The sequence below is a fragment of the Cibotium barometz genome, chromosome 16 (assembly GCF_041138505.1).
Source record: "Cibotium barometz isolate CiBa-2024 chromosome 16, ASM4113850v1, whole genome shotgun sequence".
Lineage (NCBI taxonomy): Eukaryota > Viridiplantae > Streptophyta > Polypodiopsida > Cyatheales > Cibotiaceae > Cibotium > Cibotium barometz.
In genome coordinates, this window is record NC_141061.1 from 24,555,453 (window position 1) to 24,699,631 (window position 144,179).

General features: G+C 43.7%; 2 protein-coding genes and 1 non-coding gene across 4 annotated transcripts; 1 reads left to right on the forward strand and 2 right to left on the reverse strand.

The window, feature by feature from the left end:
- Positions 1–24,741: 24,741 nt before the first annotated feature.
- On the reverse strand, positions 24,742–111,864 carry APC2 (anaphase-promoting complex/cyclosome 2). Its single transcript, XM_086810360.1, has 15 exons — positions 111,524–111,864; positions 111,297–111,395; positions 75,820–76,060; positions 75,208–75,671; positions 75,023–75,094; positions 74,640–74,884; positions 57,522–57,941; positions 57,241–57,442; positions 56,594–56,962; positions 56,362–56,481; positions 56,152–56,240; positions 55,953–56,034; positions 55,625–55,828; positions 52,421–52,489; positions 24,742–25,109 (listed from the first exon to the last, which is right to left on the reverse strand). The coding sequence occupies exons 1-15, from the start codon at positions 111,731–111,733 to the stop codon at positions 24,990–24,992; spliced, it is 3,006 nt and encodes a 1,001-aa protein (XP_086666486.1). The 5' UTR covers positions 111,734–111,864; the 3' UTR covers positions 24,742–24,989.
- On the forward strand, positions 57,058–57,161 carry LOC147630479 (U6 spliceosomal RNA). The gene has a single exon (XR_015267712.1). It is a non-coding gene; the product is annotated as a U6 spliceosomal RNA (small nuclear RNA).
- LOC147630480 (uncharacterized) lies at positions 64,109–67,366 on the reverse strand. 2 transcript variants are annotated; one of them, XM_086810359.1, is made up of 3 exons: positions 65,346–67,366; positions 64,573–65,222; positions 64,109–64,542 (listed from the first exon to the last, which is right to left on the reverse strand). In XM_086810359.1, the coding sequence occupies exons 1-3, from the start codon at positions 66,764–66,766 to the stop codon at positions 64,355–64,357; spliced, it is 2,259 nt and encodes a 752-aa protein (XP_086666485.1). In that variant the 5' UTR covers positions 66,767–67,366; the 3' UTR covers positions 64,109–64,354. The 2 variants fall into 2 exon arrangements, with proteins under 2 accessions (XP_086666485.1, XP_086666483.1); XM_086810357.1 differs by having other exon boundaries at positions 64,109–65,222.
- Positions 111,865–144,179: the final 32,315 nt, after the last annotated feature.

Consider the following 144,179-nt stretch of genomic DNA (forward strand, 5'->3'; position numbering starts at 1 on the left):
ACTCCTCTCCAATGGTTGGTGCTTTAGCATGCTTCTAGTAAAATGTGATGTATTTGACACCATGTGGTTCTTTAAACATGGGCAAAGTTCATTAACACACTTCAAACTACCTAGGCAATGGCTTCTTTGATATACTCCAAGGAAGGAAATGTTAAAGGTTTGCGGCTTTGACCACCAATGGGGATCATACTTATGCTCCATGGAGTCCATTCTTGAGCGTGTTCCCATGGTCGGTGGGAACTCAAATACAATATCACCATTATATTTTCTAGGAATCTCCACGGCCTTGATAACGTCTTTGACATTCAACAAAATCTTTGTTAATGTGTTTCCCTTCTTCATGTTGAAAAGGTATTCTAAAATACTCTTACCATGTCCTCTTGTAACACTGGATGAGCCTAATGCATCGGTTTTGCTGTTATCATGAAAGGGGATGCATAAATCTATCACATTCTTCTGAGTTGAAAGACCTCTGGGTGGGCTGTCTAAGATGGCTATTGGTTGCAAGTTTGAGTTCAATGAAGAATCAAATATTGTCGAGTAATTGGCTAAAAGAGAGTCCTCAAGTATGTAGAACTCCCCCCCTCATGACTAGAGGTTGCCTCAAGAGGGATATGCAACTCTTGGGACCCAATATTTACTATGGCTTGCAATCCATAAAATGAGTGGGGAGTAAACTTAGATTTTTCTTTGAAGATGGGAATGTGATCGTACAACTCATTGTAAAGAGGAGCAAAAATGAAGTACACAAGAACAAAAAAGAATGGCACAATAAGTAGGGAGTACACAAGTATTAAATGGTGATTAACACCCTTAAAAATGTTGGCCATTTTTTATTCGATCGTTATAATTTAATTATATTTTTATATTTTTAATTTTAAAAAAATAAAAAACTTTAGAAATAAAAATATATATTATATATATTTACTTTTTTATAAAATTATCATCCGTACATCTCTTTCCCTCATCTCTCTCTCCTCTTTCTCTCCTCTCTCTCCTTCATCATGGTTTACAAGATGAACATCCAAAAACATAATCATCATTAAGCTATAAACAACTCGACAAATACATTAAAGAAGTTGGCACTATGAAGTAGTGTCAACATTATTACTACATGAAAGAAGTTGGCATTATGAAGTAGTGCCAACATTATTACTACATCAAATAAGTTGGCATTATGAAGTAGTGCCATCGCTCAATACTTCACCCTCATTAGTCTCTATGACATGCAACCATTGATTGGGCCAAATTCCTAATTAGTTGCTCGTTCTCATCGTTGATGAGTCTGTATGTCCTCCAGTAAGCAATTGCACTTGATATTCTGAGCTCGAATATATCTATCATTTTTCAAGGTTGTTCTCCTTTGCTTTGATTATTTGCTTCAATTCCCATAATAAACTCTCTTGAAACCTCTCTAGCTTGGTACAAGTCTGGATTGTTTGAGTCCTTCTTGTACATCTCATCAAGTGCCATGTATCCTTGCAAGATGATAAACTCCATGGAGTAAGCTCCTCTAATGATGGCATGGCCATGACATGTAGAAAAAAACAAAAGCGGGTTGATGGAAGAGAAGTGGGCGTCTGCACACTGATGGAGAATAAGGAGAGTTTCGGCCTTGATAGATTGCAAGGATAGGAGGGGATACTTGGGCTACAAGAGACATAGGGCACAAATATAGCATGTAGGGATAGATATGGAGGGATAGGAGAGGGGGCTCTTGGGAGAGGGGGCGCTTGGGAGGAGGGCTTTTTGGGCCCTCCTCTAGCAATGGCCTATGGCATGTAGGCCATGTGGCCTACATGCCACATACCACATGCCACATGCCACGTGGCATGTAAGACACGTGGCCTACATGCCACCAGCCACACCAAGTGCCCGGTGGCATGCAGGCCACGCAGCACACGTGTAATGCCCGGGTGCAAGCATTACGCGTGGTGGCAGCCATGCGTGGCATGGCAGCATGTCACATGGCACGCTGTTATGCCATGCGTGGCTACCATGTGTAATGCCCACACCCAGGCATTACATCTAGCAACCACATGTAATGTTCGCACTCGGGCATTACACATGGTAGCCACATGTAATGCCCGTCTGTGGGCATTACACGATGTGGAAGCCATGTGTAATGCCCGGGTGTGAGCATTACACATGGCTGCCACGTGTACTACACACTCCACGTGGGTGCCTCGTGAATTACATGTGGTGTCTACTTAGTGGAGCCATGTGTAATTCATAGCCACATGTGTCACCAAATGGTGACACACGTGGCTGTACATGACATGCCATGTGGATTGTCAAGTCCACATGGCGAGCACGTCGCTCGCCACACGTAGACTATATAGTCCATGTGGTTAGCCACGTGGACTATACAATCCACGTGGCCATGCCATGTGTAATGCCCGAACGTGGGCATTACACACGGCCTATGGTTTGCCAGCCGTGTGGCCACGTGGCCTGCGTGGCCAACCACGTAGGCCACGTGGCCATGCAAACGGCTTTCAAATCCGTAAAGCCGTTGCATAGCTAACATTGAGGACTCACAAAAGAGCCCTTAAGGACAACTCTCTCTCTCTCTCATTTGGACTCATCGGACTCGCCCTATCAATCAACTCAACCTCTCAAGCTCGACATCTCTAGCCCTCTCGAAGCCCTCAAGCACGCGCCGCCGAGAAGCACCCTCAACGCCCCTCTTCAAGTGCCTTCAAGATCAAGCGGCCGATCTCAATGCTCTCAAGATAAACACTCTCAATCTCAAGTGGTCCTCACTTGCCCCTCAATGCCCAATCATCCAAATTCTTGAGATAAACTTCTCTTGATTAATATAAATGGCATAATAATTTCTAAAATTTAAGAGATAGTGCATCACATGTTATTTGAATTAATAATTAATGGTAATTAAAGACTAATTTAAAATAATTACATCACATATTAAGGATTAAAGACTAATTTAAGAACTATTCTTAAATATGGATGCATATTAAAGATAAAAATGCCTCCACGCACTTGTTTGCAATCAAAGGGGTTCACCGAATCACAAGATGAGATCGCTCTCTTGCAAGATGTGGGCATATCACAAGTGGCCACATCAAGCAAGGTAACAAACACCTCACAATTACAGTTGACTGTGGGAGCTGGTTCCTCAACGCACGTCGACAATCGTGTGGCCCAATAGTAGTGCCACGATTGTAGAAGAAGAGGAGAGAGTTTCGGCCAAGTGGTTGATTGACACATCTATACGAATTGGGTGGAGGACCACTTGATCGACAACCACAATCTCCTTCCTAGAGTGCCACTTTGTCGCCTCCTTTGCAAACCCGAAAATTCGCACGAACGAGGACTCTATCGAGGGGTTGATTAGAAGCATCGAGGAGAGCAAATACCAATCGACAATGGCGGCATTCATTGTCTCAGAGGGATTTATAGGCAAAGCATCCATTCCATTTGACTGTTAAAGTGCAGTCGGCTATGACCTATTATTGTCAGGTGAATTTGACATGATATTAGAGGAGACCAAAGGATGGCAACACATGGTTGGGAAGATGTTTGTTGTTTGGGATGGCAACCATTGACTCAAAGCTTGGCAAGAATGGGTGAATACCAATCGAGTCGAAAGAGAGGATTCTCAAGGTGAATTGCACAGTGGTCCAGTCCTTGAGTGAAAGATCCCTGCCTCCTCTGTGCAACAAATTCGGGGGTGCTAGCAGTGGAAGTAGCACTTCTTGCACAGGGCAGAGCCTCCCACTCGTTCGGGGCCTTGCACACGAATATCTGGACAAGATACTAATCCCTCGGTTTGTTCCAAAACCGAACCCGAAAAAACTTCCCTCGCCCAGAAAGCACAGACGATTCCTCCATGATATTTTTATTCTAATGTAGTCAAGAGCTTTAACTAACCAAACTGATCCGACCGAACCAGTAAAGTCACATGGTCAGATCAAGGAAGAAACTTGCACTTGGATCATAGAGACCAACGCTTTTTTCCTCATCGAGAGGTACAGCCGTTGATTCTTTTCCATAGAACAAGACTATCTGGGATTTAGTTCATCTATCGTACCATAACAGAATTGAGTCTCATTTTAGGGATCTATTGGTCCAGCCTAACCCCATCCAATCCCATGGGTTAGCCAACCGCCCAACCACTGTAGTGATAGGATCCATTTAGAAATTTGGTTATGTTTTGTCCCGGGTACCAAGGAAAAGAGTTATCAGGCCCCCTAGCCGGAACTTCATGCAAACTTCAAGATAGTCACACCACTTACACACCCAATATGAAATTGCATGTTTCACAAATTCAGCTATCTTTAAAACAATATTTTAATGAAACATAGTATCACTGATCATAATCCTCCAAAATATCCGGTTGAATTCTAATTTCCAATCATTCTTTCATCGGTGTATCTATGGCATCATTGGTAACCAGAACGCTCACCACCTGTCACCTCAGGGGCCTTTTCAATAGTTCCTAGCTCATAGTACCCGGAAATATATTCACTTATAAAAATCCAGATGGACTCTCTGTTGAAGATCAGCAAGATCAATCAACAGATCCATATAAAAGAGCCATGGACTCATCCGTTGAGGACCAGCAAGGTCAATCAACCAGATCCATGCCCGAGTTCAAAAAACAACTCTAACACCTTGTTCCATTTTCTTCCTCGACGCACGCGTGGGTATCTTCAGCCGAGCACCGTATGGTCAGCACCCTCTAGGATCCTTCGCGGGTCACCTAGCGCTTCACTCATAGGCTGCTTCCTTGGTCCCTCATCCACCGTACTGGAAGCTCACCATTTAAATGGAATCGAGGCTGGTCAAGACCTCGGCCGAGACCTTGCTACGCAAGATGTCCTCCATTGACTCTCCGTCAACTGTTACAACTTTATCACTTAGGTCTCCACACGACCTCATTCACAAGATGGTCAAAATGCTTCCCCAGCATTCTTGACATAAAACAGTCATTTAAAAATAGTTCATAAATACAGTTTCTAACGAACTCTCATCTTTTCACATCGTTCCACATCATTTTCCGTTATTCCACATTCTTCTAAATCAATTCACTTTGCTTAATCCACATCCAATCATATGTATTCCCATCGTCCTTCATCCATTCTCATCCAATGACATTATATTACATCCCATCACATCTATCCTCATCACATCTCATCCATTCTCATCTACCCATATCACATCTCATCCATTCTCATCTACCCATATCCACATCACATCACATCACATCCATTCACATCTTATCTCATCCATTCACAACTACCCCGATCCCCATCACATCACATCACATCCATTCACATCACATCACATCCATTCACATCTATCCCGATTCACATCACATCCATTCTCATCACATTTCATCCATTCACATATATCCCGATTCACATCACATCCATTCTCATCACATTTCATCCATTCACATCTATCCTGATTCATATCACATCACATCTCATTCATTTACATCTATTACGATTCACATCACATCACATCTCATTCATTCACATCTATCCCGATTCACATCACATCCATTCACATCACATCTCATCCATTCACATCTATCCCGATTCACATCACATCTCATCCATTCACATCTATCCTAACTCACACACCTCACATCTCATCCATTCACACCTATCCTGACTCACATCTATCCTGACTGACATCGCATCACATCACATCCATTCACATCACATCTCATCCATTCACATCTATCCTGATTCACATCACATCCCATCCATTCACATCACATCACATCCATTTCACATCACATCGCATCACATTCATTCACATCTATCCCGATTCACATCACATCACATCTCATTCATTCACATCTATCCAGATTCACATCACATCACATCACATCACATCACATCACATCACATCACATCTCGTCCATTCACATCTATCTCGATTCATATCACATCACATCCATTCACATCACATCTCATCCATTCACACCTATCCTGACTCACATCGCATCACATCCATTCACATCACATCTCATCCATTCACATCTATCCTAACTCACATCGCATCACATCACATCCATTCACATCACACCTCATCCATTCACATCTATCCTGATTCACATCACATCCCATCCATTCACATCACATCACATCTATTTCACATCACATCTCATTCATTCACATCTATCACGATTCACATCACATCACATCACATCACATCCATTCACATCACATCTCATCCATTCACATCTATCCCGATTCACATCACATCCATTCACATCACATCACATCCATTCACATCACATCTCATCCATTCACACCTATCTTGACTCACATCGCATCACATCCATTCACATCACATCTCATTCATTCACATCTATCCTGACTCACATCACATCGCATCACATCACATCTCATCCATTCACATCTATCCTGACTCACATCACATCACATCACATCACATCCATTCACATCACATATCATCCAGTCACATCTATCCTGATTCACATCACATCTCATCCATTCACATCACATCACATCCATTTCACATCACATCTCCTTCATCTACATATATTCACATCACATCACATTTCATCCACATCCACATCCATTTACATTACATCACATCTTATCACATCCACATCCAAATTCATTTACATCACACCACATCTTATCACATCCGTATCCCCATCCATTTACATCCCATCACATCCTTTCACATATCCTCACATCTCATTCTCATCTCTTCATTCACATCCACATCCATTTACATCACCTCACATCCCATCCACATTCCTTTACATCACACCACATCTTATCACATCCACTCACATCTTATCACATCGCATTCACATCTATTCACATTTAGTAACATTTTCTATTTTTGATATCGATGGGACTTTTCTAAATTTCTGCCAATTGCTTGGCCTAGGTAAAGGTTCTTTTTCTCAACGGGTATTTTCATATTCTTTCTCAATTTTCTTAAGTGAAATATATTCAATATTCTTCTTTTTGAGTAAAAGATTCATGGGATTTACAAAAATCAATTCTACCCATATTTCCCAATAATGCTCAAAATTCCTCTTTTGATAAATACTCATAATTTGAATTATGCTAAAAATTCCTCTTTTTCTATTTAATTTCTTGGATCTCAAATATCATGAAAATTTCTCTTTTTGTATTTAAATGATTATATTCAAATGTCATGAGAATTCCTCTTTTATCACGTAAATTTATCTAAAATTCCTCTTTTCTTTAATAAAAATATCCATTATTCAATTATGCCAAGAATTCCACTTTTTCCATTTAAATGATTGAATTTCAATTGTCATGGAAATTCCTCTTTTATCATTTAAATTTTCTCATGCATAAAATAAATTTATCTAAAATTTCTCTTTGAATTTTAATAAAAATAACCATTAATTCAATTATGCTAAGAATTCCACTTTTACCATTTAAATGATTGAATTCCAAATGTCATGGGAATTTCCCTTTTATTATTTAAATAAAATTATAAAATTTTTACTTTTCTTAATTATTTTATTATGCATAAACCTTAAAAATTACTTTACCACGAATTTGATGAAAATCATTCTTTTAGCCTAGGATATTCAATCCTAGAATATGGTAGGAAGTCCTCTTTTCACATTATGCATAAGAATGAGTTATGTATTAATTTCTTAAAAATTCTACCATAGCTCCGTTTGCTATTACTGATAATTTTTAATATTTTTAAAAAGAATAGGACTTTGTGGTACCATTATGGTAGAATAACTATCATTAGACCTAAATCCAATTTATGGATTTAAATCATAAGTTTACCATAATTTTATTAACATATAAGCATTAAAAAGCCATTTCTTTAACCTCTAGCTTAATAAGCATAGAGTTTGATTTTTGAATTGAGAATTTATCAATGAGAAGCATCATTTGAATAGAGAATTGGTCATAGGAATGACCATTCTTTTGGGGAGAGAGAGATATACATAAAAACATCCTAAGTTAAGCATAAAGATAAACTTTTCTTAATTATTCATTAAAACTCTTAAGAAATGCTTGATTTACATTATAAACACTTAATTAGAAACTTCTCAAACTTGAGAGGGGTTGAGAAGTGAAAACATTGAGAATAGTAGAGAAAAACCATGAAATTACATCTTACCTCTTGATTTTACTTGCTTCTCTATCTTAGAAGAAGCCCCCAACCAATCAATTGGTTAGTGTGTTGAGAGGAAAGCTCCAAGGATGGTTGAAGAGAGAGAGAAGCTCCACTCTTTCCAAAAGTAGAGGATTTTTAAGGTATAATAGAAAATATCATTATTTTAATGTAATACTAGCATGGTATAGCTCAAAGATGAGAATACAAAAGAGTGAGGGTCTATTTATAGGTGAGGGAGGCCACTCAATGAGTCCAACTGAGTTCTAGAATTTTCCAGCTTTAGTTTGGCTGAATTTGGACAAGATTTGGACCAATTTAGCTCCCATTTTGATCCAGTTTGATCCAAGAGAGAGGAGAGATAAAAATATCACAATTTTTTTGATTTAAAAACTCATCCACATGTGTGAAATAGGTGCCTACCTTAAAGTCTCCCCCCTCCCTACCAAGGTGTCAAAATGTATCATTATTCTAAAATATCTCATTTTTTAGTAATATCTCATAGTTTTTAATTAATAAACCTTGTACTCAGTCAACTCTTCATCTTATGTGAGCATTTACTCATTTTTGGGTATTTTCTTTCATTCTTTGGATTTATCTCATCCAAACACTTGGATTAATCTTATTGGCCCCATAGGAACCTTAATTGGACCATAATCCAAAATTTTCAGAAAATCTTGTCCCTTAGGCTAAGGTCTTTTAAATCATTTTTAATTGATTCCTAATGCACTTTGGAGAATTTATTTTGAACTTCTGTTTCAGGAAAAACCATTTCAGACACTAGGAGGATTTTTATATCCAAAGATATCTCAATTTTGGATTACCTCTCTCTAGGCCAAAACAGGGTAAAACAAGATCTTTCTTTTATTTCAGACAGGGGAATAATTACAAGAACAAAAGGGGAGGTTCTTACACCTTTACACCTCAAAAGCTAGAGGGAGGAATCTTACACTAAGGAAGAGGAGGCAGATTTCTTGTTAATGCTGCACATGATCAACAAGTAAGTGTATTGTACGATGTTGTTTTGTGTATGAAATGAACAAAATTTGTGTATGTCATCATTTGCCTTGTTTAAAATGCATGCAAATTTTTTTGGGTCACTACCATTCATGTGCTGAACACAATGGCACATGATATATCTATGATGCAAAATGTGGGTCTTGCCGATCCACAATCATTGTTGTCAAATTTTAGTGACACTGATCGTGCATGGGCCTAGAAAGCCCTTGCTCATCGAGTATCCTACAGATCCAAGTGGTTGAAGCTTCCCATAGCACTCTTGTCATAATTAGTTTTCAAGGTGTGTGCGCATTGCAGTATGTTTTGATTTCAAATTATGTTTCTTAATGTTTTGATTTCGAAGTATGTTTTTTAAATAAATATAAACGCATTGCAATCAAACTTTGATGCCATGTTCCAAACCAAGATCAGTGGCTTGCTTGAGAGAGGGAGTGGGGAATACATGATGAATGTAGAAATGTTCGACAAGAACTATAGGGATGCTCTAAAGGAGACGGAGGCACTTTTCACTAAGAGGGGACATGAGCTGGCACATGAGCTGGCACATATTGCCAACCTCGACTGTGGGAAAGAGTTTTTTAAGAAAGTGATCTCGTACAAAGGCTAGGGTAAAAATGCTAGCAAATTCACTACTCTGAAGCTAACAGAGATTACTCAAGCACATGTGTTAAATGAAGAGTAAGATCTCTAGCTCTCTTCATGCATTAATTTTTTTTTAAAAAGTAAGTAATGCTTATTTACAATGCAAGAAATGTAGACTACTTAACATATTGGCTGGTGGCGAGTTCACTATGAGGGACACGCAGATTCCGCCATCCCCCCACAAAGCGTTCTTCATGTGGATCCATTGTCATGTGTATTGGTTCCAATCGACCGAGTACATGCTAAAATTGTTCGCGAAGCTAGAGGCGGGGGCTCACCTATAGCTGGCATGCACAAGAGAGCCATAGTAGACTCTGGAGTAGATATCACGGATGCCCTAAAATCTTATAGGAAGTATCATTTTGAGAAGGGATTGGTTAGGTGGAAAGAAAAAATGTGTGCCACCTTGGATCCTGACCAACAACCACACCTGCCATGCACAACACGACACCTCTTGTACAGGTATAAAGTACCAAATTTAATGTTCTAATGTTGGTTGAATGTAGTAGCCAGAAAGGGCAAGAAGCCTACCACCGACGAGCAACAATTGGCCCCCGAGAAGAAAAAGGGTAAGAAATCCACAATCAAGAGGAGCCTCCATCATTACAAAAAAAAGATCACCGTCAGAGTGGGAAGGGGATGACTTTGATGAGGAATCTGAGGATAGCCGTTCCAAGGATGATGAGCATGAAGATGAGTGGCAGTCCCATGCATATAGGGCAAAGAGTAGGTGCCCCTTCGCATATGGTGAGGACCAAGAGCAGGGGTCGGAGAGTTTAAAAGTTGACAAGGTGGACCTCTTGGGATCTAGTAAGTGAACTTAACATGTTTGAACATTCATTAGATCATTTATTCATCAACGCTCATAACATGTATTTGGTGTTGTGTAAATGAAGACTACCGTCCCATAGTGGTGGACCCCCTGCACTTAGTTTTGAGCTCCAACATTGATCACCTCCATCTTGCGCTTTTGAGAAAGCGAAAACATAGGTACGATCTCTCAGGCGCGCTAGTGACTCTCTCCATTCATCGTCATTATAGCATTTTCACACCCCTTACATGCTTTGTTGTTCCTCCAGGAATCTTGCAGTATTGCAACAATTCATGGGATCTCTAACGAGGTGGGGAAGCATGGATGCCTTTGATAGCCTTGGAGGCCTACGCTTGGTGTGGGGCTGATTTTCCTACAGATATGTCTCCACAACGGTTCCTTGATGGAATGTTTTTAGGGAGGTACATGTGGAGTCAGCTTTTGTGCTTGCTGTAGAGTTCCTATAGGATGGCACTATGGTGTGCACTCTACGTGTGAAGCACCTGGGGATTGTTGTGCGAGAGGTAGGAACTTGGAACGTCACATTACGAAGGACTTTGTTCTTGTGCATCTCGCGATATCTGTGTCATGTCAGAAGATGGCCAAGAAGAGGTGAGTGTAGGATTCTCAATTATTTCCCTCCCTAACGTACTTACTAGTGTGTGCACATAGGTCTCTGCTTTGGTCATCGCTATCTTCATGTACCCCAGTGTGAGAGTATGTCCAATCGTCCAAAGTATGACAGTGGGAGGTGAGGTAGCTGCAGATTGCTCAGGTTTTGAGGTGGGTGACGATATCGTCTTGGAGTCAAAAGCGTAGGAGGTGTTGAAATATACAAGTGAATAGGGTGTGTGCGGGAACAAGCCCTTAGCAAGAGGCTGTAAAAGAGAATTTGTAAATGTGAGAAAAGCTGTGAAAAGGTGAGAAGTATCTACTGGGAGAGAATAAAGGGTAGCATGAGGAGATTTAAGAGGTGTGGAGATATTTTGGGAAGAGGTGGAGAGAATCAAGCAAAAGAGGTGGAGTGAATCAAGGAGCAATCAGTGGGATTAGGAGCAATCAGTGGGATTAGATGCTTGTCAGCCACCATGAACCAAATAGAAACAAAACAGAAATCAAAGTGTGTATGGCATAACATCAATGATAGCAAATGCATCATTCGAGAGGATGGTTGTTAGCACACAATTTGACCCTCCTTACTCTCATCATAGCCATGAACAAAACAAAAACCAAATAGAATTCAAAGTGTAAATATCATGACATCAAAGACCACAAACACATCATTCGAGAGGATGGAGTGGATGGTTGGTAGCACACTATCTAACCCTCCTCACACTCATTATCCACATAAAAGCATGAGTATTGATGACGTGCTCGTTGTCTAGGCTGCTCTATAGCGGCGGTGCAGGCTCAAAATTCGCACTATTCTGGCACTTCTTCCCTAGCCACTTAGGATCATTTCTGATGCATTTATAATGAAGTTGAGTACACTAATGAAGTTGATGCATTTATAATGAAGTTGAGTACACTAATTGTGAGAAACAGTAATTTATAAGATAAAAACACCTTTAATCATGTGTAAGAATACATTGTTTGTCATCCAATGCATCAGAATTGCTCCTAGAGGACTGGGGAAGCTATGCCAGAACAGTGCGAATTTAGGCTCTGCAGCGCGGCGGTGCAGGCTCAAAATTCGCACTGTTCTGGCACTGGTCCCCCAGCACACTCAGGGTCATTTCTGATGCATTTATAATGAAGTTGAGTACATTGATTATGAAAAACAGTAATTTACAAGATAAAAACACCTTTAATCATGTGTTAAAATGCATTGTTTGTCATCTAATGTATCAGAATTACTCTTGGAGAACTGGGGAAGCTATGCCAGAATAGTGTGAATTCAGGCTCTGCCAGCAGTGGTGTAGGCTCAAAATTCGCACTGTTCTGGCACTACTCCCCTAGCCACTCAAAATTATTTCTGATGCATTTATGATGAAGTTGAGTACATTGATTATGAAAAACAGTAATTTACAAGATAAAAACACCTTTAATCATGTGTAAAAATACATTATTTATCATTCAATGCATCAGAATTGCTCCTGAGGGCTGGGGAAGCTATGCTAGAACAGTGCGAATTTGGGCTCTACAGCAGCAGAGTGCAGGCTCAAAATTCGTACTATTATGGCACTGCTCCCCCAGGCTCCCAGGGTCATTTCTGATACATTTACAAAAAAATTAATGGTACAAACTAGAAAAAACAATGATAGCCTTGATGAAATAAGTTTGCAAAAATTGTATTGTGTTCATAATAAGAAGTAATACATCATCTTTACAAAAGCTTTCTTACAATATTGAGCTTCCTTCTCTTGTTATTATTGGGGGCAGAGTGTGCTCAAGGAGTGATTGGGCTATTTCTTGAGGATCCTCTATGCCTATGCTTTTGGCTATACCTATACGAGCAAGAAGCTTACCCCTAAATCTAGAACCAAAAACATCAAAGGCAAGGGATTTTTTAATCAAAACTATACATTTGGTGCTCTGTGCCATAGAGGCTACACAGAGCACCTTAGAGAGGGCTTTCAAAAAGAAGAGAGTGAGTGAAGGCAGATATTGAGGGGTGTAGTCCCTGTGGATAATGGTGATGCCATCCACAGGAAGCCGACCAGGATAGTGCACCAACGCAGCATCATGTCCATGAACCTTGGCCTAGTCTCTGCTCTGCCTGCTGCCGCTGCCTCTCCCAGCAAATGCGTCAATTTTAACCACCCTCTGCAATCAAAGGAAAAATCAAAATATTTTCCTATACATAATTACAAATGTTTCTAAGTTGTAAAAGGTCGATTATTACCTCTTGCTCAATGTCTTCTTTTGCCAAAGTGCTGGTGGGGAGCGGAGAGGTCAATCGAGGACTTAGCCTCATCTTTTTTAAGTGCTTTGGTCTCCTCCATCCCTTTTCAGCCTCTAGCTTGTCTTGTAAGGTTGTGAATTCCTCCTCTGGAACTAGGGCTTGCTCCGCGGTCTCAACCACAGTTTCCTTGACCAAAGCAATTGCCTCTGCGCGATAGATTCTCCAAGGGGTAATATAACACTATCTAGGTGAGGACTGAGGTTGGACGTATCAAGGTCCACCTCACATTGTGTGCATATAATGCCCAAGCATTCATCCATTCTCAAGCCAGCTGCCTTTTCAAGGTCATGAAGAAATAAGTATTCTTCACCTTCCACCACAATGGTGCTCAAGAGATTGATCTCAAGCTCTGGCAGCACCTTGCTCTCCTCATGTGGGGAAGATGGCCCCGCATCTTCTACTACAGCGGGCTGTTCAGTTGCAAATTGTGCACCCTCTGAAAAGTGCTCTGATGCAAGCTGCTCTTCCACACACGAGCACTCGTTCCTACTGCCTTCACTTCCTTGTCATCCCTCAAATACCCTGCCAACTGCAATGTAGGCATCTCTACCTCCTCGGTGATGGAGGAACGTAAAAGTGGCGAGCCACAAGAGGAACCTCATTCCTAAATTGCCCTTCCCCAACCTCATTCCTAAATTGCCCTTCCCCAACCTCTTCACCTCCTGCTTATTGAAGGCACAGTAAGCTCTGCGGGGATGCAGATGTCGATGAAGCGTTCAAGGCGCTGGATGTAGGGGTGGGCATATTGTTGAATGTACTTAAGCAACTCAATAGGCACCCATCGATCATTGGGGCAATGGGGAAAGGAGATGGAGTAGGGAGTCAAGTATTGCTCCATGTATGCAATCTACGTCTCATAATGTTGGGAGGCAAGGGCGAGCGACTTTTCAAAGTCGACTTCACAAGCGAACATGACAAAGAGCTCGCTCTTGCCCGCCCACGGGGTGGTGGAGAGGAACTCACAGAAGTTGTCAAAGTGGGTAGCCATGTGAATGCAAAGAGATAGTGTGAGCTTGTGCTTGGTTTCTATTGCATGAAAATGAGAAAGAAGGCACCTTTGGCTATTTATAGTTAAAATTTAAAGTTTGGCCTTTTCACACTAGACCGCTAGACAACAGAGGCTATTTTCCCATATACCCAAGTTCATCTTCAAGCTCTTCCACATGCCTACTATGTGTTGGTAGGGCTATGCACCTTGCTGAAAATTCAAAGTCCCCCATTTGCCATGATTCTGAGACCGTGGTTGTCCCCTCCTTACGCTTCCCAATCTGTAAAAATATAGAAAGTGGCACAATAACCAGAAAGTGTAAGGGTTAATTCTAGACATGTAGTGGAATCAGATATACCTTTCTTCTCATCAACTTGAAACTTGACTCTTCCACATTTTCGGTATGTGACTTGCAGCTTGGCAGATCATTTCCCTACTATATTCCTACATGAAAAGAAGGGAGGATTCACTCTACAGATGTACTTCAGATAGTAAACAATTAAACTTGCACATTCATTTTTGGTGGAAAGGTGGGGTACACATTAACTGTCCTATTGCTCTAAGTGTTGCTCGTAGATAATCAACATGGCTTGCTTAGTGTTTTCAATATTTGAACTAGGGAACATTTGTGAATTTTTGAAGTAGTTTGAGAGAGATTATGCCAGAGATAGAAGGGAGTGAGCTGAAATCTTCCCTCTTTATCTTGATGGTCTTGCCTCAACTTGGTTTGAAGCTCTTTCTCAAGAAGTGAAGGTAGATTGGACCTTGAACAAGAGGGTGCTTTTGGACAATTATAAGAAGCAAGAATTTGTGGGTGTTTGGAATTAGAGGGTAGAAGCTTGTAGGAAAGGCTTAAAGGAGACTATGGTTATGTTTTGCACAAGATTTGATGTGGTTTGGGCCAACCATGTGAAAGCTTGGTTGAGGACATGGGGTCTAATAAAAAGATATTGATAAACAAGTGGCACCAAGTGCCAAGATTGGATACAAGTAGATAGGATTTCAATGGAGTATAAGAGTGTGGTGTCCAAGAATGAGATGACTTGGTTGAAGAATAAAAGGGTGGCGAAGGTGGGTTATCACGTAGTGTTGACAACTAAAATGGTGTGGAAGGTGAGGGCTAAAATGGGGTATGATAAAAAGATATTGAATTGAAGTAAGTAAAGGATGCATGTTTGGTCACGATGAGATTAAGGTATTCACAAGAGATTGGCCCATGGTTATTGGCAAAGGTGTCAAGGTCGGTGGCCCATGAGAGAAGCATGTCTAGATTGTGTTCCTCTGATAAAACTTGATTTCTTATAGAGCCCTATGCCCTTGGCACATCCTTCTCCTTGGAGCTCTCTGTGTTGTTGTGTTGGTGTGTTGGCGAGGTTGGGACTTCCTTGGCTTGAAGAGCTTGACCTTTCTACACTTGCGTGCACTTGCAAGAACCTCCTCTTGGTCTCTCTCATAGTCTGAATCCTCCTCCTCCTCCTGCTGTGGTATATATAGTATCAAGTTCCTCCCGAGTGGTAGTAGGGTCTTGCCACCTGTGGTGTTGCACAATGTAGGAATGTTTTCACCAACCCAGTCGAACTGCTCATCATCGGCCTCTCTGTCTTGATCTCTGGGGTGGCTGCATTGTGGGGTCTTCTTCACACACTTGCTCCCACTAGAAGGGCCTACATGTGTGTGTGTTGGTGTTGCTGTGGAAGGAGGGTTAGACTCTGGTGATCCCATTGGGCGTGTCCTAGAATCCAAGGGGTCACTCTCTTCCGTGGGGTCGCCAATATGTGGTCATTGGGTGCCTTGCACTGTGTTTTGTGAGAAGGCATGGTAACACATGCAGTGTTCTTGGTGCGTGCCATATCCATGTACAACTATGCCTATTGTGCTAACGTGGTGATGTGTTGGTGTCCTTACATGGGTGCCTAAGTAGATCTTGAGCTCAAGCTCTCTAAAAAAGTGAAATGAAAATAAAGTAAGAGAAGGAACTATTAATAGTTTTTTTTTAGGGCAAAAAAAAAACCTAACTAAACTTATTTTCTTAACCTTATTACATCTAGATTTGTAGTGGTGCGTGCACAACCCAACGCCTCCCTTATCTCCTCATTCGTGCACGCCAAGCACCATGCCTATGGGGAGCATTGGTCTGCAACCATTCAAGCCGAGCATGACTTTTTGCAGCCTTGCGTGCCTCTTGCGCAAGCTTAGATTGTTGGGCCCGCTCCGTAACCAATACCCTTCCAAAGGTTGTGCGATAAAACCAATTAAACATCTCTTGTAGATAGTTTGTACATGTTCCTCCCCTGCAGAAGCTCCACCTCCATGTCTTGTATTTTTAAAATAAACCCCTCTTGCTTTATAATATGATTTCTCCATCCCTTGGGTACTCCACATGTCGAGCGATCCATACTTGTTCATGAAATAGGCACCATGCGCATAAACTATGTGCTGTACACATGACAATAGAATTTAATTAGAAAAAGTCCAGGTTAAAACACCAGTTTATTTTTTTATTGTACAACTTACCATATAGTGTGTTACTTTATTCTCTCCCCAAGCACCTAGTACACTTTTGGTGAATTCTACGATATGTTATTGGAATGATGCTCGTTCTTGGTGGGCAGTTGTACTACTTTGATTCATAATGCGAATCATGCTATTGAAATTTATCCAAAGCTGTTTGCGCATATTTACAAGAGCTGGCATTGGATAATCTACATTTGTTGTGATTGCACACAGGTCTCTCCAGAGTCTCCAAGTCTTCTTTGAATTCTCTATGTTTGCTGGCTTCTCCAAAAATCTCCTTGCCTTTGCTCCAGTCATGGAGACCTTTTGAGCAACCTCGTATGACATACCAGAGGCCTGCTTATTCACTTCAATTTTCATGTTTTCGCCATGGCAGAGCCCAGAGAATTCAAAAGATGCTCTAATTTACCAAGGGCTGCAACTTTCCTCTCTTGTGTAGGCATTGTGAATGCATAATTGATATGGCACTTAAGCAATCGATCGAAGATTCTCATGAATGCATGAAGTGTGCAAAAGTGAATATTCTTTAGTGGAAAATTAATGATGGGGCTCCAATTTGAATTCCTGTTTGGTTCTCCTAGCATATCAGGAGACATGACACCTTCCACCCATCTTGCATTTGGTTGTTCCTCATCTTCATCATCAGTTGACTCGGTTGGATCTACTGCATCTTCATGTTGCTTCTTTCCTTTCTTGGGACCTTTCGAGGCATCCTTCCCAACAGAACCAACCTTCTGCATACCTTTTCCATTTGTCTTTTTCTGCCTAGGAATATCAATCTGAGCATTCCAGTATGGACAAGGCCATCTTGATGTCACGCCTTGAGCACAACCCATCATGCATTTAATTGTCTTCAAATCTCCCCTAAGATGCCAATCCACCTTGAACTTTCCTATGTTTTCTACATCTAAAAGTTGACCATCAATTTGCTTTTTGATTACATCTGTTATCTAGGGAGTCCTTTCAAACATCCATGTCAATACCTGATGTGTCTCCTTCGGTACCTCGAATACACCAAGCCACTAGACCTCTTTCTCAGATTATTGCACACTAAAACTTGGTTTGGTAGTCTTTTCCCATGCACATATCATGGCCTCATTCATGAGCGTAATGCTCATACATTCCAGCTTCTGACCTTTCACAATTTGGCACTCATCTAGCTTGAGCACAAATGAAAGTGTGCTCCCCAAAACTGTAAATAAACTGTAATTTACTATATTCAAAATAAAAAATATAACACAACTAAGAGGTCAAGTGCATAAGTGACCACAGACATCACCATAACAATACACATCATGTGTCCCCACTCAAATGCAATAAGCCATAGAGACAACTGTGCTGACAACAACTGCTATAAAGCATAATCAGCTGAGGACATATTAGCATCAGGATCAATGTCAAGCCTAGCACCAACTGAAAATCCTAATTCAAAGTACACGGATTATCTCCAAGATCAATGCATGCATAATAGAATAATGTAATTTTGCATCAGATGAACCAATAACTCACAATCTTGCATGTGACAAGTATTCCCCTCTTTAATTGATCTGCAATGTCAGAAGCTTACGTGGAAGCTGCAAAAAGTGGAAACTCCTGAACCGTAAGCTAGCACTATAATCGCATAAGAGAGGTGAAGTTAGAGTGACCAAGACAAGTGATGCATAACCAAAGCAGCAATCTACAGATTGGAAGCTGCAGGTGAAATCGGTGTCGCAAAATCTTCAGGGGTCAGTAGGTCGAAAGTTGATGTGGCATCAATAGGTTAGAAGTTGGAAAGAAATCAATAGGTCAGAGGCAGGCATGAAATCAGTACAACGAGTTGACGGGGACGGATGTTGAACCAGCCTAACGGATGAATGCTAAACCAGCTCTACTGCGACAAAATGTGAATCAACGGACTGAATCAGCTAATGGAAGTGAAAGTCAAATGTCAATAAATCGATTGACTGAATAAACAAGCAAAAAGTCAAATGTTGAATGCCGAAGGTTGACATCTGAAATTCGTATGCCGAAAAATAGAGTGCCGAAGCAGAAAGGTGACTCCTAATGGGTAAACCTAGCCAAGAGCTTAATGCTGACAGGCTGAAGGACTGAAAGCTGTCTACTCTGCTGATGCGGAAGCTACAATCAAATGATGAACACTAATGGCTGAACGTTGATTGCTAAGCTACTGACATGGAGGCCGCAATCAAATACTAAACGTTGATAGCTGAAAGCTAAATGCAGAAGCCAAGTGCTAAAAGCTGCCTGTGGAAAGTTTAGCCGAACCCTGAAAGCAAAAAGCTGAGCGCCGAATGGCTGAATAGCTAAATGATGAAGTTGAATGCTTTAATCTGGAATGCCTGAAGAATGGGTGAATGAGAAAAGCTAAACGTTAATCAAATAACCGAGAAAAGCCAACTGGAATAGTTGATGGTGGACAAGAAATTTCGATGTGGAAAGCTAGAAGTCGAAGGTTCAATTGCTAACAGGGCGAAACCGATAGAAGTAGCTGAATGGCTAAGTAATCATATCAAGTACACCTGAAGGTGAAGCTAAATGCTGAATGTTCAAGTGCTGATTGAGAAAAGTCAAAGGAGGATCTCCTGATCAGGCCAAGCTGACAGACACAACTTAATGACTGACCAAGCAGAATCGACGGACACAGAAGTCCAATGTCGAAAGGAGTGCCGAATGGCTAACCATGTAGATATGATGGACTCAGAGGTACAATCCCAAAAGCTGAATGCCAATATTCAAATAGGCAGCAACAACAGCAGAAACAACAAAACTCGAATACTGAAATCCAATGCCAAAAGCTTCTGAAAGCTTGAGCTAAGTGTAGTGCTAGTGTGTGGGATTGGCTTAAATATACGACAACATAGAGAAAAGCTAACCAATGTACAAAGTAGGCAGAAACCCTTGATTTGTGTAAAGTGAGAAGTGCAAGACCTTACCCATGCTTGTGGTGGTAAAGATGAATAGATGTACGATAGCGTCGATGTAAAACACCATCAATGTACACCAAGCTTCATTGTTTCAAAGACTGATCGTCGCAACAAGGAGCTAATGGCTCTACAGCTAACAAGCTCTAAAAAGCCAATGGGTGGCCACGTGAACAAGGAGAGCGAAGGCCAATGGTAGGAAGTCGAGGCAAGAGGAGGCACGAATGTCGATGGCAGGTGCCAACAGTCAAATACACTCAGGCTCCAAAACCAAGAGACTGAAACCGAGGCCATAAACCTTAGCCTCTGATACTAATGTTGGATTAGGGAGAAGATGATGTGCACAAACACACACGCACACACAGTGACAAACAAGCTCTAAGAACGAGAGAAATGAAGCTCGATGCTTGAAAGTACTCGATAATGATGATAAGGAATGAATGTAGTACAAGATTACAAATAGCCCTAGCCCTAGGGGTGATGTGGCTAACACACAAGAGTATGTTCACACAGGAAAAAACCCTTCCAACACAGGTAAAAAGTGCCCGTGTGTAGGGATGTTCACACCATGGACTTCTAGGCTAACAACAACAACAAGTCCACATGCTCTTTTTCACCCATTACATTTACATTCACAACCATGTATTTAAATGAAATAGATGAAGCAATTCTTGAATACACATCCTTGTTGACCATAATCTTCCGCTCTATTGGTGCACCATATCACATCTTTGGTCTCTAATCCAACCTTGGATTTGAAATTAATATGTTGGGGCCTCGTCTTGCACCCTCTCAATAACCCTTCTACAATAAAAATACATTGGCTTCTAAGGTAGCAATTTCAGAGTCACACAAAGAAGTCACAAAGGAGTACCCCTCCCATATTAAAAATCCATTGGCTTCTTAGGTAGCAAATTTAGACTCACACAAAGAAGTCACAAAGAAGTACCCCTCTCATTATTTTTTCCTTTAAAATATTTGGTGGGGTGCACTCAATAATATATCAAATGGTGTCTAGTGTAGTTGACACTATCACCAACAAGTCAAATCATTTGCCTCCAAACACTACAATGGGTGTATTTGTCTTGGTAAAGAAGAATGGTGGCTCTACATTTTCCTCTCCTTCCCTTTACATTAGTTGCCCTCTATCATAAGTATCTCTCACACTTGACTTTGCTTTCTGTAATAGTCCTACAAATGGCCACACTGTCTTTATGAACATCATGATCCTAGCAACCTTTGCATTTGCCTATCTTTTTTATTCTTTTCATAGATTGTCTCCTCCTCATTGCTTAGTTCACATGATGGTACTAAGGGAGCTGAGAGTGATTCTTTTACAACCCATCTCTAAAACTATCTCATTAGTGCTCTTGTTATTGCCATTTCACTGATGCATTCTTGCTTTACTATTGCATCCATCTCCATAGCTACCTCATTAGTAAGATCTAAGTACTTTTGTGGTACAAAATTTTCACCTACATTATAGAACCCTCTCTTGGCTAATTTTTATAAACTAAGGCCACAATCAAGGTGCCTTTTCTTTAGTGGGATTTCAAAATATCTTGTATTTTATAGCAAAGAGTTTATTGTGTTGGTGATGCGAGCCTTAAAAAGTGACATATACTTAACTTAATCATTAGATTCCAGACGAGTGGAACATGGTTTTTGGGCAAAAAGATTTTGGGAGAGTTCTTTTTCCAAAAATGGCAAGAGCTCATATGGTTCTCTCTCTCTCTCTCTCTCTCTCTCTCTCTCTTTTAGACATAAATATATTTCACAACAATGAGCATATTAAATTAATGTCAAACCCACTATTCATGTGAGCACAAGATTGCATTTGACACAACAAAACCTAGTGGTACTGAAAACCAGGGTCACAAACTAAGGTCAAAAAGTAGGTTCTCCTTTTTTATATATAAGGGAATTACAATCCATACGTGAGAGGAATGGAAAAAATCATTGCCCTTGCTTCCGGACTACTATGGATCCGGTTGCATAAAAGCTAGCATGCAAGGAGGTGGGTGTGACATGTTTCCAAACACGCGAGGAGGCACACCATGCAAGAATTTCAAATGAATGCACTAAAATCTAGAATACGAAAAAGTTAACAAGGTTTGTAGACTACAAGGATTAACAAGGACAAATGTTTATGATGCATGTGTGTGTGTGTGTGTGTGTGTAGAGAGAGAGAGAGAGAGAGAGAGAGAGAGAGAGAAAACACCATTTCCAAAGTAGTGGTTAATATCTCCAAAAAATATAGCTATCTGGAATTCCTATAGGATTCTTATAAAATTAGTTTATAACAAGAAAACCATGCATATGCCAAGTAATTTTCAAAAAGCCTCTTTTTTCCATCATTTTAAGTAAGCAAAAATGAAAAAAAAAACAGATATCCTTGTACATACAAATCTTTAAGTCACTACATCTACATTTGTTAAAAAAACATATACACTTGTAAATACAAATCTTTAAGTCACTACAAATCTTTAAGCCACTACATTTGGTTGTTTTAATTAAAAATAAACAAAAAAGGGGTTTTGAGATACCCCTCACATTTCAAGCTCAAAAACACATTTAAAAAACCCTTGAAAATCAAAGTAATCAAGCTCAAGAAGCTTTCTCATTCTCAATACCATCACTTTATATTTCATCCTCATCCCCATCATATAAAGCTAAAGTTGATGATGCATCTTCCATAAAGTTTGAGCATTTTCTCTCATGAAACGGTCTAATACATGTTCCGTAGGAAGCTTCTCTTTCAAGTTGACGATTGTTGAACATTGTAATGACTTCACCTTGCAAGTTCAAAATCACACACTAGAATCTTCAAGAATAAGATGACCTAATGTTTGGAGTATTCTTATCCTTCTTTTCTAAACTTCCCCTCTATTGCCTTCCACTCTTGCTATCATCTCCATGATATATCTACCTTTACATGTATTAGAATATGGGTCATTTTGCAATGTAAAACAAATGTCCTAAAGTATCATCATGTTAGACCCAGTGTAACATCCTTATTAAATATAGACATGTTTATAAGGTTTTTTGGATACCTAAATTGCATAAATAATTAATCTTATAAGTTCCAATCTTAAATTTCATATTGTAATAATTAGCAACTTGGTACTTTACTTACAATGTTTCCTTACATCCACAAATAAGCACCAATAAATCACTAAGAACTTATCATATTGGTGTGCAAGCATATTTGTATCAATAGCATGCAATATATAAAGCCAATTTAGCATCTCTTAAAAACATCATTGAAACTAGTTAACCAATATCATTCACAATGATAAATCAAGAAATAAAAGTTTTTTTGTAATGATTGCTACTTTTATACATTTCTTTTATTATTTTTTTTATGTATACTACATACGTAGAATTCCCTGTTCTTACATGAATTTAATGTTAATGGTGATTGAAGAAATGAATTCCTTGTGCTTACATGAATTTAATGTTAATGAAAGAAATGGTGATTAAAGAAATGAATTTCTTGTGCATACACGAATTAGTGATGAAAGAAATGAATAGTTTGAAATCTCTTTTATTTACCATTTAATTTAAAGTATCTCTTTCTTAAATGTGAAGTTGTTCTTTCACTCACATATATGTTTCATTGGCTCATTGCTTCCCAAAGCTCCATTGGAGGTGGATCTGAAGAAGGAACCTAGCTTTCTTAACAAGGGAGCACTGTGCTGATTGTTTGCCTAACATCAAAGGCTTGATGTGTGATGGATTCAAGAAAGTGTAGTTTGATGCACTTCTATTGTATTATCGTTTCCAATTATTAGTCCAATCAAATTCGTATCAAAAGTCCTCATTATTTCTGGTGCAAGTCTAAAAATGATTTCAGACACTTTTTATATTAAAAAAATGCTACTAGGCTCACCGGTGTGCAAGTTCACATCTTTCAGTTCACCTGTCCAAGTTCATGCCTCTAGACTCACATCTGCAAGCTCATGTATGTAAGCTTATGTGGCAAGCTCACGTCTATAGACTTACGCAACCAAGTTCATGTCTCTAGACTCGCATGTTTAGCTCGCATCTCATGTACTTTCCTTTTATAAAATAAGCCTACATGAGACATAAAAATCTATGAACTATGCCTATAACAAGGTTGGTGTGCTAATCGATAATAATTACACTTTGATTCCCTACTAAAATTGTGAAAGATATAAATTTTTCTTGAAATTTGTAGAGACTACAAATTGTGTAATAGAAAAATCTTTTAAGGACATAAGTAGCTACATCCATACGAGTCTATAACAATAATTGTACGTACAATGTTAGGTACCTATATCTAGACTCATGTCTCCAAGCTCACATGTCCAAGCTCACAACTCACGTGTCTGCCCTCACATCTTTTTGTATGGCATTATGAGCTCACACACCCCTACCCAAGAGTTGGTTTGGCCCAAGTTGATATCATCCATGATTAGACCTTTGATGTTTTAAAATTTGACAATGATGAAAAAGCAACGTGTTGCATCTTAGTGTGAAAAGTCTACTTGTGAGACTAATTCTTATAATTTAAGAACCACCTAAAGGCTTTGATTGGTTGAAAGCAATTGGAAGAATGAATGCATGTATGCATATGTTCCCCATGTCATCGTAATAGCATGCAAGTGACCAACTACGCTATACACTTCTTAGTCATTATGAAAAAAGAATGAAACAGAAACATGTTCACGCTTCCTTGTCCTTATTTGTGAAATGTTGAATATCTCATATTTGCATAAGAAATGTGATTTCTTCATTCCTTGAAGCAACAGATTGAAACCCTCGCATTAGTTCAGAAAGCCATGAACATAAACAGAAACTCTCCATACATTTTTTAAAAAAAAACAAAGCAACACATCTTGAAAATGCCCTTGACGTGCTTCTCTCTGCAATGCATACACCAAATTCACTGTAAACCTGATCAAAAACATGCCAACTGTTCATCTTTACATGAGCCCTTCAAGGGGAAGATGTCAAGTTGCTGTCTGTTCATTAGGAATATATGTTAAAATCACAAGTGGTGTGCTGCCTTAACAAGGATACAAAATTTCTTCTTTACTGTCGCCGCCTATACAAACCATCTCTTACCTCTAATTTCTCTTCTGAAACAAGACCAGCTAAGAAGGCTTGCAATTGTTGGAGTGATTTATCATACGGAGGATCTGAAACAAACATCTTCAAAATACATGTAAAATAAATTTAGTTATGACTCTCACACACACACTCTCTCTCTCTCTCTCTCTCATCCCATCAGTGACTCGCCCAGATCATAGTACTTTTGCCACCATTCGGATGGTTTTGGATGCTATTGACAGACTACGTAATGGAAGAGCCCAAGACCAAGATGGTCTGGTGGCAGAACATTTTTCACATGCCAGAGATGTATTGGCACCACTGCTAGTACACACGTTTAACAGGGCCATTTGCGAAGGTTTCCCAGACAGTTGGTCAGCACATACTATTGTCCTCTATTTTTAAGAGTGGTGACCCCATGATACCAGGGAACTACAGGACCATCATGATTGGCCATTACTTGGCCAAGATATTCGGATCTATTTTGGATCGAGAGCTGAGTAGATGGGCTGAGACACATGGACTCAGAGCACCTGGGCAGGCAGGTTTAAGACGAGGTTTCACGACAGATCACATATTTACCCTCAGGGCTCTCATTGAGGAGGGACGAGCACGGGGGAAGAGGATATATTGCTGCTTTGTGGACTTCCGCAAAGCCTTTGACACCGTGCCACGTGCCAGACCCAAGAGGAGATTGCATGACATTGGTGTTCCCGAGGAGATACAGTGGGGCATTTAGGCGGTGATAGGCAGAGTACGGACTGATACAGTGACTAGCGCCATTGGGGTGAAGCAGGGATGCCCACTGTCACCCACCCTCTTTGGACTTTACATTGATGAGATATCCGACTACATTGACAGGATGGGGGGGCAGGGGGCCGATCTGGCAAGGGTTTGGATAACCATACTGCTATATGCTGATGACATTGTACTTATTGCAGACTCCCCTGAGGGTTTGCAACAGCATTTGGATGCTTTGCAGTCGTTTTGTGCAGATAGGGACCTCACAATGAACCTTGGGAAGACTAAGATTATGGTCTTTAATATCGCACAGGCCTGGGTGACTAGATCCGACCATCAGTTCACTTTTAGAGGTGAATCAGAGGAGTACACCAGATCATATGTGTACCTAGGAGTCACATTCAGCAGACCACAGTTCTCTATGAGGCAGGCAGTAGAGGCTAGATTGGCACGTGGATATGCAACCCTAGGGGCACTAGAGAGACAATGTGCCTACATCCAGTTTCAGGAGCCGCGCACCAAACTCTGGTTTTTTGACACATTGGTCACACCTACACTCTTATATGGCTCACCCATATGGGGAGCCAGCCTCTACCACACGAGGAGGGAGCCGCTTGTCGGCCAGGTTGGACCAGAGAGAGATTTCTAGATGGATGGCAGGTACTGGAGAAACCACCGGTGACTATGATCGCACGCATGATTCGGAGCAAACCATCGGTACCTCATGAGATTGTCAGAGCAGAGATAGGAGCCACACCGGTGGTTACCGAAGCCCTGTTCCAGTCAGTGACATTTTTGCAGAGGATATGGGAGCTCCCCAGACAGAGATACCCACACCTAGCACTTATCTCTTCCAGGCAGTTAGCAGCAGACGGCGATACACGATGTTGGTACACCCAGATGTGTACCTGGCTGAGATAACATGGCATGACGATTGATGCACTCCCTCCATTTGATTACAGCCTGGACTGCCCCTTCTTGGACCTTAGTCGCTCTGAGCAGAATAGGGTGATCAGGATGGACATCGTGAGGCTAGATGCAGAAAGGACATGGTCCAGCCCCCCCCTACCACTAGGCACGAAGATGGCCCACTATTGGGACCATTTTCTACATCTCTCCCAAGATGGCTTTGTGGCACGGTCTAAATACATGGACACCCATCTCTCACATGGCATTCATAGTGCCATTGGACAGATCCGCACTTCATCACATCAACTGAGAGACTGGCAGATACGAGGGGATGAAGCCAAAAGATCGCATTTGTCAGCTATGTCACCAGGAAGTGGAGTCAGAGGAGCACTACATATGCCGATGTACTGTGTACTATGAGATACGAGGGCGATAGTGGTCTCTTCCGAGAGGGTTTTGGACCATTACGACATGTGATGGAGTTTGAGGATCAGAGGTGTTTGGGGCTTTTCTTGTTGGAGCTCAGACGCCATCGAGAGGCTCTCCTACGAGCCAGGACAGCACACCAGGATCCACCCCGCCAGCGAGCCATGACAGATTTTTTCACGGCTCGAACCACCCCAGCAGATATGACCAAGACCTCCACTACCCCCTCGGAGAGCCAGACATCCTTCAGGAGGAGTCACCCTTGACAGAGCCATAGCACTTTGTCGAGCGAGACGCCCACGCTTACCAAGACCTCGTCCACGGCTGCTTCATCACCAGTGGATTAGAGCCATCATCACCCGCCACAGGAGACGACTGCCCCGCCACTTTAGTCTCTCTATCTTACAGCACCCCATGCGAGAGATATAGAGATGAGCAGATTACACCAGTCTTATGCTAGTTGTAGATATTATACACTTTTGTTATACCTCAATAGGAGTATTTTCCTTTCATAGCTGTTTAGGACTGTTTTAGGACTTTTTTAGTCCTTTTTGTCTTACTTTTGATGAGACACCATCAGCTGTGTACTATGTTTTGGTCTCATAGGCCACTTTGGCCTTTCGCAGACATTAATATATCTATCTCTCTCTCTCTCTCTCCTTCCTTGGGGTTTTATCTAGGCAGCATTATTTTGTAACACAATCTTTGTAATCCCTTATGTCTCATAGACCTTATGATCTTTTGAAGATTTTTAATATAACTTTCTTTCTTTCTTTCATTCTCTCTATATAGAGGAGCCCAGGTGGAGATCATCTCATCTACGCCCGATCTTCTCCATGATACCAGCTGCCCATGCACGCCTTGCAAGAGAATATACATCCCTGGTGAGAGCGTTTCCACACCCCCTTCTAGGAGCCTCGCACAAAGTGTTGGTTGTTCAACACTTTGGTACATTCCACAGGAGATGGAAAGACCATGCTCAAACGGCACCAAGGAAATCAGAGCCAGCAAGATGCCTCTTAGACATCCATTACAGAATTATTCAGATTGCATTTGCCCACGCCAAAGAGTGCCATCCAGGCTTTACAGGGTCCGAGGGATCAGAGACTACACCCCACCTGCAGGCGGGATCCTTTGGCCCCACGCACCCATGGCATCACTAGTGAGACAGCATGATCCCTCCTGAGAGCCAAACGCCGCCGCATCTGGCGATCTAGGCCTACGGCCTATCAGCTGCAAATCCACAACATACGCCGCCACCATGGAGAGGCCACTCCACGGGCAGGGGACTCCATCACAGTACCACGCTTGCTTATGGAGGAGGATGGTGCTATCATTGGATAAAGAGATCCAGGACACCTTCCCTGAATATCTCAATCCGGGATTCTCAGTACAGCATGAACGGCCCATGCCGTCCGGAACCGGAACGGCATATAGGGATTAGGCAATGGGAACGGCAATGCCACGTCAAAACACACACACACACACACACATACGTAAAAAGCTATTGATATTTCATTCAAAACATGACAAACACAATACATTATGACCCTTGAGTACTCAAGAAAAATAGAGATACATCCAAAATCCAAATTCCACAACCAATTTGTGAAACTTCAAACAATACAAAGAGAGGCGCAATGTGCAGGAGCTACATAGTTGCCAGGCGTTTCAGAAACGGCAGGTATGAAACGGGTTTCATACGTTTTGAAACGTTTCATAAAAGGTAAGAAACGGGTACAAAAAGGTTTCATACAAAATAGAAAAAACATGTATATTTTTAACTTGAAATATAGAAAAGAAAAAACTGTTGACATAACTTATAGAAAAGAAAAAATATAGAGACCACATTGAATTCATTTCAATAAAAACAAAATACATGTAAGATATGATGATATCACAAATCACGTGGGTGATTACTGATGACTAAGCAGAAATCAAAAGGATCACCACGTGGGTGATGAGTCATGACTCAAAATCCAAGATCAAAATAAATAGCATGTCCAAAGTTCAAACTAAATAACATGTCCAAATAAAATGATACTGGTAGCAGTTGCTAGCTACTATCTGCATCCTCATGCTCATCCTCATCTGCATCTTTTGCCTTTGCAGCCTCACTCTCAAGGTCACTGCCGGTAGCCGAGTCCTCAAATGCCTCATCCTCTAGAGGTGCAGGTGCACCACTAGTACTAGCCTCTCGAGAAGATCCTGTAGTGCGAGCCGGAGCCATGATCTCATAGAGCATAGAATACATGTCTCTCTCCTCCGGAGGAATGTCGGGAATCTCCTTGCACTTCATGATATCAATCTTATCTGGATTCACTTGGCGAGGCTCAATGGGATGACCCTTTTGTTCTAGCAATCAGAGATTGCAATGACAAAAGACAAGCCTCTCCAATTGTGCTGAGGAGAGTCTATTTCTCATTTTCGTGTGAAAAGGAGCCCATGTACTCCAGTTTCTCTCACAAGGCCCTGAACTCCAATCCTGGGAGAGAACTCTCAATGCAATCCGTCTCTACATTGTACACCAAAAATAAAAATAAAAAAAAATAAAAAAATAAAAAAATAAAAAAAATTGGATGATGAAAAAAACGCGTTTCATACAGGACGAAATGTTTCGAAACGTTTCGTACGTTTCGAACCTGTATGAAACGCGTTTCTATGCAACTGTGAGGAGCTACAAAGATAGATAAAATGCGCATTAGCAAATCCCAAATGTCAAATGACATAAAACTAAAAGATGAAGTACAACATATCAAATGTCAAGATCAGCAACTAAATCATCATCAATTGCTCTGGAAGAGCTCCCAATCTCATCATCATGGTCCATGTCCATCTGCATTGCATCATCATCTGAATCTGAAGAACGGTGGGCATCAACAAAACCCTCTGCCTCCAGACTCTGACTAAGTAGTCACAAATTTGCAGAGACAAACCAAATCACTGATTCTTTGTGTAGCAAGTAGGTTCTGCTTCTTTGAGGCAATGTGGCTAAATACATTCCACGATTGCTCAATAGAAGAGGAACTAGCTCCTTGGCTCAAAATACGAATGGCAAGACATTGAAGCTCAGGAGTCCCTGCTCCATAATCCTCCCACCATAAGGCAGCACCCACACTGCTTCCATCTCTCTGCGCATCTGCTGAACCAAATCTTCCTTGCCTGCTTCTATAAATTGATAATTGATCTTTGATAGACCTCCTTTGGGAAGGATCAAGCACCAATTTTCCCAATACTTTCTATCACCATCTACGACCTCCTCATCAGTCTCTTTGGCCGCACCCTTGGAACTATGGATCTAGCACAAAACCCACAGCATGCAAGGGTGAATGATAGTTATCCCATGGAGTTTGGAAAAGTGCTCTCAACTCCTCTTGCCTTCATTAGGCTCCACCTCTCTAACGTGCTCTAACATCTTGTCCATGCTCTCATAAACCTTGCCAACGCAAGGTTGCCCCTCGTGATGATGGTGCCGTGGGAACAACACAAGGCCCAAGAGGATTACCCGGAGTAGAGCCAATCCTCCCAACTTGCGCTGCAAAAGTACCACTAGAAGCACCCCAAAAAAAAAAAGAGAGATTTATAGCCACATAACCCTCAGGTGGAGCTCGAAACACCTGTGCAGACGTGAAGACTCCAAAACCCAACACAATACCACGTCAATCCCAAACAGGTTTGTGCACAGCAATGTCGGGGACCCCCGCCTACTGGCACGTGAATGCTATTGTCCGTCAACAAATGGTTGATATTTCATAGGACAAGAATTTAGTTTTGAAGACTTTGTGGACTTGGACAAATTTTCAACTTTGTGTTCACGCACATTAATAAGTGTGTGAACACTATTAATGTGGGAACCAAGCACTTATGAAGTTTGGGCATCCTCTACCTCTTTTTCTCCAAGGAGGCCTTTTTTGGTCTTGTATGGATACCCATAATCATTTTATAGCAAGTGTGGGCTATACCCACCACTTGGCAGTGGTTTACCTATACGGCCACCTACCCAACTGTTGGGTTTTATGCTGTGTATGCACCCAAAGGAGTGCTAGTGATCATCAGTAGATTACTGGGGTACTTTTTACTTCAGTTAGTGGAGGTTTTTTCCCCCAGTTTAGCTTAGTTACACTTATAAACAGTTTATAAGTGTTTTGGTCCACCCGGCACATTTTATGGCCGGACATGTGAACACATCTTTTAGGTCACTTTATTATGTGGCTATTGTACTTCACATTATGAACTGAATACACAACAAGAGTCGTGTTCTCTCTTTGCTTCCCCACGTTTGTGTTTGCAGTACCTCCAAACCCTAACCCTAACAACTGAAAGCCTTCATTTGGTATCAGAGCTTCCAGGTTGGCCTGCCCTTGCCCTGCCCGTACTGTTCAACACCACCATCTGTACTGCTTGTACAGCTTCATTAGCTTCGCCTGCAACAGTCCGTACACTGTAGCTGCTCGTACAACTTCGTCGACAGCTACTGTCCTGCTCCGTACACCTGTGCAGTACCCGTACTGTTCCATATCTACGCAGACAGCGCCTCTGTACACACCTGCGCAGACAGCAGTACTGTCCTGCGCAGACAGCCGTACAGCTGTCAGTACAAGCGACCTGCATCATTCACTGTTGCGTACCTGTTCAATACCAGTCAACTGTACCTGCTGTGCATTTGACTGCAGCTTCCGTACCTGCTTCTGTACCAGTCGACTGTACCTGCTGTGCATTCGACTGCAGCTTCCGTACCTGCTTCTGTACCAGTCGACTATACCTGCTCTGCATTCGACTACAGCTTCCGTACATGCTTCCGTACAGTACCACGACTGTACCTGCTGTGTACCTGCACAGTACAGTCAACTGTACTTGTTCATTACAAATACAGTTTTGGTAAGCATTACAAGTTTCGAATTTTGGGTATTTTTCTCTGTAAAAATCTTCTGGTAGATACAGGCAGACTTTCTTGCAAAGAAATCTCTACAGGTTTCTTGCAAGGTTTTGGGTGCAATAACTTTGAGCAATTTTTGGGCATTTTGGCACTGTATAAGCCATTTTTGCTGCCCTTCTCAGTCAGTGGTGCATTGTGTTGCACATTCAAAGGATTGAGAGTGCAGGCATATTTGGGTAAACTGTATTCAGTGGAGTACAGTTGCTTTCACGGTTCTTGCTATTGGGTTTTTTGATACATAGGTACAACATTGTGTATTGGCATAATGGCAAATCAACAGCAGAGTGATGTATTCACGTATTTGTCTAAGGAAGACAAATTGGACGGCACGAACTACTCCTTGTGGAGTTTTATGCTGAAAAATGTGCTTGTGGCAAAAGGTCTTTGGGATTTTGTTAGTGGTGATGAACCACGTCCAGGTCCATTGGCTCCAGAGACTCCTCCCCAAGGGGGTGCTCGTGGATGAGGACAACAGGTACAGGCTCCAGGTCAGCCATTGCCTGTTCAAAGAACAAATGCTCAGAAGACATGGGATGCCAGAGATGCACAAGCCTTGTCACTCATTGCATTGTCAGTACAGAGGTCTATTATACTCGTATTCGTTCAGCTGGCTCTTCACAGAATGCATGGGTGACTTTGGAGCAGATGTATGCTGCTCGTAATGAGGCTCGGATCTCGTTTTTGAAAAGAGAGCTGGAAAATCAGAAAATGCATGAAGGAGATGATATGTCTAGCCACTTAAACAAGCTGCAGGATTTGAGAGAGCAACTCATCAATGTGGATGAGATTATTCCTGAGACACAGCTTGTGTCCACCATCTTGCACTCTTTGCCAAGATCTTACTTGGCTTTTCATACCTCTTTGAACCTCAGCATGAGGAATGATGTTGAACCCCTCAAGTATCAGGAACTTGTTGCTCTCTTGCTACAAGAAGAGCAAATGAGGAAGAATATGAATATGAACACAAGTGCTGAACAAGCATTTACTAAGGTCAAAAGGGGAAAGGCAAAACTCAGCCAAAGAGTTCAAATCAGAATTCAAGTGATGGTGGTTCATCTCAGGATACCAAGAAAAGTGATGGACAGCCCAAGAAGAAGGGCAAATGTCATTACTGTAAGAAGCCAGGTCACTACATCACAGAGTGTAGAAAGAGGATTGCCAAAGAGAAGGCAAAAGAATCTGGGATGTCTGTAAATGATGCCTCTAAAGCTCCTCTAGAGACTGCTTCTTTTGTTGAGGACAGGGATTACTGTTTCTATACATGCAGCTATGATGCCTCTTGGTCTTCACAGGCACTCAGTATGACAGAGCATGCATGACTTGGTATTTTGATAGTGGTGCTTCAAAGCATATCACATCTCACAGGGATTTGTTTTGTCATGTAGGCCCTGCCCCGGTTGGCAAAACTGTGCAGTGTGCCAACAATGCTTCATATCCAGTTTGTGGCATTGGGGAGATTCAGCTCAGCCATTGATGGCTCTATTCTTCGCCTTACAGATGCCTTATATGTACCAGGGATAAAGAAGAATTTGTTGTCCATTTCTTCTTTAGCACATTGTGGTATGCAAGTCCACTTTGATGATGACAAATGCATGGTCAGAGACAAAGCTAATGCTTTGACCTTGATGCTTACTGGTACATTATGTCATGGACTTTATCAATTGGATGCGTTTCAGCCAATGGATCAGTCTGCTTATAATGCATTCACTCTTACTCCAGCTATGGTTGATGCGGAGTTATGGCATGCTCGCATGGGGCATGTAAATTTTGGTAGTCTTATGCTTACGCAGCGACATAACATGTTTACAGACCTACCTCTCATGGAGAAGCCTCCAGATCACATTTGTGAAGGATGTATTTTGGGAAAAATGCATCGGTTTTCCTTCCCACGTGATCAGGCTCTACGAGAAACTGCAAAGTTGCAGCTTATACACAGTGATCTTTGTGGTCCCATGCAGACGAAGTCATTAGGAGGTTGCTTCTATTTTGCTACATTTATTGATGACTTCTCTCGTATATGCTGGGTCTATCCTTTGACACAGAAATCACAGGTATATGATGCATTTTTTGCCTTTGTAGCACTTGCTGAAACAGAGTCAGGATGCAAGGTTAAGACTCTCCGTTCTGACCGAGGGGGGGAATATATGTCACACATGTTGAATTCCTTTCTTGAGAGTAGAGGTATAAAACATCAGTATACTACTCCTTATACTCCACGGCAGAATGGGGTTGCAGAAAGGAAGAATCGGTCACTCATGGAGATGGCCATATATATGCTAAAGGCAAAGAAGGTACCACATATCTTTTGGGTGGAAGCTGTCATGTGTGCTTGTCACATTTTGAATCAATGTCCTACAAAGGCATTGGTTTCCATTACTCCTTTTGAGGCTTGGCATGGCCGCAAGCCTTCGGTATCACATTTTCGTATTTTTGGGCGTCTTGCATATGCACACATACCCAAAGAGTTGAGGAGGAAGTTGGATGATAAAGCCACAAAATGCATTTTTGTTGGGTATAGCCGTGAGAGCAAGGGCTACCGGTTATATGACCCACTATCCAGGAAGATATTCACTAGTCGGGATGTGATTTTTGATGAAAAATCAGAAATATCCATGGCTGGTTATGATGCAAATCAGGCTGAAAATGATGTGTTTGAAGGTCTGTGTGGGAGTATGAATTAGGGTTTGGTTAGAGTATTCATGTGGGAGACATACACAGAGAGAACAAGGGAGAGAGAGAGAGAGAGAGTTGTGGGGATAAGTCAACTCATAATGATATGAGTGTGTGACTCCCCTATCACACATGTATATTGCACTAGTACACATAGTGCACTTAGTACATTAAAAGTACTAAGTGTACTATGTACTATAACTTATGGGCTTGTACACACTATAAGGGTGGGCATAACGCCTTTACCCCAACAACCTCCCACTTAAAGGGAAAGTGCCCTTAAGTAAAGGAAAAGAAAAATCAGCATGTACATGATAATATACAAGGCCATATCAAGGCTGAAACTGGCCTCATCCAATGCCCATCAAGTGTCTGCAATGAGCAAACCGCTCCGGAGGCAAACTCTTTGTCAACAGATCAGCCGGGTTGTCATCCGTATGAATCTTAACAAGCTGAATTTGCTTGTTCTCTATCACCTCTCTGATGAAGTGATACTTCACATCCACATGCTTCGTCTTTGCATGAAAGACAGGGTTCTTTGCCAATTGGATGGCACTCTGACTATCACAATGCAACAATGGAATATCCCCTGTATAGCCCAAATCAACCACTAACCGAGATAGCCATAATGCCTCCTTGCAAGCCTCTGTGGCTGCAATATACTCGGCCTCTGTAGTAGATAAGGCTGTGCACTTCTGCATCCTGGATATCCATGACACAGCACCTCCTGTGAATGTAAACACATAACCGGTAGTAGACTTCCGGTTATCTGGATGACCGGTAGTAGACTTCCGGTTATCTGGATGACCGGCATAATCCGAATCCGTGTAACCATGCACTAATGCATCCTGTTTGCCAAAGCAAATGCACAAATCCTGTGTGCCCTTCAGGTATCTCATGACACCTTTCACTGCTTCCCAATGCTTCTTGCCAGGGTTGGCCATGTATCTAGAAACCACTCCCACTGCAAATGCAATGTCCGGCCTAGTAGCAACCATGGCATACATGAGACTGCCACAAGCTGAAGCATACGGAATCTTGGCCATATCAGCCCTGTCTCTATCTGACTGTGGGCTGTCCATAGCACTGAGTTTCACATATGGAGGCAAAGGAGTACTAGTCTTCTTCCCCCCGTCCATATTGAACCTCTGCAAAACTTTGCCAATGTATTCCTTCTGAGACAAATACAACACATGCTGATTTCTGTCCCGAAGTATCCGCATACCCAAGATGTGATTTGCATCACCCAAATCCTTCATATCAAAGGTTTGATGCAGCCTCTGCTTCAAGGCATCCATCTCCTTACGAGATTTCCCGGCAATCAACATATCATCAACATACAAGATGAGGATCAATAGACTGCCATCCAAAGCTTTCTTGGTGTATAAGCAGTGATCTATGTCACTTCTCCTGAATTTCTGGGATTTCATGAATGTATCAAATTTATCATACCATTCCCTTGGTGCCTGTTTGAGTCCATAAAGACTCTTTTTCAGCTTGCATACAAGCTTCTCCTTTCCACTTACTGCATAACCCTCTGGCTGCTGCATATATATCTCCTCATGGAGATCACCGTGAAGAAAAGCAGTCTTCACATCCATCTGAATCAAGTCCAGATCATCATGTGCAACCAAAGCTAACACAGCTCTAAGTGTGATCATTTTGACCACTGGAGAGAAGATCTCCTCAAAGTCCACACCATATTCCTGCTTAAAGCCCTTAGCCACTAACCTGGCTTTGTATCTTGGCTTTGCATCAGGTGCAACTTTGAGCCTGTAAACCCACTTGCATGGCAAAACCTTCTTGCCTGCAGGCAAATGCACCAACTTCCATGTTCCATTTTTGTGCAGAGAATCCATCTCTGACTTCATGGCACGCTCCCATAGAGCCTTGTCTGCCCTCTGTAAAGCCTCTTTATAGCATGAGGGCTCCCCACAGTCAGTGAGCATCAAGTAGTCAACCCCTGGAACAAACCTGTCAGGGGCTCTGGAGGGTCTTGTGGACCTCCGTACCCAATGACCATCATTTGCAGGTTGCTGTCCAGCCTGCATATCACCCATTGGTGGCTCCTGTTCCATGCCATAAGGCTGAAAAATCATGCCCGGTATCTCCTCTAACTGTGGTATATCCATAGGGATATCTTCTGCCATCTCTGGCTGTCCATTTGGACCATTTTCAGCACCATTTAAGGGCTGGTTTTCCTGCTGTAATGGCTGATTTACAGCCCTTTATTGTTGTCCATGATGTCCATCATCATCAAAGATGACTCTGCCAGGCTCCTGTTGCCTTGCAGGCTCCTTATACATGCATGTTTCATCAAAAATGACATCATTGCTGCGTATGATCTTTCTATTCATGGGATCCCAAAGTCTATACCCCATTTCACCTCTGTCACCATATCCTAGGAATATGCATTTGTGAGACTTGGGATCAAGTTTGGTGCGCATTTCCCTGCGTATGTGCACGTACGCAACGCAACCAAACACTCTCAAGTGCTTGTATGACAGAGGCTTCCCTGTCCATACTTCTTCTGGCACTTTCCCACCAAGCCTCGTGTTAGGTGACCTGTTTATAAGGTGAACGGCTGTCATAACAACTTCAGCCCAAAAACCATGAGGTAATGCAGCATGTGACAACATAGAACGGACCTTCTCCTGAATGGTCCTGTTCATCCTCTCTGCTGTCCCGTTTTGTGGAGGATCATAAGGAGTAGAGAGCTCCCTCTTGATGCCTTTAGCATCACAAAAGTCCTGAAACTGTTTGGACATATACTCTCCACCATTGTCGGAACGCAAAGCTTTCAGTGTTTTGCCAATTTGATTCTCAACAAGAGCAACAAACTTCTCAAACACTGAGAATGTATCACTCTTCAAACGAAGAGGATAAACCCACACCTTGCGTGTGGCATCATCTATAAAAGACACAAAGTATTTTGCCCCTCCCAAAGAAAGCTGAGGCATCTCACATACATCTGTATGCACAAGCTCTAATTGAGCATCTTTCTGTCCAAGAGCTTTCTTGTGGGGGCACTGTAGTTGCCTACCATATATACAATGCTCACAAAACTGAAAACTTGAAAACTTTAGAGAAGGCAAGTAACCCAAACGAGACAATTGCTCCATTCCCTTGACACTCATGTGTCCCAACCGGCTATGCCACAGAAATTTCCGGCAGCTCGGTTGCATTTACATTAGCATGGTGACAAACACCTGCATGCATAAAGTAAAGAGTGTCCACCTTAGAGCCTCTGGCAACAACCAGTGAGCCCTTACTAATTTTCCACTTTCCACTACCAAATGTGGTAACATAAGCAGCATCATCAAGCTGTCCAGTAGAAAGCAGATTCTTCTTGATCTTAGGCACATGCCTGACATCATGGAGCATAAGCTGTGAGCCATCTGAAAACACAAGCCTCATCACCTCTGCCAAGAATCTTGCATGCATGGTTATCACCCAAATAAACCACTCCTTCATTGCCAGCAGTATACCTGACAAACAAGTCTCTGCAACCTGTGACATGAAAGGAGGCACCTGAATCAATGATCCATGAGTGCATACCATGACCACCTGTAAGAAGTGAATGGGCATCAAGTGAAGACGTAAATAGGACCTCATCCTCACTGCCACCTGCATGTGACACATTGATTTCTTCAATCTTGACTCCACTTTTGCCCTTTGGCTTTACATCTTTGGCTTCATCTTTCTCTTTGTCTTTGCCTTTTCCCTTTTCCTTTTGATCATTTTTCCATTTGTAGCATTGCTTTTTAATGTGTCCCTTCTTGCCACAATAATGGAATTCCAAATCCTTTTTGGAGCGAGACTTGCTCCTTCCCCATTGTTGGCTTTTTCCCCTTTGTTGGGATCTCCCACGTGCATTCATTGCATTGGACTTTCCAACAGAGTTGTTTTTCCTGTTCATCTCTTCTTGAAGAAGAGCATCCTCAACATCTGCATATGACAGCATAGCATTCGAATTGCTAGTGGCTGTCCTGAATGTGTCCCAACTCTCTGGCAAAGTGCATAACAAAAAAGTGGCTTTGAACTCATCGTCCATTGCCAACTTTTGATTAATGACCTGGCTGACAATACCATTAAACTCATTTAGATGGGCTGTCATAGAAGCCCCTTCCTTCATCTGAAGACCTATGAGTTTCTTCAACCAATACACTTTGCTTGAGGCACTTTGTTGGGCATACAAGTCCTGCAATCTCTGCCACATTCCCCAAGCTGTCTTCTCTTCACGAATGCTGAAAAGTAATGAGTCTGACACAGACAACATGATAGTAGATCTTGCCAGCTCATCCATATCTTCCCACTCTTCAGTAGTAAGAGAAGCGGGCATTACACCCCTTTCTTTGATAGGCTTGTGCTGCTTTTTCTGAAGCAACACATTGTAGCACTGGGTTTGCCAAATATCATAATTATGCGAGCCTTCAAGCTTCTTGTTGTGAAGCAATGAAGAGCTCTCACCTATGGTTGCCATAGCAAAATGCAACCTGTCAATGCCTGACTCCCTGCAAAATGTACAAACACTGCACCAAAAGCACACAAAGTGCTCACAGTTTTTCTCCCAAGCTTATCTCCCACTGCGGAAGCACAAATGCAACTTTTCTCCCACTTTATGTGATGAAATCACCAAAATCTGGTTGCTGCAGATTTTGGACAGTACCTTAAATGTGCTCTGTTGCCCTTCCAAAGTACTGTACAGCAGTACCAAGTGCTCACCAATGATGTACCAAACCTGTACCGGCAAGTACAGCAGCTGAAATTGAACCTTTTGGTCACTCAAAACAGTGTACAGCCATGCCAAAACTTGTACAAAACTATACCAAATCTGTACCAGCAGGTACAATAGCAATAAATGCTATCTTGGCTGTCCAAAGGAGTGAAAATCAGACTTTTAGAGTCCTGTACACTGCATACAACAGTCCCGAACAGAAATTGGGCAAAAGCCCCTTGACTGCAAGCTGATTTTTGAGGATTCAAGGCATAAATGTCTTGCCTGCTGCTTTGCCAAGCTCAACAAGCATACAAACTTGAAAAGCCCCTTGATTTAAGATCAATTTCTGATCATACATGGTACATTGACGCACATGAAGGCATCCAGAGTGTTCACGATGCTTCCCCCTGGCCACATATACATCAAATACATGAAAGCCCCTTGATTTACAGGCACATTGAGTGCTTGTCGGGCATCAGCACATTATCCGCAGCATCAAATGCGATTGCCTGCATGCAAATCAACCAAATCGGCACAAAAGCCCCTTGATTTGCACTGCAATTTGCTGCAATTTTGCCCAAATGTGCGATTTTTCACATCATACAGCATGTATGAGTGCTTAATTGCACAATTACATCAACAGCCCCAAATTTCAACATCCAATTTCCTGCAAATTGATCCTGATTGTGACCAATTTTCTGCAAATTGATCCTGATTGTGACCAATGTCACCCAATTTTGCCAATTTTGCTCAAAATTGAGCAATTCGACACCTGTATCTGCTCAATTGTTGATTGTACTTGCTCAATTGCAAATCCCAAAAAAATTTGAGGAAAATACCTTGTAATTTTCTGATTTTTCTTTGATTTGCAGGCGGATTGATGAATTTGGTGCTGATGCTTATGCAGTTGCTGCCGCAATTGTGATGTTTGATTGCAGGTGTTCACTGCTGATTGCAGACATCTGATGCTCTGTTGCAGAAGAGGGTGATGAAGCTGCTGTAGAGAAGGGGCTGCACACGTGTTGGGGAGACCAGAAGGGGCTGCACACTTGTTCGGGACAGTCGCCTGCTAGGAGACGCCTAGTGCAGGCAGCCAGCTGACGATTAAAGCCTTCGACGCTACCAGTTGTGTGCCTTCGCCCACTTCAGTGGCTCGCTTGTTCGCCAACGCCTTTGCCAACGCTTCTTCGCTCCACGCTCAGCTGCCTGGATTCGACGTTGGGAAGCGTGTAGCGCTACACGGCGCTGGCGACTAGGCGAAGTCGGTAGCTCTGCCTTCGCTAATAATTCAACGCGTAGCTCTGCCTTCGCTAATAATTCAACGCCCGCCACCCAACTTGAGCGTCGCCCGCCTTCGCCTAGCTCTTGTTGACGTATTCACTGTCTCCGCCTACTGCTGACGCCCGCCTGTGGTGTAGACGTGTGCTGCCCAGCGCTGAAGTGCGCCTTTCCCCACGTTCAACACAGACAAGCCTGCCTGCACTTCACTGCCTTGCAGTAGTGCTGCCAAGACTGGCTGAGCAGAGCGATGGCATGCGGGACAGTCTGAACGGAAGTGCAGCCAGCAGCTTGAAGGCGCACAACTGAAAATGGGTAGCTCCAGGAGTGACTTGCTCTGATACCAGTTGTGTGGGAGTATGAATTAGGGTTTGGTTAGAGTATTCATGTGGGAGACATACACAGAGAGAACAAGGGGGAGAGAGAGAGAGAGAGAGAGAGAGAGAGAGTTGTGGGGATAAGTCAACTCATAATGATATGAGTGTGTGACTCCCCTATCACACATGTATATTGCACTAGTACACATAGTGCACTTAGTACATTAAAAGTACTAAGTGTACTATGTACTATAACTTATGGGCTTGTACACACTATAAGGGTGGGCATAACGCCTTTACCCCAACAAGGTCTACTACCTTTGGAGTTTCATTCCAGAGTTGGTGATCCAACTCATGAGGGTACAGGACAGCCAGCAAATCATGAAGGTGGTGCAGAAATTCAGCAGTAAATTGAGCCAGAAGCTGAACCAAATATGGGACAGCAGGCACCACAGGTCAAACACATACCTAGATGGTATTTGAGGACATTACAGGACAGCCATCTAGAGGGTCCTCTTGCTGGTCGTACTCGTAGGGAGACATGGACCAATGAGCATGCACACATCATGGATTTGAATATGGTTATGGCAGCCAGTTTACAGGATGATGATGAGCCTGATTCATTTGTGGATGCACGAGACAATGTGCATTGGAACAAAGCCATGCAGGATGAGCTTGATTCTATTAAAAGGAATCAAACATGGGATTTGGTTGATTTGCCCAAAGGCAAGAAAGCCATTGGTACTAAATGGGTCTATAAGTTGAAAAGACATGCAGATGGATCCATTGACAAGGTACAAAGCCCGTCTAGTTGCAAAGGGCTATGCACAGAAGAAGGACATTGATTATGAGGAGACATTTGCTCCTACATCCCGTATGTCGACACTTAGGTGTGTTATTGCATTGGCTGCACATCGTGGTTGGGTTGTTCACCAGTTGGACATAAAGACTGCTTTTCTACATGGGGACCTCGAGGAGGAAGTTTATGTATATCAGCCCATAGGCTTTGCAGAACATGGTCATGAAGGGAAAGTATGCAGGCTGAAAAGGCCTTGTATGGTTTGAAACAAGCTCCACGAGCTTGGTATGCAAAGATAGATGCTTTCCTACTCACTCAAGGTTTTGTGAACGGTCCATCAGAAGCCACTTTGTATGTAAAGAAAGAAGAGAAAGATCTGCTGGTCATCAGTCTTTATGTAGATGATCTTTTGCTCATGGGATCAAATGATGACAAAATTGCAGCTTTTAAAGAGATACTGCAACAGACATTTGGCATGTCTGATTTGGGGCTCGTACACTACTATTTGGGCATACAGTTTGTGCAGGATAACAGAGGCATTGGGTTGTTGCAATCTCGGTATGTTGCTAAACTTATGAAGAAGTTTACATTTCAGGATTGCAAGCCTATTAGCACTCCTATGGAGCCTGGGATGAAACTGTCACTACAAGATGACAGTATTTCCTTTGATGCCACTACATATGCTCAGGCTGTTGGGTGCCTTATTTATTTGTGTACTACACCGCCAGATATTCAGTATGCCGTATCTCAGTTGAGCAGATTCATGCACAGCCCGCGGTTGTCACATTGGCAAGCTGTGAAGCGTGTATTCCGGTATTTGCAGGGTACCTTGTCTCTTGGATTGCTTTATCCTGAGGGGGGTGACATGCAGTTATATGCTTACAGTGATTCACATTGGGCTGGTGATTTTGATACCAGACATTCCACTAGTGGAAATTGTTTCTCTCTTGGCTCTTCATGCATTTCTTGGCTAAGCAAGAAACAGACCACAATGGCCACTTCGTCTTGTGAGGCAGAGTACAGAGCAGTCTACACTACTACTATTGAGTGTGTTTGGCTGCGTCGTCTCATGAGTGATATGGATATTTCAGTGGAGGAGCCTACACCTATCTATACTGATAGTCAGAGTGCCATTGCTGTGGCCAGGAATCCTGTGTTTCATGCTCGTACGAAACACATTGAGATTCACTATCATTTTGTTCGGGAGAGACTCCAAGCAGGTGATATCAGTCTGATCTACTGTCCTACAGATCAGAATGTGGCAGACATCTTCACCAAGGCATTACCACGTCCGAAATTCGAAGCATTCCGCACTGCTTTGAATTTGTTTCCTTTTGGTGGATGATGTACAGTGATCACATATCACTCCAGGGAGGTTTGTTGGGTTTTATGCTATGTATGCACCCAGAGGAGTGCTAGTGATCATCAATAGATTACTGGGGTACTTTTTACTTCAGTTAGTGGAGGTTTTTTCCCCCAGTTTAGCTTAGTTACACTTATAAACAGTTTATAAGTGTTTTGGTCCACCCGGCACATTTTATGGCCGGACATGTGAACACATCTTTTAGGTCACTTTATTATGTGGCTATTGTACTTCACATTATGAACTGAATACACAACAAGAGTCGTGTTCTCTCTCTGCTTTCCCACGTTTGTGTTTGCAGTACCTCCAAACCCTAACCCTAACAGCTGAAAGCCTTCACCAACCTATCACCCTCTCCAAACAACTCCCTAGAGAAAGGCGCTTCCCATTCAACTCCTCTCCATTCCTCTCCAACGTTATTGTACAACCAGATTTGCACCTTGTGTACGACTGTTGTTTGACCTCTATCGACTTCCGCGCCATGTTTATAGGCATTATGTCATCTATATGGACATTGTACGGACTCCATACAGCCACTTGCAGCACTGGTAGATTTCAAATCTATGCTGAAACCATTGTTTTATGCCCTCTACAACCTGTTTTGGGACTAAAATCATCCCATAAGAGTAATTTTGACCATCTTAGGGCAAGGATCAGGCTACCCATCTTCTTGATGCTGATTTGTTCATCATTTGAGTGCCTAGAGTGCGTGGAAGCTGTAAAAATTAAACTTGTATTGCTCCAAGTACTCCTCTTGGTGTAGAAGACCATGAAAACTTGGTTTCCTTGGGTGCTAGGCGTTACACGAGATCCACATGTGCTTGGTGTGAAGCTCGACTCTCCCCTTGCTGAGTGTTAACCACATGTGGTTAACACATTCCTATGACTACTATGTCCGCACACTTATGTAATGGATGCCCGCACTATATTGTAAATCCTGTCATTTGATGAGGGCAACACCCTAGAGACGCTTCCAAGTCTTGAGCTTCAAAGGACAGATAAGAGAATCTAGGTTAGTTGGCCAAACCATAAAGAAAAGCCTTGTAACTATGTTTTGAGCGCTTCGGATCACTTACTCCCAGACGGCCTAGTGGGGAAAGGCTTGAAACTATAAAAACCAATTTCTCTTGTTTGTAACTCATTCTCCCATTTGTGCAATAGAAGTGGAGTATTCTCTCTTGCAACTCTAATCTGGCATGTGTGGTACGCTTAAGGTTAGGGTTTGGAAGTGATTAGTGCTAATCACTTATTCTCTCTTGCTTCTTCTTCTCTCCCTCTTGCTTGAGTGATTAGGCTATCACCGCCATCATCTTCCACGGAGATCCCACTGGATCTTCGCGTGAGAGGTTGCACCATCCGTTGGATTAGCAACCGCCTTAGAGTGACAACAAGTACAAGAGGATAGTGGTGACGAGCAGCCACCACGGTGGGAATAGCTCGAGCTCGGTGGATCAGTAGCTTCCCACGACACGTTAGGGTGAGCTTAACATCTTTGGCGCCGCTGTCGAGAAGTGCCAATCTGCTTCTTGTCAAAGCCTTCCTTGTTCGAATCCGACGGAGTCTTCATTGCCTCGTGTCAAGTAAGTAACTATGACATTTGGTTTTTTTATTGTTTTTGTTTTGATTTTGTGCATAGCTTGTGGTTGGGAGTAAGATTAGCAAGAGTTTAAGCAAAAAAAAAAACTAGAGATTTGAGTGATTAGAGAGCTCAAACAAGAGAATTTATCATGTTTTTTGTTAGAATAGTGTAAATAGATAGCTTAGGAATGTACGATAGAATCCTAATTAACCAAAAAACACCCAAAAAATCACTCTTAATTTTCACTAATTCTCACGAATCTACTGGTTAGTGTAATTAGTGAGCTTAAAGAGAGCTAAAAATATAAAAAAAAAATTGAGCCTAATTGCTTGCAAATAGACAAATTGGAGTGACATTAGTGTTCGAAATACTTACCTTGACCTAAATCCATGCCTAGACCACTCCCATTAAGTCACAATTAGTGAGAATTAGCACTAATTAAGTCTCATTTATCTAATTTTCTCTTTTGAGTGGGTTAATTAGAAACCTAATTAAGAAGATTAATTGTGGATGATCACATCATTAGATTAGCCTTAACATTACTGACCTATCTATCAAATCTCCATCTCAAAACTCCTCACCATTAGGGAGTAATTAGAGACCAAAGAAGAGAGTTAAAGTTGATTAAGAGATTAATTTTTAGTTAAGTTAGAGTGCCTCTAGACTAGTTGCAAACCACTAATCTAGAGTTAGTCTCTAACTTTAGCCTCTTCCCACCTATTAGGCATTAATGAGAGAATCATAGTTGTCTCTCACTCAATAATCACCCAACCCAAATTCAAAATCGTGCGACATACGAACGTATGGACATAACCGGAAAAAAAAAATCCTTTAAAAAAACAAAACTTAGCCACGGCCGTTCACTTCTAAGCGTACAAGCATACGATTCTCGAAAAAAAAAACTTTTAACAAAAAAACTTTAAAAAAACTTAGCCATGGCCGTTCACACCTAAGCCACCGTCGTTAACTCTTAAGCCCATCGCCATTCACTCCTAAGCCCACGGCCATACGCTCCCGGAAAAAAAAAAATTTTGAAAAAAAAAACATTCAAAAATTTCCAAATCTTTAGAGATGCTTAAGGTCTACCTCTCGGACTCACTAGGATGGCTTTTACACACACAAAACATCTAAAAAGACCTTTTTCACCTTAAGGGTGTGTTCACGCGCAAGAAAAAAGAGAGCCAAAACTTCTATTTCAAGTCTGCACACGCACCGTTGACGCTTTTCTAAGCCTCAACACATACCATGGACACCTTTCGATCATGGTTGCATGCCCCCATTCCGCTAGGTGGCACCCCGACCATTGTACCATAGTCACAGGGGACAGAAAGGACGACAACTTGGGACGCGAGGACGCCATCCCGAGATGTGGCAAAAACAGGGACGAAAGGGGATGGTCGCAAGCACACACACACACCTTCAAGCAACTTTCAAGTTTCTCTTGAGTCTTGAGTCTTGAGTCTTTGGCACTTTGCTCATTGCTCAAGCTTCAAGCGGCAAGCCACACTCTATGAGTGTATCTACTCTCTCTAGTCTCTCTCCCTCAAGCTTCTTCCAACTTCCAAGTTCCAAGTCTCTCACACAAGGCTCAAGCCTCAACCACTCTAGTCTCTACTCTCTTAGCTCTACTATCTAGTCTCTACTCTCTTAGCTCTCGACTCTCTCTCTCTCAAGCCTCTTCCAACTTCCAAGTCTCTAGGCTCTCACACAAGCACTCTAGTCTCTAATCTTCAACCATGGCATCCTCCTCACATGCCGGGGCTTCCCGTAGAAGGACGACAGGATGGACATGGTGGGAGAAGGTTAACTACACCCCATTCGCTCATGGAGACAGTTCTCGACCATGGGCATGCAAGCTTTGCCCGTAACGGCGAACGGGTGGCACCGACAAAGTGCGAGCCCACCTCTTGCATGAGAGTGGACATGAAGTGCGGTTTTGAACGAATGTCACGCCCGAAAAGAGACGGGAACTTCTTGACAAGCTTGCCGTCTACGAGACGGTCGAAGCGGCAAGAAGGACACCACAAGTGCTCGTGGATCCCGCGACGATAGGGAGAGGAACTCAAGCCTCTACGATGGAGTCATGTGGTGGATCAGGATCATGCACGCCATCACCTTCACCATCGAGCCGGAATGTTGCTCCATCCATGATGTCGGCACCCTCCATCTCCACGGCTTCTCAACCCTTGCGTGGCCCACGGCGACAATCTACACTTGGGGAGAATTGGAACCCCAAGTTGACGGAGGAGGTGGATATGGCAGTGGCCCACTTCTTCTTCCACGACCACATTGCCTTTCAAGCGGTTAGGTAAGTGCAATCGATCATTGCCAATTCATCATTCATGTTTTCATCATCTTAGTCCCCTTCTCATTAGTAAATTGCTTTCTTGAATAGGTCGGAATACTTCAAGGTCATGGTTAAGAAGATTGGGGAGTATGGCTCAACCTATATGCCTCCCTTATCCAAGAGCTTGCGAACTACATTGCTCGAGAAGGAGAAGCGCATTGTAGAGCAAGTGGCCAATAACACAAAGCGACAATGGGAGAGGAACGGAGTCTCCCTCATTGTGGATGGATGGATGGAGCAACACCCGCAAGAGGAGTATTCATGGCGTGCTTGCATATTGCTGTGGAGAGATGTACTTCATCTCATCTCATGATGCATCCGGCACCGAGAAGAGCGCGAATGTGCTTGCGACGGAGTGGGCTACCACCATGGAGATCATTGGTCCCAAGCATGTAGTGGGCTTTGTTGCGAATGGGAAGCCTTCCAATAGGGCGGCGGGAGCTATCCTCCAAGGTATGTATGGACATGTCACGGTGTCCTTTTGTATGGCTCATTGCCTAAACAACCTCCTCAAGAACATAGGGGCATTGCCATAGATCAACCCGCTCAATGAGGAGGCCAACACCATGGTCTCCTTTGTCCTCAACCACCAAAGACTTCGGCATGAGTTCAACAAGAGGTCCTCTCTCTCTCTCCTCAAATATTCCAACACCCGGTTTGCCTACAACTTCCTCATGTTGGGCCGGTTGAAGGATTGTAGTGGTGCTTTGAGGGGGCTTTTCCTTAGCGACGAGTTTGTCGACATGCAAGAGTCCCTTACAAACACTGGCCAAGAGTGTAGGTTACGGGCGGATGACACCTCTTGGTGGAAGCATGTGAAGACCACGCAAGCAGGCCCATAGTCCACCTATTGAGGATTGTAGACGCTATGCAACCATGCATAGGCAAGGTCTACGAGGCCATGGATCGCATAATAGAGAAGTTGAAAGACTTCGTGCCTAACGAAGACAAATATGAGGAGATCCATGCCTTGTATCTAGGAAGGTGGAATTCCTACTACTCTCCATTGCATGCAGCAGCTTATGTGGTGGACCTAGAATTCCAACGCAACAAGCAGGAGAGTGATCGGGAGGTGAGCGCTGGATGGAGGATCATCTTGGACCGTCTTGTGCCTGATGCATCAGTTAGGCACAAGATCAGGGACCAACTTTCCATGTATAGGTCATTTCATGGCTCCTATGGCTATCATGATGCACAGATCGACCGCTCCAAAGTTGGTGCTGCTCTCTGGTGGGAGGACTTTGGTTCGGATGGACCGGAGCTACAGCAGCTGGCCACCTGGCCATCCGCGTACTTAGCCAAGCCGTCAGCTCCTCTTGCTTGGAGCACCTACAGCCACATTGCCTCTAGGAAGAGAATCCGACTCGGGATAGAGCGTGCCAATGACCTTATCTTCGTCAGTGCGAACTTAGAGCGTGACCAAGAAGGCAAATCCCTTCACCGAGCGGGAGATGAGTCAACAAGAAGAGCAACAAGAGGATGAGGTGCAGTAGCAACATGTCAGTGAGGATGAGCTTGATGCTCCTTTGGCACAAGCTACCCATGACCATGAGGCGAGCACTTCACGTGGATGATCATTCATGGGCCTTACTACTTAGCTCTAGCCTCTAGGCTTTAGCACTTTTTGTCATTGACTCATTTGAGTCCTTCCATGTATTGTGTCTCCATAAGGCTTAGTCCTGACTCTTGAGTCATGACTCATTTTGTATCTACTTAATTATTAATACAATCAGCTGTCAACGCCTTCACTCTTTGATCGACGTATTTTGTTAATATGACTCAAAAGCTTACCATTTCAGTGTAAATTTGTGCTCATTTTGATGTACTTCGAGTGGCATGCATCGGGAGCTCCCAATGCATGCCCGGTGCTACCGGTGCATGCCGGGTGGTCGTTAAGTATTTTGTGCTAGTCTCCTCATTCAAGTACTTTGACTCCTCTCAAGAGGATGTCCAGCCGCAAAGGCGACAAAACAAAAAAACACCAAAAACTATATAAAGAGTACTACTGGGCACATACAAGAAAGCAAATTCATAAGAGCGCATACGATTAGATAGATACTTAATCGCCAGTACTCCACTTCCACTAACTTCTTTTCATCTTACTAACTCCCCTCTCATTTTCGGAGAGACAAGAGAACCAACCAAGTGTGACACTTCCCAACATTCCTCGACAACCTCTTACCGATCACGAGGACGCGATCGAGTTTAGGAAGGAGAGTATGTTACCCACATGCAGTTAACACATTTCTATGACAACTATGTCCGCATACTTATGTAACGGACACCCGCACTATATTGTAAATCCTGTCATTTGATAAGGGAAACTATGTTTTGGGCGCCTCGGGTCACTTACTCCCGAGCGGCCTAGTGGGGAAAGGCTTGGAACTATACAAGCCAATTTCTCTTGTTTGTAACGCATTCTCCCATTTGTGCAATAGAAGTGGGGTGTTCTCTCTTGCAACTCTAATCTAGCATGTGTGGTGTGCTTAGGGTTAGGGTTTGGGAGTGATTAGTACTAATCACTTGTTCTCTCTTGCTTCTTCTCTCCCTCTGAGTGATTAGGCTATCACCGCAATCGTCTTCCACGGAGATCCCACATGATCTTCGAGAGAGAGGTTGCGATCGTCTTCCACAGAGATCCCACACGATCTTTGAGGGTTAGGGTTTGGGAGTGATTAGTACTAATCACTTGTTCTCTCTTGCTTCTTCTCTCCCTCTTGCTTGAGTGATTAGGCTATCACCGCGATCGTCTTCCACGGAGATCCCACACGATCTTCGAGAGAGGTTGCATCACCCGTTGGACTAGCAACCGCCTCGGTGTGACGACGAGTGCGGGAGGATAGTGGTGACAAGCAGCTACAATAGAGCTCTTGAGCATAGCTCGAGCTCGACGGATCGGTAACTTCCCACGACACATTAGGGTGAGCTTAACACAAGTGGCTTGGGTGGCAGATGGTTCACCTCAGTCTTGGGCTAGGGTTTGGAACTCCTATTTGATTTGTTTTAATGCTGTTCTTGGAGATCTAGTGAATGCACTCTCATACTTGTACCTATAAAATACTCTTTTGGAATTAAGTAAATCCTAAAGGAAGCTCGCTTCGTTCCGGCCCCACACACTGTCCCATTGCATTTTATGCTAAGTGAATGTTATGTTAAGTTGTCTAATGTCTATACAATTTGTTAATGTGCACATAATAATGAGAAAGCCCAATTAATTTGTCTTGGGCTCATCACATTAGTCATGTCAATTAGAAGGTCTAGTGCCTACCTAAGCAAAAGCATTTTTGTCCAAGGTCACTAGGTAAGGCAAAAGGAAGATCCAAACGTGCAATTAAGAAGCCATGCACCAAGGCAAAAGGTAGGCCATAGGCACCCAATCGGGTGCCTAGAACACATGGGAAAAACGACCATGGACCATTTAAAGAAGGCGCCCATGGAAAACGGGAAAAATAACTTTTATAATTATTTGTCCAATCAACCATAGTCAGCATGTAGGGGCTGGCCAACCAGCACGTAGGCCACTATTTATGGATATCCACAAGCCTAGTATTCCATCTATGCCCTCCCGACACAAGCCTTAAGCAAGGTGCAGGAGCAGATTCTCATCGATCTCTTGGTTGCCTACAACCAGAGGAACCAGTCAACAAAGAGGAGCGGAATTCTATGTGGGAAAACCCTCATTCGGGTCAGCTCTCAGTTTGGACAGCAAACTGTCCATCACTTTGTGTACTCATTCTCTTGCAGCAACACCAGCAAATACTCTCTTCAGAGGTGGAGCCCTTAAGTGAGTGATTGGGACCCCGTACAGTGATGAACTATGCATATACCCTCTTCTCTTCTCTCTTCCATAATCTCTTCTCACATCAAAAAAATTAACGCACACCTTCATCACTATTAAAAAACTTCTGCTACGCCTCATGTAACAGTTCAGAATTCATCGTGAACCCTTCCCGAAAGGCTAACTCAGGGATGTCCCCTTGAAGATTCAGACCTGGTGGAGCCCAGTCTGTAGGTCTATCTTAGAAAAAATGCTAGCACCGTTCAAGCATGAATTCTGAACTGTTACATGAGGCGAAGTGGAGAAAGCTTTTTTCGGGTGATTAAGGCGTGCATTAATCGTTAATTTGCTGTTTGGGAAGAAATTGTAGAAGAAAGATAGAAGAGAGGAGAGAATATTTGCTGCAAGAGATTGAGTACAAAGTAATGGACTGTTTGCTGTCCGAACTGAGAACTGACCTGAATTAGGGTTTTCCTACACACAATTCCCCTCTTCCTTTGGCTTGGTGGCTGCCCAGATTGAAGTGTACCATTCTTCTACTGTAGGCAACCATGAGACTGATGAGAACCTGCATTTTCAGCACAGCTGAGAACACGTGTGCTCTTGCACCATGCTTTAGGCTTGCATTTATGCTTCTTTGCTTGCTGGGAGGCTGAAGTTTCAACACATGAGGGAAAAGGTGGCAGAATAGGCTTGTGGGTAGCAAGAACACCATTAAATAGTGCCCCACGTGCTGACAGGCCAGCCCCTATAGGCCAACTATGGGCGATCGGACAAATAATTCATAGCAGTGCTTTTTCTTTTTTTATCATGGCCGCCTTATTATGAATGGTGCATAGCCCATTTTCTCATGAATTCTCAGCACATGGGAAAAGGCAGCCCAATTGGGTGCCAATGGGCTGTTTTGCCCTGGCCCATGGCCCCTTGATTGCACACTTGATCATCCTTTTGCCTGCTAGTGACCTTGGACAAAAAGCTTTTGCACACGCAGACACTAGACCTTCTAATTGACCTGTCTAGTGTTCCAGGCACCCGATTACTGGTCTAATAAATACCTGGAACACCTTTAAATCATTACAGCTTTGCAAGTGGGTTACATCCGGACTTGCACGTAGACTCTGACACTGACTGGAGCCTAGACCTAGATGGTGCCTGGCGACGTGTCTGTGGGGACACTGGCTCACAAAATCCACAGTATCCATCCTAAAATGAGTCCTAAGTGTATTGATTAGCTAGAATGGCCACATGGCATCCTAGTATAGCAGGTGTGCACGTGACACACAACATAGGAGGTAATCATCCATCAATACAAGTGATTGGGTTGAAAAGAAGTACATTCCATTTTTTGTAAAATACAACAGTCAAATGACATGTAGAAAATAAAGCCAGAAGAGGATGGAGAGGAGCAAGTAAGAGCCATATAGTTTACGTAATTTTTCAGTTTTGCAAACGGCACTACTTACTCTACTTACAACATACAAATGGCATGTAGAACATAAAGGAAGAAGAAGATGAGAGAGAAGCAAGGAAGAGCCATATAGTGTACATACTTTCAACATATTATGTATGCGATCAAGTGGCAAAGAGTCAAAGTTGGTAAGCATGCCCAGTACGTAAGACTGTCCACAAACACAACAAAAGCAATGATTAGGAATACATACAGCAACAAATAGTGCAAGAGGATGGAAGTTTCAGAAGAGACGTGAAAAAAAAGCTACAACTTGTAAAAGGTCCTGGTACTTTTGGTTAAACAAGTTATTACACCTCTTAGAAATCTCATTTCAATTTCGTATATTGACTAAATGCCTGCTACTTGATATAAAGAGCTAATGACATTATCATTAAAAATCACATATATCTATCAAGGCACATCCATGTGATTGTCTGCACTACAAATGCAACTATACAAGACACCAAAGAACGTGGGGCCATACTCCCCCGCCCCTACCACCCCCACACCGCCCCCCCAACCCAAAATAACACACCCACACACACAGATTTTTACTCCCTACAAGAGATCAAAATGAGCTACGAGACCTAAAAAGCATAAAGTGTAACAGTCTGTAACAGGAGATCCATAATGCATAAAGCTATAACAACAAGAAAGAGAAGGAGAACTGGACAAGCCATAGTAACAAATCCTATGCCTAACCAACAAGCTACATAGCCCAGCGGTGATGGCGTGTGACTTGGAGTTAATATCCCCATAGGCCCCAGTTGTCTTTGTGGCTGGTTTGCAACCACAAGATCCAGGCAAGTACCAAATTGCCACTACCAAAGAATCTACCAAAGAAGAAAGAGGAGAGGGAGGCTCAGGATAAACCTGACCAATTTTATGAAGAACTATTGGGCTCTTCCCATTTGTGTTTCATGACTCAACGGAAAATGAAAGAAAGAATTCTTTGTATCCTTTGTAATAATTATACTTTCCATGTTTTTCATGTTTTCCTTTGAATTTAGATAAGCAAGAAAATCCATTCATTTGGATAGATTCGTGCATAGGAACGGGCTACTGGTGAGTGGCCATAGGTCATGGTGGGTCAAGCAGTGGGCTAGAACATGGATAGTACACACTTCCACCTACATGATTTGATTGGGCGCCTATGGCCGGAACTCAAGCATACCAGGGTTAAGCTCGCACACAGAAAAGGATTGATAACTGGGAGTGTAGGCTAGATCCGCCAGAACAGACAGTTACAATCGATAAGATGGCATGACCAATTAAAGTCTATGTTACAGTGATTGGTTGATTTTCATTTTACATGAGTTAGATGCATCAGATTGAAAAACCATTACTGTTTTGTGAATGTGGACGGAAAGAGCTTTCATTTGACTCCCATATTGGGGGTCCCTAAAATCTAGGGCCTGGCCCTTAAAAAAATAGGGATCTCAATTTGCCCTAAGAAGGCTAACCCTAAAAAATAGAGATTTCCTAAAATTTAGGAATCACTTACTATATTTAGTAATTTTTGAATTCTAATTGTGCTTGCTAAATTTGAAAGTTTCTATTTTTAGCAGTTGACACCTCACCACAGCAACTTCTAGAAGAATAGACACGTGTCCCAACACTTGTCACTTGAGCTCCAAGTGTTCTAGAAGAATGGACAAGTGTCCCAACACTCGTCACTTGAGTTTCCAAGTGTCCCTCCACTTGTCCCACCTTCTAACATGTGGCTAGACACTTGTCTTTTTCAGCCTTACTTTCCCTCTTAAGCCTTGAAGCTCTCTTTCGCTATAAATACAACCCTTTTCCTCTCATTCTACACACAACTCCCTTGCTGTAAATCAATCCCTACTCACCCTAAAGCAACCCACACCACTTGGGTACAACCCCTACCTCTCCATCAACGCTTCCACATGATGTAACTACTCCATCTTCCACCTTTTTCCATGCTGTCCATTATTGCAGCAAGTCTGTAAATGAGGTTTCAACTCTCTTATTACTCCAATTTCAGCTTTATAAAGTCTCTTTTCTCTTCATCTTTGGATGAAGTACAAAGTTGCAGCCATTTTACAGCTCTACATCAACAAGAAGGCTGATTACTCTCTCTCCCATTCGGGCTTCTCACTATCTATGTATTGTAAGAAAATGCATTTGCATACTTGCTTGTTTTTGCATGTTCATTAGCATAGACTTTTGCATGGTATGTGAGAGTGAAGATTACTTCTTCTTCACTCTGAGGTTGATTGTAACTGAACTCAATCCTAAAGTACTTGGATTGAGTAGAAATAAATTCCCATCTTGGGGGGGTTGCCCATCTTCAACCCTCAATCTGGCTCCATGTCTCTCAACTTTACTTCCAATATGTATTTCTATCTTATGCACATGTGTTGTAATTAATTTCAGCATTGAGTTATTTGAAGTGAGTTTTGTTATTCATCTATTTTAAATGTGGAATAACCATCGAAAATAAACGAAAATATTAATTGTTAAGCATACCACGTTGTACGGGGGCTTACAGTGTGCCTCTCTGAGAGAGGCGGGGAAGCATAAGCCTGACCAATTTTATGAAGAACTAGTGGGTTCTGGCCATTGTGCCTCTCTTGAGGCTGCAGCTCACTCTCTGTCGAAGAAATTGCAGAGGCATGCATGGGGCTGGGGGGAGGAGGGGGGGATATAGTGCTTACGGACCCAAAAAGACATGCACAGTGTGAGGACATAACTTTATTTTAAATATCTATTCCAGACTTGCCTAGCATTGAAAGCTGTTCAAATGGATAGTGGTAAGGATCACCAGTTTTATTCTCTCATGCTCGTAACATAAAACTTATCTTTGAGAAGTTTGAAGCCAAGTTGCTTTCAGGTGAACTTCAATCAACACGAGCCATCCTTCAGAATGACAAGGAATCCCATTAGAGAGACATGTCATTTTTCTCTTGTAGTCCCCCTCACAAATGTTGTATTGCCACTTTGCTTACCTCACAAAGACATATGGTCTTCACCCTTCCCTTGTCAACCAGTTGAGGCAGCTAAACAAAGGATGTGCCAATTTGGGTAGCATGTGTCTACATAGTCACAAGGCAAGTGCATACAATATAGCTTCTACCAGAGGGGCGGTCAGCACTGCCCATATCTATGCCATGAAAGCTACACATTCACAAGTTGGCTAATTGCCAGTGAAGGAAAAGGACTGTCAAGTATCCGAAATGTATATAAATAAGATACATGGCATGAAACTTATTCAAACTGTAAACCCGACCATACAATTCACTGTAGTTCAAAGAAATAAAAATAGGATAAGATTAAAAACAACCTCATAGACATTCATCTCCTGTTGCAATTGATCTTCCATCGAGGCAACTGCACTTTCTCCATCTTCTTCTCCCAAAAGTGGAAGAGCTGAATCACTTGATCTTAACGGAGGAGCAACATTTCGACTACCCCCATCACCTATGTTCTCAATGATGGTGTAGTACAACTCCCCTGATTTGGCACCTGAGGACTCCAAAAGAACACCCTAGCAAAACCATTAAAAATCTTAAATTACAATTTAACAAAACAACTATCACTTGACTTTATGGATTCAAACCAAGCACTTAAGCATGATAGCAATGTGATTTCATAGTATTTAAGCTATCCACCTGGTTAACCCACAGCATAATTCGCCGACGCAAAGTTGAAACAGGCACTCCCAAAGCGGAAGCAAGGTCTGTAGCTGCCCAACTAAAAAGCCAATACATGAACATGCATATCAATCTTAAATTAGCCTTACGTATACTGAGCAGCATCAGCCGTCTTCTTAAGAGTGGAAAATGAACTGCAAGATTTGCCACCACCAACCTAGAACAGTCTTCAAACAGCATGATGATAGACGCATGCATGGGTGACACCATGAACTGAGCTGCACGATCTTCGAATTGCAGTTCCAACTGCACATCAAGTCAACCGTCTTATAAAGTGAGGTTTACTACATGTAACGTTTTTTAAGAATAGGAACCACCATGACTTGAGCTTTGAAAACATGGAAGTTTAAAGGTCTGTCAAAATAACCTTGACAATGCCAAGGTGTTTTTTCCACTGAAGCTTGCGTGGCGCTTTTATTGCATGGTACCGCTGAGCATAATCTTCAAGAAGATGATCTACTGCATCCGGAACTTTGATTGTCTCAGCCTACGCAATGCATCAACAGGCCAGCAAACATCATAACAAGGAGATGCAGGTGATATGTTTAAGTTTTCAATGGGTTTTATGGCTAGCTGTTCAACATGACTAACTTTCGGACCTGGAAGGGAGGCCAGAATAAGGATGAAATAATGGTGGCATTGAGAACATCTAAGCATATATCCTTCTCCCTTGTTTCTCCAGTAATATTGCTAGAGCCTCCAGGAGTTTGTTCAGCCTGTGAGAACACCCCCCTGGCTCGTGCAACAAAAGCCGCAAGCCTTGATCCAGGATCTGCAGTTCTTGCTGATGAAGCCACAGGTTGTCCAACTGGAGTCGCTGAACCACCAGTGAAGGCTGGTGCTTGCACCCTGACCATAGGGGATGTAACAGATATATTGGCTTTAATGTTAGAGTTGATCCGCTTTGAATCAGCAATGTCCTTGAGCATGATCTCGCAACTGTGCATGCTGTTCTCTCCAAACCGCAGCTGAGGTAGGCCAAATTTTACCCATATGAGATAAATTCTACAACTTAAAGTCCAAGCACATCAAACTTAGTCAAAACGATATCCCTTAGGGGAGACGTGATCAGCTTGAGACGATATCAGCTTGGAACAATACAGAGACGATTAGCATGGCCCCTGTACAAGGGTGACAAGCAGAAATGGAGACTGAAAAAAACAACATATTGAAATAACATGAGAGACTGAAAAAAACAACGTATTGAAATAACATTTTGAGATGACCAAACACGGCTTTAGCATACCTTCAGCAATTCCAAGGTACGAATCTCACGATCAATGTCATAATCTGACTTACTCAAAAGCTTCTCTGCCAGCATTATGCGGTATTCATTGACAAATAGCTCCTTGGATCCATAAATACCAACCAGCATACCAATAATATCCATCGACCTTCTACTCTTACTTGTTCTAGATGGATCAGCCTCCACAGGATCAGGCTCCCAGCTGTCACAGGACAACACATGTGACACAAACAGAAACAGACACATTGGCATGCTTTCTGTTCAACTGCAAAAATGCTTACCGTTCAGCAGCAGCCCATGCCTCTTCATCATCCGCAACTCCCTCATCTTCACTATCAACATTGTCCATGACAGTTGTGCCCCTACTGAGTTCCTCTAAGAGGCTTTCCCCAACCCCTCCAAGTGCAGATGCACCACCAGCACCTGTGTCCTCTGTAAGCATGGTAACAATGCACCGAATTGTGTCTTTCCTACTTCTCAAGTATTCTCTTATAGGTTCTCCCACAGCCTCAAGGAACACACCAGTGTGATCCATAGTCCTAAGCGCTTTTATAGTGGAAATGTACTGAAGCAATATGTCAGTTGTAGCTGCACCAGCAGTAAGCAATCGATGTCGTAGAGCCGTGCGAAATGACTCCACAAGCTTTGTATGATGTCCTGTGTTTGCCAAGCATTCTCGCAAATCTTCTATGGCGGCCAAACTTCAAGAAAGGAAAAAAAAATCCTCACGTAAGTAGATGCTTTGATTGTCATAATGATTCCCATATCAAAGCAACTAAAGTAAAAGGATCGTGTACCCTTCTTCTCTATTTTTTTTGGGGGAGATAAGAGGAGGAGGGGGGGGGGGGGTGGAGAGAGAGAGAGAGAGAGAGAACAAAGTATTCTATTAAAATGTATTTAAATGTATCCGCAAGGTGGCAACACCAATACTACCCTGAAAGCACCTCTCATACACCTGCAGCTCGTTAACCCACCAAGGAGTCATCTTGACTTCCAAGAGAACCCTTTGAATGTCAAAGCAGTTCCATTAAAAGACAGCATTTCCAACCATATTGATTTCCTAAACCACTACATTAACTTTAATGCCTTGCTGCACGTGAATGTTCTCATGGCTAACACAGCTGATCTTCACCACATGCAAAGCCAAGCACTTCTTACTGTCTCACGTCATTCTTGCAGTTCCTTGGCAAGAGCCGCATTACAGAACCAAATGCTAAGGAGGAGACACAAGGCAGGGTTGTAACAACCTTCTAAAACGTTCAAACAGAACGGATTTCGAATGAGTTCCGAAAGTTTTGAACCCCAAAGAGAAGGTATTGTACGCCTGCACAAATGTACATATACATATATGTTTATATGTATATATGTAAACATATTGTGACGCGCATCACCCATATGAATGCCACGTGGACATGCTCCCTACTGATAGCAAATTGGGTTCAAGCCGGCTAGGGATTTTATGACCTCAACAAATCATCCAAAAGGTCTTTTCTTATGTTCATATTGTGCCCAACTCATCTCCTAATTGTTGTCCACCTCTAAGGGCCTATGGCCCTATTGGGTGACATGGAGATTCTCCACCCTGTGGATCCAGAGGAGATAGGGGCTAGTCGGGCATCAGAGGACACTGGACCAGACAGAGGACATTATGGGGACCACTTACTAGAGTTGGGAGCCAGGCATCGTCTCGTTATTTATAACGGGATGCTACAGTGGCCGGGATCAGGAGGGCTGACATGCTTCCCACATGGGGGTCATACACGGACCGGAGGCACGGTGGTAGACTACATTATGGGGTCTTTGGAGGCATCACAGCTTGTCACCTCATTCTCCATTCCACCTCGTCCTATTGGGGCAGATCATACATACTTGGCATTTTCACTAGCCGGATCACCAGTATCACCAGCCCCCCACATACCGACGCCACACACTACCATCTACTTCACACATGACATGGCAGACATATACACTGGCAGAGTAGAGGATGGGCTCCTACTCATGGATCCCCTGGCATCTATGGATACCATTACAGACCAGCTCGCATCACTCCTACACACGGCTGCATTACAGAGCTTCCCACATCGTGTACACTCAGGAGAGCCTGCGAGACCTGGGACTATGCCCCAGAACAGATGGTATGATGACGAGTGCAGAGCCCTATACTCACGACTCCGCATACAGAGAGCTTTGGGAGCCATCACAGAGCAGGAGTCGAGGAGAGAGATGAGGAGACTTACTCGCCGCAAAAGGCGGGCCTTCGCAGAGATGCAGGAGCTAGATATCTTTCATTTCTTCATGAGTCGAGATAGCCCTGTCTCATGGCGGCACTTTAGAGAGCCCCGGACCCCGACACCTATTGCAGACCCACAGACATGGCACACATATGCAGAGGGTCTATACCATGCCCCACAGCAGCCACCTATACCTCAGCCACAGGAGTCTCGACCTACCACAGCTAGCTTCTTTACCCACTCGATGGTACAAGAAGCTATCCGTCGCCTACAGCATGGACGGGCCGCCGACCATATGGGCCTGCAGGGTGAGCATCTCATATATGCAGTAGATTCTTTAGCTCCTTTTCTTGCACACCTGTTTAACAGGGCACTAGCAGAGGGTTTGCCTGCGGAGTGGACGATGCACACCATTGTGCCGATTCACAAAACAGGGGATATGCTCGATCCGAGCAACTACAGGACGGTTGTGGTTGGCCACTTGCTGGCCAAACTCTATGGTGCAGTGCTGGAGCAGGAGCTTAGCTTATATGCTGAGCAAGCAGGTTTACGCTCATCAGGGCAGGCAGGCTTCAGGAGAGCTTTCTCTACCACTGACCATGTATTCACTTTGAGATGTATGATTGATCAGGCCAGAGTGAGGAAGAGAAAGCTCTATTGCTGCTTTGTGGATTTCCGCAAGGCATTTGACACAGTACCACGAGAGAGGCTCTTTTAGCGCCTGCGGTCTCTTGGCATACCAGCAGATATGACATGGGGCATCTATGCATTATATGAGCAGGTTTTTGGGCGAGTCAGATATCCAGGAGGTATGTCCGAGACTATTGCTAGCACCATTGGTGTGAAGCAAGGATGCCCACTTTCCCCCATGCTATTTGGGTTATACATTGATGAGGTGGCTGACTTCATTACACGGGGAGGCGGAGATGGAGTTGATTTAGCAGGTACCTCAGTACATATTATGCTCTATGCTGATGATATTGTATTAGTGTCTGAGTCCCCACGTGGTCTACAGCAGCATCTACATGCACTCCATGATTTCTGCACACAGAGGGGTCTTACTGTGAACCTTGGGAAAACCAAGGTTATGGTCTTTCATACATCGAGACAGGGCAGGAGTCAGCTGACATTCACTCTCGCCGGATGCCAGGTGGAGGTGGTGACATCATACGTGTACCTAGGGGTTACCTTCTCTGCAGCAGCCACACGCTTTACCATGGGTTCAGCAGCCAGAGCTAGATTGACACGGGGATATGCAGCATTGGCTATGCTAGAGAGACAGTGCCACCAGGCGCATTTTCAGGAGCCCCGGACGAAGGGGTGGCTATTTGACACATTAGTCACACCGGCATTGATGTATGGAGCAGCAGTATGGGCGCCAGGCCTTGCTACCCATTGGTGGACACAGATAGAGAGACCACAGGCCCTCATGATGGCACGCATGATACGCAGCAAACCGTCAATACCTCATGACATTATCCGAGCAGAGTTTGCTACGCCTCCTATGATGGTAGAGGCCATATTTCAGACTATATGCCTGCTAGACAGATTCAGAGAGATGCCACAGGACAGATTATCATACAGAGCTTTTCAGGCATCTAGACAGTTGGCTGAGGCAGGAGACAGAGGATCATGGTATGCACAGGTCACACATTGGTTCTCACAGCATGGCCTAGACATGGATCATCTACCACCATTCCAGTATGACAGGATGCACCACATATCCGTCTCTCTCATAGTGAGAGGAACAGAGTATTGAGACAAGATCTATGGCAGCTCTATACACGAGAGACATGGATATCGCCTACACAGCCTCTTCCACCGAAGATGCTATACTACAGAGATCACTTCATGAGTATCACTGATGATGGATTTATAGAGAGACCTAGATACATGGAGGGCTTTTTACCACACGGCTCCCGAGTGGCTATTGGTCAGCTCAGAGTTTCATCACACCGATTGGAGATTGAGACTGGCAGAGCAGCACGGATCCCCCAAGAGGAGAGGGTATGCAGATTGTGCAGAGAGGAGGTGGAGAGTGAGGAGCATTATGTATGCAGATGCAGAGCATATACAGCCATGAAAGAGAGATATCCCATTTTATTCAGAGAGCCACATTCCCTACGCCAGATCTTTGAGACAGCAGACCAGCGCATACTGGGGAGATACATTCTAGACATACAGCGTCACAGAGAGACATTATTACAGGCTCAGACAGCTCCAGAGGGGGGGCGACAGACACAGATTACTACATTTTTTCAGAGATCCATACCCCTCCCAGCCCCTACACGGCAGGGAATTACTCTCCAGAGAGCAGAGACACTTAGAGCCCGCAGGAGACAGAGGACACCTGGCTTTCGGACACCACGCCTATACCAGAGAGAGATGACAGAGATCAGAGCTCAGTTTCACAGAGAGGGTGCGGAGCGACTGGCTCGCTTCAGAGCACACCCAGGCATGTTCTTCAGGGAGCTGTGGACACCCCCTTCACTGATGTATACCATTTTATACCCCCAGTATGGTACAGGATGGAGCTAGCTAGGTTGCATATCATGATTGTATACTCCATGCATATAGCTTTGCATTCTCCTAGTAATAGAGCTCCATCCCCTGCACACCCAGATTCAGCTTTTTTATTCAGTACTTTTTCATTTTGTTGGGATGACAGAGGATACCCCATACAGGTACTCCGATTTGTCTCATAGGCCGAGTTCGGTCTTTTGGAAGACGTTAATAAAATCTTTCTTTCTTTCTTTCTTTCTTTCTCTCTCTCTCTCTCTCTCTCTCTCTCTCAATTGGATGCTAATGATCTCACCACATAAAGGTATAAGGAAGGCCCTGTTGTGCGTTAACATGATCAACCTCAGTGCATGTAACATGCACAATCATCAAACATGAACAAAGCAAACTGATCCTTAAGTTGTCCCGAAGCTTTACATACAACCCCATCTTTGTTATCATGTGAAGTATAATCAATATTCCCATGCACATCGGAAACCATATGCTCATTGGGCTTTGGTGTGTCCACATTATCACAATGCTTCTTGTTCAGGCATACTTTTGTAATATGCTCAGTGCTACCACAAGTAAAGCATTTCCCCTCGCTCATATATTGCTCTTTTTGCTCAACAGTGATACCATAGTCTCTCACTTTGAAGGAACGCTTCTTGGTAGACTTATTTTCAGCCTTTGGACCATTTTTGTCTTGGTTTGGTCCTTTTTAGGTGGTTGTCCACTATTTTGCAGGTTTTGGACAACCTCTCTTTGCCTTGGAATGAGGGTTTAGCCTTGTTGGATCGACTCTACTTGAGTTCCAATTGCTCAGTGGCAATGGCGGCTGTGATTAGTTCTATAAGGTGTGACCAGGATACATCTATAGTCCCGCTTTGTACACGGATTGTAATCCTGATTAAAACCTTCTCTTCCTTTTCACCTCTAGAACATGCATAAATAGAGACACCTCCAAAAGCACTTTCCAAAACTTGTGCACATATACATTCACCATTTTCCCTTCATTATACTTAACCCAATCTCACTTCATTGTTACCTCATTTAATGTATTGGGAGGCAAGAACAAGGCATAGGACATCTCCTTGAACTCTTTTCATAATCTAACACGATTTGGTGAGAGCTTCTCAGTACGGCACCAATGAGCAGTAGTACCTTTCATGAATATGCTTACGTCCCAGATAATGGAATTTTTAGTGAAATCCTCATCACTAAAAGCAATATCAAATTGGGCAATAAAAGGAAGTGCCTTTGACGCATCATATTTCCCATGATATATATCAAACTTGACAAATTTGTCTGCGGCTTTGAAGTGCATTAGCCTGCATCTCAACATGTTTCCCTATGTGCATGTCCATTGGGACAGTCCCTATGACTAGCATCATTTAGGGAACAAAAGGGAATGCATTGGGCATAGAAACATGTGCCCTGTAAGGATGAGGCATGGCTAGTCCCTGAGCATACATTGGTGCATTTTCACCCATAACTTCTCGCTCACGAGCACACTCAAGGGCATGACTAGCATGAGAGATACGCAGAATACCTGCATCAACAGAAAATTGTAGCCCATGTTGCATGTGTTGTGCATGCGCATTTTCAACCGGCAATGGCATTTGACATACATTTTGACCACTACCATAAACATTGCATCCTTCACGGGCTACACGAGGTACACATGCAAGACGTGTAGTCACCGATGGTTCCTCTCTAATTGCATGAGAATTCATCCTTGTGCTCTTGTCGAACCACATGTGGAGATACCAAAGCATGTGGGATAGCTGCAATTTTTCCATAGGCATCCTCGGTACGAGCCAAGTGTAAGCCCAGCCATCGCAGCCAGGTACGGGACGGGACGTATAATACGGCAAAGTATAATACGCGTATTATACGCCTTTTTCGCGGGGCCAAAATATACGTCTTTTTCGCGGGGCCAAAATAAAAAATGCCGTTTTTTTTTAAATAAAAAACACTAGTTTAATTACATTTGGTCGAGACATGTCACATACATGTTACAAGTTGAAACTTGAAGTGTTGAACTTTAAGACTCAAGACTGGAGTTATAACTTATGAACTTATGAACGTTTAAACTTTAAACTTTAATTTTGAAAGACAAGGAGAGACTTGAGTTATGAATCATTATCATGCTTAAAGAGATTAGAGAATACAAGATAATCATGAAATGTACTGAGTACTCATGAATCTAAAATCACAAAATGGGAATCCTGAATCCTGAATCCTAACATAAATAAGGACGAAGCCGCAAGTGGCCCGCAACATAATAACAATGAACATATGTCATACATAAAAATGAGCCACTAGTCTGTAGATACTGGAATGTGGCATACAAAATGTGACTCATGAGTCATTCATCAGAGTCAAGACTCGGACTCTGAGCTAGAATCATCCCCACCATGGTCACGGTCATGCTCATCCTCCTCACTAACACTCCAATCACTAATGCTGGCCTCTCCCTCTGGCTCGGGCTCTGCCTCTGCCCATGCCTCTGCCTCTGTCCCTGCCTCTGTCTCAAGGCCCCTGCCCCTGGCTCTGCCTCTGCCCCTGTCTCTGCCTCTATCCCTGCCTCTGCCCCTACCTATGGTGCCGGTCCTCGTGCGAGTCTGATGTGCAAAAGAGGCTCTCTCTGCTGCAAGGAAAGCCCACACTTCATCTTCTTCGTCACGAGGGTGCACTAGCTCCTCCATGCGAATCTCAACCTTGAAAGTGTCGGGATTGATCTCATTGATTGCTTTCATTTTTTCCCTCTTTCGAAGAAGCTTCAGATTGGAATTGACAAAGACAAGACGCTTTAATTGTGCAGGCAACAAGCAATTTCTTTTCTTTGTGTGTATGGCCGCAAACAAGCTCCAATTTCTCTCACAAGCGCCGGAGGAGCAATCTTGTGAGAGAACCCTCATAGCAATGCGCTGTAGCTCGGCACAGTCACCACCATACTTCTCCCACCAACTGACAGGTTTAAGCTGGGCATCTCGAAGACTAGCTCGTGGTGAGCCAAAATCAACATCATGCATGTCGCGAAACCGAAGAAGCTGGGTCTCGAGAAGATCTTGCGTTATTGGGTCTCTCTCCACTTTGGTGGTGTACTCTCTCCATCCCACATTTAGCTCGCGATTATGTCTCTGAGCATCTTGTCTCCAAAGTGGATGCAAGATGTGGCTAACAGCATGAATTGGACGATGAAACCAATCCCATCGTGTTTGCCATATCTCCTTGATTTCATCCATCCTTTTGACATAGAAGTTTAGAACAAAAGACAATAAATTAGAATCTAGAATACATTATAAGAAAAAAGACTCAAGAGTCAAAAGCAAAGAACGACTTACATCCTACAACTTGCAAGTAGCATACCTATTATCATCAAAGAGGTTGCTTGCATTGAAGGCCGTGCCCACCTTCTCCATGAACTCGTAGATGAGGCCCATGGTGCATCCCTCCGAGTCGCTAAGGCGTAGTGCTGCGATCAATGGCTCCATGAATGCTACAATGCACTCCGCATCATGCCAAAAGACTGCCTCATAGATGAGATCCTCAAATCTTTTGCCCTTTTCGGTGCGGCTACCATCCCATGAAATCCATCTGTCATCCGTAATCATACGCTGCAAACCACGTCGACATTTTACCAATTTTTGGAGGACAATGAAGAGGTAGGCAAAGCGGGTACTTGAAGGCTTTGCGAGCTCGGTCTCACAATTTGCCCGATAGATACCAAGAGCTCGTTGCTTTCTTGTCACATAGTTTACCATAAACTCAGCCTTCTTCACCACATCCGCCACCCATGGTATGGCTCCCACATCTTCAATTAGAAGATCAATCGAATGCGAAGCACAAGGAACCCAACTGATTTGTGGATAGTCTCTCTCCACTAGTGCGCCGGCAGCCTTGCAATTGGATGCATTATCTGTGACTACCGCAACCACATTCTCGCTTCCCACTTGTTCTATTGCTGCCTTTAGATGCCCATAGATAAATTCAGCTGTATGTGCCTCCCCAGAGCCATCTATGACAGTCAAGAACATGGTGCCGAGACAACAAGAGACAAGGATATTTAAGAGTGGGCGGCGTTTGGTGTCCGACCACCCGTCACACATAATAGTACACCCATACCTTGCCCATGCCGCCCGTATTGGTGCTAGCTCCTTCTCAATGTCCATGACCTCTGCCTTCAATTCTTTGGTGCGAAGAACCTCATATGATGGAGGCTTGAATGTGGGCCCCGCATCCGCCACCGCACTAAGCATGTGTAGAAAAGCCGGCTTGCGAGCATGGTCAAAGGGCACATTGCACTCGAAGAAGTATTCCCGAACTCTTCGTCTTGCATTCTCATGCTTGATTTTGGCCCAACTTTGTTGAAGAGACTTCTTTGGCACATTTGGAGGTGGAGGGCTTGGGGTGAAAGATGGATGTGCACCACCGCTATGTGGATGAAAAGAGGCTAGAGCTCGAGAAGAACCGGCAACTGATGATGCGGGAACATCCTGTTGTGGTGAAGTCTGGGAGGAATCTATGATGGAAGGTGCCGTACCTTGAACCTCAACTCGGGCTCTCTTTCTGGCACGAACAACACTTGGATCTTCACCCAATTTCTGAATGACATCATCGGGAATGTCGCTGGGGCACACATCAACTCCCTGGCCAGTAATGTGGAGAAGGTGAGCTCTAACACGTGGTGCACTGCCGGTGTAGACAATGTTGCAATGCTTGCACCGCCAATTTTTGTCGGCCTTGTTCTCGATCACTTCATCCCATACTGCTAATTTCTTTCTCCCCATGTTGTCTCACACGAGTGCCGCCGCTTGCGTAGCCTGTAGGTAGTAATAAGTATGCATGTGTGAGTGTGTGTGTAGATAGTATGTAATATGTATTGAGACGAGAAAGAGAGAGAGAGAGAGAGAGAGAGAGAGAGAGAGAGAGAGTTATGTTGCTGCCTTGGGGGCCTGAGCAAGGGTGGGTGGGGAAAGGGGGCCGAACACACATGCGGGAGTACAGTGCGCCGTACCGGCGGCCAGCACAGCGAACGGCGAACTAAGCGACAGAGGGGGGAGCGGCGAGCAGGGGCAAACGACCCCCTGCGAGCGGAGATGAATGAATGAGAGAGAGAGAGAGAGAGAGAGACGTACCGGGTACCGTACCGGAGAAAGGGGGGCGGCAGCGAGGAAGCGAACGTGAACTTGGGCGTGCAGGTTCGGGAAGCAGCAGAGCGCACCAGAGCGCACGCGGATCACAAAAAAATCCAGGCATAACGTTAAACGTTAGCCTGGCAAATTTTTTAATTAAAAAAAAACCTCACGTTTTTTTTCAAAAAGACGTTTTTTATCCAAAAAAACGTCCCGTCGAGTATTTTTTATAAAATACGCGTTTTATAGCTGCTATGAGCCCAGCGAGGCATGCAATGACAGACTCAACCACGTGTCCAAGAGTTATGGAGAGAGAGAGAGGGAAGAGAAAGAAGGGTAAAGGAATCTTGCACAGTACACCACATTGAGTGGGGAACAGGCCCCACCCCCTTTCAGGAATTTATTCAGGAACAATCCACGGGCTTTTCCAAGCCAGGACCAATACAATCAATAAATACAATATCAAACAAATATGTCGATATAGAAGTCTGGGTCTAAGGCGGTGTTGAGGCACAAGAACTCTGATGCCGAGCACACCACAAGGATGACCCACAAGTATTTCTCATCGAGCTAGTACCAAATCCAATATCCAAATCCAAGTCCAAATATCTCCAAGCTTGTAAACATGACACACAATGGATGCATGAATTCGACAAAGTATTTGATGCTCCGATGTATGGTTGAAGAAAGAAACAGTCCCCAACAAAAACTGTCCACAAACTGAACGGTGATATTGATGGAGTAGCACGGGTACTTTTAGTAGACAGCAAGCACACAGACGTCTGAGGAAGATGCTAGCGTAGTTGTCAACCTGGTTAAAGTGCTGGAAAAAACGGCTCTTGGCGGGCTGGTGGCGGCAGTAACTGGCTAGCACTACCGTTGGCCGTGCTACTGCTGGTAGAGTTGCAGAGCAAGCCAAACACGTGCAGTAGGGTGGCGCAGCGCTGGCAGAACAGGCAGCAATAGGCCGCACAAAGTGGCGCAAGTGGTTTTGGGCGGCACAACATAAATAGGGCAGGTAACGCAGGAGGTTAACGGCGGCACAATACCAGCTGAGTTGGCAGGAACATAGGCTGCTAGTGGCGCTTCGCTGGCTGAGCAGGCAGAGATGGCGACGCAACCAAACAGCAAGCGGGTGGAGAGAGATGAAGATAAATATGGAATCGATGATGATCTCCTTGCTCTCTTAAGGGTCTCCACGCTCTTGAAGATAATCTACAAGGAAGGCTATTGCTTCTTTTATACTTGAGGAAGACCCTGCTTTTTGCCAAAAGCGGGCCAAGCTTTGCTATTCTCTTTTTTAACTCTGCTTTTGTCTTTTTTTGAATTTTAACAATAAAACATTACTCAACTTTAATCAAAGTTCTTTAGTTATGCTTTTCTAGCTTCAGGGCCTTGCTTTTTGACCTGGATCTGCTTTTTGGAAAAGCAACCTTTAGCTTTTTGTTTCGGCTCAGTCTCCTCTTTTCAATGGTGCCCTTGGCTTGCAGTCAACTCAATTTGACTTTTTGCTTTTCCTTGCTTTTTGACCGAAACCGGTGCTTTTTCATGAGCCAACTTCAAGATCCCTGTTCCAAGGCTTTCATCCATATGTCCATGCGTCTGGGCATGAGTTCCATCATGTGAAAAAGAGCTAGGAGGGCCAAATAATTACACAAGTATGCACATGTTGCATCCCTCTTGAGCTATCATTGCCATGGCATGATTCATATATGACTCAACAGAATCATTCATGCATGTAGAGTCAGTAGAAGCCTTACGATTTGCATCAGTTCATGGTCTGCATTTGCATAGCATTCATCCCATGTGCATGTAAACCATTGCAGAAGCCTTCGAACTTTGTTCAGCATTATTATCATATTATTCAACACTATTATTATGCATTATTCAGCATTTTTATCATATTATTCAGCATATAACACATTATTACAAGTCGTGCAGCATTTAGTGTGCAGTCGGCCAGCTCTGTAGCCAACCGACCAGCCACATACTCACATATAAATAGTAAGCATTGCATATCATTCCATTCATCTCAGCAATTCAGCCATCATCGATTCAACATTCAGCCATTGTATCATCATCACTTGAAGCATAAAGGCATTCAGCAACATAAAACGCATCATCATCATCAGCCCAAGGAAGAAGTGCTTCAGTCCCTTGCATTTCTCAGCCTACAGCAGATTTCAGCATACACAAACTTCATCGTTTGCTCCATCCTCCCGGGTGAAGCTAAACACAACATAATCATTCATTAATCTTGCATATTCACAACCTAGATCAGTCCCAATTCAGCCCATCTCTCAGCCACAGTTTGCAGCCTTCCTACAGCCCCTTGGAAGAGTGCATTGGCCTTGAGATTGGACATCATTGGTGCTTCTACAATCGTGTACAGTTTAGCCCAACTTCCGAAGGTCTTGTGATTGGCTTATCTACAGTCCAAAGTCACTCATTCTTTTCAAAGTAATAAAGCAAATACTCCTAGCAATAGAAGGGGGCCCTTCAGTGGGTAATTTGGGACCCAATAAGGTGTACAGATCTCTCTCTCTCTCTCTCTCTCTCTCATCTCTTAAAGGGTGAAGTGATAAAGTGGATTGCTAAAGATTCACAAAACTCAAGATAAAGAAGGCGGTGTGAGACTTTGTGTGACAGGATTCTACATCTATGCATAATTCCGCTGCATTTTACATTGGTATCAGATTCAGCTTGTCCACACACCCCGCATCCTAGCGTGAGAGCATCCTTGGATGGTCATTCTTCGCTCTGGCACGACCACCGACTTCACAAAAATGTCTACAGAGGAGAGTACACATCAGCAGGAAGATGTCTCTCTCGAAGGAGACCATGCTCTTCCACCAACAGCAGATACCATAGCTCTACTCCAAGCACAAAACAGAGCGTCTCCAACTCTTGGAGGCTGCCTCAACCAAACCCACTCCTCTAGCTACCCCCGACTTCATCTCCCTCTTCTTTCAGATGGAACAACAAAGACGAGAGGAAGAGGCCAGACAACGGAAGAAAAAGCTAAAGCAAAAGCAAGAAAGCAACAAGAAAAAGCAGACAGACGGAACTATGAGAAAGATCAACACAAGCTTGAAGAAGACTGGCGTGGGAAGCATGTGTGCCGAACACGAGGACAAAGAGAAGGAATTTGGCACAGAAACAAGCTCTTACATGGATGTCCAGAGTTACTTATGGTGTGGGAAGACAAGTTATTATATGGGCACCTCGGTTTTTAAAGGCATTCACACTCTTTTAAAAAGAGGCTTGATATTTTATAAATTGGGCACCTTGCGACACGCTGACCTCGCAGCTCGGGAGCACCAACGAGAGCTCGATCGAGAGCGAATGATACTCGAACACAAGCGGGAAAAGAAAGCCATGCGTTTGCAATTTCAACACACACCCTCTTCAGTCTCTCCGCCCATAGGTGCCGCCAGCCAGACTCCCACAACATCAACGACAATCATCTGGACTCGGCCCAACTTTCGTATGACGGTAAGTGTGATCATTTAGTTGTCAATCAATTTATTTATCAGTTTAATACATATTTTCCTTTCGCAAAGCTAACGGATCCTCAAGATAAAGTCCACGTAACGACTCCCCATCTTACGAGTGAGGCAATCACTTAGTGGCAACCATAGTTGCATCCAAACTACGTTTGGAAACGTTAGTGAACATGCACTTTTGATTTTATAGGTTAAAAATACGAACACAAGTCAACGTCGTTTTTTTTCGCTTTTCCTTACATGCGTGTGGTAGCCTCTGTGTGGCGCTCAAGTCTTCTCCTGCAAGCGTCTCTATGCGGCGCTCAAGTCTCTCTCTCTCTCTCTCTCTCTCTCTCAATCTCTCAAGTCTCTCTCCATGATTGTATACTCCATGCATATAGCTTTGCATTCTCCTAGTAGTAGAGCTCCATCCCCTGCACACCCAGATTCAGCTTTTTTTTTGTTCAGTACTTTTTCATTTTATTGGGATGACAGAGGATACCCCATACAGGTACTCCGATTTGTCTCATAGGCCGAGTTCGGTCTTTTGGAAGACGTTAATAAAATCTTTCTTTCTTTCTTTCTTTCTCTCTCTCTCCCTCTCGCAAAATTGAAACTAAAGGTTGTATAGTTTTAGTAAGTGCTTTAATGTCCATTGATGAATCTTCAAACTTCATATTTCAAAATTTTACAATAAAGTAAACTATAAATTATATATATATATATATATATATACGTATATCGGGGCAGCGTTCACTACATTTAGAATCTTCTCAGCACGTTTTCCAAACGTACTAAACGTATCGTTCACTACGATTGGAACGACCTTGGTGGCAACATTGGTCTAGTTTAAATACACACCCGACCACAGGCATCACAGTTTTTCACTAGGACACTTTTGCCAATGACCTAAAGACCAGATTTCTCCCGCCCCACTATATGACCAACCTAGCAGATGAGTTCTATGGACTCAAACAGAACGGGTCACCCGCGCTTCTGTTTTCCGGTAAGGTTATCACTTTAGCATAGCAGCTAGGGTTATCTGAGCAGGCCAAGATGGATCAATTCATTCATGAATTGGATCCTAACATTCGGTTCACCGTTTGTAACTTTGAATCTAGTACATATGACCGGTCTGTGACTCTCACTCAAAATGAAGAAATGAAGATGAATGGAGGCAAGCCAAAATAACCACAGTCTAGTACAAAACCCAGCAGCAACAATCTGCTTTGCAGCCGGGGAAACGTAATTCGTCTTCTAAAGACACTAAGAAGGACGGCAAGTCTAGCTCTAGTTCAGGGGGCAAGCCCTGAGGAAAAGGCTAAAGCAGGCATCAGTGGAGGCTATCTTCTTCCAGAGGAGCAAAGAAAGTACCAACCGGAAAACCAATGTTTTTACTATCATACCATTGGGCATGGTAAGAAGAATTGTCAGAAATGACAAGTGGAGCAAGTCTCCAAAGAGCCTTCTGCCACAATTGCCACAGTATCTCCCACTCCACAAGCACTGCTTGCTACCGCAAATGCGGTTCAGCTCTTACCTTCTATGCATCCCATGCCATCCATGGTGTTTGACGCTAAGCAGGAGGTTGAGGATAAAGCCACACAGAAAAGCTTGATCTGAGCTTATGGCTCTGCCAAGGGCCGCCAGCTTGTAATCTTATTTGACATGGGCAGTTCTGAGGACGCCATCTCTCCCTAGTTGGCTACCAAAATGAGTTGTACATTAGTGTCCTATCATTTGGATGTGGACGGGTTTACACCTAGTCTCCTCACCCACATTTTTTAAAAGACAGCCATTTTCCTTTCAAGTTCAAAAGGCATCATTCCAACGAGATTTCATTGTCTTGCCTCTTTTGGGGTGTGACATGATCTTAGGAATTCAGTGGTTTCGCCAATATGAACCTATTCCCAATTGGGATCAAAACACTTTTACTATCTGTAAAGGTTTGCCTATGCCTATCATGATTCGTGGGGGTAGGAGCATTCTTGGCATTCCTATGATTTCTCATCTCCAGGCCCAATGAGCTATCCGCAAAAGAGCGGAAGAAGCATTGATTTATGTTCGTGCTGAGACAACTTCTATCTCATCGATAACAACTGTCTCATTTTCTTCTTCAGTCCCGTAGTTAGTAAATTCCCTTTCACGACATCAAGACATTCTGCTTAGGGACAACCTCCCGCCCAATCTCCCACCCTCTCGTCCTAAGGATCATCATATCGATTTGGTCCCTGGGACAAAACCTCCTAGCAAGTTTCCCTATCGTCTTTCCAAGACTTTAGAGGGCAAGCTCAAAAGCAGTCAATGATCACAGCACTCAAGTATTGGAAGCATGTTCTTTATGGACAAGATTTCACAGTCAAAACACACCACCAAGCACTTAAGTGGCTCCCAATGATGCGCAAAGTCAGTGGAGTGATCAGCAAGCCAAATGGAGTCAACTCTTCTACCAGTTTGGAGGAATGATGAAGTACATTCCTGGTCAACATAACCCAACGGCAGATGCTCTTAGTAGAAAGACCAGCATCCAGACCATGCAAGAGTCTACCATTCTCAAAATCTCTGGAAAAGACTTGGATAGCATGCAAGATCAATCGGTCGATTCCACAAAGTTTAGTACTCAATATAGTTTGGTCCTCAATTTTGAGCCTAGACATTATTCAGTTCACAAACAGGCAAATAAGTCTAGACGAGATGTCCACTTCAAGAAAAGGGATAAGGTCTATTTGCATATCATGAAACAGAGATTGAAACAAGTGGACAAACGTTGTCCCAATCTTTCTTTCCGTAGGTTTCGACCTTTTCCTATAGTTAAGAAGCTAAGTGATGTCTCCATGAAGTTGAAGTTGCCTAACATTTGGACGATACATGATGTTTTCCATGTTTCTTGGCTAAAACCATATGTTGGACCAGAAGTTTTTGATGTTTCAAATAAACAACAACCAGACGTGGTTGACGAAGTAGAAGTCATTGAGCCTAAGCAGATCCTTCATCATCTTTGGACGCATGGTTTCGGTCGAAGACTCCGTCAGTTCTACACGAAGCTCCGAGATCGAGGTACCCACAAAACAGTTTGGCTAGACGAAGAATTCTATCAAGAGTACCCTGCACACACACACACACACAACCTCAAGCACAGAGAAACATGAGAGTGATGGAAAAGATGTACTCAATAATGATATGAAATGAAAGTATAAGTGAGTACTAAAAGGCCTACGGCAAAGTGCCCAACACACATAAGTGTGTTCACACGGGGAAAAAAACCTGTGTCCAGTCACAGGTGCTGCTGAGTAGGAGAAAGACGAGGAGGTGGACCTGCAGGAGGATGAGCGGGAATCACTTCACCTTCCGCTGGAGTAGGTGCAAGAGGACGCTCCTCAGTGCCATCCACATACAACCATACATTTTTGGCAACCAAAACATGACGCATCATATAAGCCCATAGTTGTCTCCATTGAGCTTGTCCTCTTGAGATAGCATTCCAAAGAGGTCATTATTACTATTGGCCATGATAGGACAGCAAATCTATCACAAGTCACCCACGAGTATGCAATGTCCAGCAAAACCGTAAGAATGCGGGAGATAAATAGCAGGATAACCAATGGACTGAAAGGGAACTCCTTCACTAGGAGAAATACATATGCATGTCCCAAATCTGCAAGTGTACTGCACGATGATAAGAGAAAGATCACGAAGACCTACAATCAGAGTCACTTACTCATGGTTGTAAGACCTTAGCGCTGATCCTAGCCCAACATTTCAAGGCCAAGGCCTCCACCCAAACTGGTCAGAGATATCATAGCCATTTACAAGACAAGGGACCCAAAGAATCCAGAAAATTACCATGCTATAGCTGTCACACCATAGGCAACACTCTATAAAGACAAACTGCAAGCATATGAGATTTGAAATATGCACGTCTACTGCAAGCAGCTTGGTGAATTTTAGTGTATCACTTATGGCATGGTAGATAAGCAGCATGAACTAAGTATCTGAAGCAGAAAAATCCCAAAAAAAAAGGGAAACATATGTATTGAACTCACCTTTCAGGGTAGTCAACAATGATATCGAAAAGTTCATTGATTCTAAGATTTCCCAATGTTTCATATGCGAAGAATTCAAGTCGCAAATGCCACCTTACAACTCTTTCATTTGCCTCATTGCTTCCTTTCAAATTTGAAAAACGGGAAGAAGCAATTGGAGATGGAAGATCAAAAGAGCTTGCAAAATCCGGTCTTACAGGAGTACTCGAATCCAGCACTACTTGCAAGAACTGTAGAGGAATGACCTGCACACAATAAGCCACCTCTTAGTAGGACACCGGATCATATCTCATCTGTGAGACAGCAAGTCATATCTTCAACAACATAACCATTCCATCTAGACATCACATCTATATAGCCTCAAAAACATAAAAAATGGTAACCTTGATCCATCGTCGAATCGGAGCAAGTACAGGTTTCTCATAGTGTTTTGTAGCAACAGAGTGAATTTTATCCTGTGAGACAAACAGGGATCTAGAAATAATTAGTCTTGGTAGTGTGATTTGCACGACAAGCCATGTAAAAGGGCATGCAGCAGAACGAAATAATGAGTATGCCATTGGCTTACTTTTAGGAGAGAATATACAGCAGATGCACATGCTTCTTCAGTCATAGCAGCAAACCCCAGCTGCTGTAAGCTTTGAACCACTCTAGCAACCTCTGTAACCCAGGAAGAACCTGCAACTTCGGCTATATCTAAAACATGCCCACCAGGCTCAGTCTTTGCCTTGTTGACAAAGGGAAACACAATACCCTCCATATCATGTACCCCATCTCGATCCTCGATTTCAGCTTCCATGATGTGAAGTGGGCTGCCGTTTCCATTGATTTCCATATCTTCCCCAGCACCTGAGTTTCTCCAGCTGCTGAAAATGCTTTCCAGATCATCATTTTCACTGTTGTAGGCCTCACCTGAGTGAGGCTCATCACCATCTTTACCAGAGTCATTTCTGACTTTCAAGAGAAAAGCATGCTTCTTTGCAACCCTGCTAAAATCTTCAAGACGTGCTTTAAAGTATAGGTTCAGAATCTCTGCAGTCCATAACTTAAACAGAATTAGCAAGCATCCTGAAATCACATCAAAGTAGAAAGAGAATTCATAATATTCAGTGTGTTTGTAACAACCTGCTAGGCGGCTAGGTTGTTTGAACACACTACAAGCAAGAGCTTGAAACCATACCAGAGAAACATTTAGGGGCACTTGTTAGAAGCAGAGCTGTAACAGATGTTTCGTATTTGCAAGTTAAGTCCTCACTGGCGGCTGGACCTGCAGGTTCTTGGGCCCTTCTAAATTGATTCAAGTGTTGGTTACAGGCTTGGAGCGCATGCACAAGGACAGCGATAGACTCCTCTTGTGATGACTTGACATTATAGACATCCTGAAGAGCTTGTGGAAGTGTAGATTGTATCCAGTCATATAGCTGCAGGAATGGTGTGTGAAGTCAAAAACTGGAGGCTTAGATGTCCAGTCATTTTGCACTGGCCCAAGTTATCTGCATTGCACAATAGCATTAATTTATAGCTTCATCCCCTAGCTAGAGCATACCAAGAGCCGCACGATAAAGTCAAGAATCAGAGGAACAACATTTAGGATATGAAATGCCCTATGCATCTTCCACTACAGTACTTAGTACTTATGCATATCATTGGTCTCATGGTCCATTTCAGCCCCAGTAGACATTAATCTCATAGGCCGACTTTGGCCTCTCGTAGACGTTAATATCTCTCTCTCTCTCTCTCTCTCTCTCTCTCTCTCTCTCTCTCTCTCTCTCTCTCTAAACCCTAAACCGTACCATGTGCTAGGCTTATGCACAGATTGCATGACATTGAGGTACCCAAGGATATGCAGTGGGCGATATATGCTTTGCATGAGTCTGTGACAGGCAGAGTCCGAGCTCCAGGCGGACTATCCGATATGGTGACCAACACGATAGGGGTGAAGCAGGGATGCCCGCTATCGCCCACCCTCTTTGGACTGTACATTGATGCGGTCTCTGACTATGTAGACAGATTGGGAGGGCCAAGGGCATGCCTGGCAGGGGTGTTGATACCCATCTTGTTATATGCTGATGATATTGTTCGACATTTCTCTCTCTCTCTCTCTCTCTCTCTCTCTCTCTCTCTCTCAACCCTCAACCCTAAACCATACCACGTGCTAGGCTTATGCACAGATTGCATGACATTGAGGTACCCGAGGATATGAAGTGGGGGATATATGCTTTGTATGAGTCTGTGTGACAGGCAGAGTCCGAGCTCCAAGCTTACTATCCGATATGGTGACCAGCACGATAGGGGTGGGGTGAAGCAGGGATGCCCGCTATCACCCACCCTCTTTGGACTGTACATTGATGCGGTCTCTGATTATATGTAGACAGATTGGGAGGCCCAGGGGCATGCTGGCAAGGGTGTTGATACCCATCTTGTTATATGCTGATGATATTGTTCTAATCTCAGACTCTCCAGAGGGATTACAGAGACACCTCGATGCATTACAGGCTTTTTGTGCGGATAAAGATCTAACAGTGAACCTTGGGAAAACCAAGGTTATGGTGCTTAACACCACACAGGCATGGGTGACGAGATCAGAGCCTCAGTTCACTTTCCGAGGGGAGCCGGTTGAGTACGTTAGGTCATATGTCTACTTGGGGTTACTTTCACAGGACCGCGTTTCTCCCTGAAGGAGGCAGCAACAGCTAGATTGGCTCGAGGGCATGCAGCCTTGGGGGCACTTGAGAGGCAGTGTGCACACATACAGTTTCAAGAGCCACGCACCAAATTGTGGCTATTTGATACGCTTGTCACACCGACCCTCTTGTACGGAGCTCCAATTTGGGGGCCCAGCATACATCACAAATCTCAGAGAGGGATGGAGGCAAAGGAGAGACCACTGATTATGATGATTGCCCGCATGATTCGGAGCAAATCATCCGTACCACATGAGATTGTTCGGGCTGAGCTCAGTGCCGCACCAGTAGTGACCGAGGCCCTATTCCAGGCAGTTACCTTTTTACAACGGCTATCGGAGCTCCCTCAGCAGAGGTACTCCCGATTGGCATTGACCTCATCCATACAGTTGGCAGAGGATGGAGATACTCATTGCTGGTACGCTCAAATGAGATCATGGTTTGACCTACATGGTTTCCGGATAGAGGCACTACCACCCTTTCAGTACAGTCTAGATTGTCCATTTTTGGATCTCACCCGCTCAGAGCAAAACCGCGTGATCAAGATGGATATCATCAAAGTGGACACAGAGTGGACATGGACTAGCCCCCTTGAGCCCTTAGGCACGAAAATGGCTCATTACAAGAGCCATTTTCTACACCTCACCAAATGATTTTATCACCCGTCCAGCGTACATGGATGTACACCTATCACATGGGATACGTTGTGCCATTGGACAAATCCGGACCTCATCACACCAGCTACGGATTGAGACAAGGCGATATGTGCATCAGATCTTGGATGACCGCATTTGTCAGCTATGCTACCAGGAGGCAGAGGCAGAGACAGAGGAGCACTACATTTGCCGATGTACAATCTATTATGAGATCTGAGGGAGATATCACTGCCTCTTCGGAGAGGGTTTTGGGCCGTTATGCAGGATCCTGGAGTTTGAGGATCAGAGATGCCTGGGATTGTTCCTACTTGAGCTCAGGAGACACAGAGAGACCCTCTTGGCAGACAGTAGACCGAGTCATGATGTACCTAGACAGAGGACCTTGACAGATTTCTTCGGCACCAGCAACCCAGCCCACACACCTCCTGATACCTTCTCCATTGGGCCATCAGGGCACCGACCACGCTCCCAGGGAGTCACCACTGATAGAGCAGTTATCTTATGTCATGCTCGTCGGCCACACCCACCAGGATCCCGACCACGGCATCCTCACCATCGCCAGATCAGAGCCATTATTGCTTGGCATCGGAGGCGCCTACCTCGCTTCTACGACCTCTCCATTCTAGACAGCCCCATGGCGGAGATACTTGATCTAAGGAGAGGGCAACACTTCAACTGATCAACATACATGGATCTACCTTATATACATTTTCCAGTATTTTCTCCTTAGTATCATCTCGGAGTCTTACAATTCTGTTTTTATAACTGTAAGACAATCAATTTATTGTACTTTTTAGTCTCATTTAGTTGTTCTCTTTGATGAGACACCAACTTCAGATGTACTCTCAGTTTTGGTCTCATAGACCATTATGGCCTCTTAGAGACGTTAATATATCATTTCATTTCTCTCTTAGGCGCTTAATATATCTTTCTTTCTTTCTTCCTCTCTCTCAGCAATGCCAAAGGTTGCCGCAATGATAGGGAAACTCCAGGCAAAAATGGAAGCCCTAAAGGCCAATGTCAAGGACCATACAGTGGAGGAAGGGGAACTAAATATACAGGAGCGTCTAAGGATGGACTTGGAGCAGCTAAAGGCTGTGAGTGATAAGTTGCAGGAAGAATTGCAGACCACCAAGAAAGATTGGGTGTAGGTGGTGGAGACGCACAACCCCCTCACAGAGCATCATACATGAGACTCTCGGGGAGGAGAACGCAGGAAGGATAGGACCCTCCATGTGCGAGTGCGGGGGCTACAGGTGGGGACTTGTCACCATTTGGCCACCCGAATGGTTCACTCTTGCTTTCACACTATGTACATATTGGATTGGTGTCCATGGCTTATGGAATGTGCCTATGCATGTGATTGACACGTGTCATGTTGTATAGTTGGATATGATATTCGACTTGACGTTATCATGCTCGGAATATTTGGAGGACTTGGCTTTCCGCTGGGACTTGTGCCTTTGTGTACATGCGCGGAAACGCCTGGAGGATTGGCTTTCCACTGGGTCTGGTATCGCATATACTTGCCTGGAAACACCTGGTCTTATATGGTTTCATGAACAGAAATTGCTCATGCCAATGCTGCATTGCATAGCATCTTTATGTGCTTGCTTGCATGTTGTTTTCATGCTTGGTTGACCAATGTGTAGTTCCGGGTAAGGGGACGCCCGCCCATGAACCGTGCGTGCCGGCAAGCCTTCGCATTCGACAAGGGGCTCCAACTCCGATTCTTGGGTCGACATCGTGAAGAGGACAAGTGGAGAGAGAATTCGATCTTTGCACAATAAAAGTGCGAGGGAACTTGAGAGCGTGAGAGCTTGAAAACTTGAGAGATGTGTGGCAAGAAACCCACTTAAGGGGTTTATATAGCCTGCCCCAAAAGCTACTTGAGCTTTTGCTTTTGTGTTTATATATATATATATATATATATATATATATATATGCTGTTTTCTTTAAAAAAAATAAAACACCTTGAAACCTTGGAGGGGACCTTTAAACTTTTTGTTTTAAAAAAAAAAGTTTTAATAAAACCCAAAAAAACAAAAGCGCCGAATCGGCGGATGCTTTCGCTGTTTGTTTTTTTTTTCTCTGGTCCCTCGAAAATAGTGCCACCGAATGATGCAACCGTCGCCAACTTTTGCTGCCGGTGCTTGCTTTCTTGCGGCGTCTGAATTCGCACAGGCGGCCTACGCTGGTCTGCGCCAGCCTACGCCTAGGCCTGGCCGCCTGACTGCGTAGGCTTAGGCGCCTGCCTATGTAGGCCTAGGCGCTTACCTACGTAAGGCTTGGCTGCCTGGCTTCGCAAGCCTAGGCGCCTGGCAGCCTGTAACTGCCGGTAGCCCAACGCTTGCGCCCGCCAGCCTCCGATAGCCAAACGCCAACACCCGCCAACGTGCCCACCTCTCACACGCTTGCTCTCTTCCTCACGTTAAACGAAAAGCAAACCTACTTTTTTTTCTATTTTCTCTCAACGGTTCATGCAATTGCACAAATGAATCTTCACCTACCTCTTGCAAAGCAAATCGACCCTTCTTAGACCACCATCTCCATCATCATGGGTTTCTTTGATGAAAAAAAACACATACTGAATCTGAAAACAGCAGTATGCACAGAAAAACAGCAAGCTTTTTGAACACATACCTTTCATCGACCTCATCTTCTCTACCTACCGACTTGCTCGTTCACGAGGCATGCTCTGATACCACTGTCAAATCCCCGAGGATCTCCTCGTGATCGTTCCTGGTACGCGACTCAAATCCTGCAAACAAACAAACAAACAAACAACAAGGGGGTGCAGGCCTGACTCACCTCCCAACCATGACAGCCGTGGGCGAGCCCACAGTCTTGGCTGTCCCCACCGAGCCACGAGCTGAGATAACTAGGTTGACGTACCGACCAATCTCCTCCTCGTCGCGACGTCCCATACCGCCACGAAGCTACCCTCGCGATAGTGGCAGAGAATCTTCTGGAACTTCTACCTCCCGGCCTAATCCCCAATGGAATAATTCTCAACACCCTCGCCGATCAAAGGGATCGTCCTCTTTTTGGTCCCGACGTTCTCAATCCTTCCAACCACGCAGTTCGGATTGTGGACGGGACCAAGGACGTGACCAATCTCGCAATCCTCGTCCTTTAACTGTTCCTTCTGGACGGGATCAACAAAAGACAAGATTGTGCACAATTTGTAATGGACCTCATCGTTGGTGTGTGTCACGTGCATCCCGCACTTGGATGCCACGTAGACATTTCTGTACAGAAGGTGCAGGACCTGGGATGGTGAACTGGTCCCATGTGAGCCCAGTCCGGGACAAGTCAGCCAGGGATCCATCTCAGTCGTCCGAGGTCAGGTGTGCATTGTCTTGCACATGAGTCCAAGGTCAGGTGTGCACTGTCCTGCACATGAAACAGTGCCAGTCCACGCTGTGAGTCTCCCTCTAGAATGATGTCAGTGGTTCTGTGTATCTGGTATGGTACCGGATGCCAGATCACTGAGTAGATTATGTTTAGGACAAGGGGCCAGCCCATAGGACTACCCCGGATCTGAGTGTGGGCATGGGAATGGTGTAGAACCACCCCCATGAGGGCCAGGAAGGCCCAGGCTGAACCCACCAGCCATGGAGGGGCTGTAGGACAGCCCTAGGGCACAGATAAGGCAATCTCCAGGAGATTACAGCCTTTATATGGCTGTAGGGCATGTATGGGGCAGCCCATACAGGCTGCCCAGCCTTGGGATTGTGGACAAAAGTGGTGTCCAGCCAATCAGAAGCAGGCGCATCACTTTCAGCCTGTTAGGAAAAAAAGGTAGTATTTTTTGGGATTTAATTCAGCATCTTCTGAAGGTCAAGGGCAGGATTTTCCAGCCAAGAAAAGGTCAAGTTTTCTGTATTTGTTTTCAGATTTACATCATTCTAATAAAGCAAATACACCATCCGTGGTGGGGGCCCTACAAAGGGTAATTGGGACCCAATACTGTGTCCTCTCCATCTCCCCCTTCTCTCTCTATTTTCTGCACATCTCCTTTCAGTTTGTGCGTTAATTCCATCGCAAAAAAAGTGCTGATTTCTGAGTTTTGAAGTACCGATCCTTCTCCAAAGCTTCCGCATATTACAGTGGTATCAGAGCCTACTTCAAGGACAAAGATTCAGCAAAGAAAACCAGAAAATTTTTTCGCTCGTGTGGTTGGTTTTTAGACACCGGTGGACTACCCCTTTCGGAGTGACTCCTGTCCCTCGAAGGACGGTTGGTTTTTAGCCTCCGGAAGTCTCCCACACAGATAGTGGATGGTCAGATTGCGTTCCGGAAAGGAATTGCATTTTCCCGCTATGGCGAGTTTCGGCGACGAGAGAGAACCAGAACCATGGGACCAGAGTGCACCAGGCAGCCCAGCTAGGGCACCCGGCTTGAGTGTCACAGATATGTTCCAACAGATGATGCGAGCAATCGCAGACCAGACAGCCAAGTTGGATGAGCAGAAGGTGCGGATCTTGGCTCTGGAGGAGCGTTCTCGCTCTCCAGCGTCGCGTTTTCCATCTCCTCCTCCCTCTCCTTCCGTATCCCAGATACCAGATCCTCGTCACAGGGACCCTCTCGCTGGGTCACAGCCGCAGCCAAGCTCCTTGCTTGAGATGCAAATGCGTGCATTGGAGATCCGACAACGAGAAGACGACGCCATGCGACGCGCGGAACACGAGCGTTACCTCAGAGCTTTGGACGCCAGATTGACACCGGCGGCGCCCTCGAATCATTTTCTCGAGAAAATGAATTTCAGTAAGTATAATGGTAAACTCGATCCCACAACTCTTTATTCATGGTTACATCAATTTGAAGCTTACTTTGCCGCAGTTAGGAAAACAGATACTGACAAAGTGATCTTAGCTAGTTGGTACTTGGAAGGTGAGGCCATTCCTTGGTGGACTCAGTGGGCTCATGCCCACACCAGAGCAGGTATGGCAGCTTATGTGTGGGACGAGTTCGTCCGCGACCTTAAGCAGCGGTTTCTACCGCCCCACTACCTTGAGCGACTCAAAGACGAGTTCAGGGGAGCGCGTCAGAATGCGCAACCAGTCCTTCAGTTTGCCAATAAAATTTCGACCTTGTGTCTACAATTAGGCTTATCTGATTCGGACAAGAAAGGGCAGTTTTTGTATGGCCTGGACACGCAAATCCAATGGGAGGTGCGTATGTTTAGGCCAGCCACCTTTGAGGACGCACTCTCGCTTGCGCAAAGTGCAGAAATGAAACACAATGGTGGCAAGCCCAAGAATTCCCAGCCGGCTTCTCCCAAGGCTAACGCCTCGGGGGGCAAAAGCCAGAACCAGATGGGGTCTTCCCCTGGACAAAGCCCGGGAGCCTCTGGCTCCAAGAACTCGAACAATGCGTCTAAGCTTACTCCAGACCAGAAAGCGGAGGCAGGCAAGACAGGTGGCAAGTTGAGTGCTGAGGAGCTTTCTTAGTACAAGAAGGAGGGTAGATGTTTCTTTTGTCACACAAAAGGACATACGTCTCGGGATTGTCCGAAGAAGCCTCCAAAGGCCGCCGCCGCCTCCACAGCTTCCGTGGTGAGCACAGCTCCCACACAGACCCCAGCAGCTACCCCTAGTTCTTCAACCCCCGGTGCTTCAGTTGGAGCAATTATTAGCCGGGAGCTCGAAGATAAGCAGAAGGGCGCCCATGACCAAGAGTATGAGCGCAACGAATTGCTCAAGTCCTTTGGCTACATAGGTGGCCAAAGAGTCGTCGTCTTGTTTGACAGCGGCAGCACGGAGGATGTGGTCACGGAACAGGCCGCTAGGCGTACCCGTTTCGAGCTGACTCCGGTGGACAAACAGGTTGAGGGTTTCAGCACAGGTATGACAACGAGCGTCAAGTATGAAGCTCTAGGTGCTAAGTTAGTGATTCAGGGCATAGAGTTTGTGCGTGACTTTATGGTTGCCCCTCTTGTAGGAGCAGACATAATTTTGGGTATCCAGTGGTTTCACAAGTTTCTTCCTAATGTCAAGTGGGACAAGCACACGTTCCAAATCGATCGGAATGTGTCAAACACCCCGGTGACCATTAAGTGTGAGCCAGGTATTCCAAACTTTCCGCTCATAAGCCACTTGCAGGCTAAGCGAGCAGTCAGGAAAGGCGCACAGTGTGCAATGATTTACATCCAGACAGCCCAGACGGTGGCCAGTTCTTCCAAGAAGTACTCGGTTCTCCATGAAAAGTTCCAGAAGATTTTTCTTCGGGACAGTCTCCCTCCCCAGCTCCCCCCGTCCAGACCGGAGGATCACAAGATTGACCTCCTCCCAACACCGTTGCCAAACACCTCTCCTTTCGAATTCAACACTATCGTGACAAATTGGATTTCCAAGTCATGAATTCGGCACATTATGATATGATCCTTGGTCAAGAATGCTTGTATCAATATGATTCCTTGATCAGTTTCTGGAACCATTCCATACAATTTACTCAAAATGATATGCTTGTGGCACTCGAAGGAATCAGAGACCAACCTTCTCCACCAACCCTTTCAGCTCTTCAAGTGAAACGGTGGGTCCGCAAGAGTGGTTGTTCCTCAGCACTTTTAATTGTCTATTCAGCCAACGATCCTCCCGAGGACATAGATACAAAGGTGATGTACCTCAGGCAACCTTTCTTTGCTCCATACTTGGAGCTTCTTGCGGTTCTCCCACCTCAGCGACCAGTCAACCATGCTATTGATATCCTTCCTGGTAGTACTCCACCTACTCGTGCTCCATATCGAGTTTCTTTTACATAATCTCAGGAGATACAGCGACAACTTACTGAACTTTTGGAGAAAGAACATATTCGACCAAGCAAAAGCCCTTTTGGAGCTCCAGTACTTTTGGTGAAAAAGAAGGATAAGTCTGTGCGCCTTTGCATCGACTATCGTGCCCTTAATAAGTTGACTATCAAGAATAAGTATCCTCTTCCGCACATTGATGAATTGTTTGATCAATTGCTCCATGCAAAGGTCTTCTCCAAAATTGATCTTACGTCTGGATATCATCAGATTCGCATTCGCGAATGTGATAAATATAAGACAGCTTTTCGCACAAAATATGGTCATTACGAGCACCTGGTCATGCTATTCGGGTTAACCAATGCCCCTGCAACATTTATGAGTCTGATGAATGATCTTTTTCGTCCTTTTGTGGACAAGTTCGTCATTATCTATCTTGACGACATCTTGGTGTTCAGTCGTAATATGGAAGAACACAAGGCACATCTTAAGATCGTTTTCCAGGTGCTTCGTGACAATGATGTTTATATTAATCCAGGCAAAAGTGAATTCTTCAAGACATCCTTGGAGTACCTTAGACATGTTGTTTCAGCAGACGGTATTTCCGTGGATCCAAAGAAAATACAAGTTATTGTCAATTGGCCAACTCCCACAAACATCCATGATGTTCGTTCTTTTTTGGAACTTGCCAACTTCTATCACACAAAGGTTCATCGATGTTCTGAAATAGTTGCTCCTCTCATAGAACTTCTAAAGTCCGCTCCTGCATTCAAATGGACTAAAGCCGCAACACAAGCTTTTGAAAATTTAAAGACAGCTTTGACAACAACTCCTGTCATGGCTATTCTTGACCCTACTCTCCCCTTTGTTGTTTACAGGATTGCTTCTCATATTGCCACTGGTGCCGTCTTGATGCAACAAGGACGTGCTATTGCGTTTGACAGTCATAAGCACTCTGCAATTCAAGTAAGATACCCAGTATATGACAAGGAATTTTTAGCTATTGTTCATGCCTATCGTGCATGGAAACATTCTCTCCTTGGTGTGGATTCAGTGGTGAAAAGAGATCATCATTCTTTGAAATATATCTTCACGCAGCCTGTTATGAATGCTAGGTAAGCGCATTGGGTCGAATTCTTAGCCAATTTTCATATGACAATTGAGTATGTTCCTGGTCTTACCAATGTGGTTGCGGATGCCCTCAGTCGTATGCCGCTAGCTTCGGACTTGGCTATTTCTACAGTTGAAATGGATATACCTCAAAGTTTCAAGGACCGTTATTCAAAAGATCATGATTTTGGAAATGCATTTCGAATTCTCAATTCTCAGAGTGCAACTCCTTCGGGCTTGAAGATTTTTGGAGCATATACAATAGTGGATGGTTTATTATATTATCAGGACCGTATTTATGTACCTCATGATACTCATGTTCGAAGAGTATTGGTGAAAGAACATCACGAGGTCGCTTATGTTGCACACCCAGGCATTAACAAGACATATCGTCTTTTGACAGCTACATACTATTGGCCTCAAATGAAGCAAGATGTTATTAAGTTTGTTACAGCATGTCTCTCGTGTCAACGTATGAAAGCTAGCAGACAAGTTCCAGCTGGTCTTCTTCAACCACTTCTAGTTCCCAATGAACACTGGGAAAGTATTAGTTTGGATTTTATCACTTCATTGCCACGTTCTTCTAAAGGCAATATACAGATTCTTGTGGTGGTTGACAGATTTTCTAAAATGGCACATTTCATTCCGTGCAAGAAAGCAGCCCAAGCTTCAGATATTGTAGTACTGTTCATACAGTATATCTTCAAACTTCATGGATTGCCAAAATCTATAGTTTCTGATCGAGATCCAAAGTTTACAAGACATTTTTGGACTTCGATATTCAAGTCTCTTGGTACAAATCTACTCTTTAGCTCTGCTTATCATCCACAGACAATTATCAGATTTTGGAAGAAATGCTGCGTCATTATGTTCAATCTCGATTCTTCATGGGAAGAATATTTACCTTTGGTGGAATTTGCTTATAATAATTCTTATCATTCAGCTATTGGAATGACACCTTTTTCAAGCAGCTTATGGCCATACTCCCCTTGTTCCTGCCAACTTTGTTCTTCAACATAAAGTGACTTTAGCAGACCAACTCATTCAAGAAATGCAAGATATTTTATTACAGTTATGAATAAGATGGTCAGTGTCCAAGAGCAATATCAGCGCACAGCTAATAAGCGTCGTCGTCACATTGAATTTCAAGAAGGAGACTTGGTATTATTATATATTGCCCCTCATCGATACAAGATAGTGAAATCAGTCTTCCCAAAGCTTCGCCCAAGATATTATGGACCCTTTCGTATTATTAAGAAGAGCTCATCTCTCAGTTATAAGTTGAAGTTACCACCTTCTTGGGGTAGAATTCATCCAACTTTTCATATTTCTTGGCTCAAGAAGTTTGTGGACGGTGATTTTTCAGTTTTAGATATTTTGGATTATGTTCTAGAAATCGAAGATAAACACATACTCTTAATTCCAGAGACAATTCTTGATGTCAAACAGAAAGAAACACGACATAAGCTCACTACAGAATTTTTGGTTAAATGGAGAGATCTTGATGATTCTGACTCTACTTGGCAAAGTGATGAAGACTTACAGGAATATCCAGAACTTCTTCGGGAATTCTTTCAAAGACAACCATATTTTCTTAGCCGGAGTCTTATTTTAAGTGGGAGGGAATGTCACGATTGTGACTAACTCTCTTAATCTCTCCTTAATTACTCCTTAATCCCTTATTAAGAGAAAGGACACTTGTGATGTGTAAGGGTCACACCCTTACACATAGGTCACTATCAAAGGACATGTCTATTCATTAAAAGACACACCCCTAAGTCCAAAGGACATAACCATTGATTCAAGAGCCACACCCCTTCCTAGGGATGTGTCTCTTCACTTGTACCCTTTCGGCCTCTATTTAAGAAAGGTCTTTGTCTCAATGCAAACAACTTAGCTTTCCGCTCTCTAATTATCTTTATTTCTTGTATTCAATTTTAATCATGTCTTAATAGACTAGAAAGTCTTCAGTATATAAAGAAGGCCCTGTTGTGCGTTATCACGGTCAAGCTCAGTGCATATAACACCAGCCCTATCTTATCTGTCACTGAAGCTCGAGATCTCATCAATGTAGCCTTGTTTCACCCCAAATCTCCTACGATGTACCTCCCGAGGCCCCCACACATCTGGTGATGGACTCATAAAGGGTGATGATGCTCCAAACCATGTTAGATGGGACTCCTATCTCTTGTAGACACAATAGGGTACAATATCAAAAGCTTTATGGAAATCCATAAAGCAACAGTAAATCCTTTGATGCTCCAAACCATGTCAGATAGAACTCCCATCTCCTATAGACGCTCTAGGAGGTGGGCTCAGGGTACATTATCAAAAGCTTTATGGAAATCCACAAAGCAACAATAAATACCTTGATGTTGTGCTCTGCCCTCCTCGATGATGGCATGGAGGGTGAAAATGTGGTCAAGGATAGAGTAGCTCCTCCAAAAGCTTGCTTGTCCTAAGGTTCTGCATCCGTGTCTTTCTGCAAATGAACTGAATTCCGCCTCCAGCACCGATCCATAGACTTTGACCAATGTGTGGCCTATGATGATTGTCGTGCAATTATTAGGTGTCCAGCATTGAGGATTGGGGTGATGGTGTTAGTGGACCAAAAGAGGCTAGAAATCCTTCACAAAGGGCTCTATCGAACATGTAGGCTAGTAGGGGCGCTAGGGTATCATCTTTGGATGGCTTTGAAGACCATGTCCTTTGTGAAGAAGGTGGAGGTGGTGGGGGCAACGGTGGCATATGGGGGATATGATATAGGGACTATGCATAGGAGTGCCATGTGTATGGGTGTAACATGCGGAAGCTTCGGGAGAGATCGGTAACTTCAATGCCCAGAAATCAGCACACGTTTCACAACGAGAATAACACACAAAACTGAAAATAGATGTGCAGAAAATATATATATAGAGAGAGAGAGAGGGAGAAGAGGACACAGTCTTGGGTCCCGAATACCCTCTGTAGGTCCCCACCACGAATGGTGTATTTTCTTTTATTAGAATGATGCAAAATCTGAAATAAAAGACTGAACCTGAACCTTCTTGGTTGAGATATATCTCTGCCCTTGACCTTCTTGGCTGAGATAGCTTCCCCCTTGGCTGTCCTGGCCCTTGAGTAGCTCGCAGCACCTTGTGAATTATGAGATGGATTGGACTGAAATATGCCTTGGGTTTATATACCCCTTCCTAGACCTGGTCGACTGGTTATCAGGGGTCGGTTTGCTGAAAAAGACCCACGACTAGTGAAATTAGCATTTAATGCTAATAAATGCCAACGCTTTCACACTGTAACTTCTGTACTGGCCTGGCCGCCTTGTGGGCTGCTGTCCAGGCCTGTGCAGGCTGCTGGGCAGCCCTTGGGCACTGGCCGACTGGCTGCTGGGCAGCTCCTTGGCCTGGCCGCCTGGCTGGGCTGGCCCAAAGGCCCTGTCGGCTGCCTGGCCAGGCCCCTTAGGCTGGCCGACAGCCTTCCCAGCCCATACTAGGGCTGGTGGGCAAGGCCTAGGGCCTTCCTGGCCCCCTTGGGGTGGCCCCATGCCCATACCTAATGCACACCTACATCTACACAGTTGTCTGACATCCGGTCGCAGACCAAACATACAGAGCAACTGACATCATTCTAGAGGGAGACTCACAGCGTGGACTGACATTGCTTCAAGTGCAGGCCAATGCACACCTGACTTCGGACGAATGGAGTGGAACCCTGGCTGACTCGTCCCGGACTGGGCTCGCATGGGACCAGTTTTCGACCTCAGGTCTTGCACCTTCTTGTTTAGATATGTCTACGTGGCATCCAAGTGCAGGATGCACGTGACATCCCCTTCTGCTTAACTTGATGGAAGTTGCGTAGTCTCCAAATAGTCCATCAATAAAGCCGGATAGTTGTCGAAGAACTCTTTGTCAAGCCATACCGCTTCGTGGATTCCTTGGTCCTGAAACTTTGTGAGGAACCGTCTTTGTCTTCGGTCTGAGCCATGCTTGAAGTGGTGCAAAAGGATCTGTTATGGAACCATCACTTCAGCTTCATCAATGATATCTGGTTTCGTTTCGTCTTTCACTACTGAAGGGATCGGACCTGCATATGGTTTTAACCAACTGACATGGCACACATCGTGCATAGTCCAACTTGGAGGTAGCTTCAACTTCATTGAAACTTGGATCCCGCCAATCGGGTACCAATGCTGAATGAACAAACGGGCAACATCTTCGACGGTCACATTGGCCCTGCATGGAATAAGCACAGCAAATTTGCTAAATCTATCAACTATAGTCAAGCACTGAGTATTACGCTTATCCGGACTGGGAGGCAGATTCGTGACAAAATCCTTAAATATATCTTGGAAAGGTTCCTTACAAATTGGCAAGGGTTAACAACCCTATCTTCTTCCCACGAGGAGCTTTCCCCTTTTGACAAATATCACAGTGTTGCACATATGCAAACACATCTCGCCTCATCTTTGGCCAATAATATTGCCGTTCTAACTTCTCCAACGTCGAATTCATGCCCCGATGACCACCAGTAATTGCGTCATGGAGAAGAGCTGCCATGAACGACTTCACGACACACAGCTGGCCTTTGTAGAAAAGCCAACCATCGCGTATCAAAAAGTGGTATGGTCCTGTGGCATCCAATGCATGTTCCCATTGTGTACCGAATTCCTCGAAATCCACGTACGTGTGCTTCATGTCATCTAGTCCCGTACCAACAAGGTCGAGTCTAGTGGTTTGAATCAAAGTCACCTGTCCCTTTCGGCTCAAAGCATCGGCCACTGGATTGGCCTTTCTTGGAAGGTACTCGATCATACCACCAAATTGCTGGAATAACTCGCTCCAGCGGTGTTGTCGGTCACTCCACTGTGCACTTGGCATTGTCTGAATCTAGCGTAATGCCTGATGGTCAATGCGAACCTCAAAGTCACGGCCATAAAGAAAATGTTTCCAATGTTTCAAGGCTTGTATAATTGCAAGGAGTTCTTGATCGTAGACCAAGTAAATTCTTTGCTGCGGGCAGTAACTTACGAGACATATAAGCTATTGGATGACCATTCTGTTGTAATACACCTCCAATTGCGATGTTACTCGCATCGGTGATCACTTGGAACGGCTCGTCCCACGAGGCAAGTGCTAGACAAGGCGTTTCTGACAAAGCCACCTTGAGGTTCTTGAATGCCTCCGACGCTCATGGAGTCATTCGAATCCGTTGCCTTTTTGTCTTGACACCCTTTAGCAGATCGGTGAGGTCTGTCGAGAGGTCAAAAAACTTGTCTATGTGGGTGCTCACAAAGGATCTGATGTCATAAGCAGTCTGAGGTACTTCCCAATTGACAATCTCGGTCACCTTGGCCGGGTCAAGTCGAATGCCTTTTGCACTAATTATATATCCAAGGTAATGAACCTCGAAGAAATAAAATTCCGACTTCTTCTCATTGACGTAGAGGCGTTGCTTTCTAACAACTTCAGGACTTTCTCCACATCGATGTCATGCTGCTCAACGGTAGCTGAAAATACCAGTATGTCGTCCAAAAATATGAACACACTTTCCAATCAATTCTCGGAACACCTGCATCATCATGCAGTTGAATGTGGCTGGGGCGTTCGTCAAGCCAAAAGGCATGACCACAAATTCATAGTGGGCTCATTCCATACGGAAGGCTGTCTTGGGGATGTCTCCCTCAACAATTCTCACCTGGTGGTACCCACTCTTCAAATTGAGTTTCGAGAACACCTTAGCCTCATTCAGCCTCTCGAGAATATAATCTATTCGAGGCATCAAGAATCTACTTTTGATAGTCAGCTTATGAGTGTACGATAATCGACACACAAACGAGAAGACCCATCTTTCTTCTTGACAAATAGGATCGGTGCTGCAAATGGCGACACGCTAGGGCGGATGAAGTCAGATTGTAACAATTCTTGGAGTGGGCGGTCCAACTCTGATTCCATTGCCTTGGAAAGGCGATATGGGAACTTGCTCGGGGGTTCCAAGCTTGGGAGGAGGTTGATCTTGTGGTCCTCCGGTCTGGACAGGGGGGAGCTGGGGAGGGAGATTGTCCCGAAGAAAAATCTTCTAGAACTTTTCATGGAGAGCCAAATACGTCTCAGAAGCACTGGCCACCGTCTGGGCAGTCTAGATGTAAATCATCGCACAATGTGCGTCTTTCCTGATTGCTCGTTTAGCCTATTAAGTGGCTGATGAGCGAAAAGTTCGGGATTCTTGGCTCACAGTTAATGGTCACTGGGGCGTTGGATACATTCCAGCTAATCTGGAAAGTGTGCTTGTCCCACTTGACATCAGGAAGGACCTTGTGAAACCACTGAATGCCCAAGATTATGTCGGCTCCTACAAGAGGGGCAACCATAAAATCACGCACAAACTCTATGCCCTGAATAACTGACTAGAGCTTCATACTTGACACTCGTCGTCATGCCTGTGCTAAAACCCTCAACTTGCTTGTCCACTGAAGTCAGGACGAAACGGGCACGCCGAGTAGCCTGTTCCGTGACCACGTCCTGTGTGCTGCCGTTGTCAAACAAGACAACGACTCTTTGGCCACCTATGTAGCCAAAGGTCTTGAGCAATTCGTTGCGCTCATACTCCTGGTCATGGACGCCCTTTTGCTTATCTTCAAGCTGCTGGCTAATGATTGCTCCAACCGAAGCATTGGGATCCGAAGAACTAGGGACAACCATTGGAGTCTGTGTGGGAGCTGGGCTCACCACTAAAGCTGTGGAGGCTAAGGTGGCGGTCTTTGGAGCGGTAGTCTTCTTAGGACACTCCCGAGAAGTGTGTCCTTTTGTATGACAAGAAACACCTACTCTCCGCCTTGTACTGTGTCACCATTTGGCTACCCGAATGGTTCACTCTTGCTTTCACACTATGTACATATTGGATTGGTGTCCATGGCTTATGGAATATGCCTCTGCAGGTGATTGACACGTGTCATGCTGTATAGTTGGATATGATATTCCGCTGGGACTTGATGTTATCATGCCCGGAATATCTGGAGGACTTGGCTTTCCGCTGGGACTGTGCCTTTATGTACATGCCCGGAAACGCCTGGAGGATTGGCTTTCCACCAGGTCTGGTATTGCGTATACTTGCCTGGAAACGCCTGGTCTTATATGGTTTCATGAACGGAAATTGCTCATGCCAATGCTCCATTGCATAGCATCTTTATGTGATTGCCTGCAAATGAAATTGCATGCTGTTTTCATGCATGCATGACCTATGTGTAGTTCCGGGTAAGGGGACGCCCGCCCGTGAACCGTGCGTGTGAAACTGTCTGTTGACATGGTTGTGTGGCATGTGAACAGGTGGTAAGTATTACCCAATCTAGGCTCAAATAGCCCTTAGGACTTAGCCAATATTTATAAGTGAGTGCGTTCCCATTTCATTAAAGTTTGGGCGCCCAAAAGTCACTTATAAATTATGACCGCTTCCAAGTTCACACTCACTGAAGTCCCGAGGCGGACAAGACTCAATGTCCAGGACCTGATCCTCCCCTTTTACTCATAAATGGGCATCTCCCCATGTCCCTTCACCTGATTGGACCCCAATTCACTTACTTATTAAGAGAAATTCGTGTTTTCTCTTCATGAGGATTTTTGGAGGCTGAAAACTCTGTTTTTCCACCATTTCTCTCCTTTTCCAAGCTCTCCAAAGCCATACCCAACTTGCTAGGGTGTTTTTCCAAGCTTCCAAGAGTGTTTCCAAGTGCTAATCACTCTCCTACTCACTCCCAATGACTGAAATTCAGCAAAACAGCTCTCATTTTTGCTGTAATTTCTGGTCTTTTTGCTGAAAACCCTAATTTCAGCCTTCCTTTCTCAAGTTGAACCATAGGGGAAGCTTTCCCAAGGTTCCCTTCATCCTCTTGAAGACTTTTGTCGCGAAGGATTGCGGCAAATCGAAAATATCAACACTTCTAAAGCTTCCAACGCGAAGGCTTCCGCTTGCAACAACTTCTATGAAGACTGGTAAGGTAATTGGACAATGTATTGTCATTACTTACTCAGTAGAAGGGCAGGACTCCTTGTTTAGCCGCCCTGTGTAGTATTTCTCTTGTCCTATGTGCTCTTGAAGATGTTGCTACCTTGCTTGGTAGAACATAGAGCCAATGGTAGAGAATATGGGCACTGAAGTCGGGCCGGGCATCAAGGCAGCTCCTTGGTGATCTACATCGACATACCATTGTTTTCTAAATGCTGAATTTCATATGCATTGGCATGGAGGATTTGGCAATGGATGCCCGTGAAACTATGTATTGAATTTCTCCAATACAATTTACTCAAGGGAGGGGTCGGCCGTTCCGGCTCATTGTGTGCCTCTTGTCAAATTCAGCAATTTACTTCTTGTATTTGAGCAAGTGTCCTTCAAATCTTAGTGTATTTAAGTGTATTGATTAGCATTGTGTTCAACCAAGTTACATACTGAGTAATCTCCTCAGCACTCAACTTGCCACCGGTCTTGCTTGCCTCCGCTTTCTGGTCTGGAGTAAGCTTGGGCGCATTGGTCGAGTTCTTGGAGGCAGAGACTCCCGTGCCCATCTGGTTCTGGCCTTTTCCCTCCGAGGTGGTAGCCTTGGGAGTAGCCGGCTGGGAAGTCTTGGGCTTTTCACCATTGTGCTTCATTTTAGCACTCTGCGCAAGCAAGAGTGCGTCTTCGAAGGTGGCTGGCCTAAACATACGCACCTCCCACTGGATTTGCGTATCAAGGCCATATAGGAATTGCCCTTTCTTGTCCGTATCAGATAAGCCTAACTGCAAACATAAGTTTGAAATTTTATTCGCAAACTGAAGGACTCGTTGCGCGTTCTGACGCGCTTCCCTAAACTCGTCTTCGAGTTGCTCAAGGTAATGGGGCGATAGAAACCACTGCCTAAGGTCGTGGACAAACTCGTCCCAAACATAAGCTGCCATACCTAATTTGGTGTGGGCATGAGCCCATTGGGTCCACCAAGGAATGGCCTCACCTTCCAAGTACCAACTAGCTAATTTCACCCTGTCAATATCACTTTTTCGAACTGCGGCAAAGTAAGCTTCAAATTGATGCAACCATGAATAAAGAGTTGGGGGGTCGAGTTTACCATTATACTTACTGAAATTCATTTTCTCGGGAAAATGATTTGAGGAAGCCGCTAGTGTCAGTCTTGCATCCAAAGCCGCAAGGTATCGCTCATGTTTCACGCGTCGCATGGCGTCGTCTTCTCGTTGTCGAATCTCCATTGCATGCATCTGCAACTTAAGCATTGAACTCGGCTGCGGTCGTGACCCTTCGAAAGGGTCCCTGTGCAAAGGATTTGGAATCTGGGAAACGGAAGGATAGGGAGGAGGAGACGGAAAACGCGCAGCTGGAGAACGGGTGCGCTCTTCCAGAGCCAGTATTTGCGCCTTCTGCTCTTCCAACTTGGTACTTTGGTCTGCGATTGCTCGCATCATCTGTTGGAACATCTCTTGTACACTCAAGCCTGATGCCCTAGCTGGACTGCCTGGTGCACTTCGGTCCCAAGGTTCTTGGTCTCTCTCACCGTCCTAGCTCGCCATAGCAGGAAAATGCACCTCCTTTCCGGAGTGCAATCTGTCCATCCACTATGTGTGTGGGAGACTTCCGGAGGCTGAAACGAACCGTCCTTCGAGGGAGAGGAGTCACTCCGAAAGGGGTGGTCCACCGGAGTTTGAAAACCAACCACACGAGCGAGAAAAATTCTGGTTTCTTGCTGAATCTTTACACTTGAAGTAGGCTCTCATACCACTGTAACATGCGGAAGCTTCGGGGGAGATCGGTAACTTCAATGCTCATAAATCAACACGTTTCACGACGAGAATAACGCACAAAACTGAAAATAGATGTGCAAAAAATAGAGAGAGAGAGAGAGAGAGAGAGAGAGAGAGAGAGAGGGGAGAAGAGGACACAGTATTGTGTCCTGAATACCCTCTGTAGGGCCCCCACCACGAATGGTGTATTTGCTTTTATAAGAATGATGCAAAATCTGAAATAAAAGACTGAACCTGAACCTTCTTGGTTGAGATAGATCTCTGCCCTTGACCTTCAATGCTTCACCCTTGCGTTAGCTTCTCCCTTGGTTGTCTTGGCCCTTGAGTAGCTCGCAGCACCTTGTGAATTATGAGATGGATTGGACTGAAATATGCCTTGGGTTTATATACCCCTTCCTAGACCTGGTTGGCTGGTTATCAGGGGTAAGTTTGCTGAAAAAGACCCACGACTAGTGAAATTAGCATTTAATACAGGCTGCTGGGTAGCCCCTTGGCCTGGCTGCCTGGCTGCCTGGCTGGGCTGGCCCAAAGGCCGTGTCGGCTGCTTGGCCAGGCCCCTTAGGCTGGCCGACAGCCTTCCCAACCCATACTAGGGCTGGTGGGCAAGGCCTGGGGCCTTCCTGGCCCCCTTGGGGTGGCCCAAAGCCTTCCCCATGCCCATACCTAATGCACACCTACATCTACACAGTCGTCTGACATCTGGTCGCTGACCAAACATACAGAGCAGCTGACATCATTCCAAAGGGAGACTCACAGCGCGGACTGGCACTGCTTCATGTGCAGGACAATGCACACCTGACCTAGGACGAATGGAGTGGAACCCTGGGTGACTCGTCCCTGACTGGGCTCACATGGGACCAGTTTTCGACCCCAGGTCCTACACCTTCTTGTTCAAATATGTCTACGTGGCATCCAAGTGCGTGATGCACATGACACTGGGTAGGTGATAGGTGGGGGGGGATGTTCTCGGAGTTTCCTTAAAGCCTCTTTGTAGTTTGACCCTAAGAAGAGCCTAGGCAAATCATCCTCTTTCTGAGTGTAGAACTCCCATTTCTTGCGTTGGGTGAGGCATTCAGAAATCTGTTGCACTTACCTCTTTCTTAAGACGGGAGCGTGTGGCTTGGCACTCGTCATCATACCAAGAGTTATGGGGCATGGAACCGCAAGGTGGCTTGGCGGCCGTAGATGAAAGAAGTGGTGGCAGATGTGTGGAGAATGGTGGTGAGCTGTGATGTGAGGGTACGTAGGAGGGGATAGTAGGATCTACATCCTGGAGGTGGCAGTAGATGTGGTCGGAGCAAACAGGGTCAAGTTGTGATCAAAATGGACTTGGGTGTGAGATGGTGGGTGTAATGTGAGTTGGGGTTTGTTGGCGGGGGGATGGGTGGTGTGCAAGTAAAAGTGAAAAAGAGGTAGGCATGGTGAGCTTCAAAGGGGGTGACGGGATGGGGAATTGGGGGAGAAGGTGTGCCGAAGCCGGAGATCCCATCAAGTTATCCACGATGCTGGTAACTCTTGAGTGTTTGAAGCTATTGAGGGTGTCAGAGGAGGGCCATTGGGACATCCTGTTATAGATAACAAGACCATGTGCAGCTGCCAGCACTTGGAAGTGCCTCCCATACACTGTGACCTCATGGTCTGTCATGTGCAAGACATGCACTAGCTGAACTCATAGCTAATCCTGAGGAGAGCAACCAGATAAAGACTGATCAGAACCAGAGATTAGGAGCATGTGTTGCTGATTTGGGAGGGATTTATCTGATGGAAGTTGTGGTGTTGCTGTCGGCCAGCATATGAAAGAATAGAAGAACCTGTCGGCTGAAGCACATGAAGGGAATTATTGTCCTGGATCTGGCCGACCATCAAACTTGCTCATCGATTTGAACCATTCAGTCCAGCAATGGGCTGGGTCTAGACTTAGGCATAGACTAGGTATTTTCACCTTTTCATGGAAGGCAGCCCTTGGCTGCAAGAACACTTGTACCTTTTTGTACTTTATGATATACTAAAAACTCAGCTTTCTCTCTTCTTTCTGTTCTCTCTCTTCTGCATGCGTTTTGCATCAGCATGTTCCTAGATGGTGTTTAGGGCTGAATGAAGACTCCCAGAGCTTCCACATGTAACATTAATATCAGAGCATCAGGCTTAGCAAGGCTAAACATTGATTTTGTCCCAGATAAAGGTGCACAGGTCCAAGGCACAGGAAAGTGCACAAGTACGAGGCCCAAGGCAAGGAACACAAGACAGGGAAGAATTCCTAGGAGGTTGGTTGGTGGTGTTCCACAAAACCTAAGGGGATTTCAGTCTTGAGAGTTGGGTGCCACTTGTGGCAAAGGCTTTCAGGCCGCAACGGTTCCAAGGGAGGATGATCCTCCAAGGGTGGAGTGAGAGTGCCAGACTCATTTCTCAGGAAAGAAGACCACAGACAGTGTTCAAGGACAGGGCGAGAATGGAATGGGGACTGGATGGAACAGATGCATAGGTCTTCATCAGAGTAAAAGTGGATTTGGAGATCGGGCCGGGTTTTCAATGAAAAGGTTGCTAGAGTAGGAGGGGATGATAGGGGGACTTCGGGAATTGAATGGGATGATGACAATCATCCAAGAATACAACAGATTGGAATCTCGTCATCAAGTTTAGCAGAGGGGGATGTCATGTGCAAGACATGCACCAGCTGATGAACTTAGAGTTAATCCTGAGGAGAGCAACTAGATAAAGACAGATCAAAACCAAAGATTAGGAGCATGTGTTGCTGATTTGGCACTGAAGCGCATGAAGGGAATTATTGTCCTGGATCTGGCTAACCAGCAGTCAGCCAGTCCGTGAGGTCTTTTCCAGCCGAAAAAAGGCAAACTTGCTCATTGATTTGAACCATTCAGTCCAGCAATGGGTTGGGTTTAGACTTAGGCATAGATTAGGTATTTTCACCTTTTCATGGAAGGCAGCCAAGGGCTGCAAGAAACCTTTTTGTACTTTATGATATACTGAATACTTAGCTATCTCTCTTCTCTCCTTTGCATGTGTTTTGCATCAGCATGTTCCCAAATGGTGTTTAGCGCTGAAAGAAGACTCCTAGAGCTTCCGCATGTAACATGGTCCTATGGTGATCTCTGCAACCCCATTTCATTGATGTCTAGCTCGTGTAGTCTGATAGGGTTGTCTAGATCATGTAGTGGGACTTGGCAACTCCTTGTCTTGAGGCTGAAGCCCTCGAGCAGGACTCCCCCCCCCAAGCTGTGAGAACTCCATAGTATCCCCATATAATGGTAAGCATGGTGAATGGCCATGCTCTGCGGCGTAAGGCGAGTGGCATCAGGGAGTCTGATGATGAGGGTCTACTCCCATCTCATATTCTTCCCTGCCCCATAGTCACAAGGAATGGGCATTTTTAGACTCGGGAATGTTGGGGATGGTAGCATCTTCCCGTTCCCATTCCCATTCCCGTCCCATGTCACTCTATAGTCACAAGGAATGGCCATTCTCAATCTTTTCTGTCTCCGTTCCTTGTCCCCATTTTGCGTCCCATGTGACTATGCCCTGCCCACCATGTATGTGTAGAAGAGGGGTGGGGGGGGGCGGGGGAAGGTGGTCACCGTCCACTCCTATCATCTGGCAAAGCGTCATGGCATCTGCCTGGGAAGTCCTGTAACTTGGTTGAACACAATGCTAATCAATACACTTAAATACACTAAAATTTGAAGGACACTTGCTCAAATACAAGAAGTAAATTGCTGAATTGAAAAGAGATACACAATGAGCCGGAACGGCCGACCCCTCCCTTGAGTAAATTGTATTACTATTGGAGAAATTCAATACATAGCTTCACGGGCATCCATTGCCAAATCCTCCATGCCAATGCATATGAAATTCAGCATTTTAGAAAACAATGGTATGTCGATGTAGATCACCAAGGAGCTGCCTTGATGCCCGGCCCGACTTCAGTGCCCATATTCTCTACCATTGGCTCTATGTTCTACCAAGCAAGGTAGCAACATCTTCAAGAGCACATAGGACAAGAGAAATACTACACAGGGCGGCTAAACAAGGAGTCCTGCCCTTCTACTGAATAAGTAATGACAACACATTGTCCAATTAGCTTACCAGTCTTCATAGAAGTTGTTGCAATCAGAAGCCTTCGCGTTTGAAGCTTTAGAAGTGTTGATATCTTCGATTTGCCGCAATCCTTCACGACAAAAGTCTTCAAGAGGATGAAGGGAACCCTGGGAAAGCTTCCCCTATGGTTCAACTTGAAAAAGGAAGGCTGAAATTAGGGTTTTCAGTAAAAAGACCAGAAATTACAGCAAAAATGAGAGCTGTTTTGCTGAATTTCAGTCATTGGGAATGAGTAGGAGAGCGATTAGCACTTGGAAACACTCTTGGAAGCTTGGAAAATACCCTAGCAAGTTGGGTATGGCTATGGAGAGCTTGGAAATGGAGAGAAATGGTGGAAAAACAGAGTTTTCAGCCTCCAAAAATCCTCATGAAGAGAAAACACGAATTTTCTCTTAATAAGTAAGTGAATTGGGATCCAATCAGGTGAAGGGACATGGGGAGATGCCCATTTATGAGTAAAAAAGGAAGAATCACGTCCTGGACATTGAGTCTTGTCCGCCTCGGGACTTCAGTGAGTGTGAACTTGAAAGCGGTCATAATTTATAAGTGACTTTTGGACGCCCAAACTTTAATGAAGTGGGAACGCACTCACTTATAAATATTGGCTAAGTCCTAAGGGCTATTTGAGCCTAGATTGGGTAATACTTACCACCTGTTCACATGCCACACAACCATGTCAGCAGACAGTTTCACACGCACGGTTCATCGGCGGGCGTCCCCTTACCCGGAACTACACATTGGTCAAGCAAGCATGAAAACAGCATGCAATTTCAATTGCAAGCAAGCACATAACGATGCTATGCAATGCAGCATTGGCATGAGCAATTTCCGTTCATGAAACCATATAAGACCACGCGTTTCCAAGCAAGTATATGTGATACCAGACCCAGTGGAAAGCCAATCCTCCAGACGTTTCCAAGCATGTACAGTGTACACAAAGGCACAAGTCCCAACAGAAAGCCAAGTCCTCCAGATATTCCGGGCATGATAACGTCAAGTCCCAACGGAATATCATATCCAACTATACAGCATGACACGTGTCAATCACATGCATAGGCACATTCCATAAGCCATGGACACCAATCCAATATGTACATAGTGTGAAAGCAAGAGTGAACCATTCGGGTGGCCAAATGGTGACATTCCCCCCCGCTTCTAAACAGTTGTCCGCAACAACTGAAATGCATCCAAATATGTCTGAAGCACATGCGGGCAATCTTTGAAGAACTCTTCATCTATCCATTTAGCATCAATGGGAAGATAGTTCTTAAACTTCACAAGGTAACGCCTCACAACTTAGCCTGCAGCAAGCTTGCGTTCCTTGTGATACACAATCTGCTCTGGCTGCAAGATCTCCTCAAGCTCATCCACTTCTGGTGGATCCTCAATGACCATTTCACTGGGCTCCGGCCCTACATACTTGCGAAGAAGACTCACATGAAAAGCATTGTGTATGTGCCAATGACTAGGTAATGCCAATCTGAAAGCCACTTCATTGATCTTCTCGATCACTCGAAAAGGTCCATAGTACCTGGTTGCAAGCTTAGGATATGTACCCTCTTTGCCAGGCCTCTTTGCAAGTCTTGCTTTCTCAAATTTCAGCAATACCCAATCATTCTCTTTAACATCCAATTGCCTTCTATGCTTGTCGGCAGCCTTTTTATGCTTGTCTTGTGACCTTGCAATGGCTGTCCGCACCTGAGCAAAAGCAATATCCAAGTCTCTTACATACTCATCAGCTGCAAATATCTCATCCTTTGTGCGAAGGATGGGTGGCAAAACCACCTTACCATAAACAATCTCAAACGGGGCCTTTCCCGTAGATGCATGCACTGTGTTGTCGTATGCAAATTCCACAAGCGGTAAGTACTTCTCCCAAGAAGACTTCTGATCCGCCACATAACATTTCAAGAGATCCAGCACGGCTGAATTTGCAGCCTCACTTTGCCCATCCGTTTGAGGGTGATAAGCTGATGAGAAGTCCAATTTGGTGCCCATATTATCAAATAAGGCCCGCCAAAAGAGACTTGTAGTCCTAGGATCTCTATTCCCCACAATGGACTTCGGCATTCCATGATGTTTGAACACTTGTGCAAGATATATTTTAACCATATGCTCAGCTTTGATGGTCTTTTTGACCGGCAAGAAATGAGCTTGCTTGCTAAACCTGTCCACAATTGTCCAAATTGCATCATTACCCTGTTGGGTACGTGGCAAGTCCATAATGAAATCCATTGTAATACTTTCCCATGGCTGCGTGGGAATAGGCAATGGCTGAAGCAAACCTGGTGCCTTTTGCCTATCAAACTTGACCTTTTGACAGGTGATACATGCACGTACATGTGCCTCTATGTCCTTCCGCATACCTGGCCAAAAGAAATACCACTCAATCATGTGCGTAGTAGACATTATGCCTCTATGACCAGCATATGGAGGAGCATGGCACTCATCCAAAACCTTTTGTCTCATGTCAGACACCACACATAGGCAATTATCTTTCATGAGATAACCCTCTTTGATCACATATGAGGCATGTGCATGACCAGCCATCAAATCAGCCCAAATAGTGGCAAAATCAGCATCCGTATGATACAAATCACGCATGGTAGACAAGTCCCATTGAGAGGCAACCGAGATAGCTGCTACATACGGCTTTCGTGACAATGCATCGGCCACTACATTCTTCTTTCCCGGGGTGTGCAAGATCTAAAAATGAAACATAGAGAGGAAATTGGCCATCCTCATATGCTTCTCTGACAACTTAGTTTGAGTAAGAAAATACCTCAAACTCTGGTGATCTGTCTTCACAGTGAAATCAGCCCCAAGAAGGTAATGTTTCCATATAGTAAGTGCATGAATTACAGCCAAGAGCTCTTTCTCATATATGCCAAGAGATAGCTCCGCATCATGCAACCTACGGCTGTCATAAGCCAGGGCGTGTCCCTCTTGATTAAGGACAGCTCCTATGCAATTTCGAGATGCATAACATTCCACACAAAAAGGCTTTTGCAAATCCGGAACGATCAACACTGGACCATGAGTAGTTGCATCTTTCAATTTGAGGAATGCATCTCTCTCTACATTAGTCCATTTGAACACGGCCTTCTTCTTTGTCAAATCATGCAAAGGAGAAGCAATCCATGCAAAGTGCCGAATGAACCTGCGGTAGTAAGAGCATAATCCAAGAAAACTACGGATCTCATGCACCGAACTCAATTCGGACCAATTCCGAATTGCATCAATCTTTGCAGGATCCATCCGCACTCCATCTTTGGACACAATCTACCCAAGATAATGTATCTCTGACAAGAAGAACTCACTCTTCTTTGCATTCATGAAGAGTTTATGCTTATGGAGCTCTTCAAAAACAATAGCCAAATGAGCTTTATGCTCTTCTTCGGTCTTCGAGAACTAGGATGTCATCAAAGAAGACACCTGTAAATTTCCTGTACCCACGGAATATGCGATCCATCATTCTATTGAATGTAGCCGGGGCATTTGTAAGACCAAAAGGCATAATAAGATACTCATAAAGCCCAAATGCTCTCCTGAAAGCAGTTTTGTGTACATCCTAAGGCACTACACGCACTTGATGATATCCACTCTTGAGATCAATTCGGCTAAAGCATGCCGATACATCCAACTTGTCAAGGATGTCGTCTATGCGTGGAATCGGAAACCGATTCTTGATGGTAAGCTTATTTAAAGCTCTATAATCCACACACATACGAAAGGATCCATCCTTCTTTTGAACTAAGAGGACGGGTGAACAATATGGAGAAGAGCTTGGCTGAACCAAACCCTTCTCAAGAAGCTCATTTACTTGCTTCATGATCTCCTCTTTTTGGGATGCACTTACACGATAGGCTGGCCTATTAGGTGGTGAGCTACCCGGCACAAGATCAATGCGATGATCTTCCGGTCGTACAGGTGTGGTAACTCATCAGCAAAACAATCATTGTGCTCTTGCAAAAATTTCAGCGTATCATTACAAAGAGTGTTTACATGTACATTATTTGCCTCAACAGGATCTCGTACAAAAATCAAGTACGCAAAAATACTCTTTTTCATTATTTTCTTAATTTGTACATGAGATACAAGGGGAATGGTATCACCCTCTTCACCATCATCAATTACATGTTCTCGGCCTTTATGCATGAAGGTGATCCTCTTAATCTTGTAAGTCTTGCACGGATCAATAAGTGTATGCCAAGGCTTTCCAAGCAATACATCACAGCCATTCAAAGGCGCCACAAGAAAATCCTCATGATCCACATAGCCTTGAATGTGTATGCGCAACTTGCCAAAAATAGGCATGACCTGCACTTCTCTACCAACAAAGGCAGTCCCTGCTTCAATTTGAGGACCCAAGTCCTCCACTTCAATACCCAAAGCAGCTGCCATCTGAGTGGATATGAAATTTTCAGATGCACAATCATCAAACATGAACAAAGCGGGCTGATCTTTGAGTTGTCCCCAAGCTTTGCATACAACCCTATCTTGGCTATCATGTGAAGTGTTGCCCTGGGAACCATATGCACATTAGGCTTTGGTACGTTAGCATTTTCAACTTTGTTCTTCTTATTTGGGCATGCTCTTGCCATGTGCTCAGTGCTGCCACAAGTAAAGCATTTGCCTTCACGCATATATTGCTCCTTCTTCTCAGCACTAAGACCAAAGTTTGTCGGCTTATAAGGGCGCTTTTTAGTAAACTTATTTTTAGCTTTTGGACCTAATTTGCCTTGGTTTTGGTCCCTTTTAGGTGGCTGTCCATCATTTTGCAGGTTTTGGACAGCCCTCTCTTTGCCTTGAAATGAGGGTTTAGCCTTATTGGATCGACTCAATTTGAGTTCCAATTGCTCGGTGGCGGTGGCGGCGGCGGCTGCGATTAATTGGTGTAAGGTATGACCAGGATACATTTGTAATCCCGCTTTGTACAGGGGTTGCAATCCCGATTGAAACCTTCTCTTCCTTTCCGCCTCGGTGACATGCATGAATGGAGACACCTCCAAGAGCACTTTCCAAAACTTTTGTACATATGCATTTACCGTTTCCCCCTCATTTTGCTTTACCCAATCCCACTTCATTGTTATCTCATTCAATGCATTGGGAGGCAAGAATAGAGCATAGAACCTCTCCTTGCACTCTTCCCATGATCTAACAGCATTCGGTGAGAGCTTCTCCGTGAGCCACCAATGGGCAGCAGTGCCTTTCATGAACATGCTTACATGCCGGATCATGGATTTCTGAGTGAAATCCTCATCACTAAAAGCAATATCAAACTGGGCAATAAAAGCAAGTGCCTTTGATGCATCATATTCCCCATGATGTGTCAAACTTCACAGATTTGTCTCCGGCTTTAAAGTCACGAGACTTTGATGCATGTGTGTGCATCTCAACATGTTTTCCCCCATGTTTGTCCATTGGGACAGCCCCTGTAACTGGCATCATTTTTACCAAAAGGTGATGCATAAGGCATAGATACATGTGCCCTGTAAGCATGAGGCATGGCTAGCCCCTCAACATGCGTTGATACATTTTCAGCCATAACTTCTCCCTCACACGAGCACACTCGAAGGCATGAGTGGCATGAGAGATACGCGGAATACCTGCACCAACACAAAATTGCAGCCCATGTTGCATGTGTTGTGCATGTACATTTTCAGCCGGTAATTGCATTTGACATACATTTTGACCACTGCGATAAACATTGTATCCTTCACGGGCTACATAAGGTATTCCTGCATGGCGTGAAGTCACTGATTGTTCCTCTCCCATAGCATGGAGATTTATCCTCTTAGACATTAGTTCTTGTTCAGGCACCAGTGGGGATTCCAAGACATGTGGGATGGTTGCCTTTTCTGCATATGCATCCTCGGTACGAGCCAAGTATGCACGCGCTGCATCCCTCGGTTGCATGTGCAACTCTTGAGCAATCATTGCCATTGCATGATCCATATAAGATTCAGCTTTCTTGGCCTTCAAACGATCAAGTACCAATGGATCCTCGCGGCAATAGAGATTCAATTCTTCTTGTTGTGCATGGAGAAGAGCCTGCATACGAGTAAGTTCAACCCTCAAGACTATGGACTCTTCTTCTTACATCTTCTCTTTGCCACGGGACGGCTGTCCCACATATTCATGTTCCCTATTGTGCACCACATGAGTTTGCTCATCCTGTAAAGCATTGGAGGCATGCATTTCATTGTCCCTGCCTCTTGTATTAGCATCTCCAACATTCATTGTATGGCTGTCCATAATGTTCTAAGTGTAGAGATAGCTAGTGTTCACTCGTCTCTCAATCAAATTTCCAAGAGTTCAAAGTAGCTCTCGAAGCTTCTTCGTCGGAACGTCAAGCACAAATCGCAACCCTGATGCAAGCTTTGCAAAACTCCATCGCTCTTTTGACCACTACCCTCTCTACTCTATCGGGTATGGATACCTTGGCCTCTGCTTTGGGCCCCAACATTACTCCGGAACCGTTCGGGGGCGAGCAAAAGCAGCGCACCAAGGAGATTGTGGACACTTGGCTACATAAGTGGCAAGTTCACTTTCAGTTTCATCCATATGATGATGGAAAAAAGATCCAGTTAGCAGCAGGTTTCCTGTCCGGCAAAGCTTTGCTTTGGTGGAAGGAACTCAACCCTAAGCCAACAACTTGGGCACAATTCGAAGACGTCTTCAAGAAGGAATTCCTCAAGAAAGAGGATGATTATGATGTTGCCAGGTTTTCAGCTTTGACCATGACCTCGCAGCACCTCACTTATGAGGTCTACCTCCAGAAGTTTAGGGACTTGCAGATGAAAGCTACAAAGATGGATCCCACTACTCTTTTGGGGTTCTTCGTAGGTGGTTTACCAGACTCATATCGTTTACAAGTTCAAAATAACAAATGCAAAACATTGGATGAGGCTATTCATTCAGCTCATATCTATGATGATACAATGGTCTCTTCCAAGTCGAAACCCGTTACCGAGCAGGGGAACAAGCATAAAAGAAAGTTCTCCACACCTATGGCTAACACGACTGAAGAAAAGTCTTCGGACCAACCTTCGAAGAATTCAAGTTCGACACCAGCGAAGAAGAAACGACTCCTTAGGGCTTTAAAGCTAGAAGGAAGGACGTTGTTTTATCTGCGAAGAAAAAGGACACATGTGTAACGAGTGCCCAAAGCAAAAGGGTGCCAAGACAAACACAGGACCCAAGCCAAAGGCAGCTAACCAGTTGTCTTTAACAAGTACGTCAATTATTGTACTTTCTCGTCCTAGTACTTGTTCTGATTGTCTGTTCAACTCTAAAGTATTTGGCTTGCATGATCTTCTCCGCGTTTATGGAGAAGTGAATAGCCATAAGATTCACATTCTTCTAGACCCTGGCAGCTCACACAACTTTGTTAACTACAAACTTGTGCAGAAATTGAGTCTTGATACGACACCCAGCGATCATACCTAGGTACGCCTACCTGCGGGAAGGCAAGTATGGGATCGAAAGGTGGAGATGCTTCCAATCCAGATTCAGGACTACAAAGACACTCTAGAATGCTATGTTATGCACCTAGAAAATGTAGACTTGTTATTAGAGATTGAGTGGTTTAAGACTCTTCAAGTCCAGATAGATTGGTCTAGTCATATTTTTTCTTTTCAGCATAGGGACACCAAGTATAGTATTTTAGGTGATTGTATTTATCCCTCTCGCGGACCTCTTGTAAATACAATTGATTTTGGAAATATAATGGATTCTTCTTTGTATACCGCTTTCCATTGTGTATTGATTCCACTTACTTCCTTTCTCATCCCTTCCTTGGATGTAAATGAATTAAGTGTCTTTGAAAGCAAAGAATTACAGAAGATACTTGATTCGTTTCAAGACGTATTTCCTAAGGAATTGCCATCGGGTTTACCACCTGAACGGGCAGTAGATCATCGTATTGACTTGATCCCTGGTGCTCATCCTGTCAGTATTCCACCTTACAGGATGAGCCAAGCTGAGGAAGATGAGTTGGCTAAACAACTCAAAGATTATTTGAGGATGGGCCAGATCCATCCAAGTAAATCACCTTGGGGTGCACTGTGTTGCTTAGGAGAAAGAAGGACAATACCTGGAGAATGTGTATAGATTACAAGAGATTGAACAAGCTGACAATTGTTATCCTCTCCCTAGATCAGATGACCTGATTGACCGGTTAGCAGGAGCGAAATATTTCACGAAGATAGATTTACGTACTGGCTATCACCAGATACTTCCAGCAAATGATGAACGATCTTTTTCGTGAACATTTGGGACAATTTGTAGTGGTGTTCCTGGATGATATTTTGATATATAGTCGTACTCTTGAGGATCATGTTAGACACCTCACGATTGTCTTATCTATTTTAAGACAGAATCGACTATATGCTAAGTTAAGTAAATGTGAGTTCTTTATGACCGACATCATTTACTTGGGACACAAGATCACTCGAGATGGATTGAGCATTGACTATGACCAAGTTCAGAAGGTTCTGGATGGCCTATACCGCGAACAGTGAAACAACTTCATTCTTTTCTCGATTTTGTTGTTTTTCTTCGAAAATCTGTGCGGGAGTACTCTCAGCTCACACTACCGATGACCAACTTATTGAAAGGTCGTGGAAGTAAGTCAAATCAGCCTATCACTTGGAATAACGATTTGGATATGGCCTTTAGACTTTTGAAAGATAAAGTCAAGGAAGCACCTATCTTAGCATTACCTGATCCTAGTCGGCCTTATGTTCTTGAAACTGATGCCAGTGACTATGCTATCAGGGCTGCTCTATTTCAAGATGGTAGACCGGTTGCTTTTGAAAGTAAAAAGCTAGACGACACTCAATCTCGTTGGCCAACCCTTGAGAAGCTTTATGCTGTGATTCATGCTCTCAAGGTTTGGAGACATTATTTATATGGCTCCAAGTTTGTGGTATTGACTGATCATCAGTCAATCAAGTATGTGTGTGATGCGGATGATTTGAGAGGAAGGAAAGCTCGTTGGACTGAGTTAATGCAAGATTTTGATTTTGAGATCCATTATCGGAAAGGGTCCATGAATAGTGTTGCAGATGCGCTTAGTCGAATTAGAGAGGTGAATTCTTTGTCGTTCACCAAGATTTCTACTGACTTATTTCAGTCATTGAGAGGGCTTTGCAGGACTGATAGTTATTTTGGTCTATTTTGGCAGAAGATCCAAGATGGGAGCTCACTGATTGACCAAGACTCAATGACTGAGCAGTCTACCATTCAGGCTGCAGGAGGCCAGTGGATGATTCGGAATGGTTTACTATTCCGTAATGACAAAATTTGTGTACCACAGATCCCGGACATTAGGTCCAAGATTCTTAAGGAGTGTCGCGACGCCCCTTCTGCTGGACACCCTGGGGTACATAGGACACTATCGTTAGTGAAACACACTTTTTATTGGCCAAAGATGAAAGAGTATGTAGAAGATTATGTTCTCAAGTGTCAAATTTGTCAGGCAAATAAAGCTGAACGCTTTAGACAGGCTGGGTTGTTGCATCCTTTGCAAATCCCAGGTAATAAATGGAAAAGTATTTCCATGGATTTTATTACCGGATTACCAAGAACACATCAAGGCCACGATTCCATTTGGATTGTGGTAGATCGCTTGACAAAAATGGCTAGATTTTTACCGACCCGGAAGACTATTACAGCTACACAATTAGCACGGCAGTTTATCGAGCAATTGTTTAGACTGTATGGATTACCGCAGGACATAGTCAGTGATAGGGACTCTAAGTTTACGAGTGATTTTTGAAAACTTGTTTTTGAGAAGTTGGAAACAACTTTGAATTTGAGTTCCTCTGATCATCCTCAATCTGATGGCCACACTGAAAGAGTGAATCAGATTTTGAAGGATATGCTTCGAGCATATGTATCCAAAAGACAGAGTTCATGGGAGGATTATCTTCCTATGTTAGAATTTGCATATAACAGTACTAAGCATACGAGTACAGGTTTTAGTCCTTTCATGCTTATGTATGGTTTTCAACCTAGATCACCTGTTACAGTAGGATTCTCAGGACTTCAGCATAATGTAGCACGTAATTTTTTGCAAGATATGCAAGAAATGTTACAAGTTGCGAAGGAATCTATTAGAAGTACTCAAGACCGAGACAGATTTTATTCTAATAGACATCGTTCACCCAGAGAGTTCTCTGAAGGAACGATGGTGTATTTGCGAGTTCCGAAAGATTCCGAGACTTTACGGACAGGTCGATCTCCGAAATTATCCCCTAGATACTGTGGACCATTTCGTATTACACGAAGGATTGGTTCAGTTGCATATGAATTGGATTTGCCTTCTCATGTGAAAGTTCATCCTGTATTTCATGTCATTAGACTTAAGGAAGTACTCGGTGGAACATACCAGTTAGTTACTCCTCAAGAAATTATAGATGCCAAGGACATGACATTTGTTCCGCATGAACCTGAAAAGATTCTTGGATTTCGTGAAAGAAGATTGCGTAATACGCTTATCACGGAGTACAAGATCAAGTGGAAGGATTGTGTTGAGGAGGACACTACATGAGAGACATTGACTACTCTTCAGAGAGATTACCCTGGCTTTTTAGTGAGCTCAGGAGTGAGCTCTTAGAGGAAGGGGAGTATGTCATGTGCACAGTGTGTATCTATCGTGTGCTACACGCACACAAGACTAGCTTCGAGGTTTGGGGAAAGCTTGGAGCTATGCAGGTTGATTGGCGAGCTAAGTTAGGGATAGCCTAACGGGCGGGCACCCAAGTATGGAGGGGCGGGCGCCCAAGTGTGGACGCCCGATGACCGGCCAAGAGCCTATAAAAGGGTGGCCAAGATTAGTTATTGAGATATAGAGAGTCTCGCGAGTTTGTGAGAGCTCTATGGTCTTGGAGCCTGGATCTAGTGCAGACGTGTACCTGCTTTATGCAGCCGAGGCCGACAGCAATCTCGAGGCCCGCGAGGGTAGCTTCGTGGCGGTATGGGACGTCGCGAGGAGGAGATTGGTCGGTACATCAACCTAGTTAGCTCAGCTCATGGCTCGGTGGAGACAGCCAAGACTGTGGGCTCGCCCACGGCTGTCATGGTTGGGAGGTGAGTCAAGCCTTCACCCCCTTGTTTGTTTGTTTGTTTGTTTGTTTGTTTGCAAGATTTGAGTCGCGTACCAGGAACGATCACGAGGAGATCCTTGGGGATTTGACAATTTTGTAGTGTTGCAATTTCCCACAATCGTGGCTTGCCATGTGCCACAGACTCTACATCCTTAAACCCTTGATGAGAGATGATCAGAAGCGACAACATAGGCACGCCTGCTGATAAGAGGCCATTGAGAAAACCCTGTCTTTGAACAGGGCCCTTAAGGGTGTGAAAAAAAAAACGTTTTCTTAAAATGGAAAATAGTTCGACAAGTCTGACACCCATAGTGCTGCGCGATTCCTTTGTCAGAGTTATAGAATTCACATCAGCTTTTCATTGTTAAGCATTTGATCCTCCATAAATTTACAAAATAGAAAAGAAAACGCAATGCACGGTTGAATCCCTTTTTCAGTGGTGGTACTAACCTGCATAGTCTCTCCTGTCTCCTTGCTGGTGTCTTTGAGTCCAGAAAACTCATCAAAGCGCTTCCAGAGTGCAGTTGCAGAGTGCCCCTTGAAAGAAATCTGAAGGAGAAAAGGAGATTAAGCGTTAAGGTTAGGGCTACGGAGCTAGGTTTAGGAAAGATAAGTTATCTTCTTTACTCGAGTATCTACTCAGCAGTAGCATTAGAGTGTCGTAAAGAGCATTGTACCTCAAGGTGGTTGAGAAAGTAGTCGACCATAAGCGAGCGCAGGCCATGGCCTGAAAGCACAGCTACGCTTTTCATGAAGACTGTGTCGTCTGTGTGATGTCTGTTTGGCAGGTTGGAGGCGAAGCTGCAGAACACGGACCAGGCCTGGGCAATCTCTACAAGCCTGGCCTTCTCGGGGCAGGGAAAGGGGTTCGCCTGCTCATTATCCATGGGATTCACGGTAGACTTCGCAGAGCTTGAGTGTGTCCTGTTCACTCTAATAATTTGACTATAACTATGGAGGAGGTGGAGCTAACCTAGTGTTTTCCGCTGGCTTTATTCATTACTGCTGCTTTTTTTTTTTAGTTAGGCCTGAAATTTGAAAGTATCACATATTCACCCACACACAAGTGCCATTGTTTGTACAGGGCTGGAGACTTCTATGACGTCGTTGCCGGCCACCGTATCATCTTCATTACCACAAGCACTAGAATGTGCAGAATTCACTTGAAAAACATGTCTTGTATATTTCACATGTGTGTTCGCCACTTGTTTATTAAAGACGTACCACGGGATTTGTGAATAGAGAGTACTATTTGTGGATTAAGTGTTACACAAGCTAGGGTGGCCGAATAAGCCCTAGGACCTGATTTTAACTTTGGCCGTCCAAGCGTGTAAACCCTAGCAACCACACATAAGAGGCAAAATGTAACTCTTACAATTCATTCTTTCATGCTAATTCAAGAGTGTTCCTCTTCTCTATCTACTATCTTATGCTATTACTTGCTTGTTTGAGCTCTTATATATGCTTGCTTGCTTGCTTGTTTGAGCTCTTATATATGCTTGCTTGCTTGCATGCTTGCTTATATATGCTTGCTTGCTTGCATGCGAGAGAGTGAGTGTGAGAGATTAAATGGTGAGAGGAGGGTTGAGCTTCCTTTGGAGTGCAGCGATGGCGATAAAGTGGAGCTTTCAAGTGTAGCTACACGACGGCAACATCGTCTCCTACGAGAATCCAAGAATCTTTCTATGGTACAAGGGCTACATGGCGATAAAGTGGAGCTTTCAAGTGCAGCTACACGGCAACATCTTTCTCGGTTGAGCTATTTGTACTCCCGAGTGTGGTTGGGCAAAGCCCCACGACACTGTTTTGTTCCTATGCTCTTTCTATGGTACAAGGGCTTCCCACAAGTGGTGTTGTCGAGGAATAGCCCCACCGCATAGCATCAATTCATTTTGAGAGCTAGTGAATGGTAAATTGATCAATTTTTGGTTTTTACAAGAGAAGAATAGATTGGAAATCAGCAAAACAACTCTGATTTTACTGCATTCTTTTTGTTTTTGTTGCATTATGTGTTCAGTTTTTCATGTGGCCTTGAAATTGTGTGTTCTTTGTATTCAATAATTCAAGTTTCTTGTTCAATTTTTGTTTTTAAAAAAAATGGGTTTTTTTTCACCCAAAAAACAATAAATTGGGCTTGACATTTAAGAAATTAGGTCTAATAGACAATTGGTTTCGAGACTAGAAACAATGATTTGGGGTAGGATTAGCAAACCACATTAATTTCTCTATTTGTAAGTTTTTTTATGTTTTTGCATTAGCGTAAATTATGTAGATTAATCTAACTTAATCCACCTGTAATTTGGGCCACAAGTTGTAAGTCTTTTAGCTGGCCGCATTTAATTTGTGCAAAAGGAAATCTTGGAAAACTCCAAAAACCCTGACCATCCCTTTTCGAGTAGTTGTGAAACCAAAAACCAAAAACCACAAACCAAAACCGTAAACCACAAACCGTAGACTATAAAAGACGAAAGTGAAAAGTGAAAAAAGTTAAAAAAATCAAAAATCAAAAAGTAAAAAATAAAAAATAAATAGGAAAAAAAGGAGAAGGTAAAAGGGAAAAGGTAATAGGTTCGTGGGCCAAAAAAAAGTATAGAAATTTTTTGAAAAGTGCACATACAAGTTTGCCTATTATATGTTTTAGGCCGTTGCAATCATTTTGGCACACTTGATACAAAACTTAAAAATTTTACAATTTTCCAGTCACCTTAACTATAAGAAACGCTCGTCAGCCTGAAAAAAAGTATATGCACAACCCTTCCCAAAGTGTTAAGAATTGTCTGAAACCTACTTTGGATAAGTTTCTCAAACACCAAAAAGGAAAAGAATTGGCCATTCAGTTCCTTTGCCCCTGACTAGCCTTAAGTCACATGCACTTACAGTCTGGACGTGTATTAAAGGCCTATTTAGATGTAGTATGTCTATCAAGCTACGTATATACCAGCCTTAAGTCACATGCACTTACAGTCTGGATGTGTATTAAAGGCCTATTTAGATGATAGTATGTCTATTGAGCTAGGTGTATACCAGCCTTAAGTCACATGCACTTACAGTAGTCTGGACGTGTATTAAAGGCCTATTTAGATGATAGTATGTCTATCGAGCTAGGTGTATACCAGCCTTAAGTCACATGCACTTACAGTAGTCTGGACGTGTATTAAAGGCCTATTTAGATGATAGTATGTCTATTGAGCTAGGTGTATACCAGCCAACCTACACTAGGTCAGGACCTTCTATCAAAACCCAGTTTAGCATTTTACAAGGACTTGCAAAATAAGGGCCAGTGATACTTCATCTGATTTCGAGTCAATGGAAGGATCCCTAGTCCCAAGAATGTGAGAACCCCAACCAGGCCTCTCTAGTCCAACCGTACCAATCTTTTTGACTGCGAAGCTAGCTACCTCTCAGAGGATCGGTCTTAACACCTATCTCTAAACCAAATCTTACTACATACAGACCACATGATGAAGGAGTTAAGGTAAACTCCAGAGAGACACCTGTTATAGTCTCATCATTACAAGCAGAGAGTGTTCACGTTGATATCCATGTCCATACAGCTCTTATTGCAAATTGTGACCATTGAACCACCTCCGCACACAAGTGCTTATGTATAACGGTAGAACATTAGAAGAAGTGCATGTAGTAGAGGCACAAATCTAGGCTACTAGAGCAAAGGAAGAAGAGACTTTGCAATTGGCACGGCAACGATTAGCAGCCTAAACAGCTTAGTATGCCCAAAATGAGTCCCAAGCCAGGACTGAGCAAGTAGTGCCCGACAGTCTCGACCCAGGCAATAACATTGCATCTACCTCAAGGAAAGAGCTAATCTTGTAAATCTTGGATCAACGTCTTCTCACAAATGATTAGGAGTATGATGCATACAAAGACTCTTGGATTTCACTACAACCCAAGCTTATGGTGTTAGTTGGGAAGAGATTGTCTAGTCAATATCTGGGGCCACAACAGAGGAGGAACAATTGCAGGGCATCTATGATTACATATATAGAATCATTAAACATGAAAGAATCCAAAGACCTATGTCGCAAGTCGAGACATCCAAAGCAAGAATGCCCCACAATGAGCAAAATCCTAACACCTCCTGTGAGCCCAATGAGTCCTACTTTGTAGTATCACCCGGCTATAGACCAAGCCCCAATTGATATTGTTCCTCAAGGTTACAATAGACTCCAAGAATTTACTACTACAGACTTCACATTCCAAGATCGTAGTAGAGAGGTACCCACCCAAGATGCTATCAGCACAATTCCAGACTTTATGGTAATGGGTACTACACCACTCATAACAGCACCACCTGTGACCAGCCACACACCATTGTCCATTAGTTTCCAGACCTCGATCACAACTATGCAACCACAGTTGTGTTGGAATTAGGGTTGCAGGAAAGCACACAAAGCTTGGAGAAGAAGAAGCAAGAATGCACACAACACAAAGTGTATAGATTGTGTCAATGTACAAAGATAAGTTAGCCCTAGAAGGATGGGCGTATATACAAGCCGGGGGAAAAAACCTCCTAAAGAGGGAAAAAGTGCCCCGGCGGTCCTAAGTGTGTTCACACACATCACTGCCTATCTATATGGCAACGAATCCCCCCTAGGAGTGATGGTGTGAACGAGAGCTGGCACTCATGTATAGGGGAGTGCCATGCCCGAAGTAGATCAATCCACAAAGGGGAGCAAGCCCAAAGCTTTGCGGAAAGCTTCGAACTTCTCACGAGGAAGCGCCTTTGTGAAAAGATCGGCGAGGTTGTCCTGTGTTGGCACATAGGCCAAGCTGATCTCTCCTGCTGAGAGTCTCTCCCTGACATAGTGATAATGCACCTCAATGTGCTTTGTGCGAGCATGAAAAACTGGGTTTCTCGCAACTGCCAATGCGCTCTGACTGTCAGTGAAGATAGAGGTGGCAGACTCCTGTCCAACACCCAAGTCAACCATAAGCCGTCTGAGCCACACACACTCAACCGTAGCTGTGAAAGCTGCCCTATACTCAGCTTCACAACTAGAAGTGGCCACAGTAGGTTGCTTCTTGCTCAACCAAGATATGCATGAGCTACCGAGCATGAAACAAAAACCACTTGTGGACACTCTTGTGTCATAGCAACCAGCCCAATCTGAGTCCGAAAAAGCATGTAAATCTGGCGGCAACGATCCCCCCTTGGGATAAAACAACCCAAGATATATGGTGCCACTCAAGTAGCGAAAGATGCGTTTAACTGCCTTCCAATGCTGAGACCCTGGGCTATGCATAAACCTGCTCACCTGTGAGACTGCAAACTGAATGTCCGGCCTCATAATGCATACATAAATGAGGCAACCAACAGCTGTCTGATAGAGTGTGACATCAAAGTGATCTCCAGCATCATGAAGACTCAACTTCAAACCTGTCTCCATTGGAGTAGCAATAGGCTTGCAGTCTTCAAGGCCAAATCTCCGCAACAGTGTCTCAATATACTTTGTCTGGCACAAAGCAATACCTCCATCACACTACTTAAATTGTATCCCCAAATAATGATGCAAATGCCCCAAATCTGACATCTCAAAAGAGGCATTCAAATCAGCCTTAAAATCAGCAATATGACTCTCATTTGGTCTTGTGAGCAGCATGTCATCGACATAGAGAGCAATGATTAGATGTACACCATCCACACGTTTAACATACAAAGTGCTTTCTGTTGGACTATTCTGAATTCAACCCATGTGCAGTCAAATATGCATGTATCTTTTCATACCAAGCTCGTGGAGCTTGCTTTAAACCATATAAAGCCTTTTTCAACCTGCACACTTTGTTTTCCTGCCCTCTTTGAACAAAACCACGAGGCTGCGATACATACACCTCCTCATGCAAATCTCCATTCAAGAATGCAGTCTTTATGTCCAACTGATGTACATTCCAACCATTATGAGCTGCCAATGCACAAATGCTACGAATGGTAGTCATACGACAAGTGGGAGCAAAGGTCTCATCAAAATCAATGCCCTTTTCTTGAGCATAACCCTTTGCAACAAGTCTAGCCTTATAGCGATCAACACTACCATCTGGCTTTCGTTTCAATTTAAAACCCCACTTACATCCAATGGCCTTTTTACCAATAGGCAAATCACACAAAGACCATGTACCATTCTTCATTATAGCATCATATTCACTTTGCATTGCAGCCAACCAATTTTTTGAATTTTGTGCCTCATCAAATGAAAGAGGTTCTTCCTCTTCACACATATTAGACACAGCCAAAGCATAACAATCTGATGCATAAGAGGCATGCTGAAAACCTGAACGAGTACGACTAGTCATAGGTGCATCAATCTTACTATCACGCAAGGTTTGCACCAGCCATTTAGGCATACCTCTAGCCTGCTCATTTTCAGCCCTATCCTCATGAATTACATCCTGTAAATCTGCATCAGAAATAGGCTGATCTATGATGTCGTTTGAAATCTGCATAAGCTGAATATTTGCCTCATTAAGACTTACATTTAAATCTGATAAGCTGAATATTTGCCTCATTAGGACTTACATTTGAATTCCCACCTGTAAAGAGAGGCAACAACGTATCAAATACATCCCGTGAGCTTACACCTGTCTCTTTGGTACATGATAACTAGGGTTGCACAGCATCTTCCACAAAAACAACATCTCGACTAATCAAGATGCGCTTTGACTGCGGATGATACAATCTGTAACCCTTGCTCTCAGCACTGTAACCAACAAAAATGCATTTGACAGCCTTATCATCCAATTTTATGCGTTGTTGCACAGGCACTAAAGCATAGGCCAAGCAACCAAAGACATGCAAGTGACCAATAGAAGGCTTCTTGCCATGCCAAGCTTCGTATGGAGTAATAGACTGCAAGGCCTTAGTGGGACACCTGTTGAGTACATATGCAGCACACATGACAGCCTCAAGCCAAAACGCATGTGGCAAAGCTTGGCTCTTGACCATACATCGTGCCATCTCCATAAGTGACCTGTTCTTCCTCTCAGCAACACCATTTTGCTGAGGGGTATACGGCACTGTACATTGGTGTTTTATCCCACGACTAGCCAGAAATGCATCAAACTCTTTAGACATGTACTCCCCCCCTCGATCAGTACGGAGGGTGCCCACAGTACAATTGGATACATTTTCAGCCATAAGAAAAAACTGTTTGAAGCACAAAAACACTTCGGACTTTGCCTTCAGTGGATATACCCATGCATGCCTTGAGTAATCATCAATGAAAGTCACGAAGTACAAGTGTTTACCAAATGACGGAGTTTGCATAGGCCCACATACATCACTATGTACAAGCTGCAATTTGCGAGTGGCCCGCACAGAACCATCCTTTGGAAACGCAGAACGCTGCATTTTGCCCAAAATACAGCCTTCACAAACATGTTTCAATGGTGCCTCAAGAGGGGGCAATAAAGCAACCATATCAAATTTCTGCAAACGCAGCAAACTAGCAAAGTTCAGATGACCAAAACGAGCATGCCATAGTTTTGCATCTGAAACTGCCTTTTCATCAGAAACTGCATTTGCTGAATCTTCCACACACTTGTCATAAGAATTGAGCCTATACAGCCCACGAAACAAGATGCCAGATACAATAATCGTATCACCAGAAGTCAAATCATGAACAGTACATCTGTCATCCACAAATTTGATTACAAATCCAAGTCTAGCAAGCGCAGAGACACACAATAGATTCTTCTTTATCCCTGGCACATACAAAGCATCTGAAAGTGTGAAAGCGCTGCCATTTGCAGCAGTAAGCATAATTTTACCAATGCCCTTCACTGGGTAAGAAGCATTATTGGCACATGTGACAATATTCCCATTAGGGACAGCCTCAAGAGAAGTGAACATATCACGATGCGAGGTAATGTGCTTTGTAGCACCACTGTCAAAATACCATACATGAGAGTCAACAGAAACTGCCAAACATGCATCATGTACAGATGGGTCATACTGGCAATACACGCTAAACGCCCATTCTGTATCCTGCACAACATTTGCAGAATCTGCATTTGTAGAAGCATCCGCTATTGTGGCTGCATTTGACTCTTTCTTCTTTGCCTCTTTAGCCTTTAGCTTAGGGCAATTCTTAATGACATGATCATTTGCCTTACAATAGTTGCACCTGGTCTTTTTCTTGCCTTTATCAAGAGCCTTCTCAGACTTATTGTTGCTACCTGTGGAAGGAGAAGAAGTTGCAGACCTACTAATAGGAGAAGAAACAGTGGAAGGGACTGCCTTGCCACTTCTTCTCTGCTGCTGGGCAGCAATAAATGCTTGATCAACTGCACGCTGCTTGGTCCTGTTTTGCCTGGACTGCGCTTCTTGCAAGAGCTTGTTGACTAAAGTATCATACTTGACAGCATCAGGTCTGTCCTCATTAAGAAGTCTCCACGTGGAAGCAAAAGTCTGATATGTCTCAGGTAAAGCATCAAGAACAGTCTGCACAAGAGAATGATCAGGAATAATCTCACCTGCAGAAATCAACTGTTCTTTGAGATCTTTAATCTCAGCAAGAAAAACATTCATGTCATCATCTTCTTGCATAATCTTCAATTCTAGCTCTTTACGCAGGTAAGCGATTTTTGCCTCGTTACGACCTGCATACAAACCAGCTAGAATATCCCAAGCCTGTTTTGCTGTTTTAGCTGAACGAATATGTGGGGTGATGTTACGTTTGACAGAAAGTGCAATCAAGGCATGAGCCTGCGCATCTTTACCATCCCAACGAGCTTGTTTAGCAGTGGGTAAAACAGCAGCAACAGTAGAGCTGCTAGAACCTGCAATATCCTCAACAGATCCTACATCCACAGAACCTGGACGTACATCCATACCCTGCACAATGTTCCACACTCCTTTTGCAACCAAAACATGCTGCATCATGTATGCCCAAAGTGGGTAGTTGCTGTCTCCATCCAGTTTGTCTTCAGCAGACAACATGCGAAATACATCATTGCTGTTATCAGCCATGGCCACTGACTGAAACTGATGCAAAAGCTGCCTGTAATGAAGCAAAGACTGAACAAAAAACAACTCGTGCTATGTAGCACGGTCCACAATAGAATACGTATGCCTGTTTTGCAGAAAACTGCACTGTCGAAATTTCTGCAGAAAATGACGAAAACACCTGTGCAGAACTTGAAATACAAAAACGGAGCCCGAAACGACCTCAGATGCTGTCTCCATCCAGTTTGTCTTCAGCAGACAACATGCGAAATACATCATTGCTGTTATCAGCCATGGCCACTGACTGAAACTGATGCAAAAGCTGCCTGTAATGAAGCAAAGACTGAACAAAAAACAACTCGTGCTATGTAGCACGATCCACAATAGAATACGTATGCCTGTTTTGCAGAAAACTGCACTGTCGAAATTTCTGCAGAAAATGACGAAAACACCTGTGCAGAACTTGAAACACAAAAACGGAGCCCGAAACGACCTCAGTTGCGAATTCTCCGATTGAGGTGAGTTTTCACTTGCAGAGTATAGGGACCTGGAAGCTGTCGTGAAAACTCACCTCAATCGGAGAACGTGAGTCGGAGGGTGCTTGCGGCGTAGCCCTGGGAGCCGATGCCTGCTCTGATACCAATTGTTGGAATTAGGGTTGCAGGAAAGCACACAAAGCTTGGAGAAGAAGAAGCAAGAATGCACACAACACAAAGTGTATAGATTGTGTCAATGTACAAAGATAAGTTAGCCCTAGAAGGATGGGCGTATATACAAGCCGGGGGAAAAAACCTCCTAAAGAGGGAAAAAGTGCCCCGGCGGTCCTAAGTGTGTTCACACACATCACTGCCTATCTATATGGCAACAAGTTGCAGTTGTCCCTCCAACAATGGCTCCATGCCTAGTTAACACATCCATATCATATGATAGGGCCATAGAAGGAGGAACTTTCACCCAACATCCTCAATTCCTTGCATCTTCCTCTACTTTACCACTACAACCTAAAGCAAAGGGGACATCCTCACAAATGACTAGACCAATGGCACCCTTGGCTCATATGTCATTGGTACCTATGGGAATTCTTGTACGACCCTAAAATTATAGGACTCATGTTACTCCTCCGAGATTCATGCCATTATGCACGTAGGCAGCACCCTTCGTACCACATGTTACCCCTACTATACCAATACCTCTAGTAGAGCAGCCCTCCCAACTAATCTAGTAGCCTTTACACAACCATTGGGGAGAGCTGTGGCTTAAAGTATAGGACCAGTGATGAAAGATAACAGACAGAGTAGCTCTGGAAAGGCTGCACAAATCGCAAAGCTCACACACAAAAAACAAGTTCAATGGAGAGGGCGATCTTAGAAGACATCTTGAGGGCTTTGATTCTGTTTGCAAGGCTTTAGGAGAGAGGAACGAGCTTGCAAAGACCAACGTCTTTAGCCTTACACTAGATGGCAAGGTTGGTGGTTGGTATCGGACACTGAGAGTTGCCTAAACTTTACTGGACTTTGAAGGTTATTCCTAAAGTAGTTTGTGCGTGAGGGAGCTTTGTGGAGCGTGGCTTCATAGTTGTACAAAGCTAAGAGAGAAGACAATGTGAGTCAGTGAAAGATTTTATTAGTCGTCTTAAGCCTTTGAACTGTCATTGTGCTCTACATGAGCGCTTCTCCAACAATCAGTTGCTTGATTGATTTATCCAACGGGCTTAAACATAATGACATCTATAATGGTTTGGTCATTAGAGATATCACCACCCGCCGGGAGGATATCATGGCTAATGCCATCTAACTTGAGGATAACTCGATGATAAAGGGAGTAAGCACTTTAGATTCTAAGTCTGTTACGTTAGCCAACAATCATAACACCACCACTGCAAAACATATAGCTAAAGGTAATGCTTTAGCGAAAATGACTTGGACTGAATTCTCAAAGCCCTCCAAGATGAAATGAAGGCTACCAAAACTTTGGACAATGCGCACATGTATCTAAGGAGAGAGCTACATTGGTGTTCCATTTGTCTCGTTCAAGGACATACCACCAACGAATGTCCAATTTTAAGAGCTCTTTACAATGGTAATTTTAAGAGCTCATTAGAATGGTAATTGTAGCTTTTGTGGGCGATATGGTCACAAAGCCCGAGATTGTCGAACACACACAGGCTATTGCCAACACAATGAGACTACAACTAGCATTGCCGGCACCGTAATAAATGCTAGCCCTCGGTCATGTAACAAATCAAGCAATGGTTGAGCATCCCACACAACAACTCCTATCAAAGGGCATGTACCATGCACCCAATGTGCCATTACCTCCACCAGTCTTGGGACCACTATCACCTCCACCAAGGGTGACACCTCTTAATCAAGTAAGCTTCGAGGAGCCTACTGATTACCAAGAATATGAGGTGGATGTCGAACCCACCCGAGACCTCTTTGAGGACCCCACCACGGAGCTTCATCCCGACTATTATATAGTGGATGGGAGAGGGGGAGTCAAGCCAATTTACCAACTTGCTGTGATGAGAAGGGGCCGGGACATTAACGCCACAGCTAGATGAATGCCTCTTCAATGTTATCACTGTCAAGGTCCCCATTGAGTTTTGGAATGCCCTCTAAAGTTTCCTCAACTCAACCAAGCTATGCCCTTAGACATGCCACCAGCCACTTTGTAACCATTGTGGCATAAATCATTGGATTAAGGACTGCCCCAAAAAGATTGTTACAAGTCTACAAATGGGACCCATCATCACACCTCTAAACATGATTGGGGTAAGTAATCAAACTCAAAGGCAGATCCTGAAAATTCAAGATCACACACCTTTGAATACTATCACTCGGCTACAAGCCCAGAACCAACATGTTCTCGAGCAATGATCTATGGCCTCGATAGTAGTAGGGTCTAAGAAGAAGAAGGGCCATAGGAGAAAAAAGCTGTTTAAGAATGGGAAAACGAAAGAAACCAAAAAGATAAATATTGGAACGCCTCAAGAGCCAGTCTTCATTAGGGACATAGATGAGGACTCGGACTCCATGGACATAAGGGCTGATTCTGAACTCGGTAAGAAAATACCACCCAAAACCAAGAGTACAGGAAAGGAGGCCTCACAGGAGCCCGTAACTCCTTAAACTAAATCACACATGACAAAACTTGGTTCTTATCTTGATCCTCAAAAGGAGATTAAGCAAGTCCAAGAATTTAGTGATTTAGTTAACGAAAACATAAGAAGAGCTTGAACCAAAGCCCAAGCGAGAGTCTTACATACTATATACCTAGTACCTTAAAGTCTACTACTGAGATCCACAAACCTCTAGATATGTCGAGTGTCATCATGGAAGAGACTAAGGTCTCCACCTCTTATAGTTTGATCCCTGATTGGTTAAAGGGACAACTATTATATGGAAACCCTGAGCCCATCTCAGAGATGGATTTTCTAGTATCACTCACACCTATTCATGGAAAGGAGGTCATGAATGCACCACTAAACATCCCCGAATTGTTAGACTTTATGGCCTCACAAATAAGTACAATGATAATCGCCCGATTGAGTGGAGATTCTAAATTGTTTATAGCGATGAGAGCTCTCCTTAATGGAGAACTCAATGTAGGATTACCACCATTTTCTGGCATGCATAAGGCACATCCCCACCTCGAGTTGTGCCAAATCAACATTCCTATAGGAAGAAGAAAATGCCAAATCTATGGCTAAAATTAGATTTAACAAACTAGAGTCCCATGCATTACTACCAGTCACACTGCCAAGGGCATCACAGTAATGGAAGTCCTAGATGGTCGTGTGGGAGTGAGCATAATCACCAAAAAATCTAGGAGAAGATCGCCAAGCCATGTTTAGAACTCTCAGACATCATTGTCAAGATGGCTCATGGAACTGTCGCCAAACCTATTGGGATGCTACGAGATCTAAAGATCAAGGTTCTTAAAAATCAAGTTAAACATACCTTCATTGTTATGGACTTTTCCAAACAACCTGAATCATATAAAATGATCTTAGGACGTCCGTTCATGAGAGAGGCAAAGATGGTAGATAACCGGTCTAAGAACCATGTCTACCTCCAATTTGATGATTCCATCATCAGGGTTAATCTTGTGACTAGATGCATACATCCTATGGGTAGTGGAGGACTTTTTAAAAACCATTTAGACACCACTTATTTAGTCCCATTGCAATACTGCTATACTTGCAGAGAAGAGACTGATGTAGGGAAGGACCCAGCCCGCAAAAATGTTGACAAACAGGCTATTGAGCTTGAAGATGATCTAAATTGGATACATATGATGGTCACAATCGATAGCTGGGAAACCAAAGAATCTACATGGGTTACACCTGATCGTGAGGAGCTCCCTAAGATTGTACCACTGCAAATGATTCGAGCTCTACCTTCTGATGCTAAGGGGATTGATTATAGTGAACTTGAGTCCACATGGGATGACTTAAGCACAAGCACCAATGGTGAGGATTCTAAAATAGAGATTGGAAGTGACACCAACTCCTCAGTTATTTTATGAGTAAAACAGAGCTAGCAACATCAAGAGAAATAGTGGAAAGTGAAATGGACATTATAAGGAGTAGCTTTCAATCTGTACGGATTCCCAACCTAAGGAAATGGATGAAGTTTTTCAAAACACCAAGAACCATCTCCGAAAACGACAGAGACATAAATGCTATGCAGCCAATTATCATAGAAGGCTACAAGAGAGAACAACTACTACCCAATGGCTACAATATGTTGGTGCATTTGTTGCACATCGCAAGTTTGTTGACAACTAGGGAGAGGAATTACACAAAGTTATGAATTTTAACTCTTCTTCCACCGAGTTGATAGCCAAAAATCGGTGTTGCGGATGAACTGTTGGAATTAGGGTTGCAGGAATGCACACACAACTTCAAGAAGATGAGGAAGCTTGAGCACAACACAGTAGTGTATTATGAGTGCCAAAAATGAAAGATAACAAGCCCTAGAAGATAATGGGCGTATATACAATGCACGGGGGAAAAAACCTCCTAGTGAGGAAAAAAGTGCCCCGGCGGTCCTTAGTGTGTTCACACACATCACTACTATAATATGGTAACAAATCCCCCCTGGAGTGATGCGGTGAACAAGAGCTAGCACTCATGTATAGGGAAGTGTCTAGCTATGTGGACGAATCCACAAAAGGGAGTAAGCCCAAAGCTTTGCGAAAAGCTTCGAACTTCTCACGAGGCAGAGCCTTTGTGAAAAGGTCTGCAAGGTTATCCTGTGTTGGCACATAAGCCAAACTGATCTCTCCTGCAGAGAGTCTCTCCCTGACATAATGGTAGTGCACCTCAATGTGCTTCGTACGAGCATGGAACACTGGGTTCCGCGCAACTGCCAATGCGCTCTGACTGTCAGTGAAGATGGTGGTGGCAGATGGCTGCCCAACACCCAAATCAGCCATAAGGCGTCTGAGCCACACACACTCAACCGTAGCTGTGAAAGCTGCCCTGTACTCAGCTTCACAACTAGAAGTGGCCACAGTAGGCTGCTTCTTGCTCAACCATGATATGCATGAGCTTCCAAGCATGAAGCAAAAACCACTCGTGGACACGCGTGTGTCATAACAACCAGCCCAGTCAGAATCTGAAAAAGCATGTAAATCTGGCGGCAATGATCCCCCCTTGGGATAAAACAACCCAAGATGCCGAGTACCACTCAAATAGTGAAAGATACGCTTCACTGCCTGCCAATGCTTAATGCCTGGGCTATGCATAAATCTGCTCACCTGTGAGACTGCAAACTGAATGTCTGGCCTCGTAATGCATACATAAATGAGGCAACCAACAGCTGTCTGATAGAGTGTGACATCAAAGTGATCTCCAGCATCATGAAGACTCAACTTCAAACCTGTCTCCATTGGAGTAGCAATAGGCTTGCAGTCTTCAAGGCCAAATCTCCGCAACAATGTTTCAATATACTTTGTCTGACACAAAGCAATACCTCCATCACACTGCTTAAATTGTATCCCCAAATAATGATGCAAATGCCCCAAATCTGACATCTCAAAAGAGGCATTCAAATCAGCCTTAAAATCAGCAATATGACTCTCATTTGGTCCTGTGAGCAGCATGTCATCGACATAGAGAGCAATGATTAGATGTACACCATCCACACGTTTAACATACAAAGTGCTTTCTGTTGGACTATTCTGAAACCCATGTGCAGTCAAATATGTATGTATTTTTTCATACCAAGCTCGTGGAGCTTGCTTTAAACCATATAAAGCCCTTTTTAACCTGCACACTTTGTTTTCCTGCCCTCTTTGAACAAAACCACGAGGCTGCGATACATACACCTCCTCATGCAAATCTCCATTTAAGAACGCAGTCTTTATGTCCAGCTAATGTACATTCCAACCATTATGAGCTGCTAATGCACAGATGCTACGAACAGTGGTCATACGACATGTGGGAGCAAAAGTCTCATCAAAATCAATGCCCTTCTCTTGAGCATAACCTTTTGCAACAAGCCTAGCCTTATGGCGATCTACTGTGCCATCAGGCTTACGCTTCAATTTGTAAACCCACTTAGTGCCAATGGCCTTCTTGCCAGGGGGCAAGTCACATAAAGACCATGTACCATTCTTCATAATAGCATCGTATTCTGCTTGCATAGCAGCCATCCAATTTTCTGAACTTTGTGCCTCATCAAATGAAACAGGCTCACTTTCATCGCACATACTAGAAACAGCCAATGCATAACAATCTGACGCATAAGAGGCACCATGAGAGCCAGAACGAGTGCGACTAGACAAAGGGGCATCCAACTTGCTGTCACGCAAAGTCTGCACCAGCCATCTAGGCATATTCCTAGAGCCCTCAATCTCTCGTCTCTCATCCTCAAGTGCATCATGCACATCTGCATCAGATATAGGCTGATCTGTGCCATCATTTAAAACCTGCATAGGCTGAGAAACTGCCTCATGAGGTATTGCACTTGACTGTGCACCACTGAAAAGAGGCAACAATGTATCATAGACATCACGTGAGCTGATATCTGTCTCCTTAGTACATGAAACCAAGGGCTGAACTGCATCTTCCACAAATACAACATCACGGCTAACCAAAATGCGCTTTGTCTGTGGATGATACAAACGATAGCCTTTGCTCTCAGCACTATATCCAACAAAAATACATTTGACAGCTTTGTCATCCAATTTTCTGCGATGTTGCACAGGCACTAATGCATATGCCAGGCAACCAAAAACACGTAAATGGCCAACAGATGGCTTGCGGCTATGCCAAGCCTCATATGGAGTGACAACCTGTAATGCTTTGGTGGGACACCTGTTTAGTACATAAGTGGCACACATGACAGCCTCAAGCCAAAAACCATGTGGTAGACTTTGACTCTTAACCATACATCTTGCCATTTCCATGAGAGACCTGTTTTTTCTCTCAGCCACACCATTTTGCTGTGGTGTATACGGCACTGTACATTGGTGTTTTATCCCACGCTCAGCCAGAAATGCATTAAATTCTGAAGACATATACTCCCCCCCTCGATCTGAACGGAGGGTGCCCATCTTACTTTCTGACACATTTTCAGCCATAACCAAAAACTGTTTGAAGCACAAAAACACTTCGGACTTTGCCTTCAAAGGATATACCCATGCATGCCTGGTAAAATCATCAATGAAAGTCACGAAGTAAAGGTAGTTTCCAAATGATGGAGTTTGCATGGGACCACAAACATCACTGTGAACAAGCTGCAATCTGCGTTCAGCTCTCACTGATCCATCTTTGGGAAAGGAAGCATGCTGCATTTTACCCAATATGCAGCCCTCACAAACATGCTTGACAGGTGCCTCAAGCTTAGGCAAAGAAGACACCATTTCAGATTTCTGCAGGCGCAGCAAACTTGCAAAATTCAGATGACCAAAACGTGCATGCCACAGTTTTGCATCTGAAATAGCCTGCGTATCCATAATAGCACATGCTGAATCCTCTACACATTTGCCATCCATATTGAGCTTATACAGCCCTCGACATAGTGAACCAGATGCTACAATGATGTCACCACAAGAGAGATCATGAACAGTACATCTGTCATCCACAAATTTTACAACCAAACCTGTTTTGGCAAATGCGGAGACTGACAGCAGATTCTTTTTGATCCCTGGCACATACAATGCATCAAAAAGTGTAAAGGTGTTGCCATTTGCAACATTCAGCACAATCTGTCCAACTCCTTCAACGGGATAAGAGGAGTTATTGGCACAAGTGACAGTATTCCCTGTGGGAGCAGACTCAAGGAAAGTGAATAAACTGCGCTGCGAGGTGATATGCTTAGTGGCACCACTGTCAAAGTACCATACATCTGAATCTACTGCAGACATACATGTGTCATGCAAAGATGGGTCATAACTGCACTGCGCATTGAATGCCCATTCTATATCTAGCACAACATTAGCAGATTCATTGTTAGAAGGAGAGGCATCTGCAACAGCCATACCAGCCTCTTTCTTCTTAGCCTCTTTCGCAGCCAGCTTAGGACACGCTTTGATGACATGATCATTTCCCTTACAGTACTTGCAAAATGTCTTCTGTTTGTCACCCTTCTTCTCATCTTTGTCTTCCTTCTTTGGTTGCGCAGCATTTGCAGATTTCTGCTTACTAGAAGAAAAGCCAGCTTTACCTTTCCCGCTTCTCTGATTAGCAACGAAAGCTTGATCTGCGACACGCATAATATTCCTGTTTTGCCTTGACTGGTCTTCTTGCAGCAAAACAGAAACTAACTCCTCAAATGATAAGGCATTGGGATTGCCTTTCATCATCAAGCGAAGAGTGGAAGCAAAACCCTGATAAGAATCTGGTAGACCATTCAAAACAGTCTGCACAAGTGAACTGTCTGACAGGATTTCATCTGCAGAAATGAGCTGCTCTTTGAAATCCTTGATCTTTGTCAAAAAGCTATCCATAGAATCACCTTCGTTCATATGCTCACTCTCCAACTGTTTTCGGAGATAAGCAACACGAGCCTCATTTCTTGCCTGATACAATGTGGCAAGTACATCCCAAGCATCCTTAGAAGTCCTGCAGGAGCGAATATGTGGGATAATGGTACGTTTGACAGACAGCGCAATCAAGGCATGAGCCTGCGCATCTCTACCATCCCAACGAATCTGCTCTGCTGAAAGTGGTGGTTCTCGAACAGCTGCTACAGCACTTGTGCCTGCACCATCATCAACAGTACCTGTTTCTGATGTGTTTGCAGCATTCCCAGCCACAATAGGACGTGCATCAATACCCTGCACAATGTTCCATAACCCCTTTGCTACCAATACATGTCGCATCATATATGCCCACAATGGATAGTTGGTGCCATCCAACTTATCCTCAGCAGCCAACATGCGGAATACATCATTGTTGTCAGCCATGGCCAATGACTGTACTACTAGATGTAAATGCTGTCTGTAAGAGGTAAACCTGTATAAAATCGACCTGTGCTATGTAGCACAGCCCAAAACAGACGAATGGGCACCTGTCCTGCAGATTTTAATCTTGACAGAAAATCTGCACAGTAGGACGATTTTGCATGCGCAGTACTTGGAATGCAAAAACGGAGGGCGAAATGACTTCAGATCAAAATTCTGAAACGAACAAGCCCTACGGGCTTTCCCACGGCATATACTAACCTGCAGACGCTCGTGAAACCTCGTCGCAATCGGAGGAGATGAAGCGGCAGGTGCCGGTGATGCTGCCCGGGAGGAGGAAGCCTGCTCTGATACCAATTGTTGGAATTAGGGTTGCAGGAATGCACACACAACTTCAAGAAGATGAGGAAGCTTGAGCACAACACAGTAGTGTATTATGAGTGCCAAAAATGAAAGATAACAAGCCCTAGAAGATAATGGGCGTATATGAACCAAGACTTAATTGTTCCATGAGGCGGAAGAAGAACAAAGAGTTGGCCCAGAAAGAGAGGGAAGTGGAAACTGCAGCTAAGGCAGCTGAAGAAAATCAAGAGCCAACACCTAACTTGTGCACTACTCGTTCGCGAGAGCATTATAAATCTTTTACAATTGGGGACCACAAGTTAGTGTTTGTTGATAGTGCCAACGCAAACCAACAAGTGAGGTAGAAGGAGTTTACAATGGTCTTACTGAAGTAAAAGAAGTAGACTTGGCTAATTTTCTCGAAGACCCTAAGCTAGTCTTTATAGCAAAAGACCTCACTCTGGATCAAAAAGCTGAACTTATTGATCTCCTCAAGGAGTATAAGGATTTCTTTGCATGGACTTACCATAATATGGATTTCTTTGCATGGACTTACCATGTACAAGGGAAGTACCTGAGGTTGTGGAACACACAATCCCCATGGTGCCAAATGCTAAACCTGTCCCCATGGTACCAAATGCTAAACCTGTCCCCATCAGCGACCTTATCCAGTGAATCCAAACTATGCTAACATTGTTAAAGAAGAGATAAACAAGCTCATTAAATGTGGATTTATCTATGAAATTAAACATTTGGACTGCATTGTGGTTGTGCCTAAAAAGAATGGAAAATTATGAGTATGTGTCGATCTCAAAAAGGTCAATGTAGCAACAAGACGAGATCCTTACCCCTTACCGTATTCAAAACACATACTTGAACGAGTAGTCGGTAGCAACCAAGGAAGCATACAGTTGTTTAGATAGGTATTCAAGATATAACTAAATTTCCATTCTGGTGGATCAAGTGAAAACCGCTTTTGTTATAAAACACAGAGTTTATGCTTATAAAGTTATGCAATTTAGCTTGACAAATGCACCGGCCACATTTCAATGGTTTATGAACACTACCTTAAAAGATTTTTTAAGGAAGTTTCTTGAAGCTTTCTTAGATGATCTATGCATTCGTTCTTCATGGAAGGAGCATTTGTTCTGTTTACAAAAAGTATTTGAATGCTACAAGCTTTATCGCTTATCTCTAAACCCATTCAAATGTCAATTTTGGGTTCGACAGAGAGTCATCTTAGAACGTATAGTGCCCAAAAATTGGATTTCCATAGATGAGGGTAAAATAAAAATTATCCTAAAATTATCCCCACCAACAAACTATAAGGGAGTCTAAAGGTTTATGGGACATATAGGCCACTACATGCGATTCATCCTCTTCTATGCCAAGATTGCACGTCCCTTGTATAAGGTTCTCATTATATTTGAGTGGATAGAAGAATGCCAACAAGCGTATAACACGTTAAAGCAAGCTTTAGCTAGTGCTCCCATACTACGAGTGCCAAACTGGGATATTATCTTCCATGTGCATATTAATGCTTCTAACTTTGCAATTAGATGTGTCCTAGCCTAGCCAAGAGAACACAAACTGGACTACCTTATAAGTTTTGCCAATCATTAGTCTTGTGAGGTTGAGATGAGTTATACCACCACAAAGTATGAAGGTTTAAGAATGGTATATGTCGTGAGAAATTCTAACATTACCTTCTAGCTAATAAATTTATTTTCTATGGTGATCATCAAGCCTTGCTGTACCTTGTCAACAAACCGTGCTCCACAGGAAGAATCATTAGGTGGTGGTTGTTGATTCTTCTCGAATTTGATTTGGTAGGGGTGGTACGTCCTAGTAAGAAACACGTCATGGTGGCTGATCATCTATCTCATGCACCTAATGGTGAAGGCACCAACTAGAATAGATGATGATATACATGATTCTACACTATTTGAAGTTGAGGCTATACCAACTTTCTTACTAATGGTTTTCTAGAGGTAAAGAAGTAAAGGAAAGATCTAGCAAGGAAGTTGCTTAAACAAGCAAAACCTTACCAATTGATTGATGGAACTCTTTATAGACAAGGTAAGGACGACATATTAAGGTGCTACCCTAGAGAGGATGAATACTTATACATCATCGAACAAGCGCACCAAGGGGTACCCGGTGGACACTTTGTAAGAGATCTTACGGCAAGAAAAATACTCCAATTGGGGTATTTGTGGCCCATGCTCTTCAAGGATTGTGCACTATTTGTCAGAGGATGTGACAAGTGCCAACGATGTGCTAAACCAAAAAAGAAGGACATGATGTCCTTGCACCCTGTTAAAGTTCTAGAACCCTTTATGAAATGGACGTTGATTTTGTGGGACCCATCAATTTGGCTGCACATAGCACCCAAGCAATGTATATTTTAATAGCTATGGACTATGTCACAAAATGGGCTGAAGCAAGATCTTCAAGAAAAGCAGACACTATGGCTACAACTAAATTTCTTTATGAGAATATCATTACCCACTTTGGTTGTCCTTTTGAGTTGGTGACCAAGGAAAAAACTTTAAAAATGATGTAATCCAACATCTCACCACAATGTTCATGGTCTCACACTGCAAGTCTACTCAATACTACCCACAAGAAAATGGTTAAGCTCAGAGCACCAACAAAGTTCTCATTTCCATATTAACAAAAATTGTTTTGATGAAGCTTGACGCAATGAATGGGAATTCAAGCTCACAACAGCTCTATGGGCCTACCGAACCTCTACAAAGTTACAACTGGTTGCAATCTATTTAAGATGGTATACGGGGTTGAGGCGATAATGTCTTATGAATTCATGATACCCAGCTTAAGGGTGGCAGAGTAAACTGAGAGACTTGAGGGTAACGTGGGTTGACCGGCTGTTCATTCTTGAATGACTAGAGGAAGGAAGGCAAATTGCAGTGTAGAACATGTTTATAGAAAAGGATCGATGAAAAAAGTGGTTTGATAATAATCTCAGGGATAAGAAAATTAATGAGGGATACTTGGTACTTATGTACGGAGTCCGCAAAACGAAAAAAAGAAACTAAAGTATACGAGTAAAGGACCATTTCGAGTGTGCAAAATAACACCTCAAGGTACTATGCGTGTTGAAACCCTTGATGGGGTCAAAACCGTTGGCTTTCTTAATGGTAGTAAATTCAAAAAGTATTATGGTCCTCTTATCGAGGAAGCTTTATGGGTTGCACATGATAAGAAGGCAACCAAGGAGAAAGCAGAACAAAAGAAAGCTCAAGCTTGACAAAAAGGCAAATTGAAATTGAAAGAGACTGAGGAGCACATAGCAGCTAATGGGTTGCAGTAATGATAAGAAGTAATGATAAGAAGCTATTCTGGGATCCGCATAAGCCTTTGTGGGAGAAATTGAAAGAGACTGAGGAGCACATAGCAGCTCTACGAACATCCATTCAATTGCCTAGACCTTATGGTAAAATGCTTTATAATGCGTTGCTTAATATAGGGGCTAGTCACAATCTAATTTCCTTCAATGCATGGAACCAGTCGGGAAAACCTTAGCTTGTACATACCTTTTTTAAGATAAAAGGTATCCATGGTAGAAATACCAAGATTCTTAGGCTACTACAAATAGAGACATATTGTGATCGCCACACAAGCACCTGGTGGGAACTTCCTGGTTATGCTTGCCACCAAAACATTACCTGAACTGGTTATACTTGATTACACATGGGTGAAGGTTTTTGGATGTATGATTGACTGGTCGACAGGGTGTGTCTTTGTGGGTGAAGCCACGGCTAAACATTCTACTCATAAACCCCTACCACCTCTCACTCTTCTCGAGAGTCACAACAACAAGGAGAAAGCTTCAACATCCACAAAATTTAAGGAAACCCCTCCACTTCATTGTCCACTATTCAACCAATTCTTGATTCTTTTACCTCCACATGCGGCAAACACCTCCATGTTAGAAGGACGAGTAGATATGACAGACTAAAAAGTGGAAACCCAAATCTACCTTGAAATTCTTAAAAGCATGGATCAAGCTCTCCTAATAACTATACATCCTAATCACACACACTAATCTACTCTAATGACATTGATAATCTAAGGTGGATAAAAATGAAGGAGACTCGTTGTTGTGTGAGTGTGTGCTAATCAAGATTAGACTCAAGTTCAGTTAGGTTACAAGATGGAAATGTAACATACCCATCTTCCACTAATGTCCATGTAATAGATAAATTTATGAGTTTTAGTTTTTATGGTATAAAAATCAATGATTTTATTATTTGAGTCATTTCTACTTAGAATCTTCAAATTCTGAGCCCAAATTTTGAATCTGCATGTGATTCTATCCTATTATAGGATTTTACAGCATCCAAAATGGACACCGGATCAAGCTTATACGCAAATTTCAGTCATTTTTAGTTAAAAAGCGACGACCTTTAAACCTTTAATAAATGCACGACCGGGCGTCCGATTGACGAACGGTCTGCACCCCAACGACTAGGAGAACATCCTGGATAAAAAAAAATCACCCCAAGGCGGTCCGGCATGCAAATCAAGGCCGACGCCCCAAATTTAGGGACCCCGTCCCAAAAATTTGGACCGTACACACTTACCAAGGTGCCCGTACAATGGCCGCACAAGAACCAAAGGACAGCCACCCACTGTGTGGTCCACACGTACCGCTATGTGGACACCCATGCTGCCCCTGACTAGATAAGGTAAATGCGTACCACTCCTTTCCCTGTTAACCGACACCGTACCTTTCCCCTTGAGCCATGCAGGCCACTGATCTACAGCCTTTGCTAGTACACCGTCCTTTCGTCCTTGCCTTGTACAGCGCCCGTACCTGCACCCCACAGTTATATAAACCCTTGGGGTGCTCCATGGTCAACACACATTTCTGTGTAGCCTATGCTCTGTTGTGCCGCCGTCCGTACCACTGTCTGTCCCTGTGCAGTGTACTTGCTGTAGTACAGCCGCCCCTTGTAGCCACCCCTCTCCACACCCCCTCATTTGCCACTTTTCAGATAAGGCAATTTTCCTTCATCCCTCTCTTGCTAGGAGGCAGTGTCCTTAACTCTCTCTCTCCCCCTCCCTCCCGTGTGAAGAGACTTACAGCAGCCTTCTCCCCTTTAGCAAAACATTTTTGTGTTAAAGACATCTCACAATCCCCCCCATTTGCATGGAGTTTAGTAAGAGATTTTAGCCTTAAGAGAGGGTTCATGCACTGAGATCGTTTGCTCACACGAATTGTAAGGTTCCCCCCTTCTAAAATAGGAGAAACACTTAAGATAGTCCACTAAGTCTTAACTTGGAGGAAATCTCCTATTTATCGACACCTTGACCATGTAGAGATTCAAGGATACGATTCATAGGTAAGACCTAGTCCTATCCCGCAGGGGGAGCGTGAACTTCTAAAAATCAAATCACCCATAGGGTAATTGATCATAAATTGCGCAACTACTAGACTTGATTTCTAGAGGCAACGCTTTTTTCCTCATACATGCAAGGCACAGCCGCTGGCCTAGTCTTATAGAATAGAGTTGCCCAAGAACCTATTTATCTAGCGTAGGGCTTTCACTTAATCTGTTGGAAAGCTACCCGACTAATCGGGTCCACCCGTCCGTAGGATGGTGCTGTCGGGGCATTCCATCCTCCCACTTTCCACCCTACTCACGTGTCAATTTGTTTTCTAATTAATCCTACCACACTGTTTGACATAAATAAACATGTTCTTTAATTAAGGCCCTTTTTGTTAAAATAGTCTTTTTCCACAATACAATAATGCCAAAGACAAGATTTATAAAAAAAGTTTATACATGAATCAATTCCATACAAGCCAAACCGGCTCTCTTATTCTTTTTCTTTTATACTGCCGATGATCTAGAATTCGGCCTTCCAGTCTCTACATGCTAGGCAAAACCCTATGGGACCATACACCTCATTGTCGTCGTTGGCCGCTGGCGAGAGGACTCAAGCCAGCCTGTCGCCCTCTCAGGCTCCATCGCTCGATCCTCCCGTCCCTCAGAGGGATGTTTACACACTAGGGTGGGCTTATTCACCGCACTAGCCTGGGCCCTTAGAACTAGACAGCATCATAATCTCTCGCCTCAATCGGCGAATCTTATTCTCCCAATGATATGAGGGATACCTTGGGCCTTTCCTAGGCTTTGCTAACGACGCCGCCCGGCTACACAAGCACGGAATGGAGTTAGCGTCGAAGCCAGGAAAAACTTGCACTCTTTAATATAACAATTTCAATGCAATTCATTGAATACATCATCACTTAATTCGTAACTTCGTACAATTTTATGTCATTATTTTAAAAAGAAAAGGTACACATTTATTAACACTAATATTTAAAAAAAAACCCTTCTTTAAAAGATGACCAAGCTAACCTGGCCACCATTTCCTTGAGGAGCTTGTAAAGGGAGGGTTGGAGCCGCATCGGGAGCATCTTCTCTAATCTCGTTGTTGCGCGCTTCTGCCGAGGTAATATTCTGACATTTTCGAGGAGGGGCCATCTTGGACGTTGTCTTGTAGGGCTCACTGTTGCGGTCGAAACGCTCCAATAAGATCTCAATTCTGAGATCGTTTGCTCACCGTATGAGCAAAAGATCACAGCGCATGAACCCTCTCTTAAGGCTAAAACCTCTCTTAAGGCTAAAACCTCTTACTAAAGTCCACGCAAATGGGGGGGATTGTGAGATGTTCTTCACACAAAAACGTCGTTTTGGTGAAGGGGAAAAGGCTGCTGTAAGTCTCTTCACACGGGGGGGAGGGAGGTGGAGGCGGGGGGGAGGCGGGAGAAGAGTTAAGGACACTGCCTCCTAGCAAGAGGGGGATGGAGGAAAATTGCCTTAGCGGAAAAGTGGCAAATGAGGGGGTGTGGAGAGGGGTGGCTGCGCTGTACTACAGCAGGTACACTGCACAGGGACAGACGGCGGTACGGACGGCGACACAACAGAGCATAGACTACGCAGAAATGCGTGTTGCCCATGGAGAACCCTGGGGGTTTATATAACTGTGGGGTGTGGGTACGGGCGCTGCGCAAGGCAAGGACGTTGAACCAGCAAAGGCTGTAGATCAGTGGCCTGCATGGCTCGGGGGGAAAGGTACGGTGTCAGTTAACAGGGAAAGGAGTGGTACGCATGTACCTTATCTGGTCAAGGGCAGCACGGGTGTCCACGTAGCGGTACGTGTGGACCACACAGTGGGCGGCTATCCTTTGGTTCTTGTGCAGCCATCGTAGGGCACCCTGGTAAGTGTGTATGGTCTAAATTTTTAGAGCGGGGTCCCCAAATTTGGGGCGCTGGTCTCAATTTACGTGTCGGACCGTCCCGGGAGGCGATTTTTTTTTTTGTCCGGGATGTTCTCCTGGTCATTGGGATGCAGACCGTTCATCAATCGGACACCTGGTTGTGCATTTATTAAGGTTTAAAGGTCGTCGCTTTTTAACAAAAAATGACTGAAATTTGCGTATAAGCTTGATCCGATGTCCGTTTTGGATGCTGTAAAATCCTATACTAGGGTAAAATCGTGCGCAGATTCCAAATTTGGGCTCAAAATTTGAAGATTCTAAGTAGAAATGGCTCAGATAATAAAATCATTGATTTTTATACCATAAAAACTCATAAATTTATCTATTACATGGACATTTCTTTATTAGTGAAGATGGGTATGTTACAAGAAACTTGTACTCATAAAGAGACTTGAGATGTTATGCATATATTCCATTGCTTGAAATGTCCCCCTTTTATATGAGGAGGTACACCCTTGGGCTTATACATCAATATGGGATAAATCCCTTTGGTCATGTGGTTGCATGCTAGGCTTTGCACTTTTTTTTGGCTTACTCAACTCACTCCCTATCTTTTCCTTGTGCTTTTTGGCACCATATTTCTCAACACCCCCCCTTGGTGCCAAATCTTTGGGCTAATCAAGGTGGTTGGATGTCAGTTTACAGAATGTTGTTTGACGTTTTACTTTCTACATTCCCCTATGTGCTATATGAGCAACTTTGGATCATGTACTACTCTGGCACTTCTCCCCCTTGATGGTGACTTGACCTATCTTTGAGGCCTAGAGGTCGTCTCTAAGAGTGAGGTTCCCCCCTTGATAAAGACTTGACCTATCTTTGAGGTCTAGAGGTCTCTTCCAAGAGTAGGGTTACAAATTTTGGCTATTTCTTCTACCTTGGCTACATCATTGGTACTAGAGGGTAGTTATAGGCACTTTTTGAAGGAAGTAGGATTTTTTCTTTACAATAAATTTTTGTTTAAGAGATGGGTAGTGAGAGGATATTTGATTGTGTACTCATTTGGCCGCTTACAACATATTTGAGAATTTTTTTGATGATGGGATGGCCAACGTTCTTGGCTTGCATTGATTTTGTGAAGTCCATGTTGATGATGAGGCCGTTATGACCCGTCTGTGTCGTTGCAGCTCTTGGTGAAGCCCAATGTTGCTATGGAAGCCCATGTTGCCCAAGGTGCAAGTGATATAATTTTGATTGAGAACTTGCTAAATTTTGTCTTTTTATTGCTCTTGTTGTGTGAAGAGAAAGCTAATGACAATTTTTGCATAGCACTTGGTGTTGTACTTGATGGTGCTCATGAAAAACATAATTGGAAATGTTCAAAAAAATCGTAGAAGGATTCATGTGAGGCTTCTTGAGAGAAAGGGACCTAAAGAAATTCAAGTGATTTTGCTAATCACTTCTAAGCCGCCCTGATTAAATGCTAATGACCTGAACATAAGCTAAGAGAGATAAACCTAGGCTTTGATACCATGTTAAAAGCATGGATCAAGCTCTCCTAACTAGACATCCTAATCACACACACTAATATGCTCTAATGACATTGCTAAGGTGGATAAAAATGAAGGAGACTTATTGTGAGTGTGTGCTAATTAAGATTAGACTCAAGTTCAGTTAGGTTACAAGATTGAAACTTCTACTCATAAAAAGACTTGAGATGTTGTGCTTATATTCCATTGCTTGAAATGTCTCCCTTTTATATGAGGAGGTACACCCTTGGGCTTGTACATCAATGTGGGATAAATCCCTTTGCTCATGTGGATGCATGCTATGCTTTGCACTTTTTTTTGGCTTACTCAACTCACTCCCTATCTTTTTCTTGTGCTCTTTGGCACCATATTTCTCAACAAAAATAGGCTCCCACGATTTCTTCATCTATACCACCTCAACCGACCAAACAAAGAAGGCCTCAACATAATAATCGACGCAAGAAATCCAATTTACAAGTTACCCCAAAATGGATACCCAAATGCCTATTGAAATCTCAAGGCTACTATGAGGGTAAACATTGTATTGATACCAAAACATAAATATATACCATTAGCCTCACTACTGCCGCTTACAAATTCTCAAGTCCCCTCAATGATGGACAAAAGCTTTAGTAGCTCAAATTCAAAGAAAGGGAAGACTATTTTAAGGGAACCTTCACTACCAACACCTATCAACAAGTTTGGATCCCAAAGAGAAACCCTATCACACGAGACATGGTGATTGATTGGTGAAGCTTCTACATCACAAAATGTTATAAACCCATTGTTGGCTATCCAAGCCCCAACCCCACTAGTTTTCCTAGAGTGACCCACTATGCAAGTATAAATTGCTTTGCCGCAAGTGTGAACTCCATTACCCATCTATGAGGAAGAACCCATAAGCTTCATCTAGTCTTATGATGAAGGCACCTTACTGCCCTTAAAGCTAGAGATTGATATGCCGACAATAAGTAACAAGTGGCGCTCCTAGCTAACAAGCACTGATGGAGCAAAGTTGGAATGAATGGTTTCAAAAAACCTACAATACCTTCTACAAGGGCAAGGTATGATAAAAAAGCATGAAGGGGAGACATGCAAATATCGTTACTTTTATCCCCCACGTTTTGCTCCATGACAAATTTCATGTCCATATCAAGAGAGAGCCTGTTGGAAAAAGCTAACCCATGACAATATAGCTTGCACCAACATGTACAACAATATAGCACCTATACATATACTAAAAATCTAACTAATCATAAAATTAAAAATTAAAAAAGATGATGAAAAAGAGCACATATCAAAATAAGAGAATGAAGTACAACTGTGCTATTAAGCATGGACTTTTGTGGATTGATACGAGTAAGGGAAGCTCTCAACATTACAAATACAATTTGCAAGACCAACTTCCAAACCATACGACTAACCAGATGTATTCTAAACCATACGACTAACCAGGTGTATTGTAAACCCATCCTCAACTAATGTTATTGTTTTTAATTTCAATATTTTTTATAATTCTGTATTTAATGTTTGTTTGAGTGCTTGCTTGCATCGTTTTGTGACTGGTCTATCACTTTTTTAGTTATTACTTGAATAACCATTCAGGATTTGGTCCTAATTCAATCCTTTCTGAGATCAACTTTAAAGTATGCTAAAGGAGTATGGCAAGTACTCCACCTTTCTTGATGTGCCGTCTTTAGTTAGAATAGAGCCTTCTAGGTGAATTGTGAAAGTGAAAGTAGTTTAAATAAAAAACAAAAAACAAGAAACAAACCAAAAATACAAAAAAAAAGGAAAAAGAAAAGCACAAGAAGATAACCATCTCGCTATGTGCAATCTAGGTAGGAATTTTGGCTCTTAGTGATGGAGCCTTGGGACCATAGCCTTGACCTCCATGGGACCATAGCCTTGACCTCCATGGGATGGGATCTTGTGGCTAAAACCAATCAATAAAGGACTTTAAAAAAAAACATCACTGTAGAGGTACTTAGCGGTTTTTAGATACTCTTGTATGAGGTCTCTGAGCCACTGCTTGGGTCTTTGTAGAGGGTGGCGCCCTACTTTTACATTTTAATCTTCTTACTAAATTAAAAAAAATCAAGCCAAAAGCTTGTAATAATCAATTAGCAGTTTCATTTATGAGGCTAGATAATAGCTAGAGATGATTTCACCAAAGAGGCTAGATAATAGCTAGAGATGATTTCACCAAAGTGATAGTGTGTAGTTTAGATTAAATTTGGACCAACCTTCTTACTAAATTAATCTTCTTACTAAATTAAAAAAATCAAGCCAAAAGCTTGTAATAATCAATTAGCAGTTTCATTTATGAGGCTAGATAATAGCTACAGATGATTTCACCAAAGTGAGTGTGTAGTTTAGATTAAATTTGGACCAACCTTAATATTACCCTTGTCTTAACTAGAAAATTTTAACCAATCACAACAATATTTCCTCACTGCTTCATTAGGTGTTTGCAGTATGCTTAAATTTTAAATTTTCAAAAGGAACACCTTACTAGTTATACCATGTTGCCTTGTAGACCTTACAAGACTTCCGACATTTCCAATGCCAATATTATTTATTTTATGTGTATGCTTGCTGTTGCTTGTCTATTAAAGGTGCACCACGGGATTTTAGGTAGAGAGCACTATTTGTGGATTAGGTGTTACATACGCTAGAGTGGCTGAATGAGCCCTGGGACCTAATTTTAACTTTGGCTTCCCAAGAGTGTAAACCCTAGCAGCCACACATAAGAGGCAAAATGTAACTCTCACAATTCATTCTTTTATGCTAATTCAAGAGAGTGCTCTAATAAAAAGATATTGATACATAGAGGGTGCCAAATGGCAAGATGGTATGGAAGGTGTGTGCCCTTCAAATGAGGTATCATCAATGTAGGCAAGGGTTTTCATCTTATAGAATTTGGCATGTGCCTGGGTGATGAGGGCTTCTTTGTGGTAGAGGAGGTCTTGGTAGGCTGCTTCCATAGCGGCCATGAACAAATTGGTGGAGGAGGTCGTAGTAGGCTGCTTCCATAGCGGCCACTTTCTTCATTGCATGATTGTACTTCTTATGGAATTCAGTGAGAGCTTTAGTTACCTCATTGGTATGACAAGGGTAGCATCACAATCCTTTGTAAATTGATTAGCTACCAAACTGCTTGGGCTTCTTTAAATTTAGATTGATTGAGCTCAACTAGGAGTTGGTCTCTTGGGCTTAATGTTACTGGGTTGATGTAATCTTAGCGGTATCTAGGGCTTGGTTTTGAAGTCAGAGGGCATCCATGTCTTGCTTATGAATGTGGGCGAGGTCCTCTTGGTGGGTGGGTTCTACGAGCTTATTCTGAAGTTGCTAGATTTCACATGTTACTTACTCCCTTGAGCTAGGCTTCAAGCTAAGAATTCTTGTCGTGGGTGGTTTGAAGCGATTATTGGGAATGGCTAAGCTTTCGACGCTCTTCCCAGATATATTCATGTCGGAAGAGGATGTGGCATTTAGAAGTCTTGGCTACATGGTCGTGCTACATGGCCGATAAGATTAACCCATTGGTGAGTGTTGATTTTGGAAGTGCTTTTTGGGGAGCTGAAAAGTCACGGGTTAGATTCAGTGGAATGAGATGGTCCATGAGAGACCAATCTATGGCATCCTTGAGTGTTTCATGGAGGTGGGTATTGGATGGTCCCAAAAGCTAAAGGCCAATCAGAAGGCCAACTAAAGTAGATGTAGTAGAGGTTGTGATGAAGTAGGAGAGATTTGGGGAAGGTGGTGTGAGCCTACTCATGGGTCACTTGGTGACTCTCTTGATGGGCATCTGCGGCTTGGACTCCACATGCCTCTCCTAGACATGAAGTGTGAAGAAGTATTGAGGCTCAAACATATCATGTGTGTAGAGGTAAGAGGAGATTTCTCTTGAGTGGACTTGAGAATGGGTATGGTGGTTGTGGGAGGTTGAGCGTGCGATTGGGCTATGCCAACAATGTGTGAGTAATTGAAAATTCTTATATGGATGCCCTTGGGGAAGGAACGAATTCGGTTGTAGGATGTCTCTTGCAACCCATCTGTTTGTGTTTCTTTCAAGGAATGTCTCTCGTTTGTGTTTCCCCTAAAGAAACACAAATGAGGTGTCTTCCATTTTTGTGTTCTTAGGGGGAGGTTGTGGCTTGGGGTTATTAGTGAGGAATTGTGTGCCTAACCCATGAACAAGCTATTAGGTAAGGCACAAGGGGAGGTTGAAGGTGCTCCCATTTGTCTTTCTTTGGGGGAGGTTGAGGCTTGGGGTTATAAGTGAGATGTTACACCATCGAAGGAGCTAGCTGAGGAACATGGGGCGGTTGAAGGTGCTCCCGTTTGTCTTTATTTGGGGGAGGTTGAGGCTTGGGGTTATAAGTGAGATGTTACACTACTACAGGCGCTAGCTAAGGCACAAGGGGTGGAAGCTCTTTTCCAATGGCATAACAAAGGATCTTTGTAAGCATATAGATGTAATGTATATTGCCCATCAAGTTCTTGGTAAGTGCTTTGGAGTTCAGGGTAAAGGCTTCGGGCCTTTGGATTTCATCAGGCTTCGGGCTAATTTGTCAGTTGGGGGGCCAAAAAGCAACTTGGCTAGGATGGTAAGGGACATTTTGTTGTGTCGATCTTGAGCTTTCTGGTGAGTGAGGAAGTGAACGCATGGGCCAGTGGCACCCACTCGTCGGGGACTATGATGTCAAATTCAGCCCCATTCAAATTGAGACTTTCATTGGTGGATCTCATGCCAAACCTTAGCCATGGCAGTCTTCCCACTATGGAATTCAATGGAATTCAAATGTGGTGGATAGAAAGGTGTAGGGTCCTTCTTGTGAGATCCTTAATGAGAGGGATCTAATGATATGACCCATCTGCCGCTATCTCGACCTCCCTTCTTGAATTGTATATATATTATGGTAGGACTCAATGTAGTGTAGGGTTAGAGGGAGATCCATGCCCCATGGTGATCGGCTATGGAAGGCCGTGGGGCCATCCTTATCGATGAGGGAAGTGTATACTTTTGAGTAAATGGAACACAACATGACATTTTGCCAATTCTTTGGGAAAATAGAATATTTCATGACATTCTGTATGACATTTTGCCGATGGGTAGGCTTAAAGATGTTTTTCAAGGGGGTTTTTGACTTGGGCATGAAAGAGGCATTCTCAGACAATGCAGTAGCCTTGTAGTTTTTACTAATGGTTTGGTGGTGCCTTTATTGTTTGGGAGGGATAGGTCATTGTTGTTCATGAAGCCCTCACTCACTCACTCGCTCTCTCTCTCTCTCTCTCTCTCTCTCTCTCTCTCTCTCTCTCTCTCTTTCTCTCTCTCTCTCTCTTTCTCTCTCTCAATCACCTGGGTGGTAAAATGGGTGAAAAGGATGGAGATACCAGCCCAATGGCAAGGAGGGTGTGTGTTGGTGGGTGCGTCTGCTTTGAGCCAATGGTAGAGGGCATGACAATGAGCAGGTGAGGTAGGATCTACACATGTGTGAACAGGGGAAACCACACATGTGTGAACAGGGGCATTGAGGGAAAGATGCAAGAAGGGGGCCAGTGCATTGTGTGCACGAGAGGCAGAGGCGGGGGCCTGCTGGCCCTGAGGGGTTTCCATAGGGGAGGCACCACCACAGGCGCCTAGCTATGTGACCATGTGGCCTATTTAGGGGGGTTTCTTTTTAATAAATAGGGTTTTTTAAATAAAAGGGAATATTTTAGACAAGGAGGAAAAAACTAAAAGGAGAGAGGGGGAGTTTTTCTGTGTGTATGGTGCGTGCATATGTGGGTGTACTTGGGTGTGTGCATATATGGACGGGTGTACACAC

Excerpts from the sequence above, each read along its gene's own strand:
- APC2 (XM_086810360.1), bottom strand. The coding sequence starts at position 111,733 with ATGGATAATGAGCAGGCGAACCCCTTTCCCTGCCCCGAGAAGGCCAGG. Across the intron at positions 57,942-74,639 it reads ATTGTTGACTACCCTGAAAG|TTTGGCCGCCATAGAAGATT; the intron begins GTGAGTTCAATA and ends CCTTTCTTGAAG. Across the intron at positions 56,035-56,151 it reads CTGTTTGAAGACTGTTCTAG|TTGGGCAGCTACAGACCTTG; the intron begins GTTGGTGGTGGC and ends TTGGCTTTTTAG.
- LOC147630480 (XM_086810357.1), bottom strand. The coding sequence starts at position 66,766 with ATGGGGAGAAAGAAATTAGCAGTATGGGATGAAGTGATCGAGAACAAG. Across the intron at positions 65,223-65,345 it reads AACCTCTTTGATGATAATAG|GATGGATGAAATCAAGGAGA; the intron begins GTATGCTACTTG and ends CTATGTCAAAAG.